Genomic DNA, 105,230 nt, shown 5'->3' with positions numbered 1-105,230 from the left:
ACAGGCCCCCCTGCCGGTTATCGCTGATCGTGCTCGAGCGGCCTGGGCCGTTTTTCGATCGCTGGTCTCCCACTGCCCAGCGCACATTGCTGCGAGACCAGTGATCAGAGACGCTGGTTGCTAATGTAAATGTCGGGTATCCAGGAGCCGCGTGTGACGGGGTCTTTAGGTTAAAAGCCAAATACAGATACTTGTTTCAGGGTGTTGACCCTTCTCAGCGCAAAGCATGAGATCTGGTTTGGATGTGAGAGGCCTCTGACTGATGTCTAAGGGGTAACGTCTCTCCTTTTGTGCAAAGAGACTAATAGGCCATTCAATGTTCCTCTGGGAAATTTAATATGCACTATACCTCTTCATGAATAAGGCTCCTTAGACTAAACGCGTTAGTCAGTGTGAAGTTGGTGACTCCCATCCTTGTTCTTGAATTTTATTTATTGATAATTAAGTTTTTTCTGGATTTTACCACATATGCCTTGCTGGATTTCCAATCCTATCAAAGTCAATATCAACCCTTTAATGAGCCTTGCCACATGACTTAAGATAAAAGCTGTGGGCAGCACATTGGTCCTTGGTTAAAATCCCACCAAGGACAACATCTGCAAGGAATTTGAATGTTCTCTCTGCGTGTGTGCAGGTTGCAATCTCTAAAGCAAATACAGATATTGGCCATGGACCTAGACAGTACTGAAGAATGGTGGGGGATATGTAGGGCACTTCGGTTTATTATTCTAGAGCATTCTTAATATTTTTTTTTTTAAATCAGGTTTTAATACGCCCTTTTACAAGTGTTAGAACAAACCTAGTCAGTAGTTTATCTTATTTATTTTTTTGACCAGAGGACTAATAATTTACATGCACGAGACTGGTACTCCCAGATGGCACTGACACAACTAAAGCAAAGCACTCTGGAGACATCAACAACCTTCACCTAGGCAGAACATCAATGCAGGCCCTTGTTTGTGAACTCAACCAGTTAAATAATGCTGCTGGTCTCCATAGAACACATCTATCATAGGAACTGTCAAGGCAGTGCTCCGATCCTGATGAAAGCCATTAACAGCCTATTAGGAGCAACTGGCAGTTCAGACAAAGATGAATCCAACAACACTTATGTTTCTCCAGTTCTGTATCTCATCATACCTGAATCGTCCCAAAACAAACAGACACAAATCAGCAAAAACTTCAAGAGGGCAGGAAGCAGGGAAACCACATGACTCGAACAATATGGGTCCGCATACTCCCTTCTTTTAAATCTCCCATATGGAATAGCAACTGCCTGCTTACAATTATTAACCAAATTATTCAAAGGGTTGTTTAGTGTAAAAAATCCATTTTCACATACGCCATTGGACTTATGGTTTAATAAAGGTGAAAGGAGACAGTGCCATTGGTGGAGCTAGCATTTACAGTAGTATATGGACAGACTTTAGATTGGGAGCTGTGTAATGCTCCAATTCTCCCGTAGAGACATTGTAGGGAATTTAACACTTACTAGGTTTTCCTTAACATTTCCAAGTAATTACTGGAGAGCGGACACAAATCATGGTATCCATAGATTGTGACCATAATCACACTGTATGTAGTAGTTTATAGATATTAAAAGAAAGTAATCCAGGACTATAAAATATGTAATAGTGTAGTGTTTGATCATGCCTTGCCCGCTATAGCGGTAGGTTCAGCTGTCTTTTCCTTGGCTATAGGTTATTGAGGTTGGTTCCAAGTTCGATTTATACTAAAGCATTGATTCTGTTCTTCGAACGACTAAGGATTGGGACAGAAGGCATCTGATCTATTCTGGACAATATCACTATATGCAATTCTGTTGACAGGTTCCCCTCTGAACCCAAAGAACTTACTCACTATGATCACACATGCACACCTCTGCTTTACTGTGTAAAGGACTGCCGGAGATAGCCAAGCGTTAATTGCTTTCAGATCCAGAGACAATGAAGAGAGCACTGGCTAACATGCATGGCCATTGCTTCATTCAAAGGAGAGCCCTGTTCCCGGGATCGGTGCTTTCCCAGAGATTGTAACCCCAACAATCAGCAAGTTATTTCCTATCCTTTGGATAAGTGATAATTTTCAAAAAATGGGTATAACCCACGGCTATTCATAGCAGATAGCGATTTTCTCAATTGACACCCTACACACAGGAATGCTGTGCTCTGACTTGTTTAGCAAAAGGTCATTGATTGAGTGGTTTAATTTAAAATATGCCCGATCTCTCTCCTGAGTCCTGACATCTTTTCAGAAAGAGTCGACGGCGCGAATATACATTGAATAGTGGTCCAGTCTCACAAATTAAAGGAAACCTGTGACATGAAAAAATGCTATTAACCTGCAGATATTGGGGTAAACTGCAGGTTAATAGCGTCCTGAACCTGCTCGGAGGCGGTACTTAGAGCCCCGCTGCCAGGAGGAGATGAACTTTATTCCTTTCGGCAGCATTCGGGTTTTAGTCACAGGGTAGACTGGCATGGCTTCAGTCACCACACTGTGTATAGCAAGTGGCGGCTGTAACTGCACCTCCGGCACTGACTGACTGCCAACCCTAATGATGATCCTGCTGTCAGTCAGTGGCCGCTATCTCTTCACAAAGCGGTGACTGAACCTGCGTCAGCACCACCCACATGACAAACTCAAATGCTGCCAGAATGAATAAAAGTTCATTTCCTCCCCGCAGTGGGGCTTTAACTGCCGGTGATTGGCAGGTAGGTTCACAATGCTATTAACCTGCACAATAATCCCATATGCGCAGTTTAATAGCGTTTTTTTTTTTTCAGGTGACAGGTTCCCTTTAAAGGGCTTGGTAAACTTTAATCAAATGTAAGTGGAGGATCTTTATAGTGGGGGGGGGGGGGGGGTCTGTTTAACAACAATTTGAAGCCTGCACTTTAATAGTTATTTTATAGACCACCAAAGAGTGGTTCGATACGATCCAGAAGCAACCAAAGAAAAAGTACCTGTGGTTGTAGCTCTAGACTATTAAAGAATAGGATTTATGCTAAAGGTAGTCCAAGTAGCTTCAAACCAGATGAACAATTTAAAGTACTCCACTCTGGAACTGAAAAGTAACCATTTCACTTTTCACTTGAAAAGTATATTTCTCATGTAGTTGGCACTAGAGAAAGTAGCATTGCATGGCCTAGAAGTCTCCTTATGCTGGCATGTTAAGCATGTCATTCTCCAAAAGGAGAAATGTCTTAGACCTCAGACATAATCCTCTCGTAAACCAAAGATCTCATACTTTGCACTAATGAGGGGCAAAACACTGAAACACGAGTCTGCAAATCGAGATTCTGGTTTGACTTTTATTCTAAGTCATGTGGCAAGGCTCATTAAAGAATCGATATGGACTTTTAGGATTGCCACTTCCAGTAGGAGACACTAGACTTCTAGTCCTCTTCCTCTCTTAAGAGGCTATTTGAATTTCTTACGTATAGCCACCCTACCTGATGCCCATCGTTTAACTACTGCTGTCTCCTCCACTCAGATCAATGTTCCTTTCCCCTGTTTCCAAGATCGCCACCATTGTGGCATGAAGAGCACCGTGATAAGTCTAAACCACATCTCCCATGCCTTTCCTACCCTACAGCATAGGGAAGGCATAGTTTAAACCAGTGGTTCCCAAACTTCACTCCTCACGGCCCACGAACAGATCAAATTTTCAGGATTTACTTAGCATTGCACAGGTGATGGAATTATCGAGTCATCAGAAATTGCCACAAGTTCCCTCACCTATGCAGTACTAAGGAAATCTTGAACACATGATCTGTTGGTGGGCTGTGAAGATTGGAGTTTTAGAAATAGTGGTCTAGACTCACCATTGCATTCCCCATTGCACCACAGGGGCCATCATGGAAGCTGGAGGAAGGAGTGCTGATCTGAGCGGAGGAAGCAAATGCAAAGCACCAGGTAGGGCGACTATGCATAGGTAATGCATAGTAATTTCTAGGTCAAAGGGTCACTGAGCTTCTTTTCAATTTCTCATCTGTTCAAAAATCTACAATGGTGGTCTTTGAAAGGAGGCAAGAGGGCAAGAACTAGCACCGGGAGACAGAGCTCATTTTGAATTAATTATGCCCCATCTGTGTATGTCTCCATTAGCGTTGCCAAGTCAAGCCTTAAGTATCTTTATCTTCACCTTTTTAAATTAAATGATGACAGTGATGCAGTTATGATTTTTGCCAGCCAAGCAATGGGAATACAACTCCTCAGTGCCAAGAAAGGCAATTTTTTTACGGCATTAAATAGTGAAGGCGAAAGCTGTGACTTCTTGGCTGCATAGGAGTTAAAGGTTGGAGAGAGAAATCGCACGCTCTTTAAGTGCTGTGTGAGAAAGGAAGGGCTGTCGGAGCTCATTAGTTGTCAGAACTAACAATACAGAGCTGACAATGAAGGTAATTTGGAGCCTTTTGGCCATTAATCATTTTCATGACAGGCCTGACTGGAGCATGGAGCCTCTGCTCAGTTTAGGGTTACATGTGTGTCTGTTTATACATGTGCATGACTGATGCTGCTTCTCATGTCAGAGAGGAAAAAAAACCTCATTAGTCAGGAATTCTACACTTATAAGGGGAATCGGTGACAAGGTCCAACAGTTGCCACGGATGTCACCGCCATATGCAGACAGCGACTTTAGGAGGCGAACAATACCTACGAAAACACCATTAAATAATAGGATGAGTGACATATTCTACCAGGCCAATCACTTCTAGGTTACGGTCTTATACAAGCCGGAACGAACAAGTCTGGCGGCGTTGTGTCACTAAATAATGATAAATTGCTGAGTAATATGCTTATACGAGAGCGGTATTACTTAGCGCACCCCAGCAAGATGTGTCCTGCAAACTGCTCTTGACACCGGCAATATAGAACACCTGTCTTTAAATACAATGTGCTGCCAGGTTTATTAGCGCAGCTATTTGCAAGGAGCGGATTCTTTCCACAGGGATTTTAACACAATCCTCAGGCTGTCAGTAAATATGCACATTATACCGCATGTAAAACAAACCAAAACTAAAATGCGCCGGCAGGCGATATTGGTAATGCAGGCTTCGCTCATTATTTCTATCACAGTCTAAAAGGCACAGTTTGCTGCACTGGAAAGTGATGGAAGGTACTAAAAGTCTGGATGTAAATCCCCTTCTCAGACCGGATGGGTGACATACTCCTAATACAGCTGCACTAACAGAGTAGTAATCTTACTGTGTAATATCATAAGATGCAGTCAACAAAGTCTAGTCTGGATAACTTGGAGAGATAAACAAGAGGCGCCCCCCTGTGTAACACCATTTGTATCAGGTCAGGGTGAGTTAGGGGGTCGGTCACTCCCCTGATCAGGCACAACTAGGTAAAGAGGGTTGGATAATCCAGTCGTGGCTGCTGTACTCACACCAAATGGAGAGTGCACAAAATAAGTAAAGGAGAGGAGTGCAGTGGATCCTGGGCGCTGCCGATGACAAAGGTCAATCTGGGAGATAAGTCAGGTATATAAAACTTCCAATTTATTGCAATGCGTCTCAGAGTAGGTTATGCCGGAGGAAGGAGCAGTTCTACTTCTAAACACGTTGCAACAAATAGGAAATTTTTTTTTATACTTTCCACCTGAATTAACTTTTGTCAATGGCAGTGTCCGGGATTCACCGTACTCATCTCTCTTTTACAGTGGGTGCGGAAAGTATTCAGACACCTTTAAATTTTTCTCTCTGCTTCATTTAACCATTTGGTAAATTCAAATAAGTTCATTTTTTCTCATTAATGTACACTCTGCACCCCATCTTGACTGAATTAAATCAGAAATGTAGAAATTTTTGCAAATTTATTAAAAAAGAAAAAATGAAATATTACATGGTCATAAGTATTCAGACCCTTTGCTCAGTAAAAGTTGACAACGTAGTTCAAGAACCAACAGAACATTATCATGACTCCTGCCCTTAAAAAGCAGAAGCAAATGTGCTGCAGAGCATCTCACCTATAACTCTATACTATTCTCCTGCCAAGCAGAGCATCTCATCTATAGGGTAGAGGCAGGGCCAAACTGGCCATCTGGCAATTCAGACAAAAGCCAGAAGGGCCTCTCTGGTTGTGGGCCGCCTTGTCTGCTATGTTCTTAACAGAATCGGTGTTCTCAAGACTCCCACACTGTTAAGAGACGTGATGGAGCACAAACTCGCTGACTCCGTTACTTACCCCAGCAGGCCTCGGGTATCATTAGAAACATTGGTCTTGTAGTAAATCTTCTTTTCCGCCATCCAGGGTAATATTAGTAATATATCCCATCTTTTTCTTGGGGATGGGAACAACATGGGCCTGTGTGATTTCAAATGCCAGGGCTGAATTTCATCTCCAGTCCATAGCTGGGTAGAGGCACACAAGGGTATGCATTATTGGAGCGATTTTGTTGCATGACAGTTGCACAAGTGCTTTCCGTATGGTCATGCGAGTGTACTGCGAGTGATTTTTTTCTCAGCTAACATCAGTGTGACATGCGTGACATCTGTGTGGTGTCCGTGTGCAATGCGTTTTCAACATGGTCTTTCCCATGCTGTATAAAGTTCGAAAAGAGAAGACACACAGATAGGATAGATACTGTGGGTACAGAAAGTATTCAGACCCCTTCACTCTTTGCTTCATTGCAGCCTTTTGGTAAATTCAAAAAAGTTCATTTTTTTTCTCATTAATGTACACTCTGCACCCCATCTTGACTGAAAAAAAAAAAATCAGAAATGTAGACATTTTTGAAAATTTATTAAAAAGAAAAATTGAACTATCACATGGTCATAAGTATTTTGGAATCTTCTGCCTTTCTTCCTTTCAGATCCTCTCCAGTTCCATCAGGTTGGATGGTGAACGTTGGTGGACAGCCATTTTCAGGTCTCTCCAGAGATGCTCAATTGGGTTTAGTTCAGGGGTCTGGCTAGGCCAGTCAAGAATGGTCACAGAGTTGTTCTGAAGCCATTCCTTTGCCATTTTAGCTGTGTGCTTATGGTCATGGTCATTGTTGGAAGGTGAACAGTCGGTCAAGTCTGAGGTCCAGAGCACTCTGGAAGAGGTTTTCTTCCAGGATATCTCTGTACTTGGCCGCATTAATGTTTCCTTCAATTGCAGCCAGTCGTCCTGTATTTGCAGCTGAAAAACTCCCCCATAGCATGATGCTGCCACCACCATGTTTCATTGTTGGGATTGTATTGGGCAGGTGATGAGCAGTGCCTGGTTTTCTCCACACATACCACTTAGAGTTACCACCAAAAAGTTCTACCTTCGTCTTATCAGACCAGAGAATCTTATTTCTCATAGTCTGGGAGTCCTTCATGTGCCTAAAGCAGCTTCACCAGGGGAAGTCTGCTTTAGGCAGTGACACGCGTTGGGCAGAGCGGGTTGTTTGATTCTCCACCGGGTAACTATGTTCATATGTCATTGTTCTCTGTGATGGGACTTCCATGAGGAATGGGATCATTTTCTATATATTGATGGGCATTGTTATAATTTGAAGAGTATTTGATTCTCTGGATGCATATTTAATATGATACATTATTAATAATCCTTATTGTAGTACAAATTGGCCTCTTGCAAGTCTATTCATTATTTAACTTATTGGTATTGCCTTTGGTGTTTTTTTTATTCTTTTATATATACACATTATTTTTCTGTATATAGAATATTGTATATTTATTTCATCCACCTGCTCTAAATCTTTTCTTGCATGTCGCTCCTTGTATGTTTTTACTTGTTTTTAATTGTGACTTTTGTCTGTCTGGCATTTTTGTATCAATAAAGCTCTTTATCTCTACACTGTGTTCCAAATTATTATGCAAATTGGATTTAAGTGTCCTAAAGATGTAATTTTTTGTTTTTCAAATAAACTCATAGATGGTATTGTGTATCAGGGCTCTTTGGATCACTGAAATCAATCTCAAACGCCTGTGATAATTAGTTTACACGATGAGCTCAATTAAAGGAAAACTACTTAAGAATGATGTTCCACATTATTAAGCAGGGCACAGGTTTCAAGGAATTTTGGAAAGAAAAAGGATCTCTCTGCTGCTGAAAAGCATCAAATAGTGCAATGCCTTGGTCAAGAGATGAAAACATTAGATATTTCCCAAAAATTTAAACGTGCTCATTGTACTGTTAAGAGATTTGTGGTTGATTCTTAGCACAGACATGTTTGTGCTGATAAAGGCAGAATGAGGAAGGTTTCTGCCAGGCAAGTTCATCGGATTAAGAGAGTGGCTGCTAAAAAGCCATTACAAACCAGCAAACAGATATTTAAAGCTGCTGGTGCGTCTGGAGTCCCTCGAGACTCAAGGTGTAGGATCCTTCAAAGGCTTGCTGTGGTGCATAAACCTACTATTCAGCCACCCCTAAACAGTGTTCACAAGCAGAAATGGTTGCAGTGGGCCCAGACATACATGAAGACTAATTTTCAAACAGTCTTGTTTATTGATGAGTGTGGAGCAACCCTGGATGGTCCAGATGGATGGAGTAGTGGATGGTTGGTGGATGGCCACTATGTCACAACAAGGCTGCGACGTCAGCAAGGAGGTGGAGGAGTCATGTTTTGGGCCGGAATCATGGGGAAACAGCTGGTAGGGCTCTTTAAGGTTCCTGAAGGTGTGAAAATGACCTCTGCAAAGTATATAGAGTTTCTGACTGACAGCTGTCTTCCATGGTATAAAAAGCAGAAACGTGCCTTCAGGAACAAAATCATCTTCATGCATGACAATGCACCATCTCATGCTGCAAAGAATACCTCCGAGTCATTGGCTGCTATGAGCATAAAAGGAGATAAACTCATGGTGTGGCCACCATCTTCCCCTGACCTCAACCCTATAGAGAACCTTTGGAGTATCATCAAGCAAAAGATCTATGAGGGTGGGAGGCAGTTCACATCAAGACAGCAGCTCTGGGAGGCTATTCTGACTTCATGCAAAGACATACAAGCAATAACTCTCCAAAAACTCACAATTTCAATGGTTGCAAGAATTGTGAAGGTGATATCAAAGAAGGGTTCCTATGATAACGTGCAACTGGGCCTGTTAGGAATGTTTTGAAGTTAAATAGCTTTTTTGTTCAGTGAATGTGACCTCTTAATGCTGCAAATTCCACAAATGAGCATTTTGATATGTTTTAAAGAACTGAAATGTTTAGAAATTCTAATGTGCCTAATAATTTGGAACAGTGCAATTTGAGTTTTTATTCATTTTGGAGATTATACTGTTATCATTGGGAGGTTTCTGCAATAAAATTTGATGTATACTCTAACCGGTGATGACCTTTTTTTTGACTGACTGTCATTTGTACCGACTATTTAGGAAAATCAGAGAAAAATATCATTTGCTTAAAAATTTGGAACACAGTGTATACACCATGATGTGTGTGCATGCGTTCTTGTGCTCCTTTTTTTTCCCTTTCTTTAGCTTCCACATGGTTATTAGCGTAATTTTGCACCCGGCTGTATGATTGATTGCCATTTTATGTGGTGTCCACCTTTCCACATTTATTGCCCTTGCCATAATTCTGTCTCTGAGCTCCTTGGCCAGTTCTTTTAAAGGGAACCTGTCAACTCGTTTTTCCACAATAAGCTGCGGCCACTGCCTTTCGGGGCATATCTACAGCATTCTAGAATGCTGTAGATAAGCCCGTGATCTAACCTGAAAGAGAAGAAAAACAAGTTATATTATACTCACCCGAGAGCGGTCCGGTCCAATGGGCGTTGCAGGTTCGGGCCCGGCATCTCCCATCTTCATACGATGTCGTCATGTTCCATGCTTCTTGTCGTGGCTCCAGCGCAGGCGTACTGATCTGCCCTGTTGAGGGCAGAGCCAAGAACCACAGTGCGCAGGCGCTGTGTCTCTCTGACCCTTCCTAGCGCCTGCGACAAAGTTTGGGACTAGCCCGTAGTGGGAAGGGAACGCCCCAGTAAAAATGCACTGTTTCCTGATAGATACGGAAGTACTGTACAGTAACCAAGGTCAAGCTCAAGTGCATTGGACTGCTAGGCTCAGAATTTTTTGGTTTCGTGGCTCACTCCAACCATGCAGTGCCACAACCACTATAAATAAACAATGGATGTCACAAGGGAGTTCAATATGTATGTGGGATTATACATAACTGACCTTTAAACAGAGACGGTTATAAAATAAGAGAATAAAAATCATTTACCTGCTCAATGACCCACCTTCCAGCGCTGCCACTGTAGTTGTCTCCGCCAGTACTGGGAGTGATGATATCCTGTCCATCAGTCATGCAATACTCAAATGGTAAGTATTTGTTAACAAAACTAAGAATTACAAAAATTAAAAAATCTATGTTGCTATGATTCATCAATAGTCACCATGCATGGAATATGTATATTTTATTAACATTTCTTAGAAGAAAGCATTTAAAAAAGTCACATTCTTTTAAAATCTGACCTGACTTTGGATATTATTTCCTTTGTTTATTACGAATTGTCCCTCTGACACGTGACAATTATAGCTCCAGGTACAAGCTGCTACAACCAGTTCTACAGCAAATAAAGTCTTTACTAAACCAGTAAGTTCATTGTAATATCTCCTAAAGGCAAAATTCTTGTAAAAAAATAAATATTGATAACAGCTTTATAAAAATAGTGCATATGCTGCATGCTGTGTGGCCCTTGTGGTTGGTCTATCACCGGGATTATATGATATTGGAGTGTGCTCTCTATGTATAGTATTCTAATAACTGACAAATCATCTCTGCAGATTACAAAGTTGCAAGTATATTGTTGTGTCCAGCAGGACCTGCTCCTGTGAGGTCTGCTTCTGTCACCCGGCGCCGCCATATTCATTCTAAAGGTGGCGCTTTTGATAAAAGAGCCGTTGGAGCCAGAAGCTCTATGGCGGAGGCTCTGTCCAGTCTGGAAGTATACAGTTGTGGCCAAAAGTATTGACACCCCTGCAAGTTTGTCAGATAATAGTCAGTGTCTTCCTGAAAATTATTGCAAACACAAATTCTTTATTATCTTCATTTAATTTGTCTTAAATGAAAAAACACAAAAAGAATTGTCCTAAAGCCAAATTGGATATAATTCCACACCAAACATAAAAAAGAGGGTAGACAAAAGTATTGGCACTGTTCGAAAAATCATGTGATGCTTCTCTAATTTGTGTAATTAACTGCACCTGTAACTTACCTGTGGCACCTAACAGGTGTTGGCAATAACTAAATCACACTTGCAGCCAGTTGACATGGATTAAAGTTGACTCAACCTCTGTCCTGTGTCCTTGTGTGTACCACATTGAGCATGGAGAAAAGAAAGAAGACCAAAGAACTGTCTGAGGACTTGAGAAACCACATTGTGAGGAAGCATGAGAAATCTCAAGGCTACAAGTCCATCTCCAAAGACCAGAATGTTCCTGTGTCTACCGTGCGCAGTGTCATCAAGAAGTTTAAAGGCCATGGCACTGTGGCTAACCTCCCTAGATGTGGACAGAAAAGAAAAATTGACAAGAGATTTCAACGCAAGATTGTGCGGATGTTGGATAAAGAACCTCGACTAACATCCAACAAGTTCAAGCTGCCCTGCAGTCCGAGGGTACAACAGTGTCAACCTGTACTATCCGTCGGCGTCTGAATGAAAAGGGACTGTGTGGTAGGAGACCCAGGAAGACCCCACTTCTTAGCCCGAGACATAAAAAAGCCAGGCTGGAGTTTGCCAAAACTTACCTGAAAAAGCCTAAAACGTTTTGGAAGAATGTTCTCTGGTCAGATGAGACAAAAGTAGAGCTTTTTGGGCAAAGGCATCAACATAGAGTTTACAGGAGAAAAAAAGAGGCATTCAAAGAAAAGAACACAGTCCCTACAGTCAAACATGGCGGAGGTTCCCTGATGTTTTGGGGTTGCTTTGCTGCCTCTGGCACTGGACTGCTTGACCGTGTGCATGGCATTATGAAGTCTGAAAACTACCAACAAATTTTGCAGCATAATGTAGGGCCCAGTGTGAGAAAGCTGGGTCTCCCTCAGAGGTCATGGGTCTTCCAGCAGGACAATGACCCAAAACACACTTCAAAAAGCACTAGAAAATGGTTTGAGAGAAAGCACTCGAAACTTCTAAGGTGGCCAGCAATGAGTCCAGACCTGAATCCCATAGAACACCTGTGGAGAGATCTAAAAATGGCAGTTTGGAGAAGGCACCCTTCAAATATCAGGGACCTGGAGCAGTTTGCCAAAGAAGAATGGTCTAAAATTCCAGCAGAGCATTGTAAGAAACTCATTGATGGTTACCGGAAGCGGTTGGTCGCAGTTATTTTGGCCAAAGGTTGTGCAACCAAGTATTAGGCTGAGGGTGTCAATACTTTTGTCTGGCCCATTTTTGGAGTTTTGTGTGAAATGATCAATGTTTTGCTTCATTCTCTTTTGTGTTTTTTTTCCATTTAAGACAAATTAAATGAAGATAATACCAAAGAATTTGGGATTGCAATCATTTTCTGGAAGAAACTGAGTATTACCTGACAAAATTGCAGGGGTGTCAATACTTTTGGCCACAACTGTAGGTGTGTGTGATGTCCAGCTGGAGTTATCTGTTCCCTGGTCCAGCTAATTGGAGAGAACCACACCCTATTTAAGCTTCCAGCTTACTGCTGGAAGCTGCCAGCTATAGCTTTGTCCTTCCTTGATTTAGGTCTGTGGTTTCTAATCTTGTGTTGTACAACCCCTGGCAAAAATTATATCAATGGCCTTGGAGGATGTACATTCAGTTGTTTAATTTTGTAGAAAAAAAGCAGATCACAGACATGACACAAAACTAAAGTCTATTCAAATGGCAACTTTCTGGCTTTAAGAAACACTAAAAGAAAGCAAGAACAAAAAAATGTGGTAGTCAGTGATGGTTACTTTTTTAAACCAAGCATAGGGAAAAAAAATTTGGAATCACTCAATTCTGAGGAAAAAATTATGGAGTCATGACAAACTAACAAACAAAAAAAACACTCTAACACATCACTAGTATTTTGTTGCACCACCTCTGGCTTTTCTAACAGCTTGTAGTCTCTGAGGCATTTTCTCAATAAGTATCAAACAGTACTCTTCATCAATCTGGCTCCAACTTTCTCTGATTGCTGTTGCCAGATCAGCTTGGCAGGTTGGAGCCTTGTCATGGACCATTTTCTTCAACTTCCACCAAAAATTTTCAATTGGATTGAGATCCGAACAATTTGCAGGCCATGACATTGACCTTGTGCGTCTTTTTTCAAGGAACGTTTGCACAGTTATTGCTCTATGGCAGGATGTATTATCTTGAAAAATGATTTCATCATCCCCAAACATCCTTTCAATTGATGGAATAAGAAAAGTGTCCAAAATATCAACATAAACTTGTGCATTTATTGAAGATGTAATGACAGTCATCTCTCCAGTGCCTTTACCTGACACAGAGCCCCATATCATCAATGACTGTGGAAATTTGCATGTTCTCTTCAGGCAGTCATCTTTATAAATCTCCTTGGAACGGCACCAAACAAAAGGTCCAGCATCATCCCCTTGCCCAATGCAGATTCGTGATTCATCACTGAATATGACTTTCATCCAGTTATCCACAGTCCACGATTGCTTTTCCTTAGCCCATTGTAACCTTTTTTTTTTCTGTTTAGGTGTTAATGATGGCCTTCTGGAATGAGAGATGGCGAGTTTTCCTTCAATGGAAGTCTTCACACAGAGGCTGGATAGACAGATGTCTGAGATGGTTTAGTAAATCCTGCATTGAGCAGGGGGTTAAGATACGATGACCCTGGAGGTCCCTTCCAACCCTAACATTCTATGATTCTATGAATACCTATTAAACATCTTAAAGGGGTTCCCCACCTTATCTTTGCCTTGTATCTAATGACGAGTCATCCTTGAGCTGGTGGCCAAAATATCATGAAAGACTAGTTACTTGCTTTCAAGCTCTTCATAACTACCAGTCTCTTTCAAGGATCTGGACTTTTTTTCCCTAGAAACAGAGCGATATGTGTCCATAGCAGAAGTGGACACAGACAGAAGAGGCCCCCTGTGCAAGAATAATTTATGGGCCTTTTGCAGATCAATAAGCTCATCATAATTAACAATTGCACTAGCTTCAATGGTAAAAGTGGGCCCCCTTTAGTCTTGGGCCCCTCGGTGGCTGCACAAGTTGAACCAATGATATGTCCGCTCCTGGTTCACAGGTTGACAGAGGTTCAGATTTATGTAGCCACCATCTGGCATGGGCAGTCGATGGTGCATGCAACCCATTTTAGAAAAGACATTGAAAAACTGGAGCAGGTTCAGAGAAGAGCTACCAGGATGGTGAGCGGACTGCAAAGTTAAAGGATATGAGAATGCTTAGCTTGCAAAAAAGAAGGCTAAGAGAAGACTTAATAGTTGTCCATAAATATCTGAAGGGTTGTCACAGTATCATCCTTACTCTCATGTGCACATGGAAACACGAGAAGCAATGGAATGAAACTGAAAGGGAGAAGATACAGATTAGTTATTAAAAAAAACTTTTTGACAGTTAGGATGATCAATGAGTGGAACATTCTGCCACGCCAGGTGGTGAGTTCTCCTTCAATTGAAGTCTTCAACACAGGCTGGACAGACATCTGTCTGGGATGATTTAGTGAATCCTGCTTTAAGCAGGGGGATGAACATGGTGACCCAGGAGGTCCCTTCCAACTCTAACTTTCTAGGATTCTTCTTGTTCTATGAACTGTTATAGTTTGTTTATATGTGTAGTAGTTCTTCTACGTTGTATTGTACGACCTCTCAGGTTTATATATGGCAGTTTATCCTTTAGTCCTCCATGTAGCGATGATAATTATCGTTATATGGCCAAGTGAAACAGTTGATTCTCCCACCATGAGCGATGACAATTCTGCTCAAAGCTAAAATCTGCAACAAGGTGTTGCATTTCTGTCACATACACTTGAATTAGGGTTGAGCTGTAATATTTGACACATGTGGGAAAGTTTAGATTAAAAAAAAAAAATCTAGATTTGCAGTATGCTGACAGCAGAGAAAAGCAAAAACCAGGCAGCAGCCACACAATGAAATTGACTATCTTGCTTTATTAATTACATTTTTAGCAGGAAAACCACTTTGAAGTCATTCTGTATATGATTTTTTTATGACAACTTACTTGGGATTTTGCCGAATGTGAGCAATTCAGGGTATTAAAGTAGAAAATCTGATTCCAGAGCTGATATCTTCCCTTGTATAGTTAGATGCAGAAACAGACATATTTACTGGTGGTGCTAAACTGCACCAAGCGCTGGAGCTTAATAGCCCTGCTAACACAATATCACACAAGGGATGTAACTGATAGTGTTTGTCTATATTCATATACGCTTATCTATGCTGTATCCAACAACAGAGCAGACCCAACATGCCTTTGCCTGCGTTAATGATCTCTATCACTCCGAATGTGTCACATTAGTTCAGCGCCTTCAGTCACCTTACATTACTAATTGCTCCTGCCGGTTTGGGTGGCTGCGCTGAGAGACAGTTTGTAAGTGCAGAATGACATTTTATTTTAAATTAGACTGGTCTTTCAACATGACTTCTAATCTATTTTTTGAGAAGACTATTAGTCTCTGTACGTTATGAATTCCCTCTAAATTTAGGAGAACAGCTATGATAAATGGACCAAACATGAAAAAAGGGGCTAGAAACTAATACAGAGCTATAAAGCAAACCATGCCTCTATAAATATAGGAAAATGGAGGAGGGATAGTAGTAAGGCTCATATTACCTCTTTTTGATTAAAGGTTATCCTCATCTTTAGATTGAACCCCGAACTAATCCCAAGAATGGGCCTCGAGCCATACTTCATTCAGACAGGAAATTTCAGATAACAGAGCCATTCTCTATGGGACTGCTGGTCAAAGCTAAGCTCTGCATTCAGCCATATCCAGTAGTCTTAGGCTGTGTGCACACGCTGCGGATTCCGCTGCGTTTCCGCAGCGGTTTTGGCCACTGCGGACCCGCAGCAGTTTTAGCTGCGGTGTACAGTACCATTCAAATGAATGGGAAAAAAAAAACGCTGTGCCGACGCTGCGGAAAAATCCGCGCGGATTTGCTGCGGTTTTGAATCCGCAGAAAGAATTGCATGTCAATTCTTTCTGCGGAAACCGCTGCGGGTTTCTATCTCCACCATTGTGGAGATAGTGAATCCACAGGACCAAACCGCAGGCAAAACCGCAGATAATCCGCAGGTCTTTGGACCTGCGGATTATCTGCGGTTTTTGCAAAATCTGTGCGGATTAATCCGCAGCGGAATCCGCAGCGTGTGCACGTACCCTTATGGTGAATATATGGATCAGTCATGCATGTTCTTCGTTCATACAGGGTAAACTGATTAAATTTGCTGATGACACAAAGCTAGGAGGGATAGCTAATACTAGAGAAGAGAGAGAGAGGATTCAAAAAGATTTAAATAAACTGGAGAAGTGGGCAGCAACTAACAGAATGGTTTTTAACAGGGAGAAATGCAAAGTACTACATCTGGGCAATAAAAATGAAAAAAGCATATATAGAATGGGAGGAATAGGGCTAAGTGACAGCACATGTGAAAAAGACTTGGGTATACTAATAGATCACAGACTGAATATGAGTCAACAGTGTGATGCAGCAGCAAAAAAGGCAAATGCAATTCTAGGATGTATTAACAGAAGCATACAGTCTAGATCACGTGAAGTCATTATTTCCCTCTACTCCTCTTTGGTCAGACCTCATCTGGAATATTGTGTCCAGTTTTGGGCACCACATTTTAAAAAAGACATCAACAAACTGGAGCAAGTTCAGAAAAGAGCGACCAGAATGGTGACCGGTCTGCAAACCCTGTCTTATGAGGAAAGGTTGCAGGATTTGGGAATGTTTAGTTTGCAAAAGAGAAGACTGAGAGGAGACTTAATAGCTGTCTACAAATATCTAAAGGGCTGTCACATTGTAGAAGGATCAACTTTATTCTCATTTGCACAAGGAAAAACTAGAAGTAATGGGATGAAATTGAATGGGAAGAGACACAGATTAGATATTAGAAAAAACTTTTTGACAGTTAGAGTGATCAATGAGTGGAACAGGCTGCCACGAGAAGTGGTGAGTTCTCCTTCAATGGAAGTCTTCAAACAGAGGCTGGACAGACATCTGACTGGGATGATTTAGCGAATCCTGCTTTGAGCAGGGGGTTGGACCAGATGGCCCAGGAGGTCCCTTCCAACTCTACGATTCTATGATTCTATGTCACAACTCTGTTGTCGGGTGTCCCGGGAACGGGGCTCCTTTCTGGTCCCTAATGCTAGGGGAGCGCTAGTGTGTCCTGTTGCCTATATTAGCTCTGATGGTGAAGACAATGGGGTTACAGTATGTACCTTTCCTTAGCGCCTGAATCTTCCCTCCATCTGTACTCTTCCCCCCACCCAGGGAAAATGGGAGTAGAAGTGTACCGTAATACACCAACCAGATTAACAAGGTAACACAAACGGGGATACAGGAAAGGGAATTATCACACTCAAAACCTAGCATCAGTCACAGATAAATCCACCAAACGCCTTCTCCAATAACTACCAACAACCTCCAGCCATGCAGCATAAGCTATTCTGACAATGAGTGAAAGCCAGGCATCAGACTACATAGGAGATGGGAGTGGCCAACAGTGCACAACCGAGAGCCTTAACCCAGGAAAGACAAAAAAAAAGGGGGAGATGCCAGCGCTGCTTGTGGTCAGAACGCAATACATAAAGTGCATATGCACATATTGATTTCTAGCTGTATTTCAAAATGAGACATTTGGCAAAAAATTGATCAATCAATTGAGCCACCACGCCAAGACATTCTCATATGGGGCAGTCCTACTCTACGTTTTTTTATATTCGCTGTGCCATTACGGCCACCTAAATGTATTAAAAGCAAGACCATATTAAATGCAAACTGTACCTGAAGCGTTTCTGAATCACTCCCATGGAGCCAGAAAAGGCAAGCGCAGATAAAGGTTGACCAGGTCCGGACATAGACATTTCAGGTTTAACCTCCACACTTGCCTGATCAGCAACCACAGATGAAGGGTGATACAGGCCGAGACACAGGTGCACAAACAAACAGAGCCTGGAGCAGGGCAGGGCTGCTGTGTGTGCGCACAGCAGCCTAAATCAATCACAATGAACACAGAAAGAATGGCAAACATAACCCAGCGCGCACGGCAACAGTGGTGGTCAGCCACAAACCAATGTCGAACAAAAAAAGGGGGAGAAGCCAGCGCTGCTTGTGGTCAGAAAGCAATACATAAAGTGCATATGCACATATTGATTTCTAACTGTATTTCAAAATGATACAGGAAAGGGAATTATCACACACTCAAAACCTAGCAACAGTCACAGATAAATCCACCAAACGCCTTCTCCAATAACCACCAGCAACCTCCAGCCATGCAGCATAAGCTATTCTGACAAAGAGTGAAAGCCAGGCGTCAGACTACATAGGAGATGGAAGTGGCCAACAGTGCACAGCCGAGAGCCCACAGGAAAGCTTAGAGGATCTCTCAACTGAGCAGATTAACCACTGCACTGATAAAATAAATTTACACCATTTAATATGAAGGTGAATTGATTCTAATCAGCGCAGGAGTAGGAGCAATCAGATGCTGCAGTCTTCTGGCTCCTCTCTGGTGCAGTAAACTTGTAACAGAGCATTTCAGTGCCCTATTGTCGTAGATAGTGGGGATCCCGGCTTTCAAACCCCCACCGATGAATAAAATTTATACTATAAATAGATGATAACTTCTAAACATAGGATATGCTCAGCTACTTACCGGTAGCGGTGTTTTTCAGGAGCCCATGACAGCACCACGAGAGAGGGGATCCGCCCTTCGGGGACAGGAAATCTACAGACATAAAAAGGGCGGCCCTCTCTCCCGCTTCAGTTGGATTAAAGAGCATGAGAGGACCTCCCTGGTTAGTAGCAACTTAAATATGTACAGTCAAACTACATGTCCCTACTACTGTGGCTAATTCTTTAAATAAAGTAAAGGTGCTGACCCAATACGTGAAAGCATAGGGGGGGAATGTGAAGGTGCTGTCATGGGCTCCTGAAAAACACCGCTACCGGTAAGTAGCTGAGCATTTATTCAGTCGCCATGACAGCACCACAAGAGTTACAGAGATGAGGCGAACTCTAGGGAGGGATAGCTGCCTCAAGCACCTTTCTCCCGAACGTGAGGTCGGCGGACCCGCCTAAATCTACTCTATAGTGGTTGAAAAAAGTTTATGGAGAGGACCATGTGGCCGCCTTACATGTCCTCGATGGATACTTCCAATCTCTCCGCCCAGGATGTAGCCATGGCCCGAGTAGAGTGCGCTCTTATGCCTTACGGAATCTCCAGCCCACCTGCTGTATAAGCAAAAGAAGCCTCCCTAGTCCACCTAGCTAGGGTACTCTTGGACACTCTAAGTCCTTTCCTAGCTCCCTGAAACGATATAAATAGAGCATTGTCCCTTTTCCATGGCCGCAATGTAACTATGGAGGCACCTTCTCACATCCAGGGAATGGAACTTCTGCTCAGTCGGGTTAGAAGGGTTCGGGTAGAAGGATGGGAGGACTATTTCTTGAAGCCTGTGGAACTTCGAGGCGACTTTGGGTAAATATAAGGGGTCTGGCTTTAAGGTGACCCTATCTTCTCCTAACTGGGTGTATGGAGGTATTCTAGAGAGGGCTTGTAGATCACTAACCCTCCTGGCTGACGTTAGGGCAATCAACAGGGTAGTTTTGAATGACAGGATCTTTATGGGAACGGAGTCAATAGGCTCAAAAGGGAGGCTCTGTTAGTGCTGATAGGACTAAGTTGAGGTCCCATGGGACCAGCCTGTTTTTAATGATGGGCCTGGATCTTGCTGCCGCTTTAATGAATCTAGCCATCCAGTAATTGCTCACTAAGTTGCAATTGTAAAAGGCCCCTAGCACCGAAACCTCGACCCCAAGTGTATTTGTGGCTAGGCCCATCTCCAACCCCCTCTGAAGAAACTCCAGTATCTGATCAATTCGGATTCTCTGACCGACTTCCGCTCCAAACACTGCTAAAAACTTTTTCCAGATTCTAGCATACATATTTGTTGTGGAGGCTTTCCTACTTTTTAGGAGGGTGTTAACTAGCCCCCGGGAGAACCCCCTTCCCCTTAGCAGCTCCCCCTCAAACTCCATACCGCTAGATGTAAATTGGAGACTCGTGGGTGGTATACTGGACCCTGGGATAGAAGGTCCGGGAGCTCGGGGAGAATCCATGGCTGGGATACAGACATCTTCCTCAGCCAAGGAAACCATGACCTCCTGGGCCAGAATGGGGCTTCCAAGATAACACTGGCCCTGTCCTTTCGGATTTTCCTTAGCACCATAGGAATCAGATTCAGAGGGGGGAAGGCATATGCTAGGCTGAAGCTCCACTGAACCAGGAAAGCGTCCACTGCGTACGGGTTTTCTCTGGGATCCAGAGAGCAGAACAGAGGGAGTTGACTGTTCCTTCTGCTGGCGAACGAGTCTATCTCTGGAAGCCCCCACCTGTGCACAATCTGACCGAAGATGGCCTTTTTTAGTGTCCATTCTCCCTGTCTCAGCTTGTTGCGACTTAAGACGTCGGTTGTTAGATTTTGTTTTCCCTTTATATGTAGAGCTGTGAGGGATAGGAGGTGCATCTCGGCGATCTGGAAAATACGGTTCGCTACATCCATTAAGGGCCTGGACCGGGTTCCCCCCTGGTGGTTAATGTAGGCTACAGTTACCTGGTTGTCTGAGAATAGTCTGACGTGTTCGCCCTGTAGGGACATAAGGAAAGCATTTACCGCCCGTTCTACTGCTAGTAGTTCTTTAAGGTTAGAGGAGAATCTTTGTTCGGTCGGAGACCATGCTCCCTGGACCCAATTATCCTCCATATAAGCCCCCCAACCCCTGGGGCTAGCATCCATGGTTAGAATTGGGGAGATTCGGTTAATCCAAGGAACACCTCTATGCAGATTCGAACTTGGGGACCACAAATGAAGGGACTGAATGGTAACGTTAGATAAGGTGATTCTACCCTCGAGGCAACCCTCCAGCCGATGGGTGTTGTGTAGGACGTCCCACTGTAAGGTTCTTGTGTGGAGTTGTGCCCACCCAGAGTACTGCTGGAATACACGCCGTAAGAGAGCCTAAAAGTGACATAACCCCTCTAAGCGTAACCGATGGATTATCTATTACCCTACGAATGTGATGTTGAATTTTCGAAGCCTTAGACTCTGGTAAGCGACACTCCTGTATATCAGAATCTATGGTAAGGCCGAGAAACTGTTGTACTTTCGTGGGCTGCAGTCGTGACTTTTTAAAGTTAATGATCCAACCCAGTTTTTGAAGGCTGGACATTACCTTCCCTGACTGGGTGGCACAATGAGACTCCGAGTTCCCCACAATCAGGAGATCGTCTAGATAGGGAATTACGAGAATGTCCTGTTCGTGCAGATGGGCCATAACCTCCGCCATTAACTTTGTAAAGACTCGGGTTCCACTGCCAACCCGAAGGGAAGTGCTGTATACTGAAAATGGCTTATTTCTCCCCCCAGTGAGATGGCTACCCTTAAAAATTGCTGAAGTTCTGCATGTATCGGGACATGATAATAGGCGTCTTTAAGGTCTAGGACTACCATAAAGCACCCACCAAATAGCAGTTTAATCGCCGATTTTACAGACTCCATTTTGAAAGAGTAGATTTTAATGAATTTATTAAGGCTTTTGAGGTTAATAATGATGCGATAAGAGCCATCTGGCTTCTTGACTAGAAAGAGGGGGGAGTAAAACCCCTTACCTCTTTGTACCTCAGGGACTCTAACCAATACACCTTTTCCGGAGAAGATCGTAGACCTCTGCCTCCAACGCCTTCTGTTCTGTGGACGAAGAACGGATGGGAGTTAGAATAAACTTGACGCCCGGAGTCTGCTGGAACTCAAATTTTAGTCCTGTCCTGATAATGCTCCGTATCAACGGACTACTTGAAATACGCGACCAGGCCGGGTAGAAGGACCGCAACTCCCCCCCCCACCTGGTCCGACAGTCATTTGGGATCATTGCGGTCTCAAGGGGTGTTAAACATATACCCCCTACCTCTCCTCCTGGTGTCATATCTGGGTCTTTCTCTGAAGTTCTCTTACGATCAAACCACCTTCTATAGGAGCCTCTTCTGAAAGGTGGTCTACCTAAATATGGGAAGCGTTTCTTATTGTCTCCCGCTTTTTCCAGCAGCTCATCCAGAACTTTGCCAAACAAGTAAACCCCTTCACATGGGATACCGCATAATTTAGATCTGAGACACAACAAGAAAACAGATTTGCAAAAATACTCTGCAGTAAAATATATGACAGTAATCAGCAAGTGCTGGATAACAAATACAGGGTATTTAGTCTATACTTTTTTTGCAAAAAAATGTATGCCAAGCTGCTTCACCGCGTCAAGGTAACCCCTATTGAAGCAGTCCCTATCTATTGTATTCAAAACCTGAACATCTGAACAGTGTCTAAAATGAACAGGATTCGGACAGGCGCTTCTTAGTATGAGCTTGTGGTGCAAGACAGCTCTTTTGTGCATGCCACACGAGAGGGGTGGGGTCTCTCAAACCATGCTAGGCAAGGAAAAAACGGATTAAAAAGACATGTGACATGCACATAATTTAGATCTGGCCTGCATATCACCTGGCCAACATTTAAGCCATAAGGCCCTACGGGCAGCGTTGGAGAGGGCTGCGGATCTGGCTGGTAATTTTACCGAGTCCGCCGACGCATCAGAGAGAAAGGCTGCTGCTCCCTGAGCTGTAGAGAGGGAGGAAAGAATGTCCTGTCTTGGGACCTTATCCCTAATCTGTTCTTCCAGTTGGTCCAACCAAACTGTTAAGGATCTGGCGGTGCATGTGGCCGCAATTGCTGGTCGAAGGGCTCAGGCTGCTGTCTCCCAAGATCCCTTGAGAAACGCGTCGGCCTTCCTATCCAGAGGGTCTTTTAAGCTACCCAGATCCTCAAAGGGAAGGGAAGTCTTTTTGCCAGCCTTTGCTATAGCCGCGTCCAATCTTGGGGCTTTATCCCATGATACTGAGGCCGTTTCTTCGAATGGATACCTTCTTTTAAAGGCCAGAGGTAGCGCGCCCTTCCTCTCGGGTTTTTCCATTCCCTTTCAATAAGGACACTTACTTTATCTATTAGAGGGAATGACCTTCGATTTTTCCGGTCCAAACCCCGAAACAGAGTCCTGTATTGACCTCTCTGTTGGGGTTACCTCAATTCCCATTGTAGTATTAACTGCCTTTACCAGATTATTGACCGGCTCCAGTGGGAAACAGGAATGGCCTGATCTGGTATCAGATGATGAGGAAGATGATGATGATGTATCTGACTTTAGCTCCTGTGAATCACTATCGGAGACTAGGACCAGGGATCTAGGAGACTTTTCTCTAGACTTTGCCGGAGACAGGGATCTAACCGAACCCCTAACTTCTTGTCTGACTGACTATCTCCCTTATACTGGAGGAAAAGTCAGCCGTCTCTTCCGAGACCAGGTGGTGAATGCAGGGTCTACAGAGTTTTCTTCCCTGACCATCCGGGAGGGGGACATTGTCTGTGCTGGCTTTTCCCTGCGCATTTTTTCCCCTGGTAGAATGGGAGAGAGGGGACATAAGGGGAACAGATAATCACCCAGATGAACTTTCTCGTAGCTCACTTACCCTGGCTTACAACAGCGTAGTACCGGGTTCTGCTGGGGGTCCATCGGAGCCGCCACACTCTTACGGCTCGTGGATTTCTCAGGTCTCGCCTTCTGAGTAGACCTATGTTTCTCAGAACGGCTGCTGCTACTAGAACGCTGCTCCGACTTCACTGAAGACTGAGGCGTCTGCTCCAGAGGCTCTGGCTGTTCCTGCGACGCCATTATGGGATGACACAGGGCCAGAAGCAGCTGCCCCTGTGACCCGAGCTCTTAAATAGTCACGGCACCGCCCCTCAAGGGCTCGCAGGTGCCTTCCAGCAGCGCCGAGTACCTTTCCTCCCCAACATTCTCCCCTCCCCCCCAACCGCACCCCGGCGGGGGCCGGCGAGGCGCCCCCCCAACCGGCGGGCGCATGCGCCCCCGGACACCAAGCATGCACGCCCCGCCGCTGCCCACCCTGTCCAGAGGCGCCCACCTCTGATGTCACGGCCCGCAGCGCGCGACCGGCGCGTCACACGGCGCGACCAGGCCGCGTCATCAGGCTGCGCCCCCATGCCGTCGGCTGCCCCCTGAACCGGAAGTAGGCACCGGCAATGGCGTGGACGACTCTGACCCGCGCCTGCCAAGCAGAAGGGACAGCGCACCCCCCACCCCGGGGCCCGGCGAGGAGGAAGAGGGAGCCGGGTCTACTCACCCGCTCCGGCGCTGGCCATCTTGTAGTGGATTCTCCCCCTGGAGGCCACCTACACTTTACACCACCTGCACTGACAGTTCCCCTGCCGTGCGGCGCTTCCACGGCTCTGGTCAGGCCGAGGCAGGAGACCCCCGCTGCCTGAGTCAGCCGCCAGGCCTGGGTATTCATCCGTGATCCTCAAGGTATGTCTGCAGGGATCCCCTGTCAGGGACAAGAAACCAACTGAAGCGTGAGGGCCGCCCTTTTTATGTCTGTAGGTTTCCTGTCCCCGAAGGGCGGATCCCCTCTCTCGTGGTGCTGTCATGGCGACTGAATAAAAACCCCTTTAAGTTGTCATAAGGTGCATATTTTCCAATGGTCAATGGGAAAATGTACTACGACATGTCATCAATGGAAACAGATGGGTTTGGTCACCGAAGCGAGAAAATTCTCCACTCTTTATAACATCTATATATTCTATGATGGGGTTATTATTCTAAAAAGAAAAAAAATCCTTTAAAAAATTTTAGAGGTTCCACATATTTGAAAAAAGTTGGCCGAATTTAGACAAGAAAGGACAACTGAGGAAAAATAGATCAGGCAAGTTGAATTTCCTACATGCCCGATCTTTTGATCCTGCAGGAGAGCAGCAGCTTACTCATCTCTGAAGCTCCTGAATTTGCATTTACAGGTGCATGTCACAAAACTAGAATATCATCAAAAAGTTAATTTATTTCAGTTCTTCAATACAAAAAGTGAAACTCATTTATATAGAGTAATTACAAACACAGTGATCTATTTCAAGTGTTCATTTCTGCTAATAATGTTGATGCTTATGGCTTACAGCCAATGAAAACCCAAAAGTCATTATCTCCGTAAATTAGAATACTTTATAACACCAGCTTGAATAAAAGATTTTAAGATCTGAAGTGTTGGCCTACTGAAATGCATGTTCAGTAAATGCACTCAATACTTGGTCAGGTCTCCTTTGGCATCAATTACTGCATCAGTGTGGCATGGCAGTGATTAGTCTGTGACACTGCTGAGGTGTTATGGAAGCCCAGGTTGCTTTGATAACAGCCTTCAGCTCGTCTGCATTGTTGGTTCTGGTGTCTCATCTTCTTCTTGACAATACCCCATTGATTCTCTATAGGGTTAAGGTCAGACGAGTTTGCTGGCCAATCAAGCACAGTGAGTTGTTTTTAAACCAGGTATTGGTACTTTTGTCTCAGCTTCCTCTTTACAATTAAATTTCCATCTCCAAAAAGCTTGTCGGCAGAGGGAGGCATGAAGTGCTCTAAAATTTCCTGGTAGACGGCTGCGCTGACTTCTTTGGTCTTGATAAAACACAGTGGACCTACACCAGCCGATGACATGGCTCCCCAAACCATCACTGATTGTGGGAACTTCACACTAGACCTTGGAAATCAAGGTCTCAGAGTTTGGAGGAATAGTGAAGAGGCATACAATCCAAGCTGTTTAAAGTGTGAAGAATTAGAATATCATCAAAAAGTTAATTTGTCAGTTCAATACAAAAAGTCAAACTCATATACTATATAGAGACATTAGAAACAGAGTGATCTATTTCAAGTGTTCATTTCTGTTAATGTTGATGATTATAGCTTACAGACAATGAAAACCCAAGTCATTATCTCAGTAAATTTGAATAATTAACAAAAAACACCTGCAAAGGTTTCCTAAGCGTTTGAAAATGTCCCTAAAGGTACTGTCAAACTTAGCGATGCACCAGCGATCCCGACCAGCGATATGACGCGGTCAGGATCGCTGGTGCATCGCTAAGTGGTCGCTAGTGAGCTGCCAAACAGGCAGATCTCACCAGCGACATCGCAGGGGTCGGGGGTCGCTACTTACCTGTCACACTAGGCGATCCTGACGTCCTCCCGCCCGGCTCCACGCTCGTCTCTCCACAGGAAGCTGACGACGAGAAACGGTCCAGGACATTCTCGCGCGATCAGCGATAAGCAGCAGGGGAGCGGGTCGTAGGTAAGTATCACACACAGCGATATCGCTAGCAATATCGCTATAACGTCACAAGTTATAGCGATATTGCTAGCGATATCGCTTAGTGTGACAGACCCTTTAGTCTGTTTCAGTAGGCTCCACAATCATGGGGAAGACTGATGACTTGACAGATGTCCAGAAGGCATTCATTGACACACTTCACAAGGAGGGTAAGCCACAAAAGGTCATTGCTAAAGAAGCTGGCTATTCAAAGAGTGCTGCATCCAGGCATATTAAAGGAAAGTTGAGTAGAAGGAAAAAGTGTGGTAGAAAAAGGTGCACAAGCAAGCAGGATAACCGCAACCTTGAAACGATTGTTAAGAAAAGTCCATTCAAAAATTTGGGGGAGATTCACAATAAGTGGGCTGCTGGAGTCATTGCTTCAAGAGCCACCACACAAAGACGTATCCAGGAGATGGGTTTCAAGTGTCGCATTCCTTGTGTCAAGCCACTCATGACCAATAGTCAACGCCAGATGTGTCTTACCTGGGCCAAGTAGAAAAGAACTGGACTGTTGCTCAGTGGTCAAAGGTCCCGTTTTCAGATGGTAGTAAATTTTGCATTTCATTTGGAAATCAAGGTCCCGGAGTCTGGAGGGAGAGTGGAGAGGCCACAATCCAAACTGCTTGAGGTCAAGTCACAATCAGTGATGGTTTGGGGAGCCATGTCATCTGCTGGTCTATGTCGATTGTGTTTTGACAAGACCAAAGTCAGCGCAGCCGTCTACCAGGAAATTTTAGAGCACTTCATACTTACCTCTGCTTACAAGCTTTTTGGAGTTGGAAATTTAATTCTCCAGCAGGACTTGGCACCTGTCCACACTGCCAATAGTACCAGTACCTGGTTTAAAAACAACAGTATCATTGTGCTTGATTGGCTAGCAAACTCCCCTGACCTTAACCCCATAGAAAATCTATGGGGTATTGTAAAGAGGAAGATGAGAGACACCAGACCAAACAAAGCAGACAAGCTGAAGGCTGCTATCAAAGCAACCTGGGTTTCCATAACACCTCAGCAGTGCCACAGGCTGATCGCCTCCATGCCACGCCACATTGATGCAGTAATTGATGCAAAAGGAGCCCTGACCAAGTATTGAGTGCATTCACTGAACATACATTTCAGTAGGCTAACATTTCAGATTTTAAAATCATTTTTCAAATCATTTTTCAAGCTGGTGTTATAAAGTATTCTAATTTACTGAGATAATGACTTTTGGGTTTTCATTGGCTGTAATCCATAATCATCAACATTACCAGACATAAACACGTGAAATAGATCACCCTGTCTGTAATGACACTAATATATGAGTTTCCATTTTTGTTTTGAAGAACTGAAATAAATTAACTTTTTGATGATATTCTTATTTTGTGAGATGCACCTGAATATGCTGGAGATGGGAGGAACAGCTGTCAGCCAAGAGACATCTAAAGAGTGCTGGCTGCATAAAGCAGATCAATATGCCATGCCACTTGTACATCTGTAGCGATTACACTGATGTGGAAATAATACTGTGATCACCACCGATTTTCCCACCTTTATCAATAACCATAGATCGAAAGCCGTACTGATACTAAAGCACAGTACGATACAGATGCTATCAACTTTTTTTTTTTTTTTACTTTTTCCTTTTTGTTCTTGTGATACTTCGCCAACATTAGCAGACATTTCTTACAGAAGTAGGTGCAGCACACAGGCATTTAAAGGTTATTTTCCACTAGAAAAGATCCATCACGTGGAGGTGAGCAACACTGTTTAGTAACTGAGCCATACACTTTCATATGTAGTTTATAAGAGGGTTGAAAAACTGTCCATATTGACTAATCCACTTACAAGAAGAGACTGTTTGCCATGACTGGTGGGTATGTACTCCATCTTTGTTGTCTGTTATGCACTTATTAGCACTGTACACTTTCTGTAAAATTGCTTGTTGGGCGTCATGTCCGAATGCTTTCTCTGTCAATGTTTAATGTAATATTTGACTGAAAATGGAGTGATGTGTTGTTGTGGCATGACTGGGAGCAGAGGAGAGAAAGCGCAGGGATTCGAGGAAACACTGAGTCATGTTAGTTTAGGTGATCTAGGCTCCTGACTTCTGGTGTTCGGGGTCAGTCGCAGAGGGATCGTGAACAGGTCAAAGTTAGCCACTCTTTAGCCCCTACACCAGAGAAAGTGGCTGATGGGTGCACTTGCAAATGCTATACAACCTCATGTTATATTAAGTGTTTTGCCTCCATGATTGGTGCAGGGTGAAGGAATAGGAGAATGTGGAGAGAAGCTCTGAAGATGAGGAGCTGCTTTCACAGTGACCCATAACACCATAACTGGGGAGGACACAGAGGTTTGCCATAAGGTTTGTTATAACTGGAAGACGGCAGAGACTTGTGTGGTGCCATCTGAGGGAGCAAGGGTGAACAGAGGATGAAGCCTGACGATTAGCGCCAGAGTAGCTGTGGAGAACAGTAATCAAGCTCTACCACCCCAGAAAGCTCAGGCAGATTCTACACAGTGAGGAGACTGTCACCGTACATTGGAGGGCCAGATAGTGGTTGTGTAAAATCTGGGTGAAGAGAGGAAGAGAATGAGAGAGCTTAACCCCCGGCAGACGAACCAACCTAGAGTGGGAGGTCTGAAGGATTAGACCATCTCCGTGTGCATGCAAGTCCTGTTACTGTAGAGTAACCAGACAAGGAGAGTTTGGAAGAAGTGTTTGACAAAAGACAATGGACAAAGTGATTTTACCTGTAAGGGTGTGTGCACACGCTGCAGATTCTGCTGCAGATCTGCAGCGGTTTTGGCCCTGCGGATCCGCAGCAGTTTTTGCTGCGGTGTACAGTACCATTATTTTCAATGGAAAACAAAAACCGCAGTGCACATGGTGCAGATTTTTCCGCGCGGATTTGAAACCGCAGCATGTCACTTCTTTGTGCGGAATCCGCAGTGGTTTTACACCTACTCCACTGTAGAGGTGTCAAACAGCAGGGGAAAACCGCAGGCTAATCCGCGAATAAACAGCAGGTCTTTGACCTGCAAAATCCGCAGCAGAATCCGCAGCGTGTGCACACACCCTAACATTTAGGCAAATGGTTTATCTGAGCAAAGACTTTTGTTGCTATGCAGTGTCCCACTCATTCTCGTGTGCTATGCCAAGAGGAGAATCAGAAATCAGGGCTGGCTCTACAGCGAACAAGGTTGTGGCCTACACCACCATTCTTGCAGGTTTTGTGCAGATGGAGGGTTTTTTGAGTATTAAAAAACACGTTTTCTAGTGGAAACTGCTTCAGTTTCTTCCTCGTTGGGGAGTTTTTGGTATCCTGAAACAGTTTTTCTAGAAGTCTTATTTGCATCCTTTTGATTGCATGGTGTTTTGTTTGAAGAACATTTTAATCAATCCAAAGAAGTCAGATGCATTTTATTTTTCCCACCAGGCATTTCTCAAAACCAGAAATGAAAGAAAAACACTCAAAACTGAACACAAAGTGGTTCTAGCAATAGTAATGGATAGAAAGAAAAAAAAAAAAAAAAGTCTTTTATTCACCAATTTTTCAGGAGCAAACCCCCTCTAAAAGATTAAAAAAAAACTCAGTGTGCCCATAAAAACATGTCATCCTAAGCATGCCCTCCTTCCTTTTTAGATTAAAGTTGGAAAAACCTGTGGATTTGGACGGCACTAACCAACCATCTAAGGCCGGTTTCACACGCCAGTGGCTCCGGTATGTGTAGTGACAGTTTCCTCACGTACCGGAGACACTGACACACGTAGACCCATTTAAATGAATGGGTGTATGCACATGTCAGCATGTTTTCATGGACACACGGTCCGTGTGCAAAACACGGAGACGTCAGTGTTCGTGGGAGCGCACAGTCCGCAAAAGTGCTGAACACGGCACACGGAGAACAGTTCACACTGTCTTCCGTTTACACGGACGGTCGCCGGGAAGAAGCGCTACTATAAGCCGTTATTCCCCTGTGGCTGGTGCTGAACACCGCTGTCATTTTTCTCTCCTGCTCTGCCGGCAACAGCGAGCAGGAGAGAAGAATGGATGAAAACCTGACGTGGGGTTCCACTCAGTTTGTGAACCAACCCGGCAAAATTCACAGCTGGGGGCTGCTATTCTCAGGCTGGTAAGGGGCCATTGATCTTGCCTCCGCATGCGCAGTAACAAGCGGTGACATCACAGAGCCGGTGCGCTCTGCTTCCATTCATTCCTCAGTAGTTTGCAGTCAGAGCGGTCGCATTAGCATCGCTCCGGCTGTAAAATGAATAACCCCTGAGATGGATTTACGCCATGGGACGTGACTGATCGCCGGACAGGTATGGATATTGTTGGTTTATTATGTTATACTTTTTTACAGGAGAACGATGGCGTCGATATGGAATTAAGAATATAATAAAGTTTTAAACACTGTGTGTAGTGTATTCTTTCATTAAAATACTTTATTCTTATTGTCTGTGTTTATTTAACCCTTGAATAACTCTAGGATTAGTAATGGAGAGGTGTCTTACCGTTACTAATCCGGGCTTAATGTCACCTTACAATTGAAAGGTAACATTAACCATTATTATCTGGAAGTGTGAGACCGGCCTAATGCAGGGTTTCCCAAACTCCAGTCCTCAGGGCCCCAACAGATCATGTTTTCAGGATTGCCTTACAATTGCGCAGGTCATGGAATATTATCGAGGTATCAGAAATTGCCACAGGTTCTGACGCCTGTGCAATACTAAGGAAATCCTGAAAACATAACCTGTTGGGGCCCTGAGGACTGGAGATAGGGAAACACTGATCTAATGTGTAGGGTTCCAGCCGGTGGTCTGAAAACACATGAACCCTAAGCTGAAGGTCTGTGTGGATGGGGTTGGTGGTCAAGAAGAGAGATTTCTACCGCGCACGGAAAAAGACTTCAACTTCGTCTAGTGTTTAAAAAATAAAAACCATTAAAAAACTACAATTGTCAACATTTAAAGTATTTCCAACCATTTCATTCCGCCCCAGCCGTGGTGCATGGACGACCAGGGGGGCACCAAATTTACTAAGGGGTTGTCTCCATTTTTCAAAAATAAGCAACTCTGTAATTTACCTTTTCTAAAAAGTCCTCTCCCTTATCCTGAACAAAGGGATGTTTAATTATATCGTTTACTGCTCGTTGCCTATTCCCTATGGGGGCAAAAGTTGCAAACATTCCAAATTTACCACCAAGTACAAATGTCTGGAAAAGTTTATAATGATACAAAAGACTATTATAAAATGAATGCTTATTACTATATATTAATATCATTATCCCAACATTTTATCAGTTTCCAAAGCAAGTGACACAGTTTTGGCTTCTACCAGCCTTACCTCCCCATGACCCGCTCCCTCAGCGCCTGCATAGTTCAGGCGTTTCAGTCACCTGTGACCTTATCTCATAGGAACAGATCACTCCGCCGTCTTCAAACATGTCCATTCTAATATGCGGCCAACAGCACCACCTGCTGGTGCTGCAATCACCACCGCGAAATCCATGCCCTTAACAAAGATGGTGGCTCTGTCGCAGAGACATAGGATGATGACGTTCAGGAGAGCGACTCCAGGAGGAAGTTAAAGCAGGTGGAGGAAGAGAAAGAAGCTTTAGGATTACACAGATAAGCAGTGTCCTGGCTGTGCGGTGAGAAAGGTCAGGCACGAGGTTGCATGAAGGGCAACATTCTGGAGGGCGGAGGGATATTTCTGGTGTTTTTGGGGTGGTCCTAGGGGGAAATAAAACTCCATATGGATGAGGTGTTGTGGGCACAGGGCAGGGGTGTATGCGGAGTATGGCAGGTGGGCAGGACTGTGGCTGTAATAAACGTCACATGACTTATGTGGTTTTGTGCAAAATGGTAATTTGCAGCAGGGATGTGGGTAAAAGCTTGTGACCCATATGGCCATGGTGGGATCCATGCAGGTGCTGACCCCATAGTGACTACAGCTGCTGTGTCCTCCCCTACCTCACAGATCAGGACCCCACTGTGACCCATATGGCCATGGTGAGATCCATGCAGGTGCTGACCCCATAGTGACTACAGCTGCTGTGTCCTCCCCTACCTCACAGATCAGGACCCCACTGTGACCCATATGGCCATGGTGGGACCATGCAGATATGTGCAGGTGCTGACCCCATAGTGACTGCAGCACCTGCATTTTCCACTACCTCACAGATCAGGACCCCACTGTGACCCATATGGCCATGGTGGGACCCGTGCAGATATGTGCAGGTGCTGACCCCATAGTGACTGCAGCACCTGCGTTTTCCACTACCTCACAGATCAGGACCCCACTGTGACCTATATGGCCATGGTGGGACCCATGCAGATATGTGCAGGTGCTGACCCCATAGTGACTGCAGCACCTGCGTTTTCCACTACCTCATAGATCAGGACCCCACTGTGACCCATATGGCCATGGTGGGACCCGTGCAGATATGTGCACGTGCTGACCCTGTAGTGACCGCAGTGGCTGTGTTCTCCTCTGCTTCATAGATCAGGACCCCACTATGACCTTATGTGGCCATGGTGGGACCTATGTGAGTGCTGACCCCATAGTGACCACAGCTCCTGTGTTCTCCTCTATCTCACAGATCAGGACCCCACTGTGACCCATATGGCCATGGTGGGACCCGTGCAGATATGTGCAGGTGCTGACCCCATAGTGACTGCAGCACCTGCGTTTTCCACTACCTCACAGATCAGGACCCCACTGTGACCTATATGGCCATGGTGGGACCCATGCAGATATGTGCAGGTGCTGACCCCATAGTGACTGCAGCACCTGCGTTTTCCACTACCTCATAGATCAGGACCCCACTGTGACCCATATGGCCATGGTGGGACCCGTGCAGATATGTGCACGTGCTGACCCTGTAGTGACCGCAGTGGCTGTGTTCTCCTCTGCTTCATAGATCAGGACCCCACTATGACCTTATGTGGCCATGGTGGGACCTATGTGAGTGCTGACCCCATAGTGACCACAGCTCCTGTGTTCTCCTCTATCTCACAGATCAGGACCCCACTGTGACCCATATGGCCATGGTGGGACCCATGCAGATATGCGCAGGTACTGATCCCATAGTGACCACAGTGCCTGTGTTCTCTACCTGACAGATCAGGTCTCCAGTGTAACCCTTGTGGCCATGGTTGGACCTGTGCAGGTGCTGACCTTGTGACTGCAGCGATCAGTACCCCACTGTGACCCATATGGCCATGGGGGGACCCGTGCAGATATGTGCAGGTGCTGACCCCATAGTGACTGCAGCACCTGCATTTTCTACTACCTCACAGATCAGGACCCCACTGTGACCCATATGGCCATGGTGGGACCCATGCAGATATGTGCATGTGCTGTGTTCTCCTCTGCTTCATAGATCAGGACCCCACTATGACCTATGTGGCCATGGTGGGACTTATGCGAGTGCTGACCCCATAGTGACCACAGCTCCTGTGTTCTCTATCTCACAGATCAGGACCCCACTGTGACCCATGAGGCCATGGTGGACCCGTGCAGGTGCTGACCCCATATTGACTGCAGCGCCTGTGTTCTCCTCTACCTCACAGATCAGGTCCCCACTGTAACCCATGTGGCCATGGTTGGACCTGTGAAGATATTTGCAGGTGCTGACACGTAGTGACCGCAGTGATCAGGAGCCCACTGTAACCCATATGGCCATGGTGGGACCCGTGCAGATATGTGCAGGAGCTGACCCTATAGTGACTGCAGCACCTGCATTTTGCACTACCTCATAGATCAGGACCCCACTGTGACCCATATGGCCATGGTGGGACCCATGCAGATATGTGCACGTGCTGACCCTATAGTGACCGCAATGGCTGTGTTCTCCTCTGCTTCATAGATCAGGACCCCACTATGACCTTATGTGGCCATGGTGGGACCTATGCGAGTGCTGAACCCATAGTGACCACAGCTCCTGTGTTCTCCTCTACATCACAGATCAGGACCCCACTGTGTCCCATATGGCCATGGTGGAACCTGAGCAGATATGTACAGGTGCTGACCCCATAGTGACCACAGCTCCTTTGTGTTTTCTTCTACCTCACAGATCAGGACCCCACTGTGACCCATGTGGCCATGGTGGAACCCACGCTGGTGCTGAGTGATCACAGCTCCGCTGTTCTCCTCTGCTTCATAAATCGGGACCCCTCTGTAACCTATGTGGCCATGGTGGGACCTGTGAAGATATGTGCAGGTGCTGACCCCGTAGTGACCGCAGCGATCAGTAGCACACTGTGACTCATATGGCCATGGTGGGACCCGTGCAGATATGTGCAGGTGCTGACCCCATAGTGGCCACAGCGCCTGTGTTCTCTACCTCACAGATCTGGACCCCACAGTGTCCCATATGGCCATGGTGGGACCCGTGCAGGTGTTAACCCCATAGTGACTGCAGCACCTGCATTTTACTCTACCTCACAGATCAGGACCCCACTGTGACCTATATGGCCATAGTGTGACCCATGCAGATATGTGCTGGTGCTGACACCATAGTGACCGCAGTGATCTGGACCCCACTGTTACCCATATGGCCATAGTGTGACCCATGCAGATATGTGCTGGTGCTGACACCATAGTGACCGCAGCGATCTGGACCCCACTGTGACCCATATGGCCATAGTGTGACCCATGCAGATTTGTGCTGGTGCTGACACCGTAGTGACCGCAGCGATCCGGACCCCACTGTGGCGCATATGGCCGTGGTGTGACCCAAGCAGGTATGTGCAGGTGTTGAACCCATAGTGACCGCAGCACCTGTGTTCTCCTCTGCTTCATAGGTCAGGACCCCACTGTGACTCATGTGGTTATGGTGGGATCCGTACAGATATGTGCAAGTTCTGACCCCGTAGTGACCACAGTTCCAGTGTTCTCTTCTTCTTTTCCATGTTCACACTGTGACCCTGGTTCCTTCTCATGATGATCCAGACATCCCCTAGCAACTTCCCATATACGGTAGCTGTCGCAGAACATAGGATCCAATGCAAACAAACTTCAGAAGTATTTTGGTCGCATACCCAAGGTCACTGTGCAGCCCTTCGGAGGGTGAAAAAAGTTGCCTGACGTATTACAGGGGTTTCCCCCTTACAGTTAAATTTAGTCATCGTGTCACCAAGTGAAAAGTGAGCAGATTTTGTTCTTTTATTCTTCCTCCTACTTGTCTTAATTCTATAAGCAGCTTGGGGTAAAAAAAAAGCCCAGAGACCATTCATGTAAAAATATAATAAGAATAGCTGAAGCCGTGTATCTAATCCTGTGTGATACTGTCTGCTGAGCCGTGTATCTAACCCTATCCTGTGTGATACTGACTGCTGAGCCGTGTAGCTAACCCTATCCTGTGTGATACTGACTGCTGTACCGTGTATCTAATCCTATCCTGTGTGATACTGTCTGCTGAGCCGTGTATCTAATCCTCTCCTGTGTGATACTGACTGCTGAGCCGTGTATCTAATCCTCTCCTGTGTGATACTGACTGCTGAGCCGTGTATCTAACCCTATCCTGTGTGATACTGACTGCTGAGCCGTGTATCTAATCCTATCCTGTGTGATACTGACTGCTGAGCTGTGTATCTAACCCTATCCTGTGATACTGACTGCTGAGCCGTGTATCTAATCCTCTCCTGTGTGATACTGACTGCTGAGCCGTGTATCTAATCCTCTCCTGTGTGATACTGACTGCTGAGCCGTGTATCTAATCCTATCCTGTGTGATACTGACTGCTGAGCTGTGTATCTAACCCTATCCTGTGATACTGACTGCTGAGCTGTGTATCTAACCCTATCCTGTGAGATACTGACTGCTGAGCCGTGTATCTAATCCTATCCTGTGTTATACTGACTGCTGAGCCGTGTATCTAACCCTATCCTTTGTGATACTGACTGCTGAGCCGTGTATCTAACCCTATCCTGTGTGATACTGACTGCTGAGCCGTGTATCTAACCCTATCCTGTGTGATACTGACTGCTGAGCCGTGTATCTAATCCTATCCTGTGTGATACTGTCTGCTGAGCTGTGTATCTAACCCTATCCTGTGTGATACTGCTGAGCCGTGTATCTAATCCTCTCCTGTGTGATACTGACTGCTGAGCCGTGTATCTAACCCTATCCTGTGTGATACTGACTGCTGAGCCGTGTATCTAACCCTATCCTGTGTGATACTGACTGCTGAGCCGTGTATCTAACCCTATCCTGTGTGATACTGACTGCTGAGCTGTGTATCTAACCCTATCCTGTGTGATACTGACTGCTGAGCCGTGTATCTAATCCTCTCCTGTGTGATACTGACTGCTGAGCTGTGTATCTAACCCTATCCTGTGTGATACTTACTGCTGAGCCATGTATCTAACCCTATCCTGTGATACTGACTGCTGAGCTGTGTATCTAACCCTATCCTGTGAGATACTGACTGCTGAGCCGTGTATCTAATCCTATCCTGTGTTATACTGACTGCTGAGCCGTGTATCTAACCCTATCCTTTGTGATACTGACTGCTGAGCCGTGTATCTAACCCTATCCTGTGTGATACTGACTGCTGAGCCGTGTATCTAACCCTATCCTGTGTGATACTGACTGCTGAGCCGTGTATCTAACCCTATCCTGTGTGATACTGACTGCTGAGCTGTGTATCTAACCCTATCCTGTGTGATACTGACTGCTGAGCCGTGTATCTAATCCTCTCCTGTGTGATACTGACTGCTGAGCTGTGTATCTAACCCTATCCTGTGTGATACTTACTGCTGAGCCGTGTATCTAACCCTATCCTGTGTGATACTGACTGCTGAGCCGTGTATCTAATCCTCTCCTGTGTGATACTGACTGCTGAGCCGTGTATCTAACCCTATCCTGTGTGATACTGACTGCTGAGCCGTGTATCTAACCCTATCCTGTGTGATACTGACTGCTGAGCCGTGTATCTAACCCTATCCTGTGTGATACTGACTGCTGAGCTGTGTATCTAACCCTATCCTGTGTGATACTGACTGCTGAGCGTGTATCTAACCCTATCCTGTGTGATACTGACTGCTGAGCCGTGTATCTAACCCTATCCTGTGTGATACTGACTGCTGAGCCGTGTATCTAGTCCTATCCTGTGTGATACTGACTGCTGAGCCGTGTATCTAATCCTATCCTGTGTGATACTGTCTGCTGAGCCGTGTATCTAATCCTCTCCTGTGTGATACTGACTGCTGAGCCGTGTATCTAATCCTCTCCTGTGTGATACTGACTGCTGAGCCGTGTATCTAATCCTCTCCTGTGTGATACTGACTGCTGAGCCGTGTATCTAACCCTATCCTGTGTGATACTGACTGCTGAGCCGTGTATCTAACCCTATCCTGTGTGATACTGACTGCTGAGCTGTGTATCTAACCCTATCCTGTGTGATACTGACTGCTGAGCTGTGTATCTAACCCTATCCTGTGTGATACTGACTGCTGAGCGTGTATCTAACCCTAGCCTGTGTGATACTGACTGCTGAGCCGTGTATCTAACCCTATCCTGTGTGATACTGACTGCTGAGCCGTGTATCTAGTCCTATCCTGTGTGATACTGACTGCTGAGCTGTGTATCTAACCCTATCCTGTGTGATACTGACTGCTGAGCCGTGTATCTAATCCTCTCCTGTGTGATACTGACTGCTGAGCCGTGTATCTAATCCTATCCTGTGTGATACTGACTGCTGAGCTGTGTATCTAATCCTATCCTGTGTGATACTGACTGCTGAGCCGTGTATCTAATCCTATCCTGTGTGATACTGTCTGCTGAGCCGTGTATCTAATCCTATCCTGTGTGATACTGACTGCTGAGCCGTGTATCTAATCCTATCCTGTGTGATACTGACTGCTGAGCCGTGTATCTAATCCTCTCCTGTGTGATACTGACTGCTGAGCCGTGTATCTAATCCTATCCTGTGTGATACTGACTGCTGAGCTGTGTATCTAATCCTATCCTGTGTGATACTGACTGCTGAGCCGTGTATCTAATCCTATCCTGTGTGATACTGACTGCTGAGCCGTGTATCTAATCCTATCCTGTGTGATACTGTCTGCTGAGCCGTGTATCTAATAGACGATAACACCATAGAAATGGTAAGAATAATAGGCCTCAGTTACCACCACTGTCTACAAAGAAAACTGTTGCTGATAGCAACCAATCACAGCTCATTTTTCATCTTTTAAACAGCTCTGGGACAGTGTGGCGAGTTTTGAGTGGCGACTTTTGTGTTTTGACTTTTGGCGAGGTTGGTGTATGTGTGGTGAAATGTGTGCTGAGGGTGGTATATGTGTTGAAGCACGTGGTAGTGTGTGGCGCATTTTGTGTGTGTGTTCATATCCCCGTGTGTGGTGAGTATCCCATGTCAGGGTCCCACCTTAGCAACTGTACGGTATATACTCTTTGGCGCCATCGCTCTCATTCTTTAAGTCCCCCTTGTTCACATCTGGCAGCTGCCAATTTGCCTCCAACACTTTTCCTTTCACTTTATCCCCATTATGTAGATAGGGGAAAAATTGTTTGGTGAATTGGAACACGCGGGGTTAAAATTTTCGCCTCACAACATAGCCTATGACGCTCTCGGGGTCCAGATGTGTGAGTGTGCAAAATTTTGTGGCTGTAGCTGCGACGGTGCAGATGCCAATACATACACTTTTTCCCCGTTATGTAGATAGGGGCAAAATTGTTTGGTGAATTGGAATATGCGGGGTTAAAATTTCGCCTCACAGCATAGCCTAGGACGCTCTCGGGGTCCAGACGTGTGACTGTGCCAAATTTTGTGGCTGTAGCTGCGACGGTGCTGATGCCAATCCCGGACATACACACACATACATACACATATACACACACACACACCCACATTGAGCTTTATATATTAGATTTATTACACAAAAGCGTAATGATACCAATGTATTGAGTAAAAAAGTACAACAGGGAAAAGGTGATGGCACAGGATGTCACAAAAATGTAATCTCATGAAAAAGTGTAGGGCGTGGGCAGGTCAAAATGAGCTAATCTCCCTATGAACACTGTATGCCAGAAATCTTAATATCCATAATATAACCCAATGAACCTAGGGGTGACCGTTAATGTCACATACTAGTGACCTATTCAGAGGTCTCGTAGTAGTATTAGGTGCAAAAATAATCCACAGGGGATCAGGTCATCTTACCCATAGCAACCCTGGTGAGAGAGCACAGCAAAAGATCAGCCCCAACGCGCGTTTCGTGTGGGCTTCCTCGGGGGGGCGTGAACAGATTTTGCTCTCGTATTCTTCCTCCTCCTCGTCTGAGTGTTCAGATGAAAAAAAAAAATCTCCATACGGTTCCAGAGATATGAGCCTTTTTATTTTGTGCTAATTTTTATGATCTCTTCCCAAAGGGGCGGAGTTAACAGTAATTATGCAGAGCAGCTTAAAGACACGCCTCCAGAGTCCTGCAAGGACCGCCCTATTCTGACTTCTTATTAGGCTGTGAGTGTGGGGCGCTTAAGATACCGCTTCTATGGCTGTCTCTGTGTACCAGTACTCACACACAGACACTTTCAGGTAGCTTGACTCGACTGCAGAGACACAGATGAAGATTCCTGAAAGAGGTTTATGTTAAAGCTGAATTCTTGGAGTTATGCACAATTACAGTAGTAGTTTCTGTATCAGCTGCAGTAGGTAAAAAACTTTTCTGAAGCAGAGATGGAAGATATGTGGCTTCTAATATGGCTGATACACAGAGAATGAGGAAGGAGAAGGAAGGGGTTACTGACCCCAGGGCTAAGGAGGCGGACAGGGAGAGTGGGAGGACAAACTTCTAAAAGGCAAACCTTATTGCATAGCAAAGTAACAATACAAAACTATGATTCCCGAGGTGCAGGACATGACAGCCACACTGGAAAAAGAGCGGTGACAAATAAAAAGGCCCATATCTATGAAACTGTATGATGGATTTAAAAAAAAAAAAACAACCTGAATACTCAGTAGAGGAGCAGGAATAGAATGAGACAAATCTGCTCCCTTGTGATCTATGGTGGGCCCAGGGTGGTATAAGGAATAAATGGGAGGAACCCTGCTCCTCCACCCACTACCAACAGGAGCTTGGTGTGACCAATGCACCCTCACGTTTCTTCTGACCCGGATGAGATGTTTCTTCCTGTCTGCAGTAATCGCCCCTGTCAGATCCAGATGCCAAGAGCCCTGCAAATTGTACAGCATAAAGTGGGGAAAAAGCTGCGCCAATCTAGGGATTTTATTGTATTTACAGTGGGCAACAAACCCTTTAAGAAAATAAAACTTTCTTAATAAAGTCGCACAGCCTTGTGTGCTATAATTACGCCACGTGTTGATATGATGTAGAACTTCACAAGACCCTTCCCATTATCGCCTCCTGCCATCGGGGGAGTAGATAACCAGTGTTCTCTGGGTGGCGCTCTGCCACGACGTCTGGACAGGCTCTTGCACCATCGTATCTCCACAGCTGATGGTGAGGTCAGAATTGGACGGGCGCTTTAAGGCTTTGTTCACACTTGTCTTGGGTTTACATTTTTACAGTAGCAATGACTGATCTGGGGAATCTGTTCTGAAACCAATCTGGAGGGACCTTGTCGCCCTATAGGACAAAAAGTATTTGTGGTGGATCTGCAGCCGAAATTGAGCCGATGGCGATCTAGAAATCCACGGTTTAGATCACTGAAAATAAATGCAGCGGTTGGGTGGGGATATGTTGAATTCGCATTCACGCGGCCCGTCCTGTAATCTACTGCAGATTATCAAAGAACAAATCTGCATTAATCACAGCATTAGTTACTTGTAGGTCCGAAATCTTCTCATCTTTTCCTGGACAGATCATGTCGCGGACTATTCTGCTGGCTCTGGTGTAAGAGAACCACGATGACCAGGACCAGACCTTCTCTCCTAGTAATCCAGACTATGGCTGACAATCTGCTGCCGTTCCCACCGGTCACAGAACGCTGCGTTATCTGGTCTCCATTACTAAACAAAGGAAGCGTTGATAGCGGCGTCCGTCACCTCATTCATTCTCTGCGCAATCAATAGGGACTGACGCCTTTCGCTATTGATTTCTGGGTTTTTTCTCTGCATGTGGTTGTAATAAAGTGAATCCGGCTGAGCAGGGTCACGTGCGCTCCGTAAATGTGCTGCTGCCTCATTTCTAATTAAACCCTTTTATTTAAAGGAGTTTTCCTATTCCAAGAAGAGGTCATCAATATCTTATCTGCGGGGGTCCCGGCATCCCCACCAGACAGCTGTTTTCAGCTCTGGCAGTGGCTTGATGTAAAACGAGCCGCACAGGGATAGGGCATCAATATCCTAAACATTGGAAATCCATTTTAATGGTGTTTTCTAGGGCTGTATATGATGTACTATTATGTAGGGCAATGATGGCTCCTTATGTGTCTTCCAGGTCTCGGGAGGATGTCCCACATCGGAGCTGTAGCTGCCATCGCGGTGGCATTCACTGCTGCCGCCCTGCTGTCTGCCATACACAAGATCGAGGAAGGACACATTGGGGTCTATTATAGGTATGTGCATCTGGGAGTCCTATAGGACCCATTACTTACTTTTCTCATGCGTTGTCGAGGAAGAAGACTACAATATTGGGTCTCATCTATCAATGCGCCAGAACTCTGGGCAAATTTACAGCAATTTTCTTTTTTTCTTGTGGACCACCTGGGGTGAACAACTACATAAACTATAATGAATACATGTTCTATCCATGAAAAAACCAGACTTGTGACTGAAGTATTAAAGTATTCACCGAAGTACCTGGTGGCTGCAGGGTGGTGGAGGTCAGCTGATGGTTTTGTTTTTGTTGTGGGTTGTGTGAGCATTGAGGAATGGAACGTGTCGGTGCTCTTCAGATGAATTGTGCCCTCTACTATCCTGCAAACAGAGGTAGATTTGCCTCTCTGCATCTGAGGAGCATAGGAGTATTCAGGCTGCCCAGGTCCAAGGACTTGTTAGCTGCAGAGCACCACTTACAAGCTCCATTGCAGAGAGGTTGAATGGAGAAGATTCTTAATTCTCTTTTTTTTTTAATTTATTTTTGCTTATCTTATTGTCTGGTGCAATCCCCATTAGGATGTGCTCCACTATTGCCAATGCCATCCAGTGCACGTCTTGCCGCATGTATGAAATCCTTGAACAGCCGGTCGAGGGTGCATACTGCTGTGCAAGATGTGAGCACGTTGTTCATTTGGAAGCCCAGATACTGGATCTAAATGTGCAGCTGGCAACACTGAGATCCATAGACAATATGGAAAGGAGTCTTCTGCTCACTGAGCAGATGCTCAATGGGATAGATGAGGGGGGGATGCTAGGTTGGAGCTGCAGGACAATGAAGCAGCTAGCTGGGTGACAGTTAGAAGGCGGGGTAGAGGGAAGAGCACCAGGGAGGCTAGTCCTGATCTGGCACACCCTAATAAGTTTGCTAAGTTGGCAGATGAGGGGAGTGTTAGTGCAGGAGTAGCACTGCTGCAGCAAGGCATGTCCTCTGAAAGCCGGAGGAGTGTCTGCTCCAGTAAGGGGGGAAATAGGAGAGCAGGGCAGGCCAGACAGGTTCTGGTAGTGGGAGACTCAATTATTAGGGGAACAGATAGGGCAATCTGTCACAAAGACAGGGATCGTTGAACGGTGTGCTGCCTACCTGGCGCTCGAGTCCGACACATCGCTGATCGGGTTGACAGATTACTGGGAGGGGCTGGTGAGGATCCAGCGGTCATGGTGCACATTGGCACAAATGACAAAGTTAGAGGTAGATGGAAGGTCCTTAAAGATGATTTCAGGGAATTAGGCTGTAAGCTTAAAGCAAGGACCTCCAAGGTGGTATTTTTGGAAATACTTCCTGTGCCACGCCAGAGAGGCAACGGGAGATTAGGGAGGTTAATAAGTGGCTCAGGAATTGGTGTAGGAAGGAGGGGTTTGGGTTCCTGCAGAACTGGGCTGACTTCTCAGTTGGCTACAGGTTCTACGCTAGGGACGGGCTGCACCTCAATGGGGAGGGTGCAGCTGTGCTGGGGGAGAAAATGGCTAGAAGGTTGGAGGAGTGTTTAAACTAGGGACAGTGGGGAGGGTATTCCTTTTATAGGAGGGGAAGACAGTGCAGATAGAGACCTGGGCACAAATAATGACATTGGGGGTGGAGGTGGCATGGGGGGTGGAGGTGGCATGGGGGGTGGGGTTAGAACAGTTAATAATATAAGAAAGAATAGAGGTACAGAGAGATACATAAAGTGCATGTATACTAATGCCAGAAGTCTCGCCAACAAAATGGAGGAATTGGAGTTAATGTTGTTGGAACATAATTATGACATGGTGGGGATGTCTGAGACATGGCTGGATGAGAGCCACGACTGGGCGGTTAATTTACAGGGCTATAGTCTGTTCAGAAATGACCGTACTAATAAACAAGGGGGAGGCGTGTGTTTATATGTAAAATCATCCTTAAAACCCATCCTTCGTGATAATATATATGAATCTAATGAAAATGTAGAGTCCCTGTGGGTAGAGATAAGGGGAGGGGGAAAAAATAATAAATTACTGATAGGGGTTTGTTATAAGTCTCCAAAAATAATGGAAGCAACAGAGAATATCCTCATAAAGCAAATAGATGAAGCAGCGACTCAAGGAGAAGTCATTATTATGGGGGACTTCAACTACCCTGAAATACATTGGGGAACCGAAACCTGCAGTTCCAGCAAAGGTAATAGGTTTTTGACTACTATGAGAGACAATTACCTTTCACAACTGGTTCAGGACCCTACAAGAGGGGGGGCACTGCTAGACCTAATATTAACCAACAGGCCAGACCGCATATCAAATGTAAGGGTTGGGGGTCACTTGGGTAACAGTGATCACAAATTAATAAGTTTTCATGTATCCTTTAATAAGATGTGTAGTAGAGGGGTTACAAGGACACTAAACTTCAGGAAAGCAAATTTCCAACGGATGAGAGATGATCTTGGTGGAATTAACTGGGACGATATCCTGAGACATAAAAATACACAAAGAAAATGGGAGACGTTTATTAGCATCCTGAATAGGACCTGTGCACAATATATACCGTATGGGAATAAACATGCGAGAAATAGGAAGAAACCACTATGGCTAAATAGAGCTGTAAGGGGCGCAATAAGGGACAAAAATAAAGCATTTAGCGAATTAAAGCAAGTAGGTAGTGATGAGGCATTAACTAAATACAGAAGATTAAATAAATTCTGTAAAAAGCAAATCAAGACAGCAAAGATTGAGACAGAGAGACTCATTGGCAGAGAAAGTAAAAATAATCCCAAAATATTCTTTAACTACATAAATAGTAAGAAACTAAAAAATGATAGTGTTGGCCCCCTTAAAAATAGTCTGCGTGAAATGGTGGATGAGGATGAGGAAAAAGCCAATATGCTAAATGACTTTTTTTCAACAGTGTTTACACAAGAAAATCCCATGACCGATAACATGATCAGGGATAAAAAATTCTCTGTTAAATGTCACCTGCTTAACCCAGCAGGAAGTACGGCGGCATCTAAAAATCACTAAAATTGACAAATCCCCGGGCCCGGATGGGATACACCCCCGAGTACTGCAGGAATTAAGCACAGTCATAGATAGACCATTATTTTTAATCTTTAAAGATTCCATAATAACAGGGTCTGTACCACAGGACTGGCGTATAGCAAATGTGGTGCCAATATTCAAAAAGGGGACAAAAACTGAACTTGGAAATTATAGGCCAGTGAGTTTAACCTCAACTGTGGGTAGAATCCTGGAGGGTTTTCTAAAAGATACAATACTGGAGTATCTGGAGAAGAATAACCTCATGACCCAATATCAACATGGGTTTACAAGGGACCGTTCCTGTCAGACTAATCTGATAAGCTTTTATGAAGAGGTAAGTTCCGGACTGGACCAAGGGAATGCAGTGGATGTGGTGTACATGGACTTTTCAAAAGCTTTTGATAGGGTGCCACACAAAAGGTTGATACATAAAATGAGAACAATGGGGATAGGGGAAAATATGTGTAGGTGGGTTAAGAGCTGGCTCAGGGATAGGAAACAAAGGGTGGTTATTAATAGAGCACACTCAGACTGGGTCACGGTTAGCAGTGGGGTACCACAGGGGTCAGTTTTGGGCCCGCTTCTTTTTAACATATTTATTAATGACCTTGTAGGGGGCATAGAGAGTAGAATTTCAATATTTGCAGATGACACTAAACTCTCCAGGGTAATCAATACAGAGGAGGACAATTTTATATTACAGGAGGATTTATGTAAACTAGAAGCTTGGGCTGATAAATGGCAAATGAGCTTTAATGGGGATAAATGTAAGGTCATGCACTTGGGTAGAACGAACAAGATGTATAATTATGTGCTTAACCCCTTCACGACCAATGACGCCACATAGGCGTCATGAAACCTGGTTCAAATCTGACCAGTGACGCCTATGTGGCGTCATGACTTCAAAGCCCCCCTGCGGGTCGGGTGACCGGGGTCACTGAAAGGTCACCCGACCCGCAGATACAGGGGGCTTTGTAATTCACCACAGGGGGCGTGGCTTCGCCCCCACGTGGCTACGATCGCTCTGATTGGCTGTTAAAAGTGAAACAGCCAATCAGAGCGATAGTAATATTTCATCAATGAAAATTGATGAAATATTACAATCCAGCCATGTCCGACGCTGCTGTAGCATCGGACATGGCTGGAGACACCGATTCCACCACCCCCCCACCGGCGATCGCCCCCCCGCAACTGAATGACAGCGGCGATCTGCCGCCGCTGTCATCATCTGCCCCCCTCCCATTCCCTCTGCTCCCCGCCAGCCTCCGATCCTCCCCTCACCCCCCCGGTACCTCCTGAGTCCCCCCGTCCCTCCCGGTGTCCCTCGGGTCCGGATGATGGGCGCCGCCATCTTTGAAAATGGCGAGCGCATGCGCAGTGCGCCCGCCCGAATCTGCCGGCTGCAGATTCCATTCTTTCATTTTGATCACTCTCACAGTGATCAAAATGAAAGAAAAAGTAAATAAACCCCCCGATTATCACCCCCATAGGTAGGCAGAACTAATAAAATAAAGAAAATATTTTTATTTTTCCATTAGGGTTAGGGTTGAAAAGAGGGTTAGGGTTAAAAAGAGGGTTAGGGTTGGAAAGAGGGTTAGGGTTGGAAAGAGGGTTAGGGTTGGAAAGAGGGTTAGGGTTGGAAAGAGGGTTAGGGTTGGAAAGAGGGTCAGGGTTGGAAAGAGGGTCAGGGTTGGAATGAGGGTCAGGGTTGGAATGAGGGTCAGGGTTGGAATGAGGGTTAGGGTTGGAATGAGGGTTAGGGTTGGAATGAGGGTTAGGGTTGGAATGAGGGTTAGGGTTGGAATGAGGGTTAGGGTTGGAATGAGGGTTAGGGTTGGAATGAGGGTTAGGGTTGGAATGAGGGTTAGGGTTGGGATTAGGGTTAGGGTTGGGATTAGGGTTAGGGTTGGGATTAGGATTAGGGTTAGGGTTGGGATTAGGGTTAGGGTTGGGATTAGGGTTAGGGTTGGGATTAGGGTTAGGGTTGGGATTAGGGTTAGGGTTGGGATTAGGGTTAGGGTTGGGATTAGGGTTAGGGTTAGGGTTGGGATTAGGGTTAGGGTTAGGGTTGGGATTAGGGTTAGGGTTAGGGTTGGGATTAGGGTTAGGGTTAGGGTTGGGATTAGGGTTCGGGGTCTGTTGGGGTTAGGGTTATGGTTAGGGTTGGAATTAGGGTTAGGGATGTGTTGGGGTTAGGGCTGTGGTTAGGGGTGTGTTGGGGTTAGGGCTGGAGTTAGAATTGAGGGGTTTCCACTGTTTAGGCACATCAGGGGGTCACCAAACGCGACATGGTGCAACCATTGATTCCAGCCAATTTTGCGTTCAAAAAGTTAAACGGTGCTTCCTCCCTTCCAAGCCCCGACGTGTGCCCAAACAGTGGTTTACCCCAACATATGGGGTATCAGCGTACTCAGGAAAAATTGCACAACAACTTTGGGGTTCTAATTTCTCCTGGTACCCTTGGGAAAATAAAAAATTGGGGGCTAAAAAAATATTTTTGTGGAAAAAAATTTTTTTTTTGTAATTTTCACGTCTCTGCGTTATAAAGTTCTGTGAAGCACTTGGGGGTCCAAAGTGCTCACCAGGCATCTAGATAAGTTACTTGGGAGGTCTAGTTTCCAAAATGGGGTCACTTGTGGGGGGTTTCTATTGTTTAGGCACATCAGGGGCTCTGCAAACGTAATGACGACCGCAGACCATTCCATCAAAGTCTGCATTTCAAAACGCCACTACTTCCATTCCGAGCCCTTACGTGTGCCCAAACAATAGTTCCCCCCCATATATGGGGCACCAGCGTACTCAGGACAAACTGTACAACAACGTTTGGGGTCCAATTTATCCTGCTACCCTTGTGAAAAAAAAAATTGCTGGGTAAAAATCATTTTTTTTGAGGAAAAAAAAATATTTTTTATTTTCACGTCTCTGCGTTATAAACTTCTGTGAAGCACTTGGGGGTTCAAGGTGCTCACCACACATCTAGTTAAGTTCCTTAGGGGGTCTAGTTTACAAAATGGGGTCACTTGTGGGGGGGTTCCACAGTTTAGGTACATCAAGGGTTCTGCAAATGTAACATGATGCCCGCAGACCATTCCATCAAAGTCAGCATTTCATAATGTCACTACTTCCCTTCCGAGCCGCGACGTGTACCCAAACAGTGGTCCCCACCCACATATGAGGTATCAGCGTACTCAGGACAAACTGGACAACAACTTTTGGGGCCAATTTATCCTGCTACCCCTGTGAAAAAAAAATTGCTGGCTAAAAATCATTTTTTTTTTTGTGGAAAAAAAAATTTTTTTTATTTTCACGGCTCTGCGTTATAAACTTCTGTGAAGCGCTTGGGGGTTCAAGGTGCTCACCACACATCTAGATAAGTTCCTTGGGGGGTCTAGTCTCCAAAATGGGGTCACTTGTGGGGGGGTTCCACAGTTTAGGTACATCAGGGGCTCTGCAAATGTAACATGACACCCGCAGACCATGCCATCAAAGTCAGCATTTCAAAATGTCACTACTTCCCTTCCGAGCCCCGATGTGTGCCCAAACAGTGGTTCCCCCCCACATGTGGGGTACCAGCGTACTCAGGACAAACTGGACAACAAATTTTGGGGTCTAATTTATCCTGGTACCCTTGTGAAAATAAAAAATTGCACACTAAAAAATAATTTTTTGAGGGAAAAAAATTTTTTTTTATTTTCACGGCTCTGCGTCATAAACTTTTGTGAAGCACTTGAGGGTTCAAGGTGCTCACTACACATCTAGATAAGTTCCTTAGGGGGTCTAGTTTCCAAAATGGGGTCATTTGTGGGGGAGCTCCAATGTTTAGGCACACAGGGGCTCTCCAAACACGACATGGTGTCCGCTAACGATTGGAAGTAATTTGCATTTCAAAAAGTCAAATGGTGCTCCTTCCCTTCTGAGCCCTGCCGTGTGCCCAAACAGTGGTTCCCCCCCACATATGGGGTACCAGCGTACTCAGGACAAACTGGACAACAAGATTTGTGGTCAAATTTCTCCTGTTAGCCTTGTGAAAATTAAAAATAGTGTGCTAAAATTCATTTTTGAGGAAAAAAAATTATTTTTTATTTTCACTGCTCTGTGTTATAAACTTTTGTGAAGCACTTGTGGGTTCAAAGTGCTCCCTACACGTCTAGATAAGTTCCTTAGGGGGTCTAGTTTCCAAAATGGGGTCACTTGTGGGGGAGCTCCAATGTTTAGATGCACAGGGGCTCTCCAAATGCGACATGGTGTCCGATAACGAGTGGAGCTAACTTTCCATTCAAAAAGTCAAATGGTGCTCCTTGCCTTCCGGGCCATACCGTGCACCCAAACAGTGGTTTATGACCACATATGAGGTATCGGTGCACTCAGGAGAAATTGCTCAACAAATTTTAGGATCCATTTTATCCTGTTGCCCATGTGAAAATGAAAAAACTGAGGCTAAAAGAAAATTTTTGTGAAAAAAAAAAAAAAAAAAAGTGTTTTTTTTTTTTTTTACAGATCAATTTGTGAAGTACCTGGGGGTTCAAAGTGATCACTATGCATCTAGATAAGTTCCTTGGGGGGTCTAGTTTCCAAAATGGGGTCACTTGTGGAGGAGCTCCAATGTTTAGGCACATCAGGGGCTCTCCAAACGCGACATGGCAACCGCTAAATATTCCAGCATATTTTCCATTCAAAAAGTCAAATGGCGCTCCTTCCTTTCTGAGCCGTGCCGTGCGCCCAAACAGTGGTTTATGACCACATATGAGGTATCGTTGTACTCAGGAGAAATTGCCCAACAAATTTTAGGATCCATTTTATCCTGTTTCCCATGTGAAAATGAAAAAATTTATGCTAAAAGAAAATTTTTGTTGAAAAAATTAAAATGTCCATTTTTTCTTTCCACATTGCTTTAGTTCCTGTGAAACACCTGAAGGGTTAATAATCTTCTTGAATGTAGTTTTGAGTAGCTTGAGGGGTGCAGTTTTTAGAATGGTGTAACTTTTGGGTATTTTCTGCCATATAGACCCCTCAAAGTGACTTCAAATGTGAGGTGGTCCCTAAAAAAAAATGGTTTTGTAAATTTTATTGTAAAAATGAGAAATCGCTGGTCAACTTTTAACCCTTATAACTTCCTAACAAAAAAATATTTTGTTTCCAAAATTGTGCTGATGTAAAGTAGACATATGGGAAATGTTATTTATTAACTATTTTGTGTCACATAACTCTCTGGTTTAACAGAATAAAAATTCAAAATTTGAAAATTGCAAAATTTTCTAAATTTTCACCAAATTTCTGATTTTTTGACAAATAAACGCAAAAATTATCAACCTAAATTTACCACTAACATGAAGCCCAATATGTCACGAAAAAACAATCTCAGAATCGCTAGGATCCGTTGAAGCGTTCCTGAGTTATTACCTCATAAAGGGACACTGGTCAGAATTGCAAAAAATGGCCTGGTCATTAAGGTCAAAATAGGCTTGGTCATGAAGGGGTTAATTGTAAAACTCTGGGCAAAACAGTCACTGAAAAAGACCTGGGTGTATGGGTGGACGACAAACTCACATTTAGCGGCCAGTGTCAGGCAGCTGCTGCAAAGGCAAATAAAATAATGGGATGCATTAAAAGAGGCATAGATGCTCATGAGGAGAACATAATTTTACCTCTATATAAGTCACTAGTGCGACCACACTTAGAATACTGTGTACAGTTCTGGTCTCCGGTGTATAAGAAAGACATAGCTGAACTGGAGCAGGTGCAGAGAAGAGCGACCAAGGTTATTAGGGAACTAGGGGGTCTGCAATACCAAGACAGGTTATTACACTTGGGGTTATTTAGTTTAGAAAATCGAAGGCTTAGGGGTGATGTTATCACAATGAATAAATATATGCGGGGACAATACCAAGAGCTTTCTAATGATCTTTTTACTCTTAGACCTGTGACGGGGACAAGGGGGCATCCTCTATGTCTGGAGGAAAGAAGGTTTAAGCATACTCACAGACGCGGATTCTTTACTGTAAGAGCAGTGAGACTATGGAACTCTCTGCCATATGATGTTGTAATGAGTGATTCCCTACTAAAATTTAAGAAGGGACTGGATGCCTTTCTTGAAAAGTATAATATTACAGGGTATATACACTAGTTTCCTTAATATTGCGTTGATCCAGGGAGCAAGTCTGATTGCCGTATGTGGAGTCGGGAAGGAATTTTTTTCCCCAATGTGAAGCTTACTGTTGCCACATGGGGTTTTTTTGCCTTCCTCTGGATCAACATGTTAGGGCAAGTTAGGATAGGATATGGGTTGAACTAGATGGACTTAAAGTCTCCCTTCAACCTTAATAACTATGTTACTATGTTAATAAGAGGTTGAGGATTAAAATTCCAAAGTGCCTATAAAACAATTGATGATTAGGACACCTGTGCACACAAGTCAAAAATCAAAACTTTGTTGCAGAAATGTTGTGGATTTGCCTCTCATTTCACTTTTTACCAAGGCTGAAATTTGTAATAGGCAGTGGATCGCTGCTTAGTGACTGTGCCCCTCACACTCCCTGTGTGCGCTCACACGTGGTAATTCTTCCCTAGTGTAATCATTACAGAAGCTCCAGGTCGGACAGTGTGACCCGGATTTAGTACTTTTTAAGACTAAATTCCTCCTAATTTGAATTGAGACAAAAATGCCCAGTTAGTCAGATGATCGCCATGGGTCACTGCGTGGTCAGCTGGAATTACTAGAGTAGGTTGTGGACTGCCAATAATTTCCCCCTTTAAATTCTTGGTAGTCCATTTAATAAATGGACGGTCCACCCCCACCAAGGCAAGGGCCGCTGATGTGCTATCTCGTACAGCCGGAGCACTGACCAGGGGATTGCCTCAGGACATGACCGTGATGCCAGATTGTGTAACTTCTGTTATATTAATTGGTCTACATTTGCATCCACTTAAAGGGGTTGCCCGCTCACTGTCGGGATCCTGCGGTATTACCGGTGAGGGTGGGTGGTCATGTGAACATACCCACAGACCTCCAGCGCAATCCGATATCATGTTCTTGACCTCGCTCAATACAGGTTTATTAAGGGGCATCTATAGGGGTGTTATATAGGGACCATTAGGGCCTCTTTCTTTGTACCTGTGCCCCTTAAAGATCCTTTCGTCACTGTCCCCATTGGGGCTCACAATCTACATTCCCTATCAGTATGTCTTTGGAGTGTGAGAGTGAGAGGTAACCCGGGAACACACAAGTTCCTTGCAGATGTTATTGGTGGGATTTGAGCCCGTGACACTGAGCCACCGTGCTGCCCACACATCCTTTTTTGGCATTTTCAGATTTTTTTTTTTTGGTATTATTTATTCTGTTTTGCCTATATGTGTGTGTTTTAATGAATATATAATAAGTGATGTACATTACTGTGAGCTGAATGTAGAAAAGAGTGCAGACTTATCAGAAGACCGGACAACCCCTCTATAAGAGGACTGGAGACTTAACCCCCCTCTTAGATGTTACTGTTCAGACGAGTTATCATTTGTTTCCTTCTTCACCGTCCTGTTATTCCTGAAAGGGTTACCAGTGTTGGCGCTAACAGTCAGGTGTCATTAGCGGTGACTGGATGATTTACGACTTAGATCCGGCAGGATATTGGCTGCAGCTCTGCACTTTCTGGCATGACATGTAACACATCCAGGAAGATGCTGTAATTATTTGCCTTCATTTGCATGTCCTCAAGCAAAGCTAAAATCCGAGCAGAGTAATAAGAAATCTACAGAAAGGCTATAAATCATGGCGGCCCTGTATCACTGCCGAAAGCCTCCTTTATGGAGTGACGACCGCAAACCGGGAATTACCTGGAACTTCAGAGTTTGTTTTTCTTTGGAAGCGTTAGTTCCTGATACATTAGGGAACAACATGCAGAGTAACTCCCTGGTATCGCCATATTGTCAGGAACACTTCCTTTAACCCGATGGCAACCACATAGGTTAGATTGTGGTCGCAGTGGGTGTATGGAGTGGGCTCAAGACTTGAGCCCGCAACATATCTGGTTGCTGATGGCTGCGTTATGCAGCAAGTATCTGCCTGTAACATCAGTAGATGGGGTTTGCACCAATCATTATTTATCCATTTAAATGCTTCTGTCACTGACAGTAATATTTACATTTTGTCACTGCCTTTGTGTGCCCATTGTCCCTCCGCGATGAGATTGCGGGGAACCGATGGCTTTACCATGGCAGCCGGGAACCTGCCCACGGCTCCTATAACTACCATCATGGTCCTACTTTCCCTATATCCTGTAACCCTGTGGTATTACTGTACGTAGTATAGGTGAGTGGACGATCGAAGGTGCAAGTCCACCATGGGACAGAAAAATAAAGTAAAAGTTTCAATCAGCCCCTTTTTCCCATACCAAACAAATTAATATATTAGGTATTGCCAAGGGCGTTAAAATCTGATCTGTATGAAGAGATAAAATTATTGTACCTGTACGTTAAATGCTGAAAATGAGAATGCAAGATTAGCTATAGTTTGTTGTTTGTTTTTTGTTTTTTTTCTTGTCGCTGCACTTTCTACAAAAAAATGGCATAAAAAGCGATTCAAAATGTTGCATGTAAGTAAAAATGTAAGCTCTGAGCCCAAAAAATAAGCCCTTACAGCACTCCATAGGGAAAATGTGAAAAAGTTATGGGTGTCAGAAAATACAACAAATATTTATGCGGCTATGTGGATGGGGAAAATAAAAAAAGGTACGGCTCTAGGGAGATGCGGAGGAAAATGAGTGTAAAATGACCCAGTCATGTTGGGGTTATAGCGGCATTCACATCTTGTAGTGTTATGCCTTCCCACCTGGATATGCCATATTTCCGGCAATGATGAGGAACGTAGTACCTTCACCTTATTCCCTGCACATCTGCTGTCCCTCAACAGGAGCACAACTCTGCCATCACTTACAATATTGGAAACGCCCAGTTCAGTAATACACATGTAGGCCTGGGAGGACTTCAGATTCTCATTGGTGCCCAGCAGCTCCATCAGCAGAATGCAGGTTACTGATTACGGCAGCCTGTATTCAGTGTATGGGGCTGTGTCTTCAGTTAGAGGTCTTTCTTCATTTCCCAGTATAGGAATATACCGTATTGGGGAATTGCTGTTTATCCATCTCCCTGTATACTGACGGAGGAACATAAAGTAACCTTATCCGACCACTCTTACAGTACTAATGATGAAGCTGTCTAATGTGACGCCAGGTAAAATGACCTGCAGTCTTTACTGTATGATCAGCCTAAACCATCGGCAGCATTTACGCTCCGTGTTGGGGTCGACTTCCTCTTCATCCATGATTTGCATGTATTGTAAGACAAATAGACACCTCTTCCTTCTTCTTGCAGGGGCGGAGCGCTGCTCACTTCGACAAGTGGCCCTGGTTTCCATTTAATGCTGCCGTTCATAACCTCCTTCAAGTCTGTGCAGGTGCGTATAGCCGCGCAGGTGCGTATAGCCGCGCCGTCTACAGATGGGGCTTTCCAGAACTTGATGGGAATTGTAATGAAGCAGAGGCGGTCTGAGACTTTTGCACGATGCTGCCTGCACAGGATAAAAGCAACATAATGTTATTTCGACAGCTCATTATGGTGATTGTGTTACCATAGATTAGTGCACACTGCTGTGTGATTGGATTCCGCTAATGTCCCATTTATTCTTTAGAGCACATTACAGACTGACGAAGTGAAGAACGTCCCGTGCGGCACGAGGTAAGCTCAGTTTCATTATACTTTAAGGGGTTTCAGGTAAATCCTATCTCAAATCCAGCAGCAACTACTCCCACTCGCCTTCCCAGGTCCTGCGCCGAGTCTCGGCCACTGCTCCCACGCGCCCTCCCCCGAGATTCTGCCAATGCTAACCCACGCGCCCTCCCCGGAGTCTCTGCCACTGCTAACCCACTCGCCTTCCCCCGAGTCTCTGCCACTGCTAACCCACTCGCCTTCCCCCGAGTCTCTGCCACTGCTAACCCACTCGCCTTCCCCCGAGTCTCTGCCACTGCTAACCCACTCGCCTTCCCCCGAGTCTCTGCCACTGCTAACCCACTCGCCTTCCCCCGAGTCTCTGCCACTGCTAACCCACTCGCCTTCCCCCGAGTCTCTGCCACTGCTAACCCACTCGCCTTCCCCCGAGTCTCTGCCACTGCTAACCCACTCGCCTTCCCCCGAGTCTCTGCCACTGCTAACCCACTCGCCTTCCCCCGAGTCTCTGCCACTGCTAACCCACTCGCCTTCCCCCGAGTCTCTGCCACTGCTAACCCACTCGCCTTCCCCCGAGTCTCTGCCACTGCTAACCCACTCGCCTTCCCCCGAGTCTCTGCCACTGCTAACCCACTCGCCTTCCCCCGAGTCTCTGCCACTGCTAACCCACTCGCCTTCCCCCGAGTCTCTGCCACTGCTAACCCACTCGCCTTCCCCCGAGTCTCTGCCACTGCTAACCCACTCGCCTTCCCCCGAGTCTCTGCCACTGCTAACCCACTCGCCTTCCCCCGAGTCTCTGCCACTGCTAACCCACTCGCCTTCCCCCGAGTCTCTGCCACTGCTAACCCACTCGCCTTCCCCCGAGTCTCTGCCACTGCTAACCCACTCGCCTTCCCCCGAGTCTCTGCCACTGCTAACCCACTCGCCTTCCCCCGAGTCTCTGCCACTGCTAACCCACTCGCCTTCCCCCGAGTCTCTGCCACTGCTAACCCACTCGCCTTCCCCCGAGTCTCTGCCACTGCTAACCCACTCGCCTTCCCCCGAGTCTCTGCCACTGCTAACCCACTCGCCTTCCCCCGAGTCTCTGCCACTGCTAACCCACTCGCCTTCCCCCGAGTCTCTGCCACTGCTAACCCACTCGCCTTCCCCCGAGTCTCTGCCACTGCTAACCCACTCGCCTTCCCCCGAGTCTCTGCCACTGCTAACCCACTCGCCTTCCCCCGAGTCTCTGCCACTGCTAACCCACTCGCCTTCCCCCGAGTCTCTGCCACTGCTAACCCACTCGCCTTCCCCCGAGTCTCTGCCACTGCTAACCCACTCGCCTTCCCCCGAGTCTCTGCCACTGCTAACCCACTCGCCTTCCCCCGAGTCTCTGCCACTGCTAACCCACTCGCCTTCCCCCGAGTCTCTGCCACTGCTAACCCACTCGCCTTCCCCCGAGTCTCTGCCACTGCTAACCCACTCGCCTTCCCCCGAGTCTCTGCCACTGCTAACCCACTCGCCTTCCCCCGAGTCTCTGCCACTGCTAACCCACTCGCCTTCCCCCGAGTCTCTGCCACTGCTAACCCACTCGCCTTCCCCCGAGTCTCTGCCACTGCTAACCCACTCGCCTTCCCCCGAGTCTCTGCCACTGCTAACCCACTCGCCTTCCCCCGAGTCTCTGCCACTGCTAACCCACTCGCCTTCCCCCGAGTCTCTGCCACTGCTAACCCACTCGCCTTCCCCCGAGTCTCTGCCACTGCTAACCCACTCGCCTTCCCCCGAGTCTCTGCCACTGCTAACCCACTCGCCTTCCCCCGAGTCTCTGCCACTGCTAACCCACTCGCCTTCCCCCGAGTCTCTGCCACTGCTAACCCACTCGCCTTCCCCCGAGTCTCTGCCACTGCTAACCCACTCGCCTTCCCCCGAGTCTCTGCCACTGCTAACCCACTCGCCTTCCCCCGAGTCTCTGCCACTGCTAACCCACTCGCCTTCCCCCGAGTCTCTGCCACTGCTAACCCACTCATCTTCCCCCGAGTCTCTGCCACTGCTAACCCACTCGCCTTCCCCCGAGTCTCTGCCACTGCTAACCCACTCGCCTTCCCCCGAGTCTCTGCCACTGCTAACCCACTCGCCTTCCCCCGAGTCTCTGCCACTGCTAACCCACTCGCCTTCCCCCGAGTCTCTGCCACTGCTAACCCACTCGCCTTCCCCCGAGTCTCTGCCACTGCTAACCCACTCGCCTTCCCCCGAGTCTCTGCCACTGCTAACCCACTCGCCTTCCCCCGAGTCTCTGCCACTGCTAACCCACTCGCCTTCCCCCGAGTCTCTGCCACTGCTAACCCACTCGCCTTCCCCCGAGTCTCTGCCACTGCTAACCCACTCGCCTTCCCCCGAGTCTCTGCCACTGCTAACCCACTCGCCTTCCCCCGAGTCTCTGCCACTGCTAACCCACTCGCCTTCCCCCGAGTCTCTGCCACTGCTAACCCACTCGCCTTCCCCCGAGTCTGTTACTGTAACCCACTCATCTTCCCCCGAGTCTCTGCCACTGCTAACCCACTCATCTTCCCCCGAGTCTCCGCCACTGCTCCCACTCACCCTCCCCCGAGTCTCTGCCAATGCTAACCCACTTATCTTCCCCCGAGTCTCTGCCACTGCTAACCCACTCGCCTTCCCCCGAGTCTCTGCTACTGCTAACCCACTCATCTTCCCCCGAGTCTCTGCCACTGCTAACCCACTCATCCTCCCCCGAGTCTCTGCCAATGCTAACCCACTCATCTTCCCCCGAGTCTCTGCCACTACTAACCCACTCATCTTCCCCCGAATCTCCGCCACTGCTCCCACTCACCCTCCCCCGAGTCTCTGCCACTGCTAACCCACTCATCCTCCCCCGAGTCTCTGCCAATGCTAACCCACTCATCTTCCCCCGAGTCTCTGCCACTACTAACCCACTCATCTTCCCCCGAATCTCCGCCACTGCTCCCACTCACCCTCCCCCGAGTCTCTGCCACTGCTATCCCACTCATCTTCCCCCGAGTCTCTGCTACTGCTAACCCACTCATCTTCCCCCGAGTCTCTGCCACTGCTAACCCACTCATCTTCCCCCCGAGTCTCTGCCACTGCTAACCCACTCATCTTCCCCCCGAGTCTCTGCCACTGCTAACCCACTCATCTTCCCCCGAGTCTCTGCCACTGCTAACCCACTCATCTTCCCCCGAGTCTCTGCCACTGCTAACCCACTCATCTTCCCCCGAGTCTCCGCCACTGCTCCCACTCACCCTCCCTCGAGTCTCTGCCACTGCTCCCACTTGCCCTGCGAGAACTCAATCTCCCATCAATCTGGGAGGAGCTGTTGATCTCGCAATCATTGGCTACAGACAATGGCGGAATGGCGGTCACGAGGAGCAGAGGTGAAGACTCAGCGTGGGACCTGTGAAGGGTGAGTAAAGCGCATTTTGTTTGCTTTTTAAATAAACTGCAGTCTGGCAGAGGGGTTTTCAAAAACTGCAAACCGATTTTAATCTTTCATCCATCATTCTATCGGCAACAGGAGGCGCCACATCACACAGGATTAATATTACTTGTCTCACCGCATCAGTTATAACTAAAAGGCCCTTTCCTTAGTGGAGGTTATCCAGTATTAGGGAAACATGGCTGCTTTTTAAATAAAGAGCAGTAATCCACTGCACAGGTTGTGTATAGGATTCAGTTCTATCCCTTGCCATTCATTAGAACTGAGCTCAAATAAAAGATGCAACCGTCGAGTACGGCGATGATTCTGGAAATCAGTAAGCCAGGTTTTATGTCTTTCTGGGGTCGTTGGTCTCCGTTATGTAAGTGTCCTTTATTCTGATTGATACTGGATATGCTGATCAGTGAACAATACTGGGGCGCAGATAATGTGCAGGACTCGCTCCAGCCTCCAGATTGTGCAGGCTTTGCTTTTTGTTGTGATCTTCTCCGTACTGTTTTGTATGCGTTTATCGTTCCCCATGTTGTATCTTTCAGTGGTGGGGTCATGATATATTTTGATCGAATAGAAGTGGTGAATTTCCTAATCTCTAATGCAGGTGAGTAGCCTTCAAGTAGACCTGACACTTTTTTTCCTATCCTTAGCCTTATGCGGATTGACACCTGTCCTATTATGTCTAGACTAAGTCAGGTTTGGAAGATTGTTTAAAGGGGTGTTCCCATCTGATAAAGCAATTGCTTATTTCTGAAATGTAACATCCTGAAAAGATTGTCTGGGTCTGATCTCTGCAGCCCCCACCGATCATGAGAATGGAGCATCTCCTGTGATGATGTGAAGCCATGTCCGCTTATAGCAGTTTGTTTATAAGCGCGAGAAGGTTAGAAAATTACAAATGAACACTACAGTATACTCAACAGTCAAATCGCCCATCGCTCCATGCAACATTTTTCAGTGCGGTCTGCCTGCACCAGAATCTTTGATGTCCCGTTCTTCATTCTCCTGTTCGCTGTTGTCAGCAGTTGATCACTGATGTACGCAATGGCAGGGGTTCGACAACTGTTGTATGGTTATATAAACTCCCTGTACAAGAGATAATCGTGCACTGTGGCGTGTCCGTTTCGCCCCTGTGTATAGGGAGATGTCAGAGCAGCAGGGATTTCAAGTGGTAAATTTTGCTGCTTTTTCTCTTCATAATTATCCATACCAATAAAATGGAAATCCAGATAACCAATTTTTTCAAAAGTTGCATTTACATTGCACGATTATATCAGGAAGGGAGATTCTTGATAATATTGCAGTGGAAACTTGCTGCGATCACCTGAAGAATGGGAAATGCTCTTTCTCCTAATGGTTTGCAAAAAAGATCATCCTTCTTGACAGCAAACCATTTTATCTAAGCAGGACCTGTGCTGTCGAGAATATTGGCAACTTGTACGCACTGAACGGTCGATTACTGATCGCACATGGGAGCAGCGGTCGGCCCGTATAAACCGGCTATTAAATCATCTCTGATCAGCAAATATGTCGCCATTCGGTGGTCATTTAACACAAGTCAGCCAGTGTACCCCCAAGTTAAGTGTGCACATTGCTTCCCCCTGTATTAATATTCCCTTATTCCTGTAGTGTATGACATAGTGAAGAACTATACTGCAGATTATGATAAAGCGCTAATCTTCAACAAGATCCACCATGAGCTCAACCAGTTCTGCAGCGTCCACACCCTGCAGGAGGTCTATATAGAACTGTTTGGTAAGTAAACCCATCTCATCCCTCTGTTATAACCCCTGGTAGATCTGTATTTAGGTGGACAACCCCTAAATACGTCCCACTTAACTAATGGTATGACTCTTATCGATTGTCTCATGCATATATTAACCAGTTCAAGACCAGGCCTTTTACCCCTGTTCTGTGCTAACCAGGCATAACACCTACTTTTAAGAATTAATTTTTATTCTTTTTTATTTTTTATTTTTCTATGGTTCAGGGCTAGTAGCAGCAATTTGGATTGACAATTTGGTTTCCCTTATAAATGGGGCTTGCATATTGGCCCCAGGTACATGATAAATTCAGCTGCCTGCATAGCAGAGCTGACTGGATCTCTTGGGACCCAGTAGCTGCTGCTCCCTCCTGGCACCTGGTGATCACATAATTGCTGGGTCCGGAGAAGGAAGCACTGTCTGTACGTTCTATATAGTATATACACCAAGCAGTGTATACAGCAATTGGGAAAGCATAGACGATATCAAATCCTCTTGGCCTTCTCTATAGGGAGTCCAGCAGTGTCTGGCAGCCGGCTCCTGCAGCTGTATATCGTATGTGATGTTTTAGAACGTCATTACTGAGTAGAAGACTTATCTTGGATGTTTATAGTCTATGGGTGGCCTGAAAGTAAAGCTGGAGCTTTTGACTCTAGATTTAAAGGAACCTATCACCGAATCCATGCTAGTCAAATCACAGGCACGATTAATCGGAGCCTGTCTGAACAGTTGTACCCGTGTATATCTTGTATAAAGCTCCAGTGTTCCAAAGAAAGTAAAAGGGTTAAAGATCGTCCCAGCCCAGCAAGAGACCTTTCAATCACCTGCCGCAGTGCTGGGGTGTTCAGAGTATATTTCCTCCGAAACGTCAGGGTGTTTCATAAGATATTCCTGGTTGCAACCAGACTCCGATTCATGCCACTAATGGAAACAGATGACCGGATCCCTTTAATGATATGTACTGCTGCACAAATGAGAAATGAACATTTTGATCAATGAGGGAAGTATGATTAACTTCTGACCTGTTTTATTGCATCTTCTCCACAGATCAGATAGATGAGAACCTCAAGCTGGCGCTACAGCAGGACCTCAATGAGATGGCTCCAGGGTTAATTATCCAGGTATAGTCAGCTAGTGACTCATGAGAACTGATCCGCAGGGTTTATCCCACTTTGGTGTTTTCTAGGAAGATGGCCTAGCTTCAATGTCTCTGTGCTGATATACAGCTCTGGCAAAAATTTAAGAGACCACTGCACAGTTTTATAAAAAACAGCTTCTCGGCATGTCTGACAGCCATTCCATTCCAGAGTCAGTTGAATTCCAACCAGAGTACACCTCATTCTACTTAATGTGCTTCTGATTAGGTGATCACCTGAACCAAATCTTATTGTGGTCTTCACCATCCTCCTGCAATAGGACAAGCTGGATGGTAAAACAAGTGCTAGTAATATCCCAAAAGTAATAGGAATGAAAAAATAACTTTTAACCATGCCTAAGGAGTTGAAAAGAAAAGTCTTGAGAGAGGAAAAGAAGGGCTCAATTCTGGCTTTACTAGCAGAGGGATACAGTGAGCGTCATGTTGCCTCCATCCTTAAAATTTCTAAGACGTCAGTCCATTACAGAAAGGTCAAGCAGCAGACATTGGGGACAACAAAGCTACAGACCGGCAGAGGGCGAAAACGACTCTCCACAGACCCGGATGACCGTCATCTTATTCGAATGTCACTCGGCAACTGTAGGATGACATCAAGTAACCTACAAAAGGAATGGCAGCTGGGGTGAAGTGCACGGCAAGAACAGTTCGTAACAGGCTCCTAGAGGCAGGGCTCAAGTCATGTAAAGGTAGAAAAATGCCTTTCATCAATGAGAAGCAAAGGAGAGCCAGGCTGAAGCTTGCCAAAGATCATAAGGATTGGACCATAGAGGACTGGAGTAAGGTAATCTTCTCTGATGAGTCTAATTTTCAGCTTTGCCCAACACTTGGTCTAATGGTTAGATGGAGACATGGAGAGGCGTACAAGCCACAGTGTCTTGCACCCACTGTGAAATTTAGTGGAGGATCGGTGATGATCTGGAGATGCTTCAGCAAGGCTGGAATGGGGCAGGTTAATCTTTGCGAAGGGCGTATGAATCAAACCACATACAAGGTTATCCTGGAAAAACAGCTGATTCCTTCTGCTCAAGCAATGTTCCCCAACTCTGAGGACTGTTTTTTCCAGCAGGACAATGCGCCATGCCACACAGCTAGGTCAATCAATGTGTGGATGAAGGACCACCACATCAAATCCCTGTCATGGCCAGCCCAATCTCCAGACCTGAACCCCATTGAAAACCTCTGGAATGTAATCAAGAGGAAGATGGATAGTCACAAGCCATCAGACAAAGAAGAACTGCTTAAATTTTTGTACCAGGAGTGGCATAAGGTCTCCCAAAAGCAGTGCGAAAGACTGGGGGAAGCATGCAAGACGCATGAAAGCGGTGATTAAAAATCATGGTTATTCCACAAAATATTGATTTCTGAACTCTTCCTGAGGTAAAACATTAGTATTGTTGTTTCTAAATGATTATGAACTTGTTTTCGTAGCATCATTTGAGGTCTGCAAGCACTGCATTTTTTTGTTCTTTTGACCATTTCTCTTTCTGAAAATAAATACAAAATTTAGTGCTTGGAAATTTGGGGACATGTTGTCAGTAGTTTATAGAATAAAAGAGCAATTTACATTTTACTCAAAAATATACCTATAGAGAAAAATCAGACAAACTGAACATTTTGCAGTGGTCTCAATTTTTGTCAGAGTTGTATGTGTCATTAGTGTAATATCACCACATGGAAAAGTCCCAGGTTTTATGATTGGCAGACTGCAGCCCATAAAGGAGCTCTGTAAATGGAGAACAATCAGGATTTGTTGTTGGTGTGACTGTCTGATGAGGCTTCTTTGCTGTGTTTCTACATAACTTCGGGGATGGACTGTGGAGATGTCCATGTCATCTGAATATAAGGGATCCATCCTTGATAACTGCTGCTTGCTTTCCTGCCCTGCCTTCTCTCCTGCCCGATCGCTCCCATTGTCTATGACCTCCACAGTACATTCTGGTAGTAGATGAGACATCATGGCTAGAAATGATCTCTAACAATCTAAATATCTGGAATGGAGCAGAAGAGAACATCATGACCATGACAGCTGTGGCAGATGCAACATGCCATGTATCAGTGGCACTCACTTGTGTCAGAGCTTAGGTGTAAAGACTTCTAGCCTCCATGGTTGAGGGGCGGCATAACCTATAGCTGCAGTCCAAATTATTTATAGTGGGGTTTTTATTAGTGTCATTTTTTTCCCTTTTAAAGTGAAGCTTCAGTTTTGGGCAATGTGTTCACTTAATGAAGCACGCCTCCTCCCATCAAAGGCTTTATCCTGTTAGTATATTGCATTGCAATCATCGTATTACATTGCACTGTGTACTTACAGTTGCTCATTTTGCCTTTCTACTCAGCTAATTCTTCTTTTTTCTCTGCTCTATGCAGAAACCGAAAGTCTCTTGTCCCTGCATGAATCATTCCCCTCTTCAACTCCTGACCCAGCCGCTCTGCTTCTCACTTTGCCAGGGACTTTTGCAGTGACTCACACAGGAAAATTGACCTCCTGTTTCTACATGGAGTTAAGAAGGATTCAGCTAGTTTTTAATCACATGATGTCATAGAACTAATGGAAAACTGAATAATTTGCTGGGTAGAAAGGCAAAATGAGCAATTGTAAGTACAATGTGCTATATAATATGATGAATGCAATATATTAAGAGGGTAAATATTTTGATGGGAGGAGGAGGAGGGCTTCTTTAAAACAGGCCTTTTTAGTTGTTAAGTCTGTATGTATGTTGTGGCCGCTGACTAGTCCTCATACCAGCCAACTAGAAGTGACTTTCTTTCCACACCACGCCTCGTGACTGCTTAGTAGACTAAACTGCACAGGGCATACGGATTTGTAATCTACATCACAAGCCATCAAATGTAGGATGTCCATTTACTTGGTCCTGCAACAGGGCTTGTTTCATAATGGATGTGACTATCGATCTTCTGCTTTTGTCTCCTCTCTGTCCAGGCTGTCCGAGTCACAAAGCCAAATATCCCTGAAACGATACGCAGGAACTATGAGCTCATGTAAGTGCTGGATACATTCCCCACATGCCAAGTTATTACCTGTACGAATGCCTGTCATGGGCAGCGGGTATTATAGTGACCGTAGGGCGGCGTAGAGAGCAATGTGGGGATCGGGCAGTTCATTATAAATTAAGGAATACATGCAAAAGTGCGTGTGACGCCCAGGTGTGAAGCTGGGGGACATTGGCAATGAAGGGTTTTCATATCCGTGGGCTGTAAATGTCTCTCGTTTTTTTAGGGAAAGTGAAAAAACCAAGCTCCTCATTGCTGCACAGAAGCAGAAGGTGGTGGAGAAGGAGGCTGAAACGGAGAGGAAAAAGGCCCTGATTGGTAGGCCCCCTAAATCCCATAGACTGCAGTCCTATTCGGAGTGCTTTGGATAAAACCGAAAGCTGCTGGGATTTACTTCTGTTTGACACTTTGTGTGTTTTTTGGGCAAAAATAAGCAAATTTGCATTTTGGGTTTAATTAAAAATCTTTCAGTTTTCCTTCTACAGTCTCCGTATTGCGCCACGTTCACACGTTCAGTATTTGTTCAGTATTTTACTTCAGTATGGTGTAAATTTGGCCTTAGAGTGAGGGCAGTAGGTCAGGGTGATTGAAACTGTGCCCACCCACGTGGCTGTATAATTTTATTTCACTACTAGCTGAAGAGCCCGGCGTTGCCCGGGCATAGTAACCAACTGTGGTTAGTTATAACAAATTATAATGATTATATAGCACATAAAAACATTTCACATCATATATTCAACACTACAAATTTGCAACACAAATTAACTAAACGATTACCCAAGTATTGATAGTATTTTATTTTCAACTCATTCAAGATTTTTGGTTTTTCTTTTCGGTGCAAAGATGAACAGATTTTTGGCAGTTCCAACTCTTGAACAGACCACGTAAAGTTGACCATGAGAAAAGCATGGAGATTGCAAATCGATCCCTACTACTTTCAATGACTGTCCCTGAGCATTGTTAATGGACATTGCAAATAGCAGTTGAAATAGAATATGGAGGCGTTTAAAATCAAAAAACAAATCTGATGGAATGAGTGGAATTCTTGGAATGAAAATGTCCTCTCCTTTGGCACATCCTGTTTCTGAGCTGTGTATCTAACCCTATCCTGTGTGATAATGTCTACTGAGCTGTGTACCTAATCCTATCGTGTGTTACTGACTGCTGAGCCGTGTATCTAATCCTATCCTGTGTGATACTGACTGCTGAGCAGTGTATCTAATCCCATCCTGTGTGATACCGTCTGCTGAGCCGTGTATCTATTCCTATCCTATGTGATACTGACTGCTGACCTGTGCATCTAATCCTATCCTGTGTGATACTGACTGCTGAGCCGTGTATCTAATCCTATCCTGTGTGATACTGACTGCTGAGCCATGTATCTAATCCTATCCTGTATGATACTGACTGCTGAGCTGTGTATCTAATCCTATCCTGTATGATACTGTCTGTTGAGCCGTGTATCTAATCCTATCCTGTGTGATACTGTCTGCGGAGCCGTGTATCTATTCCTATCCTGTGTGATACTGGGCTCCCCCTGCAGTCTATGTCAGAGGGTGGTCTGTGTTGGCACGGTAATAAATTGTGTTATTTCCAGCTTTACAGAAGGACGATAACACCATAGAAATGATAAGAATGATAGGCCAAATTGTTTGGTGAATTGGAACGCGCGGGGTTAAATTTCGCCTCACAACATAGCCTATGACTCTCTCGGGGGTCCAGACGTGTAACTGTGCGCCAAATTTTGTGGCTGTAGCTGCGACGGTGCGGATGCATATCCCGGACATACACACACACACACACACACACTCAGCTTTATATATTAGATTTTTGGCCCACAGAGGAATTGTCACCACTGAGAAGTTAAATTACACAGGCCAGGCACTTTTATTTTAATTTTTTGTGTGTGGTGGTTTTTTTTTTTTTTTTTCTTTTTCTCTTCACCTTTTTGGAAAGAAGCTCTCAGGACGTTCTCCATATTAATAGCAGAGTTGAATTTTTCACTGACATGACTCAGACAAGCCGACTACTTGAAGGGGTTTTGATATGGATTTTGTAGTGGATCCGATTTTAAAATCCTCAACAAAAGACTCCGTGTGACCCTATTGTCTCCCTTCTTCTCGGCTCTTCTTATCTATGATCACATGAACGTCGAGCTGTCACGATCTTCTCTCCTCTGATCCTAAACTGTTCTCCATTTTGCTGAATTCAATGACTTTTCCCCTTCTGCGTGGGCTCCTCAGGTCCAGATTTACATTTATTTTTTCTTATTTTATTTGGACACCCTTTAGAGAATGGTACACTATGAATGTGCATGTATCACAGACCCCTGGGGTAAATGGCCTCCAGCAGACATGTCATATACGTATACATACTCACGTGGCAACAATTCCCTTATTACAGTAATGACGATGTGATCCAAATTACAAGACGGAAAAGGAACCAGCAACCGCAGTATTCTTTCATTTCCTACCATAATGACCTGTACTTATGTAGTAATCTGCCTAGAAATGGTTGCAGTGTGTTCACACATCATTAATCTTGAGTTTTGTGTGTGTGTGTGTGTGTGTGTGTTTTTTTTTTTTTTTTTTTTTTTTTTTTTTTTTCCTCTTTGCCATACAGAGGCAGAGAAAGTGGCCCAAGTTGCGGAGATCAAATACGGACAGAAGGTTATGGAGAAGGAAACGGAGAAGAAGATTTCTGAGATTGAAGGTAATTGTTAGATGAGATTGTGCAGTGGTCTCGCCTTGTAATATGGTCCATGTCCAGGGCCTTGTTTACTAGATCCATGACTTTGTTTAATCCAGACGCCCCTTCTATTAACATCCTGAGATGGTCTGCTTATTCTCCTCTACAAGCATGGCTATTGTGAGAGAACGTGTGCCTCATGGAGGCGGCCTACAGACTACAGTGTAACCAAGTACAAGAGACTTCATTGTCTGTCGTCTTGATGTGAACACCGCGCTCCAAATTATTATGCAAACTGGATTTAGGTGCCATACAGATGACGGTTTTTTTTTTCCACATAACCTCATGGATGGTATTGTGTATCGGGTCTCTTTGGATCACTGAAATCAATCTGAAACACCTGTGATAATTAATTTGCCCAGCTAAAGGAAAACTGCTTAAGAAGGACACTCTATAGGTTTCAAGCAATATGAGAAAGAAAAAGGATCTCTACTGCCAAAGAGCATCAAATGGTGAAATGCCATGGACAAGGTATGAAAACATTCAATATTTCACGAAAACTGATACGTGATCTTTGTACTGTGAAGTGATTTGTGGCTGATGGAGGCACAGAGGTTTGTGCAGATAAAGGCATTATGAGGAAGGTTTCTGATATTCTAAAATATCATTACAAAGCAGCAAACTGGTATTTGAAGCTGCCTGTGCCTCCTGGAGTCCTATGAACTTCAAGGTTCAGGACCCTCCACAGGGCCAGCCGGAACGTATAGGCGAACTAGGCGGCCGCCTAGGGCGCCGACCCAAAGGGGGCGCCAGAGAAAAAATAGAAAAAATTATAAAAAATCTTTTCAAAAGGCAAAAAGTTTTAGGGATGGAAAGAAAAGTGTACATATTTAAGGGCAAATATGACGCAAGAGAGGTTGGTTGGGTTGGCAACAATTTCGATAGAATCTGAAGTTGCTTAACAAATTAATCTCGGTGACTTAGTGTCATCCTTTTCAAAAAAAAAAAGGCAAGGAAACAAAAATTTTAATTACCTATGGTCGTTTTTGTTTTGTGTTATTGATTACTTTGTATATATTTGTCCTATACAACTTCTCAGAAGATTAAAGAGTTAGGAGAGAGTTAATTAATCATTGTTGTTGTGGTTTATTTTGCTCCAAAATTTATATCCCAAGTTTTCATCTACTGCCAAGAATAGTAGGGGTGCAACAAAATAGTTTCGCCTAGGGCGCCGTAATCTCTCGGGCCGGCCCTGACCCTCCAGATACTTTTAGTTATGCATAGTCCTACTACTCGGCCAAACCTAAACAGTGCTCACAAGCTGAAACTGTTGCAGTCCAGACATGTATGAAGAATAATTTCAAAACAGAATTGTTTACTGATGAATGCTGTGCAACTATGGATGATCCAGATGGATGAAGAAGTAGATGACCACCATTTCCCAACAAGACAGCGGCGTGTTTTGCGCCGTAATCATGGTGAAGGAGCTGTTAGGCTCTCTTGAGGTCCTGGAAGGTGTGAAAATGACCTTAACAAAGTATATAAAGTTTCTGACAGACCACTTTCTTCCATGAAAAAGAAGCATTGTGCCATACATGGCAGAAGCCTCTTCATGCATCAATATGCACCATCTCATGCTGCAAAGAATACCTGCTGCTGGCGGCATAAAATGAGAGAAACCCATGGTGTGACCACCATTCTTCCCTGACCTCAACCATATTGAGAACTTTTGGTGACCACGGTTTTTACTGACCATTTACTTATAACACCGACAACTAGCTGTCATTGTACGGGTGGGTATCCTATATACACCACATGACTGCATTTCTGTATGAATGACTGACTGAATACAAGGTTTGCCAGAAACACGCGTCACAGTAACAAGTTCCTTGAAATTAAACCAGTCCCTTGTGAAGCTTTTCAGCCTGTGATACAACATAAGCACAGCACGGTGGCTCAGCGGTTAGCACTGTTGCTCTTCAGCACTGGGATCCTAGTGCAAATCTGACCTAGAATAACATCTGCAAGGAGTTTGTATGTTCTCCCCGTGTTTGCGTGGGTTTCCTCCAGGTTTTCCGGTTTCTTCCCACACTCCACAGGCAGACTGATAGGGAATTTACATAGCATCCATAAAGCACTGCCAGATATCGTGGCTCAATATGTGTTACAGAACCACCCAGCACCCAGAATATGTTGTGCAGTTATATGTATATATAATAGGTTCCATGTGAGATGCATGTCCCTAATGTATCAGCAGTGTCCGCCCTCCCCCCACCTTTGTAATTCCCACAGTAAACATCCGCAGGCTCCGGCCACCTGCGGCTTTTGTAATGCATGTCTGGCCTGCTGCTTGTCTATTGACCGGCCCTCTGTATCTGTGTGATATATTCTGTGTCCTGTGAGTAAAGTGTTGTCAGACTGGAAATACATGGAGAAGCAGTGATCTTTTATATGCGCCCATGCACTCAGAGGAATTCCAGCCAGCGTCATTCATTCAGACTCTAGCCAACGCAGAGCGGACCTCCGAAAATACGGGGTGGTACTGAAAGAGGTACCCCAGCTTGGAAGACCCCGTTACAATAAGCAAAAATAAATTTGGTTTCTCAATGCTTTTGTTCTGCAGATTCTGCCTTTATAGCTAGAGAGAAGGCGAGGGCCGATGCCGAATTTTATACAGCCAAGAAAATATCAGACTCCAATAAGGTAAAGCTACAAATTTCTTTTTCTACACTCAGTTCTGGACACTGTTTGGGTGTACCCTTTCGTTTCTCCAAACTGCACCCTACCAATCATGAGGAGGACATTCTGATGTGTGCCTACACTGTCTGATACTGTGAGCCCTGATTGGACAGTGTACGGACCCCTCCCAACTACTAACACCTACTTGTCACTTTATTCCTAAACTTCTATGAGGAATAACAGAGGAACGTCACAACTTACAGTGCTTGAGAACTGTATATATGGAGGATACACGTACTTACCAACAGACTGCCAGGAGCGGTGATGAGCCATCTTTAAAGGGGGTTATCTACTGTATTTTTCGGATAACACGCACTTTTTTTCCCCAAATTTGGGGGGGGGGGAATGAGGGTGCGTCTTATAATGCGAATATTCCTTACTGGTCACGGTGGTGCAGGGTCCCAGGTCACTGCTGGAAGAGTCAAGAGTGGAGTGTTGCTCCAGGCCACAGGCTGGGATGAAGTAGTGTTCGGATGTGTGACGCTGCGGGTGTTCGGTGGTGCGGGGGCTCCGCCAACATTTTGTGAAAGCCTGGAGCCCCCGCACTTCCATGGTTTACATTGCAGTAGACTCCGGAAAAATGGCTGCCAGGGCACCAAGATCTCCATCTGGGCATGCGCCTCCCCCGGCAGCCATTTTCCCGAGTCCACCGTATAGTAAACCATGGAAGTGCGGGGGGCTCCGGGCTTTCACAAAATGTCAAAGGAGGCTCAGCACCACCGAACACCCACAGCGTCACACATTCGAACACCCCTTTCTCCCAATCTGGGGTCCGCAGCATCGCCCCACTCCTGCCTCCGCCAGCAGCGACCCTGGGACCCTGCTTTACCGCAGCCACCACCCCCGGTAAGCAATAAGATGCCTGGATTGTAAGAAGCACCACCATTTTATTAAAACAAGTTTTATCTTTCGTCTCATAGGGGGACACAGAAACCGTGGGTGTGTGCTGATGCCACTAGGAAGTTGACACTATGCCATGAAAAAATGTTAACTCCGCCTCCGCAGCATACACCCCTCCGACCGGCTGTAGGACAATGAGTTTTGCTTAGTGTCAGCAGGAGGTGGACAGGGGTCTCTCGCAGACACATGCCTACCTCAATGTGCGTCGTTCCTTTTCAGGTAACCAGGAGGGATACAGAGTAGATCTGCTACATCTGTATTCCCACACCGGGATTATGAGTACGGTGTGTACTGCCACCCTGTATCCTCATGAATCCCACTGGCAGGACCCTAACACAGGACTCGTGTTCAGGTGGCCGCTACTGGTTCTAACCTTCGTCTCCCATCACTCGCCCGCCAGAGCCTGATGATCGAGAGAGACGCCCTGCAGAAAAGGTTTGGGACAGCAATTTTTTCATGCAGATAACTGACCCCTGTTACGGGGTGAGCTGGAGGTAAGAGGCTACAGCATTTATATTCTTCTCACCAGCCGCACTAGGCTGAATGTGACCGCTCTAATCAGCGCTCGGGATTGCAGCCCATGGCTCTTAGTTTAAGAGCCAACACTTACTTTCAAGCACACGGTACAGCACAGTTCCAGCTCCTCCCGTGGCAGCGTTATGGCCCTGGGCTTCAGCAGGAGCCCAGTACGGCCAACACCAGATTCTGGCTTCCGGCAGGCTCCGCCCCTCGGCTTCCTCTTCCTGTACCAGTGCCATCTTGGTGCTCCAGGAGGCTGGAGCAGGGCTCCTCCCACCACCTCCGGGCGGGGATTTCATAAAAGATTCTAGGCAGGGGGCTGTTGACATCTCTCTCTCTCTCTCTCTCTCTCTCTCTCTCTCTCTCTCTCTCTCTCTCTCTCTCTCTCTCTCTCTCTCTCTCTCTCTCTCTCTCTCTCTCTCTCTCTCATCAGCCTTTGGGCGGCAGCTGCTGCGGGGACACAGGTCGTGGATATATGAGTACTGCACTACAGGTTGCTCCCTCACTCCGCTTTCTACCCCTGACGGTCGGCACCAGGTTAAGCCTGTCAGTATGCCCAAGGGAGAGCAGTCACGCTCCTCATCCGCTTCAGCGACCTTGGTCGAATATTTTGTATGTACCAAATGAAATGTCAGGCTTCCTTCAGGTCAGTCCTCACCACTCTGCTCAGATTGCAGCAGACCTACGGTGTCACCAACACTAGAGAACAGGTGCAGCCCCCCTGCCTTATCTGTCAGAGCTCCCGCATTATCCCTGGAGCAGGAGGAAGCCACCCTGCCTGCCGCCCAGGGGCCATCCATCGCCACAGGAGACAGTGAGTGTCCAGGATGGGCCTCTTCCTTATCTAAGTCCGTGGCCGACCTTACCAAGGTATCACAGACCTTGGTAACGGTGCTTGACAGATTGCCACTTCAGACTCCAGTGGACACAGGAGCATCAAAGGAGCCTCCTTTTGGGCCTTTTAGAGGCCGTACAAGGTTTAGACAGGACCACCAACCCAGGTCCCCTTCTCACTCCATCTCTCCACCAGAGTTCCTCTGGCTGTCTGCCTCCTCCCGGTCCTCATCCCAGGAATAAGGTGAGGCATTATCAGAGACTCACTCAGAGGAGGGTTCTGAGTACGGGCCAGAACAGTCCGAGGGCGTCGAGGATATGGCTCAATGAGAACATTAGGGACGCCACATCAATACCTAAAGATCAGACTTTTTCATTTAACCGTCATAAGTCTCCCGCTAGGGCCTTTGCCTCCCACAAGGATTTTGAGGAAGTATTAGCCAGGGAAAGGGAATACCAAACCAGGCGGTTTCAGAGGGTTAGTCGTTTTGGGATTCTATATCCTTTTCCTCCAGATCTCACCGACAACTGGACCGCCTCCCCTTCGGTGGATCCACCAGTGTCCAGACTCTCTACCAATACAATCCTCCCACTGGCCAGTGGGGCAGCTCTAAAGGATCCCAATGATAGATGGATAGAATCCCTGGCGAAATCCACCTTTGAGGCAGCGGCCGCTACATTGTGTCCGGTTTTCGCCTCAGCCTGGGTAGCTAAGTCTGTTACGGAATGGGCCAAACAGCTTAGACAGGGCTTATTGGCCGGGGCCCAAGCAGCGGAACTGGCGGAGTTCGCAGATCAAATCTCTCATGCCGGGAGGTATATGGTATCAGCGGCCCTGGATGCCGCTTCTTGCGCAGCTCAAGCATCCAGTAACGTGGTAGCCGTCCGGCTGACGGTCTGGCTAAAGGCTTGGCAGGCTGATTTATCCTCAAAGAAATCACTGACCAATCTGCCGTCTCAGAGTGCCTGACTCTTGGGGTCAATGTTAAATCAAATCATTAAGGATGCAACGGGGGGGGTACAAGCTCCCTTCTCCCTCAGGCCAAGCCTCGTCGATATGTTTTCGTAGGGCTCAGCCCTTTCGCCGTACCCCAGCAACAGACGCTTATGCTCAGGGCCCACAGAGGTCGCAAGCACCTAGAGACAGAAGGAGGGTATCCTTTCTGCCACCCCTTCATGGCATTCCCGCAGTTCCAACAGCAAAGCTACCAGGTCAGGGCTGAGCAGAGCCAATTCAGCCTGACGCCGACAGGGAAGCCAACTCCCTTCACAGTACCTCTTCCAGACTAGGAGGCCGCCTTCTCCTCTTCAGAGATGTCTGGTAGTGTTCAGTAGAGGATATCTGGGTAAAGGAGGTGGTATCCACAGGATAAAAGATAGACTTCAACGCGCTTCCGCGAGACCGTTCCTATCGCAACTTCCAAGAGACGCTGCTATGGCTCTAGGGTTTTTTGCGGCAATCGACTCTCTCCTCAACGCAGGAGTAATCGTCCCCGTTCCTGAGCAGGAACGTTTCACCGATTTTTACTCAAGCCTGTTTGTGATCCCAAAAAAGGATGGCTCAGTTCGTCCCATACTAGACCTCAAAAGGCTAAACAAATGGGTCCGCTTATGCCATTTCAGGATGGAGTCGATTCGGTCGGTAATCACATCTATGGAGGATCAGGAATTCCTATGTTCCATAGATTGGGGACGCCTACCTGCACGTCCCCATTTTTCAGGAACATCAAAGGTTTCTACGCTTTGCTGTCCAAGAGCAGCATTTCCAGTTTGTGGCCCTGCCATTTGGGCTGGCAACAGCCCCCCAGAATTTTTACAAAGATTATGGCAGCAATGGTAGCTATATTAAGGGTCAGAGGCATAATATTAGTACCATATCTCAACGATATTCTCGTCAAAGCACCCTCCTTCACTCAGGCCCAGGAAAACCTAGCGGTGGTTTTAAACACGCTGTTCTGGTTTGGTTGGATCATAAACAGGGAGAAATCTCACCTAACGCCAACGCAACGCCTAGAATTCTTAGGGATGACAATCGACACCCGCCGCTCAAGGGTCTTTCTCCCAGAAAGAAAGTGTATTACCCTCCAGCAGGGAATTCGTTCTCTGTTAAAATTCCGACTTCTATCCTTTCGCGCTGCCATGAGAGTCTGTTTCATTCCAGGATACTGCAGAGGAACATCCTCCTTCAGTGGGACAGGACCATCTCTTCGCTGGATCGCCCCTTCCTCCCTTCCATTCAGAGCAGGGAATCCCTCAAGTGGTGGCTGACCTCCCCCCCTCGATCATCTGCGACGGCCTTTTCCCCCTGTCCACTGGCAGGTGGTAACTACAGATGCCAGTCTCCTGGGCTGGGGTGCGGTATTCCTTCAACTGATCTTTCTAGCACTCCTACATTGGGAAAGATACCTCAACAACCAGCCAGTCAGGATTCGGACGGACAATGCCACAGCGGTGGCATACATCAATCACCAAGGGGGAACCAGGAGTCCCCGGGCACTGGCCGAGGTATCCAGAATTGTCAGCTGGGCGGAAACCGCAATTTCGGCAGTTTATATTCCCAGCACAGACAACACGGCCGCCGACTCCTCAGTCGGGAGGGGCTCGCGGCAGGAGAATGGTCCTTTACATCAGGACGTGTTCTGTCAGATATGCCGCCTATGGGGGACTCCAGACTTCTGGCGTCGCGGCAGAACAGAAGGGTCCAACAGTTTGTCTCAAGATACCGCGATCCTCTAGCAATAGGGGTCGACGCGCTGGTCATTCCCTGGACACAGTTCAGACTCCCTTACCTGTTCCCTCCCCTTCCTCTCCTGCAAAGGTTGCTAAAGAAGATCAAGGCGGAAGGGGTGCCTGTCATATTGATCGTCCTGTACTGACCCAGGAGGGCCTGGTTCGCAGAAATTATCAATCTTCTCGCAGGCACCCCCTGGAGACTCCCCGACAGACCAGATCTTCTGGCTCAGGGGCCGTTTTACCACTCGAATTCTCGGTTGCTCAATTTGACGGCATGGCCTTTGAAACCACAATACTGAGAGCAGCGGGATTTTCGGTTCGAGTCATTAATACAATGATCCAGGCTAGGAAGCCCTCCTCTTTCAGGGTCTATTATTGAGCCTGGAAGGCCTATTTTGGCTGGTGTGAGTCTAATCACATCACACCTATCCCCAGTTCCCTACCATCTGTCTTAGCCTTTTTCCAGGCAGGGTTAGTTCTTTGAAAGGCCAGGTATCTGCTCTCTCTATTCTTTTTCATAGAAATTTGGCCTCCCGCTTACAGGTTAAGACCTTCCTGCAAGGGGTGGTGCATACAGCTCCTCCTTACAGATCCCCAGTGGCTCCATGGGATCTTATCTTGGTCTTGGAAGCCTTGACAGGTTCACCCTTTGAACCCCTCCAGGAAGCTCCCATGTCTTTGTTGTCCTTGAAGGTGGTATTTCTCGTAGCCATCACCTCTATTAGGCGGGTTTCAGAATTAGCGGCATTGTCCTGTCGCCCTCCATTCTTAATTATGCACCAAGACAAGATTGTTTTGCGGCCTCCTCCTAACTTTCTTCCCAAGGTGGTATCCACCTTCCACCTGAACGAGGATATAATCCTTCCGTCATTTTGTCCCGCTCCAACCCATCCTCTGGAGCGTTCTTTGAATAAGCTAGACCTGGTCAGGGCGATAAGGCTCTATCTGGCCAGGACCGCTCACTTCAGGAAGGCAGACTCACTCTTTGTTATCCCTGCCGGCCTCTAAGGCAACAATTGCCCGCTGGATCAGAATGGCAATTCTGGAAGCCTACCGGGTGAAGGACAGAGTGTCCCAGGCTGGGGTCAAGGCCCATTCTACTTGGGTGGTGGGCACCTCCTGGGCAGTACACAATAGGGCATCAGCCATGCAGTTGTGCAAGGCAGCCACATGGTCGTCCGTGCTTATCTTTTCAAGGTTCTATAAGGTCCATAGCTATGCTTCAGCGGACACCAGCCTAGGCAGAAGAATCTTGCAGGCGGCAGTGGTGAGTTCTCCGACCTGAAGGAAGTTTCTGTCCACCCCAGGGACTGCTTTTAGACGTCCCACGGTTTCTGTGCCCCCCAATGAGACGAAAGAGAAAACAGGATTTTGGTTGCTTACCGTAAAATCTGTTTCTCAGAGTCTTCATTGGGGAACACAGCGCCCTCCCATGATTTTGTTACTTGTAATGAATATATGATGACTTACATGATATTGTCTCCTCCTACTGCTTTTTTACTAACTGATTGTCCTACAGCCGGTCGGAGGGGTGTATACTGCGGAGTCGGTTAACATTTTTTTCATGGCATATTGTCAAACTCCTAGTGGCAGCAGCACACACCCACGGTTTCTGTGTCCCCCAATGAAGTTAATGAGAAACAGATTTTACGGTAAGCAACCAAAATCCTGTTTTTTTCCTAGTTTCCTCTTCAAAATTTGGGGTGCGTCTTATAACCCCCAAAATACACTAAGTCCTTTTTTTTTTTTTTTTTTTTTCCACCCCTACTATGAGGCTGAACACTTATTGGGAGGTCATTGCTAACTACCTGACTGTTGTGTTGTACGCCAATCTCTCCTTGTCACAGAATCACTCATGGTGGTGACTCTCCGACTTCTTGTGACCTCACTGACAGAATAGTTCTTTCCACTCTGATCTGCGCTTACAAGCTCAATACCATCAGTATGTAAGCACTGCACCCCCTCGGAGACCAGCCTCCTCTGATAGACTGCAGCGGTGGCCTGTTACCTAGGCAATGATCAGTAAACAAATCTAAAAATCGCATTATTCTTAAGAATGACGTGGATGTTTAATAAGTAACTGGCATAGTTGGTTGTTTTTACAAGCCCCTTTCAATTTTACCCACTTAAGATGATGTCACGAGCCCTGGAATTTCCCCAAATTTTCTTTGTGTCATATGTTACCTTTTGCTTTTTGTCTTCCTCTTGCAGCTAAAATTAACCCCTGAATACCTGCAACTTATAAAATACCAAGCCATCGCTGCCAACAGTAAGATCTACTTTGGTAATGACATCCCAAATATGTTTATGGACAGCACCACAAGCACCAGCGCCCATCCGGGCGACCAACCTCCAGGAGACGCCTTTCCCTTTAAAGACTCCACTGTATATTCTGATGAATCAAATTCCTAAGGACAAAAGGGAGAAAAAATCCACTGGTTTTACAAAAAAAAGGAAAATGAACGAAAAATATATGAAAATTGCAAAACCAAATGATAATTTTTTTTCTAGCGATTTGCAGCCTCAGAAGGAAGTATTGGCACTCTGTAGATTAATTTTTTTCTTTTATATGTCCACAAAATGAATGTTTGTATTGTATCGGAAGTATTTGGATTCTCAGGACGCTGTGATTTGTTTTTCTACCGCGGCGGCTATAAAACACTTACTGATTGTGGGGTGATGCATCTCATGGCAGCTCGTGGAGGCTTTTTACAGTATTTTGATATCTTTTTGCAAAATGCTGTATATTACTAGGGACCAATATTTGTCTTTTTTTGTGGAGTCCAAATGTGCTACAGAGAAGGATAAGATCTGAGTACAATGTGTGCATTATTGTCTGTCGTGGTACTTACAAGGATCACGATGTCTTATAAGACCTGCCAGTACAATACATCCACATATTAAAGCAGATCTTGTCACCACTTTTCAATTGCATCCTTTATTAAATAGAAGTAAGACCTGGAGAGCCTAGTGTACTCACTTTGAAAATCCATATTAGAATGGCTGTATAATCTGGTTTGAACGTTTCCCTGCCTGATAATAAAATTAGCATTTCTATAAAGGGTACAGTATCAGTATTTGTCCAGTCTCAGACTTGGATTTTCACGGTATGTACACCAGCCTCATCAGATCTAAGATATATTTACTAATTTATGCCATATGTCTTGTGCAGTTTTGCATTAGATTAGTTATCTGGGCCTATGTTTGTCTTTTTGGTCAGATGCCCTGTACTTTAGTTGGGGGGGATGCAGTAACCATACCCTACATTGTATATACTGAGGCCTCATTCAGACTTGTTTCTTTTTTTTTTGCATATAAGAACCATCCGTTTTTCTGTGGCGGTGTGTTTTTTATTTGTAGATCTAATTTTTTTTTCATCAGTTTTTGGTCAGTGTATCAGCTTTTACCATCACTGTGGCATTTGTTTTTTTCATTTGCAAGACAAAAAAACGCAATCCTTTTCCGATCCGTTAAAAAGTCTATCGCTCCAGATTTTTTAAAATTAAATCACTTAAGTTCTATAGGGAATGTGGCCCTAAAAAATATACCTGTATTTAACTTCATTTAAAAGAAAAAAAAAAGTTTTATTACATACGGTATTTAAATGCAGGGTCCTCAGTGCCACCTGGGCGTGCCCAAGGCCTTCCCCTTAGCTTGATTGACAGTCCTCGCTTGCCCAGAGCGACCGCCGCCTTAGCTGAATTCCTGGCCCTGTCCATCCCTGTGTCCTATTGGCATTAGCCACACTTTACTGTGTCCTCCTGTGTGCAGCGAGGGACTAGCGTGTGCTCACACTAACACTATCTGTGCTCTCTGGGCTCCCGCAGTGTCGGTGCAGGAGGCAGTACTCAATTTAGGCAGCACTCACTCTGAGCAAGGAAGCTCTGTCAATGGCGCAGTCAGACAGCTGTATAACTTGGAGCGAGAGTGGAATGCAGTGCCCTGACGGCCAGTCCGAGCACTGTGTTCCTATCTCTGGCCGATTTATACAGCCATGTGAAAAAGAAAGAAAAGGGTGGCACTCACCATTTCTAAAATCCAGTCTTTATTGATACAAATTAAAACCTCTTCAGCAGGGAGGGTACAGCAATAGGGAAAGATCGGACAACGACCGTTTAGCACTCCTGCACTTCTACGGGACCTGATTTATACAGCCATCTTGCTGCGCCCTAAAGGGACATATGGAAGATGCTGATGGAGGGGGTGGAATGGTGCCCTAAGCCATTGGCCGTGATGGCACAGTTGTACCACGACTCCTCATTTGCTTATGAACTAAAAAATGGTGACAGTACTCGGATGGCATCCATGTTTTTTTTTTTTTTCCCACCTTACTCCTTGGACTTTGATCCGCTGCCTATTTTCCAAGAGTGAGTGCTTAAAACAAGTTAAATTATTAATTGTGAGGTCTTTTTGGACTGCGAGCTTTGTGCTTTAAAGGGAACCTGGCACTCTTTCATGCTGACCAAACTAGGAGCAGCAAGAATCTGCACCTGGATGTAAAATCGCAGCCAGGAATGTTTTCTCTGAAATGCTATGTAAGACCGGGGTCACCCTTGCAAGAAACTCGCCCGAGTCTCGTCTCAATACCTGGCACTGCCGCCGGCACTCGGGACTGGAATGTGCGGCTGCATTTATTTCTATGCAGCTGAGCGCTCCAGTCCGAGTGCCGGCGGCAGCGCCGGGTATTGAGACCCGAGTTTCTCGCAAGTCTGACCCCAGACTAATATGGAGTTTAATGAGACATCTGGGAGAAGCGAGGTGAAGCCAGTGCTGTGATCATCCGGTGGTGGACAAATCTTTCCTTATATACACATATGGGGAACACTTGTCAATCACCGGGATCAGAGTGAGAAGACGCTTGGAATTCCTCGCTGCTCCTGGCCGTACCTGCACCCTACTGACTCCAGGCTCTGGTTTCTGCTGGCCCTGGTTTGGCCAGTATGAATCCAGGGACATATCCCTTTTGACTTGCACGTAATTTACCGTAATTTTAATTTTTGTATATAATAATGTTGAATATTTGGACCCTCCAAAAAGAATTTGTAGTTTAAATCCTGAAATTGACTGGCTCTTTAATCACTCCAAAAGCAAAACTGTCCATAATCAGACTTTGTCTAGTGACTTGCCTCTTCGCTGCCTTTCTTGTTGTACCTTGTGCGTTTTTTTATGAAAACTATAGAAGTGCAGGGGAATGTTTCACCTGTGAACAGAGCTGCAAGTGTTTGGAGCTCATTCTCCTGTACTTTCCTCACCGATGCACCCGGTCTCATTGACTAGCCCGTTTCCACATAACACTACAATTATTCCTATAAGGTTTAGCTCCAATGACTATTACATATGCCATAGTAGTTTTTCTTTTCTTGTGTGATCTGCAGAAATATTCGCAAGAATATGATTTTCTCATCCATGTACTTGGAGGTAGCGGTTTTGTACTAGCCATCTCATTGCTCATTGCCAGGGGCCGTCATCCCTTCCTTGCTGGCGGCACACGCTGCTATAGAGTTAACATGTAGGTTAAGAACAGACTGGCACCCAACATGGAGAAATGAAGAACGGATGCCCTCAACCCCATGATGTCGTCCCCAGTGCACATCACACTGCATTAGCAATATACATCTAGCATGGGATTCCTTGACATAGAAGGAACCCCTAGGGGCCATGCAGGGATCCGTTTTTGTAATCTCGTATTTTTGAGACCTACACTGCCATATATTGTGTTGGGGCGGTTTATGTATAATATGTATAGGGACAGTGCCAGTATTGGCAATGTTCATTTGGACAGGTGCTTTTTAAAGGGGCAGTACATGGCGCTCTTAATCTCTGCTACCTCTGGTGTCAGGTGGCGCCTCCATTTTCTGTGGTTTCACAGTAGGTGCTTTGTGTTTCCAAAGAGGAAACAATGGTATTTCCTGCAGTCCTGTCTGTGACTGCTAATGGGTACTGATTAACCGCAGATTGATGGTGCGATACCCCTAAAACGATATACATGCGTTTGGGTTCTGCACCTGTATCCTTACAGGAGCTGCTGCTGTTAATAATGCGAGTGAGCGGGATATTTCATCCCCGGCGTCAATGCAGCAGAACAAAACATGGAGCCCGCTGTGGTTATTAAATGGTATGTTCATCATTACCAAAGATTAGCTCGATTGAAATACATTGTGGCTGATCTGTGTAAGAAGCTACTGCTCCGTCCATGGCAGACATCACTCCGATGCAGAATCTGGATTCACTGTATATTTGCCAAATCTATCTGGTGTGAACATGACCTATGGCGCTCCGTGACAATGCTGCTAGGGGAGCTTGTCTGTAATTGACATTGGCACTTATTATTTTTGCTGAATCAATGATTTGATGTGTACCAATCGTTTGACTATTCAGAATAAGGCTGTGTTCACATTATGTAATAAACCACAGCACCGTGGCAGAACTGTAGCACTATGGACACCAGCAGTACGGGACACACCCTATTGACTTTTTATGACATCTCTTTGATTCTGCCAAGGGGTTTGTCGTTTCATCTGTGCCAGCCTGGAGTCATCATCTGCTCCTACGATAGACTGATCCGCCCCCATCCACAATGATGGGAAAGGCACCGCCGTCTGGACTGGAGTCACTCTCTGTAACCTAATGGGCCGAGACAATGATTGCAAATCAATAAACTGCCGAGATGTCGCCATGCTATCAATCCGACTGATTTTATAACGTGTAGTTGCTGTGGGTTGTTATGAAAGTCGAACGCTGTGCCTGAAAACTGAGGACAACCTACGGAGCAGGAAAGTACCGCTATAATGCATCCCTAGGCCTCATGCACACTCGGGCTCAGAGCCTATAACCATTGGCAAGCAAATGTGCCTCCTTATTATGCTTCCATACAGCACTATTATGCGGAGAAAGGGGACAGGGGTAAAGGTATTGGTTAATAACACCCATTAGGTGGCATAAGAAAGAGAACACATACTTGGTCCAGGTTCCCATGAGTTTCAACCTCAAATACGGAAGAAACTAGTGCACGCTGTGACGGTGTCGGTGATCGTGAACTTCTTGTTCATGCGAGATGACCCCTAGGTCTGCGCATTCAGGGTTTCATTTATTCCTACATTGTCATTTAATATCACCAACACCGGATCAGAGGGGTGGACGAGATTAAGGGCAGGGGAAGAGTGTAGATTTACTTTGGATTTACATACACTTGACTAGCTGGCGTGCGACTGTGAATTGTCTGGAGCTCACAGCAGGTTTCTATTCGTATTCTACGGATACGTTCCCTTTAAGAATCGTGTAGCACACCCAATTATGCAACTTGTTGACATACACAGAGATTAGAAAATTGTCCCTTAGATTTCTTACTCCATGAAGCCCCCGTTGTCGCACCACAAACGGCACCGCGCTCCTGTCCTGTCTGTGGCTGCTCATGGCTGAGCATACGACCAGACACAACTCTTAGGATAATAAGGATGTAGTCCAGCACTTGAGCAAATCTTATAAAAACTTTCTTTATTTTATTAGGCCACAAAGCATGACTAGACAAAAGGGTAAAATCCAAGAATAACCAACGCGTATAAAGCGAATAGACCACCCTTAGGGCCCCGTCACACATAGCGACTCACCAGTGATCCCGACAACGATATGACCTTGTCAGGTTTGCTGGTGTGTCGCTACATGATCGCTGGTGAGCTGCCAAACAGGCAGATCTCACCAGCGATGAGGACCAGCGACACGTGGGTAACAAGCGCGCGTCGCTTAGTTACCCTCAGTGTACCTTAGATACCAGCATGCTGGCGCTGGGAACTGGTAACCAAGGCAAACAGCGGGTTTCTAAGTGCTGTGCGGCGCTTAGGAACCCGCAGTTTACCTTGGTTACGAGCTGGGAGCTCGCTGATCGTTGCTCTCCCGCTGCCACACGCAGCGATGCGTGCTGGCCAGCGGGAGACCAACGATCAAAAAAATGTCCAGGGCTTTCGAGCATGATCAGCGATACCCGGCAGGGGGGCCAATCGCTGATAGATGTCACACACAGCTATATCGCTGGTGAGATCGCTGTTGTGTCACAAAACTTGTGACTCGGCAGCGATCTCGCTGTGTGTGACAGGGGCTTTGCTCAGGGCTAAATACATATTAGGCCATAGAGCCTTAACTAGGTCACACTCCGTAAATTATATGAATAATCAAAAGCCAGATAAAATCCAGAGAAAAGGAGTGTCTGTATCTACAAGTAGAATAGACAGAAATTTTATTAATAAATTCACAACATAGAATAATCAAATATAAAAGAAGTTAAAAAGATACCTCCTGTCAACATGGAGATGAAGCAAAGGGTATACATTAGAAATAAAGTTATTTCTTATAATTAAACTAGCTAAAGAGCCCAGCGCTGCCCGGGCATAGTAACTAATTGTGGTTAGTTATAACAATTTATAATTATCCTCCATCCCATAGTCCCGTGCCCATATACCCATCATACATATCCACGATCCCATAGGCCCGTGCCCATATACCCATCATACATATCCTCCATCCCATAGTCCCGTGCCCATATACCCATCATACATATCCACCATCCCATAGTCCCGTGCCCATATACCCATTACACATCCTCCATCCCATAGTCCCGTGCCCATATACCCATCATACATATCCTCCATCCCATAGTCCCATGCCCATATACCCATCACACATCCTCCATCCCATAGTCCCGTGCCCATATACCCATCATGCATATCCTCCTTCCCATAGTCGAGTGCCCATATACCCATCACACATCCTCCATCCCATAGTCCCATGCCCATATACCCATCACACATCCTTCATCGCATAGTCCCATGCCCATATACCCATCATACATATCCTCCATCCCATAGTCGAGTGCCCATATACCCATCACACATCCTCCATCCCATAGTCCCATGCCCATATACCCATCACACATCCTTCATCGCATAGTCCCATGCCCATATACCCATCATACATATCCTCCATCCCAGTGCCCATATACCCATCACACATCCTCCATCCCATAGTCCCATGCCCATATACCCATCATACATATCCTCCATCCCATAGTCCCGTGCCCATATACCCATTACACATCCTCCATCCCATAGTCTCATGCCCATATACCTATCATACATATCCTCCATCCCATAGTCGAGTGTCCATATAACCATCATACTGTACATATCCTAGTCCATCCCATAGTCCCGTGCCCATATACCCATTACACATCCTCCATCCCATAGTCTCATGCCCATATACCTATCATACATATCCTCCATCCCATAGTCGAGTGTCCATATAACCATCATACTGTACATATCCTAGTCCATCCCATAGTCCCGTGCCCATATACCCATTACACATCCTCCATCCCATAGTCTCATGCCCATATACCTATCATACATATCCTCCATCCCATAGTCGAGTGTCCATATAACCATCATACTGTACATATCCTAGTCCATCCCATAGTCCCGTGCCCATATACCCGTCATACATATCCTCCATCCCATAGTCCCGTGCCCATATACCCGTCATACATATCCGCCATCCCTTAGTCCCGTGCCCATATACCCGTCATACATATCCGCCATCCCATAGTCCCGTGCCCATATACCCGTCATACATATCCGCCATCCCATAGTCCCGTGCCCATATACCCGTCATACATATCCGCCATCCCATAGTCCCGTGCCCATATACCCGTCATACATATCCGCCATCCCATTGTCCCGTGCTCATATACCCGTCATACATATCCGCCATCCCATTGTCCCGTGCCCATATACCCGTCATACATATCCGCCATCCCATAGTCCCGTGCCCATATACCCGTCATACATATCCTCCATCCCATAGTCCAGTGCCCATATACCCGTCATACATATCCTCCATCCCATAGTCCCGTGCCCATATACCCATCACACATCCTCCATCCCATAGTCAACCATTATGACATCTAAATGAGCGGCAGGGCTTGCAACCTATGATGACATCAGCGTCGCCATGGCAACCATTGCGACATAATGAGGGGCGGGGCTTGACGCGCACACACTTTCCCCAGTATGTAGATAGGGGCAAAATTGTTTGGTGAATTAGAATGCGTGGGGTTAAAATTTCGCCTCACAACATAGCCTAGGACGCTCTCAGGGTCCAGACGTGTGACTGTGCCAAATTTTGTGGCTGTAGCTGCGACGGTGCGGATACCAATCCCGGACATACATACACACACACACACACACACACACACACACACACACACACACACACACACACACACACACACACACACACTTTGAGCTTTATATATTAGATAATCAAGGTAAAACATGCATGTGAGGCCTTCATTGGTCCCGTGGGGACTAATCTGCCTGCCTGTCAGGAATTGCACAAGGCTATAAACCTGCCTGGGAGTATGCCTTTTGCTGCAAGAGTCCATGGTATATCGGACTACAGGATCAGGCATAGTAACAGCTGCCAGTATGCATGGATAAGGGTAAACTTGATATATAGTACCTCGGTATACTAGTTTGCTACATTGAAACTACATTCACTTGTAGAATATGGAAATAAAATGGTTAAATACATCACAAGTGCAGATTGTAATAGCAAAAAGGGGTTAATGCACATGTTTTTTTTTACCTGACAGGAGGCAAGTGCTAGATGACCTCTGGATCTCCCACCCCAATGTGCGTTTCGATGCATAAGATAAGGCTCTTTTCACAAGTAGCTTTATTTCATCCTTTTTTTCTGCATGATAACCGCAGGCTATGAACAGAAAACTGCAAGGGAAATTATGCTCTTTTTTTTTGTGTGTGTTTTTATTTAATTTTTAGCGCTAATCCATTTTGATGTCAATGCTGAAAAACAAAAAACTCTGAAAGATTTGATTTGCTGTGAGTGGTGCACCAGGTGAATGAGATTTTTGAAAAAAATTATTCCTTTTGCTGTTACTATAGAACACAGCAAAAATGGGCAGCAGTATTTACCTGCCCAGGTCTTAGGCTGGTTTCACACTTGCGCTTTTTTGCGCTGCTTTTTTAGCGCAAAAAAAGCATGCGTTTTTTCCCCTATACTTTAACATGGGTGCGCATATGTGCATATATATATGCGCACGTACGCGTTTGTATGCACATGCTTTTTTTGCAGTGTGCGCTCGGGCGCACAAAATGCATCCTGTTGCATTGTTTGTGCGTCCGACTTGCCCCAAAAAAACGCATGCGCACGCAATGCGTTTTTTTTTACAGCAAAACTCCCATTAAAGTCTATGGGTGCGCATACGTGCGCATTGTAATGCGCACGTATGCGCAAAAAAGCATGCGTTTTTTTAAAAAAAATGCACCAAAACCCGAAAAAGACGCACACAAATGCATGATGCGTTTTTTTCATGCGTTTGTGTGCGCAAAAAACGCGCAGCAAAAAAACGGAAGTGTGAAAGTAGCCTTAGTGTGTTAGTTCTATCAGGATGCAGCAAACCCATATACAATGTTCAAAAAAATAAAGGGAACACTAAAATACCACAACCTAGATACAGTGCCTTGCGAAAGTGTTTGGCCCCCTGGAACTTTTCAGCCTTTTCCCAGATATCATACTTCAAACACAAATATACCAAATGTAAATTTTTGGTGAAGAATAAACAACAAATGGGACACAATTGTGAAGTTGTTCGAAATTTATTGGTTATTTGAAATTTTTGTGGAAAAGTGGGGCGTGCAATATTATTCGACCCCTTTACTTTCAGTGCAGCAAACTCACTTCAGAAGTTCATTGTGGATCCCTGAATAATCCAATATTGTCCTAAATGACTAATGATGATAAATATAATCCACCTTTGTGTAATCAATTCTCCGTATAAATGCACCTGCTCTGTGATAGTCTCAGGGTTCTGTTTGAAGCACAAAGAGCATCATGAAGACCAAGGAACACAACAGGCAGGTCCGTGATACTGTTGTGAAGAAGTTTAAAGACAGATTTGGATACAAAATGATTTCCAAAACTTTAAACATCCCAAGGAGCACTGTGCAAGCGATCATATTGAAATGGAAGGAGTATCATACCACTTCAAATCTACCAAGACCCGGCCGTCCCTCTAAACTTTCATCTCAAACAATGAGAAGACTGATCAGAGATGCAGCCAAGAGGCCCATGATCACTCTGGATAAACTGCAGAGATCTACAGCTGAGGTGGGACAGTCTGTCCATAGGACAACAATCAGTCATACACTGCACAAATCTGACCTTTATGAACGAGTGGCAAGAAGAAAGCCATTTCTAAAAGATATCCATAAAAAGTGTCATTTAAAGTTTGCAACAAGCCACCTGGGAGACACACCAAACGTGGAAGAAGATGCTCTGGTCAGATGAAGCCAAAATCAAACTTTTTGGCAACAATGCCAAACAATATGTTTGGCGTAAAGGCAACACAGCTCATCGCCCTGAACACACCATCCCCACTGTCAAACGTGGTGGCAGCATCATGGTTTGGGCCTGCTTTTCTTCAGCAGGGACAGGGAAGATGGTTAAAATTGATAGGAAGATGGAGCCCAATACTGGACCATTCTTGAAGAAAGCCTGTTGGTGTCTGCAAAAGACCTGAGACTGGGACGGAGATTTGTCTTCTAACAAGACAATGATCCCAAACAGAAAGTTAAATCTACAATGGAATGGTTCACAAATAAACATATCCAGGTGTTTGGCCAAGTCAAAGTCCAGACCTGAATTCGAGAATCTGTGGAAAGAGCTGAAAACTGCTGTTCACAAATGATCTCCATCAGACCTCACTAAGGGTGGTTTCACATTTGCGTTTCCAGCAGCAGCGTCGGCCTGCACACGGCTGCCGCTAAGCCCCGCCCCCTCCTGTGTCTCCTCTGGTAGCTCCGCCTAGGGGCGCATGACACTGCATTCGACCTGCGTCCCCTATCTTTAGCACTGGGGATGCAGGCCATGCGCAGGTATGCGTTTGGCGGCGCATGCGCCCTTTTGATGGTGTGCCGACCGGCGCCTAACGGAACCTGTTGCAATTTGGTGCGCTTGGCGCACCGTCAAAAGGACGCATGCGCCGCCAAATGCATACCTGCGCATGGCCTGCGTCCCCAGTGCTAAAGATAGGGGACGCAGGTCGCATGCAGCGTCATGCGCCCCTAGGCGGAGCCACCGGAGGCGAGGCTTAGCGGCGGCCCTGCGCAGGCCGACGCTGCTGCTGGAAACGCAAATGTGAAACCACCCTAAGCTCGAGCTGTTTGCCAAGGAAGAATGGGCAAGAATTTCAGTCTCTCGATGTACAAAACTGATAGAGACATACCCCAAGCGACTTGCAGCTGTAATCGCTGCAAAAGATGGCGCAACAAAGTATTATGTTAAAGGGGCTGAATAATATTGCATGCCCCACTTTTCAGTTTTTGAATTTCCACAAAAATTTAAAATAACCAATAAATTTCGTTCAACTTCACAATTGTGTCCCACTTGTTGAATCTTTACCAAAAAATTACATTTGGTATCTTTATGTTTGAAGCATGATATGTGGGAAAGGGTTGAAAAGTTCCAGGGGGCCGAATACTTTTGCAAGGCACTGTATCGCTGAATGAAATATTCCAGTTGCAAATTTTTATTCATTGCATAGTGGAATGTGTTAAGAACAATAAAACATAACAATTATCAATGTAAATCAAAATGATTATTCTTCCGACAGGTATGTTCATCCACCCAGCTCTCCTGCTGACTGTCTATGAAGAGCACATAGTCCATCACCCAGCTTTGCACATAGACTTGCCTCTGCACCTAGCATTCACATGGTATGTTCATCCACCCAGCTCTCCTGCTGTCTGTCTATGAAGAGCACATAGTCCATCACCCAGCTTTGCACATAGACTTGCCTCTGCACCTAGCATTCACATGGTATGCCTTTCAGCTAACCCCAGCTTACCCCAGAGTTATTTATGACCTTGTTTACTCTGGCTTGATCATATGCATCTGGTCCACTCTTAATTGTCTGACCAAGATGAGCAGAGACCACTCCTCTCTGCTTCACACCTGACTGCACTTAGTTGTACATATATTGCATAGCTCAGTCTGCAGTGTGATTCCTATAATTGTGTTCTAGAAGTGTGAAGATAAATTTTAGAATTAAAACCAGAATTGAACCAGAAGGGAACTGAAGGTAACTATACACAGTCACTGTAAACAATGTTTCTGTTTGTTTTCACTTTCACCCCTATAATCCTTCACTTTCTGCTAATTCCCCTAATCCCTACTCCTAGTAAGGAACTGTTCATCTCTTCTTCAATCCTCCCTATCCACCTCACCTCCACCTCAAAACTGTACCTTAACATACAATCCTCTGTCTCCAAACACAGACAGCCCCCTCATGCCCTCTCCTGCTTCCACCTGCTAACACTTTCTCTGCTCCTTCTCACTGCTGGTGATATTTCTCCAAATCCTGGTCCTCCTCACCACATTCCCACAGTCATTTCTACCTCCCCTCCACGCTCTATCACAACCTTCCGTAACCACTCCAACCTTATACCCATTCACCCAGCCCCCGCTTCCCCAGTCCCACTAACAGGCGCTCTGTGGAACACTCGCTCTGTCTGCAACAAGCTTTCCTAGATCCATGATCTTTTTGTTACTACCAAACTTTCCTTCCTCGCCATCACCGAAACCTGGCTCACCCCTTCTGACACAGCCTCTCCTGCTGCACTTTCATATGGTGGCTACCACCTTTCTCACACCCCCCGCCCCAGCAGCAAACAGGGCGGAGGAGTTGGTTTTCTCCTGTCAGATACCTGCTCCTTCACCCCAATCCCACTGCCACCCTCTGTTACCCACCCTTCCTTTGAGGTGCACTCTGTGCGCATCTACTCCCCCTCCAACCTCCAACTGGCCGTCATCTACCACCCCCCAGGGCCAGCCACCACCTTTGACCACTTCACCACCTGGCTACTTAATAATAATAATAAATTTTATTTTTATAGCGCCGACATATTACGCAGCACTTTACATTTCAGAGGGGATTTGTACAGACAATAGACATTACAGCATAACAATAATCACATACAGTAGATTATAACAAATACCAAGAGGAATGAGGGCCCTGCTCGCAAGCTTACAGTCTATGAGGAAAGAGGTAGACACGAAAGGTGGGTGGTAACAGTTGCCCTGATTGTATGGACCAGCCATAATGTTAAGTGTGTGACAGTGCTACTTCATTTCCTTTCCGCGGACATCCCAACAATCATCATGGGCGACTTCAACATCCCCATTGACACTTCCCTCTCAGCTGCCACAAAACTTCTATCTCTCACTTCTTCCTTCGGTCTCACTCAATGGTCTTCTACAGCCACCCACAAAGATGGCCACACACTGGACCTCATCTTCACCCGCCTCTGCTCCCTATCTAACCTCTCTAACTCACCTCTTCCTCTCTCTGACCACAACCTTCTCACATTCTCTTCCCTCTCCACTCCATGTCTACAATCCCCACCCCACAAACTTTCACACCCTCGCAGAAATCTTAAACACCTTGACCTACACTCATTCTCGGAATCCCTCCTCCCTCTCACAGATATAAGTTCCTTACACAATGCGGATGATGCTGCTGCTCTATATAACACCACAATAGCTGTAGCTGTGGAATCTGCTGCCCCACTTACACATACCAAAGCTCGCAAAATCAACAGACAGCCCTGGCACACCAGCCTGACCAAAGAACTGAGGCGAGCTTCCAGGGCTGCTGAGCGCAGATGGAAATGATCCCACTCCAACGAGCACTTCATCGCATTCAAACAGTCCCTCACTACTTTCAAGACCACACTCGCCACAGCAAAACAAACCTACTTCTCATCTCTCATATCCTCCCTGTCTCACAACCCTAAACAGTTATCCAACACCTTCAATTCTCTCCTCCGTCCCCCAGCACCTCCTCCCTCCCCACTCATCTCAGCTGAAGACTTTGCCTCATTTTTCAAGCAGAAGATTGATAACATCAGAGACAGTTTTGGTCAACAACCCCCAGAGCCCTTCCTCCTGACTTCCCAGCCCTCCACCTTCAAAACCAACTTCTCCTCCATTACAGATCAACTCTCCACTCTACTCTCGAGATCACATCTCACCACCTGTGCACTTGACCCGATCCCATCCCACTTCATCCCAAACCTCACCACAGTCTTCATCCCAACCCTAACCCATCTCTTCAACCTATCACTAACAACTGGTGTTTTCCCCTCAAGCTTGAAACATGCCTCCATCACACATATCCTCAAAAAGCCCTCTCTTGACCCATCCTCTGTATCTAGCTATCGCCCTATATCACTTCTCCCCTATGCCTCCAAGCTACTGGAACAACATGTCTACCTTGAACTCTCCACCCATCTCTCTTCTTGCTCCCTCTTCGACCGCTTACAATCTGGCTTCCGGTCACACCACTCCACTGAAACTGCCCTTACTAAGGTCACCAATGACCTCTTAACTGCCAAGAGCAAGTGACACTACTCTGTCCTCCTCCTCCTGGACCTGTCGGCTGCCTTTGACACAGTGGACCATTCCCTATTATTACAGACCCTCTCATCCCTTGGCATCACAGACTTGGCCCTATCCTGTATCTCATCATACCTAACAGACCGGACATTCCACGTCTCCCACTCACACACCACCTCCTCACCTCGCCCCCTATCTGTCGGAGTCCCACAAGGTTCAGTCCTAGGACCCCTGCTCTTCTCCATTTACACCTTTGGCCTGGGACAGCTCATAGAATCTCATGGCTTTCAGTATCATCTCTATGCTGATGACACACAGATCTACATCTCTGGACCAGATATCACCTCCCTACTAACCAGAATCCCTCAATGTCTGTCCACTATTTCATCCTTCTTCTCCGCTAGATTTCTGAAACTTAACATGGACAAAACAGAATTCATCATCTTTCCCCCATCTCATGTGACCCCCCCAACGAACCTATCCATTACAGTAAATGGCTGCCCACTCTCCCCAGTCCCACAAGCTCGCTGCCTCGGGGTAATCCCTGATGCTGATCTCTCCTTCAAACCACATATCCAAGCCCTTTCCACTTCCTGCCGACTTCAACTCAAAAATATTTCACGAATCCGTTCATTCCTCAACCAAAAATCTGCAAAAACCCTAGTCCATGCCCTCATCATCTCTCGCCTTGACTACTGCAACCTCCTGCTCAGTGGCCTCCCCTCGAACACACTCGCACCCCTCCAATCTATTCTAAACTCTGCTGCCCGACTAATCCACCTGTCCCCCCGCTATTCCCCAGTTTCTCCCCTCTGTCAATCCCTTCACTGCCTCCCCATTGCCCAGAGACTCCAGTACAAAACCCTAACCATGACATACAAAGCAATCCACAACCTGGCTCCTCCATACATCTGTGACCTCGTCTCCCGGTACTTTCCTGCACGCAACCTCCGATCCTCACAAGATCTCCCCTCTTATCTCCTCTTCCCACAATTGCATACAAGATTTCTCTCGCGCATCACCCCTACTCTCTACCACAACATATCAGACTCTCACCTACCATCGAAACCTTCAAAAAGAAACTGAAGACCCACCTCTTCCGACAAGCCTATAACCTGCAGTAACCACCGATCGACCAAACCGCTGCATGACCAGCTCTACCCTCGCCTACTGTATCCTCACCCATCCCTTGCAGATTGTGAGCCTTCGCGGGCAGGGTTCTCTCTCCTCCTGTACCAGTTATGACTTGTATAGTTTAACATTATTGTACTTGTTTTTATTATGTATACCCCTCCTTACATGTAAAGCGCCATGGAATAAATGGCGCTATAGCAATAAATAATAATAATAATTATCTCATGGAGGCTGGATTTGGAATAATACACAAAATCAAAGTGGAAAATCAAATTACAGGCTGATCCAACTTCAGTGGAAATGCCTCATGACAAGGAAAAGATGCTCAGTATTGTGTGTGGCCTCCACGTGCCTGTGTGACCTCCCTACTGTACAATGCCTGGCATGCTCCTGATGAGGCGGCGGATGGTCTCCTGAGGGATCTCCTCCCAGACCTCAACTAAAGCATCCACCAACTCCTGGACAGTCTGTGGTGCAACGTGACGTTGGTGGATGGAGCGAGACATGATGTGATCAATCGGATTTAGGTCTGGGGAACTAGCGGGCCAGTCCATAGCTTCAATGCCTTCATCTTGCAGGAACTACTGACACACTCCAACCACATGAGGTCTGGCATTGTCCTGCATTAGGAAGAACCCAGGGCCAACCGCAGCAGCATATGGACGCTCAAAGGGCCTAAGGATCTCATCTCGGTACCTAATGGCAGTCAGGCTACCTCTGGCAAGCACATGGAGGGCTGTGCGGCCCTCCAAAAAAATGCCACCCCACACCATTACTGACACACTCCCAAACCGGTCATGCTGAAGGATGTTGCAGGCAGATCGCTCTCCACGGCGTCTCCAGACTCTGTCACGTCTGTCACATGTGCTCAGTGTGAACCTGCTTTCATCTGTGGAGAGCACAGGGTGTCAGTGGCAAATTTGCCAATCCTGGTGTTACAGTATGTGGCAAATGCCAAGCATCCAGAACAGTGTTGGGCTGTGAAAACAACCCCCATCTGTCGACGTTGGGCCCTCAGAGCATCCTCCTGGAGTTGGTTTCTAACCGTTTGTGCAGACACATGCACATTTGTGGCCTGCTGGAGGTCATTTTGTAGGGCTCTGGCAGTGCTCCTCCTGTTCCTCCTTGCATAAAGGCAGAGGTAGCGGTCCGGCTGCTGGGTTGTTGCCCTCCTATGGCCCCCTCCACGTCTCCTGGTAGCGCCTCCAGCCTCTGAACACTACGCTGACAGACACAGCAAATCTTCCTGCCAGAGCTCGCATTGATGTGCCATCCTGGAAGAGCTGCACTACCTGAGCCACTTGTGTGGGTTGTAGAGTCCGTCTCATGCTACGAGTGTGAAAGCACAACCAACATTCAAAAGTGACCAAAACATCAGCCAGAAAGCATTGGTACTGAGATGTGGTCTGTGGTCCCCACCTGCAGAACCACTCCTTTATTGAGGATGTCTTGATAATTGTCAATTTCCATCTGTTGTCTTTTCCATTTGCACAACAGCATGTGAAATTGATTGTCAGTGTTGCTTCCTAAGTGGATGTTAATACTGTGACTGCAGATGCGGCCGAGCCGATGCCTTCACGTCGCCCGACCACGACGACATGGGGCGAGCGTCCCAGGTGGGGACGGAATGTGGACCCACTGGACCACATACTGTAGAGTAACTTGGACCTACCCAGACTAGGGAAGGGCAGGGAGCAGGGTCTTGTGGCAGCTGAGCATGTGGATGAAATGGCAACATGCAGAACTATATGACACTGCACAACTTCAGGTTTGAAGACAAAGTTTACTCAAACGAAAACAGTACAAGAACAAAACATAACTTTGCCAGGCTCCCGATTCACATCAGGGAAAGGTACACGTCTCAGGATAACAGACAAAGGCATGAGGACATCACGGGTTGATGCAGTCCAGGGTCATCTGACACGAGCATATCAGGATGGCCTGTCTCTCAGGCCTCAGACATAGCACAGGCTCAGCAGAACATCAGACACCGACCCAGGACAGACGTCATCACAGGGTGGACCCCAGGGAACCGGCGAAATATCGGGACACATGCAGGACAGGAACAGGAACACCGTCATGGGAACACAGGTCATCGGCTGGTTAGATCCAGGCAGAGCCGTCACCGGGAAGCAAGGCTGGAGACTCTCCAGGAACACAGGCTGAACCACAGACCAGACATCTGGACACAGGCTGGACAACCAGGACCACAGACCAGACATCGAGATACATCAGGACAGGCAGGACATCAGGTCATCAGGAAGGAAATCTAGACAGCAGGACATCAGGGTACAAACTGGACATCAGGACCTCAGGTCATCAGGTAGGACATCTAGACATCAGGACATCAAGCCACCAAACAGACATCAGGTCTCAGACAGGACATCAGGACTCCAGGCAGACATCAGGACATCAGATTACAGGCAGGACATCAGGACTCGGATAGAACATCAGTACACTGGCATCAGACTCCGGACATCTGGCAATGATCATCAGGCTCCGGACATCTGGCAGCGATCGTCAGGCATCGGGCAGGGAAGAATAGGATCCGGACATCTGTCGGAGGACGTCAGGCACTGGACATCTGGAAGTGGTTGTCAGACACCGGACATCAGGCCGCGGTCATCAGGCTCCAGACATCTGGCAGCAACCTATAAAGGAACTCAAGTGGTCTGGTGCAAGCCCAGCTGGGTTGGACTGGAACCGGCCGGGGGTTGCACCGAATAACAAGCTGAGCACAGAGTAGCAGAAACTCAGCAGACACATCGGACTCCTACTTCCAAGATGAACCCAGGTTGAATCACAGAAAGTCAGATAGCAAAGTGTCACAGTCACTGGGCACAGGGTTCAAGACACAGAAGCACTTCAGGAACATAACACAGCAGGAATCAGGACTAGACTTCATGACAAAAGCTTTTCATAAGCTTTTGATACGGTGCCACACAAAAGGTTGACACATAAAATGAGAACAATGGGGATAGGGGAAAATATGTGTAAGTGGGTTAAGAGTTGGCTCAGGGATAGGAAACAAAGGGTGATTATTAATGGAGCACACTCGGACTGGGTTACTGTTAGCAGTGGGGTACCACAGGGGTCAGTATTGGGCCCGCTTCTTTTTAACATATTAATGACCTTGTAGGGGGCATAGAGAGTAGAATTTCAATATTTGCAGGTGACACTAAACTCTGCAGGGTAATCAATATAGAGGAGGACAATTTTATATTACAGGAGGATTTATGTAAACTAGAAGCTTGGGCTGATAAATGGCAAATGAGCTTTAATGGGGATAAATGTAAGGTCATGCACTTTGGTAGAACAAACAAGATGTATAATTATGTGCTTAATTGTAGAACACTGGGCAAAACTGTCACCGAAAAAGACCTGGGTATTAGGGGCGGACGACAAACTCACATTTAGTGGCCAGTGTCAGGCAGCTGCTGCAAAGGCAATTAAAATAATGGGATGCATTAAAAGAGGCATAGATGCTCATGAGGAGAACATAATTTTACCTCTATATAAGTCACTAGTGCGACCACACTTAGAATACTGCGTACAGGTCTGGTCTCCGGTGTATAAGAAAGACATAGCTGAACTGGAGCAGAGAAGAGCAACCAAGGTTATTAGGGAACTAGGGGGTCTGCAATACCAAGACAGGTTATTACACTCGGGGTTATTTAGTTCGGAAAATTGAAGGCTTAGGGATGATCTTATTACAATGTGTAAATATATGCGGGGACAGTACAAAGACCTTTCTAATGATCTTTTTACTCTTAGACCTGTGATGGGGACAAGGGGGCATCCTCTACGTCTGGAGGAAAAAAGGTTTAAGCATAATCACAGACGCGGATTCTTTACTGTAAGAGCAGTGAGACTATGGAACTTTCTGCCATATGAGGTTGTAATGAGTGATTCCCTACTAAAATTTAAGAAGGGTCTGGATGCCTTTCTTGAAAAGTATAATATTACAGGGTACATTATATACACTAGTTTCCTTAATATTGCGTTGATCCAAGGAGCTAGTCTGATTGCCGTATGTGGAGTCGGGAAGGAATTTTTTTCCCCAATGTGAAGCTTACTGTTTGCCACATGGGTTTTTTTTTGCCTTCCTCTGGATCAACATGTTAGCGCAAGTTAGGATAGGATATGGGTTGAACTAGATGGACTTAAAGTCTTCCGTCAACCTTAAAGGAAAGGTGCCGTGTTTTTTCATAATTTAATGTAAAAAAGAAAATAGTATAAAAAGATATTGTCCCCTAAGCTTGACTCAGTGGTGTGTATGGTTTGTTTTTTGTACGGTATTAATGCAGCCACTGGGGGCTGCCATCTTACCTTGCTGGCTGCTGAACGACACTTTCCATGCTTATTTATGGCAGTCCCTGGGCATAAGACATAACAGTCGGCTCCCGACCCTATCTCTTTCATTGCAGCAGCATCAGGAGTGAACTGGGCACCCCTGTGGGCAGCTCAATTCACAGCTGTAGGTGTGGCCAGGCGCCATCTTATTAGAGCTCAGTGCGTTCCTTTTAGCTTCATTTACACTCTATTGCAAGCCCTGGATGCTGTACTGTTCCAGCATAAAGGCTTGGATGTTCACTCTGCACATACCAGCTGCAGGAGAGGAACCAGGACGAGTTGCTGGAGACCAAGCTGCTCTTTCCAAAACACCCAACCAGCTGCAGCCCCTGCTCTTGCAAAACATAGGAGGAGCTGCTCCCTGCTGTTTCAAAACACTTGGCCATCTGCTGGACATCTAATCCTAACCTATGTGATACTGATTGCTGAGCTGTGTATCTAATCCTCTCCTGTGTGATACTGTCTGCTGATCCGTGTATCTAATCCTATCCTGTGTGATACTGACAGCTGAGCCGTGTATCTAATCCTCTCCTGTGTGATACTGACTGCTGAGCCATGTGTCTAATCCTCTCCTGTGTGATACTGACTGCTGATCCGTGTATCTAATCCTATCCTGTGTGATGCTGACTGCTGAGCTGTGTATCTAATCCTCTCTTGTATGATAGTCTGCTGAGCCGTGTATCTAATCCTATCCTGTGTGATACAGTCTGCTGAGCCGTGTATCTAATCCTATCCCGTGTGATACTGTCTGCTGAGCCATGTATCTAATCCTATCCGGTGTGATTCAGTCTGCTGATCCGTGTATCTAATCCTATCCCGTGTGATAGTCTGCTGATCTGTGTATCTAATCCTATCCTGTGTGATACTGATAGCTTAGCCATGTATCTAATCCTCTCCTGTGTGATACTGACTGCTGAGCTGTGTATCTAATCCTATCCTGTGATACTGACAGCTGAGCCGTGTATCTAATCCTCTCCTGTGTGATACTGACTGCTGAGCTGTGTATCTAATCCTATCCTGTGTGATACTGACTGCTGAGCCGTGTATCTAATCCTATCCTGTGTGATACAGTCTGCTGATCCGTGTATCTAATCCTATCCTGTGTGACACTGACTGCTGATCCGTGTATCTAATCCTATCCCGTGTGATACTGACTGCTGAGCCGTGTATCTAATCCTATCCCGTGTGATACTGACTGCTGAGCCGTGTATCTAATCCTATCCAGTGTGATACAGTCTGCTGATCCGTGTATCTAATCCTATCCTGTGTGACACTGACTGCTGATCCGTGTATCTAATCCTATCCCGTGTGATACTGACTGCTGAGCCGTGTATCTAATCCTATCCCGTGTGATACTGACTGCTGAGCCGTGTATCTAATCCTATCCAGTGTGATACTGCTCTCCTGAAATACTCTGTGCTGCTGTCACCCTGCTGGATTTATGTGTGAACTACATGGTGGTATTGTGTATGAACTATATGGCGGTATTATGTGTGAAGTATATGGTGGTATTATGTGAGAACACTATGGCTGTATTATCTGCTAAAAGGGGACCCATTCTAGGGTGGTACTGACTGAGCACCTGCACACGGGTCAGGGGTAATAGTTAGGTGCAGTCAGGGGAGGGCTGGTGAGGCAGCTGAAGAGAGGGGTCTCATTTTTATCGCTACTGAATGGCTACATTTCCCCCCATCCTGCTTCCCAGCGTCACCCCAGACTGTGCCTATCGCCTCACTTTCACACATCGCCAGGACAGGATCTGAGGAGGGGAATGTGGTCTTTGCATGCAAAGTCTGGATCAGAACAGGCCATCAGCAGAAATGTTTCATTGATTTCTGTGCTGCTGTCACCCTGCTCCTCCCCATATATTTCCCTCTGTGCCCCCCATAGACCAGCACACTGCTCTCCTGAAATACTCTGTGCTGCTGTCACCCTGCTCCCAGAATCCTTGCTGCCTGCCATGCTCAGTGACCAAAGACCCCATTCCTCTCCTCAGATCCTGTCTTGGCGATGTGTGAAAGCGAGGCGACAGGAGCCTGATGTATGGTGGAAGGAGCAGGGTGACAGCAGCACAGAGTATTTTAGGAGTGCAGTGTGCTGGTCTATGAGGGGCACCCAGTTCGGTGCCAGGGATTGTACATAGAGTGCTGTGTTTTATACACATGGATGGACTGTTGGCTCCACAGAAATCCAGGACACATTTCTGCTGATTGATGGCTTGTTCTGATCCAGACTTCGCATGCAAAGACAGTCAGTAACATTGCAGGCCCCATCAAAATGGCTGCTCACTGTGTTCCTAGATGTCATCCTCTCTTTTAACTTAGCAAACACCCAGAAGGGGAGGAGAGGAGTGACATCACACCCATGTCAGCAGATTCTGCCCATAATTACTGCAGGGCAGTAATGTGAGCTAGTAGTACACTAGGTTTTTGTGCCAAATTTCAGTAGCTGCTCCCCCTAGTGTTAACAAGTGGAAATGCCAAACTTTTTAAAATTATTTTACATATTTTGCAAAATTAAAAACAAATGATAATATTTTTTAAGAAAATGTAAACATTAACTCTTTACATTTTTTCAATTGCTGAAAAAAAAATTTTGGGATGGCACCTTCCCTTTAATAACTATGTAACTATGTTACTTTTTTCACATTTAAAACTGCAGCCACAGACGTGGTCCAGCCCATAAACGCCCCCACACTGACCGACCACGACGGCGTGGGGCACGCCCCGGGGACACAATATGGACCCTCTATACCACAGAGGTGGGGACCCGGGCCTACCTGAACTATTGAAGGGCAGCGAACGGGGATCTGTGGCAGCTGAGCATGTGGACAAAGAAGACTAGTAGGACTTGATTACACCGCAAAACTTCAGATATAGAGAACGTAAAGTTTACTAAAGTAAAGTCACACAGTACATAAACCAAACATGACTATGCCAGGCTCCCAATTCAACACCTCCCAGAAGGTTACCACCCAGTGGACCCCAAGGCACCAACGGATCACCGAGGCACACATAGGTGGAACATCAGGCAGGACATCGGGGTACATAAGGACATCAGGACACAGGCTGGACATCAGGACACAGGCTGGATATCAGGACACAGGTGTCGTTCAGTTCCGAACATCTGACACGACCTACAGGCACCACTGCAGTCATCAGGCTCCAGGCAGCGATCATCAGGTTCCAGACTGTGGTCGTCAGGCTCCGGGCATCAGACCTAGGAAGGAACTCAAGCTTAATGGTGCTAAAACCGCAGGATTGCTGGGCCTGCATGGAGCTGGCACCGTATGGTAATCAGAGCACAGGGTAGTACATGCTCAGCAGGAACACCGGTTACAAGAGACTCAGAGTCACTAGGTGCGAGGCTCCAAACACAGAGGGATTCCAGGAACATAACACAGCAGACACTGTTCAGACAGGGTCAGGTACAGGACAGGTACAGGATCATGGATTCAGGCCTGGATATAACGCCTCCAGGGCAGGGCGCCGGAGCAGGACAAAGCAGGAACCAAGGCAGGGACTTTGGTACCAAAACATAGACAGGAGAGGTCCAGGGATACAGATACAAAACACACATGGCAAAGTTCAGAAGCTTTGTGAGTACCTCTGGCCACGCCCCGCAGGGAAGGGGACGTTTATATATGACCTGCCCCTCAGCCATTGCCTAGGGACAGCATTTCAAGTACACACACTAACCCTGATAAATGCAGGGAAGGTGTGGCTGCGCTTGCCCTAAGCACACACAGAAGCCATTGCAGCACAGTCAGTGCAGGAACTGAGGCTTAGAGCACCTGGCAGCGGCTGCAAGCCTAGACACACGTGAAAAGTCATGCACCAGCTGCAAATGACCTCACAACCCGCGGACAGCTTCCACAGCTGCAACCAGGGACCACACATGGAGATGGTCATGCAGCAGAGCAAAGACCTAACAACACATGCACGGCTACGCAGCAGAGCAGGGAACTGAGCAGGCTCCATACAGGTAACAGCCAACAGTATCCCAGCTCAATTAGGGGGAAAGGAGCAAGGGGTTAAAGCAAAGACATGCATTGTCACGCCAACAACCAGGTAAAGAAAGAACGGCGTGACACTTTTGAGGAGCATCTGCAAAGCCTGGAACAAGTGTTGAGTCGTTTAGAGAAACATGGCCTGAAAGTAAAGTCCCGGAAGTGTCACCTCTTCCGCACACAGATTGAATACCTGGAACATGTTGTCTCTGCAGAAGGAGTAAGGCTACTTTCAGACTTCAAATTTTTAAATCCGGCGGGCTGCGGCGAAAAGTTGTCAAACCTGATCCGGTAGAAGCCGCAGCCCGCCGGATCATCTGTTGAGGCCGGAGACGGTGCAGGAGAGGGAGAGGGCGAGAGAGACTTCGGGCATGCGCAGTGGAAAAAGCGGTCCGGCAATGTCAAAAAACGCTGCAGGGAACGTTTTTTGCAGACGCCGGACAGGCATTTTTTGCTGTTTCCGGCAAAAGTCGGACACGCCGCATGGCCATCAGGCGCAGTGCGGCGATAATGCTAGTCTATGGGGGAAAAGCCGCATCCGGTGGCAACCGGCGCCGGATCCGGCTTTTACATTTTTCGCCGTATCGCGCCTGATGCTTCCAAACTGAAGTCTGAAAGTAGCCTAAGACCGTCCCGTGAAAAGATAGCAGCGGAACAGGACTGGCCCACTCCAAAGACTGTATAGGATGTTCGGGCTTTCCTGGGACTCATTGAAAAAAGAACCTACAAGAAGCAAAATGAACATCAGGGTCACCTTGGCGACTGTGAGGTGGCTTTCATGCTATTTTTGATCAAAAATCGTATTACTAAGAAACCTGTGTTTTTAAACGCATTTTTGCTTTTTATTTATTTAGTTAAACCCTGCTATATGTTCATTTTGCTTCTTGTAGGTTTTTTCAAGGCTTTATGGCCAAAATGAACATGCATGTACCAGCTTTAACTAGGCTCAATTTTTGTCTGTTTTTATCTTTGTATTTTTGCATTCTGTGCAAGTCGGGGTGTGGCCTCACCCTCTTGAGCTGTAAATTACATTTAAAAGCCTCCCCAGGCTGGTGTCCTTAGGTCGGGACATGGTCCTTTTGTCTGCCCTTATACACACACTGAGGTCAAGTCTGTATGCTGCATGTATACCAACTTTAAGCTCAATTTTTGTGTTTTTTTTCCTGGGACTCACTGGGTACTGCCGACGGTTTGTGAAAAACTTCACTCGTATTGTCAACCCACTACTGGAGCTGTTGAAAGAAGTATCGTCTGGCACAAAGAATAGGACCATTCAGTAGGGAGACAGCCAGGAAGAGGTGTCCCGATCCTTAAATATGGCTCTGACTGAGGCACCGGTACTGGCCTACACAGACTTCCCCCAACCATTCATTCTTCACACTGATGGGAATCTACGTGGATTAAGAACCATGTTATCACAGATATTGAAAGGAAAAGAGCAAGTGATCGCTTATGCGAGTCGGTCTCTCCACGATTCCGAACAAAATCCAGACAACTACAGTTCTTTAAAGCTAGAATTGTTGGTGTTGGTCCGAAGTCTTGGTACGCACCGACAACAATCCCCTAGCTCACCTTGAAAATGCGAAGTTAGAGGCCCTGGAGCAGTGGTGGGTGGCCCGGATGGCTAAGTACTGATATAAGATCGCTTATCATAGAGGAGCTGGGAACACACACGCCGACGCTCTATCCAGAGTAACACATGAGCGACCTGGACCCAACCGGGACGAGGAGCTGGAGGCTGAGGAGATCCGTAAGTTTCATAACCCCGCCAGGACAGTGGTGGCCATGCAAGGACAGATCAGGAAGGCGCTCAGAGAATGTACACTGGGGCGACCCATGAAGAGTGGGTCCAACTTCAACAGGAAGATGGGGAACTCACTCAGATGAGGTAGTGTGTGACTCTAAAACAACTTCCCAACCAAAGAGAGAGAGAGACACCCTGTCCCTGGGAATGCTTCAAATCTTTCGACAGTGGGAAAGGCTCCAACTAAAAGATGGTCTATTGTATCAGAAGAGCCAGTTGAACCATGAACTGGGAATTACCTGGCAAGTGGTGCTTCCTGAAACCTTGCTCTACAAGGTGGCCACAGAGGCTCACGAAAGAGGGGAGCACTTTGGCCTGGAGATGACGTCCCAGTGGTTACAGCAGTTGGTCTATCATCCTCGACTAAGAGCTGCGGTAGAGGAAGCCTGTCGGCAGTGTAGCAGCTGTGAGCCTCCGGAAAAGAGAGTTCCTACGCAATCCATCGTGACTTCTGCTCCCCTAGAGGTGTTGATGATAGATTACTTGACTATAGGCCCGACTCACCTTAGATACGAACACTGTCTAATAACCAACCACTTCACCAAATTCACTGCGGTGACTCCAACTCGGGTTCAGACTACTAAATCAGTGGCACAGGCCATCTGCAGGGAATTCATCCAAGTGTATGGCTGCCCGAAGAGAATTCACTCAGATCAAGGCACTTGTTTCCAAGGATGTGATGGAAAAACTGTATTGCATGTATCAGATTGAGAAATCTCAGATGATGCCTTACCATCCTCAAAGGAATGAGGCCTGTGAACATTTCAATCGAACCTTGATCCAGATGCTGAGGACATTAGAGGAAGACCGAAAAATTCGCCGGCCTGAGTTTGTGGCTGAACAACAAACGAGTACATCGCACCACTTGGTACACACCCTACACCCTACTATTTGGCCGACGGGGACGAGAGATCACTGAGCTAGAACTGGATCCTGAGGAGGCCTACCCGCGAATGGGGGGTGTCCACCTGAGTCTGTGAACGTCGACACCAGTTGCAAACTTTACATCGCCTTCTGCAGACCAAGTAAGAAGAGATTGAACATCCGGAGACAGCTCCTCTGCGAAGGACAGCTCTTGAGGCTTGAGACGTGTGTTAGTCCGAGACAAACGACCTCGAGGCAAGTTGGAGTATCGGTAGGAAAAGACCCCATATTGGGTGAAACGTCAGATCAGAACTGAAGGTCCTGTTTACGAGGTTCAACCTGAAGGAGAAGATGCTCCCACTCATCGGAACATGCTACGTCCCTGCTTATCATGAGACTGCAATCAACCAGAGAGAGCATAAGTTACTCCCGAACCAGTCCCTGCTGCAGCTTTCGACTATGATGAGTAAGAATTCTCTGACCCGCCTTCCCTTGACCCAGAGGAGGAACAGGAGCCTGAAACTCCCAAAATGGCTGCTCCATTGAAATTGGGCGCGTCCCCACCCACTCAAACTGCCTTCATTACTCAACCTGACTCCACTACTCACTCAATCTGGTTTACGCTGCACTGAACGGACAACAACTGGAATGACACCCAACCGAAACGAGCAAGACCAATTTATTTGGCAGTGAATTATTCGAGAGATGGAAGAATGTCAACATTTGCTACAAGAACTCTCACCCGTATTTTTATACAACAGCAGTTCAATTAATAAAATTTACTAAAGCAAATACAATTTCATATTGCTAGTGCTCACCAAGTGAACCTAACAAGAACTCAGGGCCGTACAAGAACTCATTACCCCGTACATCGAGTGTCAGCATTATTATCCTGCACCCCGAGTTTCAGCGTCATTATCCTGCATCCCGAGTGTCAGCATCATTATCCTGCATCCCGAGTGTCAGCATCATTATCCTGTACCCCGAGTGTCAGCATCATTATCCTGCATCCCGAGTGTCAGCATCATTATCCTGTACCCCGAGTGTCAGCATCATTATCCTGCACCCTGAATGTCAGCATTATTATCCTGCATCCCGAGTGTCAGCATCATTATCCTGTACCCCGAGTGTCAGCATCATTATATATACTGTATATACTCGCGTATAAGCCGAGATTTTCAGCCCATTTTTTGGGGCTGAAAATCCCCCTCTCCGCTTATACGCGAGTCATAACCGGGGTTGGCAGGGGAGGGGGTTCGGGGGTGTCAGAGATCATACTTACCCCTCCTTGGCACGGTCTCTGCAGCCCCCCACTTTTCCCGGTCTCCGGCGCCTGCCTTCAGCGGTCACGTGGTACCGCTCATTAAAGACATGAATATGCGCATATTCATGTCTTTAATGAGCTGTATCACGTGACCGCTGAAGGCAGGCGCTGGAGACCGTGGGAGGGGTAAGTATATGCTATATTCACCTGTCCCCGTTCCCACGCTGCCTGCCGCGTTCTCTGTCAGTGATGTTCAGGTCAGAGGGCGCGGTGACATGGTTAGTGCACGCCGCACCCTCTGCTGCCTGAACGTCACTGAGAGATAACATGGCAGACAGCGGCGAGCAGCAATGGACCGGGGACAGGTGAATATCTCAGGTGCCGGGTCCCGAGCTAGCAGTGACACCGGCACCTGGCCCCCAGCGATGGAGAGGTGAGTATGTCATTTTTTTGCAGCAGCATATGGGGATTATTCTATGGGGCATATTCTATGGGGCATATTCTATGGGGCATCTTATGGGGGCATATTCTGTGGAGCATCTTATGGGGGCATATTCTATGAGGCATCTTATGGGGGCATATTCTGTGGAGTATCTTATGGGGGCATATTCTATGGAGCATCTTATGGGGCCATTATTAACCTTTATGGAGCATTATATGGGGTGTCTTTTGTATGGAGCATCTTATGGGGCCATCATGAACTGTATGGAGCATTATATGGGGCTCCTGATTCAATATGGATATTCAAAAACATTTAACCTACTGATGTCTCAATTAATTTTACTTTTATTTGTATCTATTTTTATTTTTAAAATTTACCAGTAGCTGCTGCATTTTCCACACTTGGCTTATACGTGAGTCAATACGTTTTCCCAGTTTTTT

The 105,230-nt window shown here is 46.2% G+C and overlaps 1 protein-coding gene across 2 annotated transcripts; it reads left to right on the top strand.

Annotated features, from left to right (window-relative positions):
* Positions 1 to 31,896: 31,896 nt before the first annotated feature.
* ERLIN2 (ER lipid raft associated 2) lies at positions 31,897 to 81,137 on the top strand. Of its 2 annotated transcripts, none has more exons than XM_073569034.1 (12): positions 31,897 to 32,038; positions 41,808 to 41,925; positions 54,317 to 54,398; positions 54,633 to 54,679; positions 58,655 to 58,716; positions 59,742 to 59,867; positions 60,923 to 60,996; positions 63,973 to 64,031; positions 64,270 to 64,361; positions 66,666 to 66,755; positions 69,355 to 69,434; positions 76,668 to 81,137. In XM_073569034.1, exons 2-12 carry the CDS (start codon positions 41,819 to 41,821, stop codon positions 76,866 to 76,868), a joined length of 1,020 nt encoding a protein of 339 aa, XP_073425135.1. In that variant the 5' UTR covers positions 31,897 to 32,038; positions 41,808 to 41,818; the 3' UTR covers positions 76,869 to 81,137. The 2 variants fall into 2 exon arrangements, with proteins under 2 accessions (XP_073425135.1, XP_073425136.1); XM_073569035.1 differs by having other exon boundaries at positions 31,919 to 32,029.
* Positions 81,138 to 105,230: the final 24,093 nt, after the last annotated feature.

The sequence above is a fragment of the Dendrobates tinctorius genome, unplaced genomic scaffold (genome assembly GCF_039654945.1).
Source record: "Dendrobates tinctorius isolate UK_male_01 unplaced genomic scaffold, ASM3965494v1 ptg000022l, whole genome shotgun sequence".
Classification (NCBI taxonomy): domain Eukaryota; kingdom Metazoa; phylum Chordata; class Amphibia; order Anura; family Dendrobatidae; genus Dendrobates; species Dendrobates tinctorius.
Note: the sequence above shows the minus strand (reverse complement) of the source record. Positions and strands in the feature narration are given on the sequence as shown.

Excerpts from the sequence above, each read along its gene's own strand:
- ERLIN2 (XM_073569034.1), top strand. The coding sequence starts at position 41,819 with ATGTCCCACATCGGAGCTGTAGCTGCCATCGCGGTGGCATTCACTGCT. Across the intron at positions 54,399-54,632 it reads CCTCCTTCAAGTCTGTGCAG|AGCACATTACAGACTGACGA; the intron begins GTGCGTATAGCC and ends TTTATTCTTTAG. Across the intron at positions 64,032-64,269 it reads CGCAGGAACTATGAGCTCAT|GGAAAGTGAAAAAACCAAGC; the intron begins GTAAGTGCTGGA and ends TCGTTTTTTTAG.